Below are 115,967 nucleotides of genomic sequence, written 5' to 3' on the forward strand. Positions count from 1 at the left end.
TTATTTATAGCCCGCCCAATCACAAAGAATCTGGGCGGGTTACAACAATAAAATACATCAGTTACAATAGAGTTAAAAATGAAACCCTAGACCTACCGCCCCCCCATACCCAGTACTAAAACAGAATTAAACAGTAATAGTAAAAAAAAAAACATTAAAAGCATTTATAAAAGGCAGAAACATAGGCGGGGAAGAATAGACAAATGAGGGGACAATATCTCTATATCTGGGGAGGGTAACTAAGTTGGAAAGGCCTGCCGGAAGAGATCCATCTTGAGTGCTTTCTTAAAAGCTGTCAGAGTGGAAATGTGACAGATCTCCTCTGGCAGGTCGTTCCATAGTTTAGGAGCAGTAGTAGAAAAGGCCCTCTGGGAAACTGATGTTAACCTAGGGTTTTTTTTTTTTTTTGGCTGTAGTAGATTTCTTCCAGAGGACCTTAGTGTACGGGGCGGACAATAGAGAAGAAGGTGTTCCCTCAAGTACTCTGGGCCCAAGCCATGTAGGGCTTTAAAGGTGATCACCAACACCTTGTACTTTGCCCGGAAACTAATAGGCAGCCAGTGCAGGGACTTCAAGACAGGTGCTATATGGTCATTCCTAGAAGTTCCCGTGATCAATCTGGCTGCCATATTTTGTACCAACTGAAGTTTCCGAACTTGGCACAAGGGTAGCCCCAAGTAGAGCGCATTACAGAAGTCCAGTTGAGAGGTTACCAGTGCATGTACTACTGTTTCCAGGTTCCTCGGCTCCAGGAAGGGGCACAGTTGGCGTATCAGACGAAGCTGATAGCAGGCGCTCTTGACTGTCACATCCACCTGAGCTGTCAGTTGGAGCGACGAGTCAAGGAGCACCCCCAAGCTGCGAACAGAATCCTTCAGGGGAAGTGTGACCCCATCCAGAACTGGCTGACACAACTCCATTCCTGGTTTCAGGGTTCCTATAGCGAGTACCTCCATCTTACCTGGATTCAGCTTGAGTAGGTTTTCCCTCATCCAGTCCATTACCGCCCCAAGACAGGCATTCAGAGGAGAAATGTCATCCTTAGTCACTGCTTCAGTCCGAGACATAGAGAAATATATTTGGGTGTCATCAGTGTACTGATAACACCCCGCCCCATGTCCCCGGATGATCTCACCCAGCGGCTGCATGTAAATGTTAAACAGCATTGGGGACAGAATCGCGCCTTGAGGGACGCCCGATTTGAGCTCCCTCTTGGCCGAACAACTGTCCCCAAGCGACACCATCTGGAAATTCCCTGATAGGTAGGACCGGAACCACTGTAATGCAGTGCCTCCAATACCCAACTCTCTCAGGCGCTCCAGAAAGATACCGTGGTCAATGGTATCGAAGGCTGCTGAGAGGTCCAAGAGCACCAGCAGGGTCACACTTTCCCTGTTGATGCCCAGATGGAGATCATCGACTAAGGCGACTATGGCAGTCTCAACTCCATATCCCGTCCTGAATCCGGTTTGAAATGGATCCAGAAAATCCATTTCCTCCAAGACTGCTTGTAGTTAATTGGCGACTGCTCTCTTGATCACCTTGCTCAAAAATGGTAGTAGTGAGACTGGTCTGTAGTTATTTCTATCCAGGGGATCCAGGGAGGGCTTTTTTAAGAGTGGTTTAACTACTGCCTCCTTGAGACAGGGAGGCAGGGAGCCTTCCCTGAGGGATGCATTACTTATGTTTTTCAGCATCACCATGATTTTTTTCTCCCCCCTGGATAGCCAGCCAGGTTGGGCAAGGGTCGAGAAGGCAAGTCATCTTTTTCAAACTACTAAGAAGCTTGTCCACATCCTAATTATGTTATTCATAATGAGAAATGATCTTAAACCCTCATAATATATTGTTGTGAAATAAGGGAATGTAACAGTATTGCCCTTAGTACATGGCTGTCAGAGTAGTAGGTTTTGTAAGCAGCTTTGGGTTCCATTTTGGAAGAAAGTTCGGATATAAAATAAATAAATCTGCCACCAATGTCCTTCAGTTGTGAAGCTGCCATCATGTCCTTCTGAGTATCTCCACACTGTTTTTTGAATTGTGCCTAAAATTCTCTTTCAGCACACTGTAAAATTACACCTTGATTAGCTGAATCAGTAATTCCCAATCTTTGGTCCTCCAGGTGTTTTGGACTTTAGCTCCCAGAAGCCCCAGCCAGTTTGGCCAATAGTCAAGAATTCTAGGAAATTAAGTCTGAAACATTTGGAAGATCAAAAATTGGGAACCACTGGGCTAAATCATAATCACTTTGAAAGATAATTAGAATCTTTAACACGTAACATATTTATGCCTGAAATATCATCTTTTTTTCCTGAAACAGCTTTGAGGTGAAGCCACATTGCGGTTCATATTCTGGAATCTTCATTTTAAGGATCTGAAAAAAAAGGACTCCTTTCTAGTTTGGACATGGCGAACCGGGGAGCAGCTAGACCCAATGGGCCCAATGCTGGGAATAAAATATGTCAGTTCAAGCTAGTTCTACTGGGAGAATCTGCAGTTGGAAAATCAAGTTTGGTGCTTCGTTTTGTAAAAGGCCAGTTCCATGAGTTTCAAGAGAGCACAATTGGAGGTGAGAAAATGTGGAGCACATAGTATTTTATATTTTAGCAGTAATATGTGTCATAATAAGTGAGTAAAACTGTTGCAGTCAGTCTCGTCTACCAATGTCATTGGCTTTTATTTTTGTTAATTGAATATTTTATTGTTCTGCAGTTTTTGATTAGGCATTTCGTCCTCTTCTCCCTGGGAGAGTATTATGCATTTTGTCCTCTGTGCTGCTTGTTAGAGGCTACTGTAATGTGTGATGCAAACCTCTTTTAGGTCCTTTGTCGATGATAAGTAGCAACAACTCCATACTCTAGCATAAGGCACAGAGAGAGCTGTGGCACAACCATCTTTGGATTCATTTAGCAATGTGGCTGGAAATGTGACTGTATATAGAGCATTACAGTTGCTGTAAGATGGTTGAAATAGATTTTACTAACTGTTACATAGTTGGTAAGCTAGGAAACCTCTCAGCAAAGAAGTATGTATTGTACATGTATGTGTGTTTTTGTTGTAGCTTCATTGTCTTTCAAAAGGGGATGTCCCACTTGAGTTACATGCTGAGCTCAGGCCCGTGACCTATGTTTCTTGTGTAGGATTTTTGAGATCATGCACTGTTAAAGTTCACCTCTTGTAAAGAGAGAAGTAAATAAAGTAAATAAAGGCTGGACAATGCCTGTATTGATAATAATTACAAGCCATTGAAACTACACATGTTTTATACATAGTTAGTTTGCCCAAATTATAGACAGAAATCAGTTGGTGTATGTGATGAGTGGCTTCATTTTCTTTGTTGTCTGGTAGCACCAGATCATTGCAGCTAGTAACCTATCAGAATACAATGGATTACCAATTGCAAATTTATTTTGGTAGACCAAGCATCTCTAAAAATTTGGTAACTTAATCGGGAGCTATTTGTAATTATTGGGCTAAAGGTTTTAAACTGTCTTTGTCAAAAAGTGCAAGAAGTTTTAATTCTACAAATGAATGGTAGCTTTTCTTAAACTGCAACTAATATTTTCCTTATATTTCCTTTCTTTCTTCCCCAGAAATAGCTGTATTGTGCAAATTTAACTGCTGTTAATAAACATGGTTAACTAAAAAAAGACGTTACAGCCTTAAATTTATTAATATGGATACTGTAGCCTGAACTCTCATGATGAAACTGAAGTTGTAATACTTTGGCCACATCTTGAGAAGGCATGGTTCATTAGAAAAGACAATGATGCTAGGAAAGGTCGAAGGCAATAGAAAGAGAGGAAGACCACACACTAGATGGATAGACTCATTCAGGGAGATAATGAGCCTGAATCTATAAGACCTCCGCAGAGCAATGAAGGGAGATGTCTCATCTACAGGATCCCCATGAGTTAAAGTTGACTCGAGGGCTATTAACAACAACAAATTTGCCAAAGTATAGTGTAATCTATACTCTCGACAAGAGGCCACTGTCAGAATACAATATGGAGGAACACAGTGGTTTCCAGTAGGCAAGGGGGTCAGATAGGCTTTCAGGCTGGTCTGAACAGGGCCCAAGACTTAGAAAGCAGCCATGAAGGAACTAGATATGATTCTTAAATGTAAAAACATATCTCCAAATACCCACTTGTAATGATCCAAGCCACAGTATTTCAGATTTCTCCGTATTGTTGTGAAAGCTCCTCGGTGAACAAAACTGACAGGTAGAAAATCAACCGATTTAAATGTGCTGGAAGAGACCTATATCAATACCATGGACTACTGAAAATACAAATGAAGGGGTCTTTGAGCAAATTAAGCCCAAACTGTCACTAGAGGTAAAGATGACTAAACTGAGGCTGTTGTACTTTGGACGTATCATGAGATTATAAGACTCATTAGGAAAAAATGATACTTCATAAAGTGGAAGGCAGTAAGAAAAAAGGAAGGCTGCACTACAGGTGGATCAAGGAAGTCACGGCCCTGAATTTGCAAGATCTGAGCAGGACAGTTGAGGTCTGGTACTGTTAGAAGTCTCTCGTTCATGGAGTGGCCCTAAGTAAAAGTTGACGTGATGTAACAACAACAACAAATTTGCCAGTTACGGCATAACAGTAGTTCCAGGGTTGATAAACCCTGTGATCTAGTTTTTGAACCCTGGAGCCTACTGCAGGTCACAATTGTTCCCAGAGCAAAAGTAGAAGTGACCAGAAGTTTATTTCCAAACTTCTGAAAGCCACTCTTTGAAGTGGATGTTAGGGAAAATACTGAAACTTGTTTTAAAGAAAATTGCTGCTCCTGAAAGGTTTTTTTTGCAGCCAGACGTTTTTTGTGTACACAGAAAATAGTCTCAGATGAGCTAGCAAAATGGAACAGGAGGAGCACAGAATTCCCTGCTTACAACTGTAGTGTATCAACTGTTAATTATTGGCACATGGCTTCTAAAAGGGTTTAAATCCAGAAGTGCAAGTACAGTGCACCTGCGCCTTATGCAGACATGTCATATATGGCTTTCAGCTTATGCTGAAGCCGTGCCGTGGGGGGAACAACGGTGCATGTGCCATGCTGCATGCACGCACCCTATTGTTTTTAATAGAGCTTGACCGTACATATTTTTTCCCTTACAGGGGGGGTGGGGGGGGATGGTCCACAACAGATCCGCTGCATAAGGGAAGGGCCCACTATATACTTTTCTTTGGATCTCAGCCATTATGAAACAGGATTTACAAGTTTTACAACCTTACAAGTAATTCTTAAAGAATATAAACTCTTCAAGAAAAACTGGTCTGCTGCCAGAGACCATTGTGCATGTCAAAAGCTATGTCTTGGTCCATTGCATTTTATACAGCTTTCTGTTTCCTCATTACATACTGTGTAAAAGCAAGTATTGCTCTTTACCTTTACTTGTTTCTTCCTATTTGTATCTAAATAGTGAAACATTACCTATAGTGAAACATTAAGACATTCTTTCCTAATCTAGTATCCTCCAAATGTTAGGACTGCAACTGTCTCATTGCTGAGCAGGTTTCATAATGGATGGGGTTAACGGCATTGAAACTGAAAACACCTGGAAGGCATTGGGTTGGAGAAAGCTACATTAAGTTAATGAACTGCTTAACTAACACTTTTTGGCACAAGGGGTTTGCTTTGGTCTTCATAATTTTCTGAACAACTTTTCACTGTATTCCATTGGATTGGATTCAGCCTTAACCATGTTAGCATAGACCTATTAAAAACAGCCATTGCCATAGTATAATAGCCAGAACTAACTCAGCCCTATTCGTTTCAGTAATCTGCTGTAAACTTAAGTATGGGTTCAACCCTGATTTGTTGTAAAAATACGTTTAATTTTGTGTAGTTAATAGAAAAATGTTGTTCCTTATATTCAGAGAGTTTTTGGTGTATTCATCTCCTCGTGGAAACAGTAATCTTAGATTGATGAAATATTCAGAACTACAGTTCTCACTGATGTTTTGTTCTTGTTTTCTTTTTAGCTGCTTTTCTAACACAGACTGTATGTCTTGATGACACAACAGTAAAATTTGAAATTTGGGATACAGCTGGTCAAGAAAGATACCACAGTTTGGCACCAATGTATTATAGAGGAGCACAGGCAGCTATAGTTGTATATGATATTACCAATGAGGTAAGTACAGTTAGTGTAATAAAAGGGTTATATGTTCTAGAAGCAGTATGTTGATATAACCTTCACATGTAAAGTTTGACAGATTGCTTACTGTTTCTATAGGGGAAGGAGCATTTTTGCTTGCTTTCTGGTGTTGTTTAAAATAATGAGTTTGCATGTTCTCAAGCAATTTACTGTGCTACAATAGGAATGATATTCTAGTTTTCTGTCCACCCCTATCCAGACTTAAAGGAATTAATCCATGGGTCATATAGTGCTCCTTCACTTTTGTGGTCCTAAAATCATTGCTGCCTTTCAGATTTTGAATTGCCCTGTGCTTTCAATTGTTTGCTTTGAGTTTAATAACTGTATTCAGTTTTTTTTTTTTTAAAAAAGGCATTGTTTAAAAAAGAATAATCACATGTAATCTTGTATCTTGCTGAAAGGTACAAGAGGTAGCTCTGTAACACAGTGTAGCAAAATTGTGTTTTGAGTTGCAAAGGATTTTCAGCAGGAAGAAAAAAATCAAACACTTGCAGATACATTGTAATGCAATGTATTTTTTTCTCAGAAGAGTCCTTGCTGATTGCAGCAATTTCATAATTGCCATAGCTTTCCCATCTCTGGTGTGTGTGCTTCCATATGTTTTGTTTTGTTAGTGCAACTGTGTTTGTCATACAAATTTATTTTATGTATTTATATCCCAGCTTCCTACCAATATATGGCCCAAGGTGGCTTACAACGTAGATTGAAAGAAAGCTTGGGTTTTTAAAAAACATGCTTACAATAAAAAGCTAAAATGAATTTTAAATAAACTATCTCATTGATGCACTGGAAAGTTTTAAAGCATTTAAAACAACAGTGAAAATAGAGATACGGAACACTCATATCCCAATAAACAAGCCTTTTGGACCATGGCTAATAGTTTTAAAAGGGTTTAAATAGAGGAAGGAGAGCAGGAAGAGGGCTAGCGCTGAGAGCAGACTATTAGAAGACCTTCTCGTGTCTTCTCACCAGATGTACTTTTAATGGTGGGACCAAGCAAAAGCTGTTCACAGAAGGTATTAAAACCTGACTTATCTCATAGTAGGAGATGTATCTACTGTATTAGATAGTCTGGATCTGAGTTATAAAAGGCTTTACAAGTCATAACCAGTACTTCAACTTATGCCTGAGTATGAACTGAGCTTTATGAAAGAGCCACTGTGGTGTAGTGGTTTGAGTGTTGGACTAGGATTCAGGGAGATTGAAATCCAAATCCCCACTCAGTCATGGGAACCACAGGGTGACCTTGGGAAAGTGCCACACTCAGACCTCAAGGCAGTGGCAAACATCAGGAAAACCCCATAGTAGGTTTTCCTAAGGGTTGCCATAAGTCAGAAACTACTTAGAGGCACACAACAACAAATGGACCAATAGCCAGTGAAGCTGTTGCCTTAAATATTTAAGACACATGATAGTTTTAAGTATCTGAAGGCAGCTTCCTATAGAGCACATTACGGTAAAAATGAGGTGTAACCAAGACATGTGTCAACATTGCTAGATCTGGCTACAGGGATAGGTGAAGCTTCCATCCTAGTTTTGCTTTGCTGAAAATAGCAAGAAATGTACTCTCACACTGCCTATTAAAGTTTTATCTGAACAGTGCAAACTTCATTTAACTTCAGATGGTTATGAGAGAAGACTAGATAAGCTTTTTGTGGAAGAGATGCGCTAGAGTGAGGACCCTAACCAAAAAGTCTTCATGCAGTTTGGCACATGGGTAGGCAGGATCAGGGATGCAGTGGCTTAGTGGTTAAGACGATCAGAAGATCAGAAGGTTGGCAGTTCGAGGCCCGGGTGTTGCATGATGCAGTGAACTCCTATCACTAGTCAGCTTCTGCCTACCTAGCAGTTCAAAAGCATGCAGATGTAAGTAGATAGATAGGTACCAATTCTCAATGAGAAGGTAACAGTGTTTGGTGCAGTCATGCTAGCCACATGAGCACCAGAGCAGTCCTCAGACAACGCTGGCTCTTCGGCTTAGAAACAGAGATGAGCACCACCACCTACAGTCAGTTGCAACTAGACATTCATGTCAAAGGACTACCTTTACCTTTAGGCAGGATCGTGCAGGAGCAGGCAATCTTTGAATTCCTCAGTACCAAGTATTTAATGGTGAACTAGACTGGAGCTTTGGGTCAGGTTCAGAAACAGGAGGAGCAAATCCAGAACAAATTACATAGTGCTGTATGCTCCAAATTGAGAGGCAGAGTCTAATCAGCAATCTAGCAGCAAAATTCTGGTCCTCTGCCCTTCAAAGAGGTGACAGGATTTTGGCCCTATGCTCTTCAGGAAGGTGACACAACGAGATGGTTTGATGGAGATTCAAATCTAAATGTTCATCAGTAATCCTGAGCAAATTTCCATTGATGTGATAAGTATCTTGCTCCAAGTCAGTTTACAGTTTTTACAATAATTACAGTTTAGTGATTGCTAAATTTAGCCGTCTGCATAACAAAAGGGAGAAAAATGAATTATGTTAGAATGTAGTTTGTGGGCAATAGTTGCCCAGCTGTATTTTCCATAAAGTTTGCTTAAGGTATTTAAATCATTGAAGCTGAAAAAGAATAAATAAGTCTTGTTCTTCTTTTTAAATGATACCAGGAATCTTTTGCAAGAGCAAAAAACTGGGTAAAAGAACTCCAGAGACAAGCAAGTCCTAACATTGTAATAGCTTTAGCCGGAAACAAAGCTGATCTAGCTAACAAAAGGGCTGTAGATTTTCAGGTGAGTTTTGACTCTTATATTTGGTCTGAAATTCTACCTCTGGAATAATATATAGATCTGTACAATTTGGTATTCTTTTGTTGTAGCTCTGAAATTTGTTCCTATTGTTTTGTAACTTGTTCCTTTCTGTCTAAAAATGCTACTACAGTATTTTTAAGAAATGTGTGACTTAAGCCATTTTGAGGGTTTGTTCTGCCAGATCCTTGCTGTGAGACAAGCAGAATGACCCAGCTGCTTGCTGCCTTGAGAAGCTTATTTGTTACAAGTATCATTTATGGTATCTAACCATGCGTTCAAGTTAGGGTTGAAGAAAGGCCCCCTCTATCCACAGACCCATTTCCTTGATCCCATTTGGATCATTGTTTTTCACAATTTAACTGATGGATTAAGATCTAGGATAGGTGAACAAATCATATGGTCTGCAGGGTTGTTGTGCATTCTTGATTCAGAAAGCAAGGAAATACAGATTGTTAAAGGAGGTATAAGCAGTATATTGGGAGGTGCAAGGTCATGACTAATTTAGATGTTTGTCAGATTTGTAACAACAGTAACTTATGAACTTCCTTGAAGTTTACATACAGCATGCTATCATGCTTAAAATAAGATTTTGTGTTATCAGGTGTTCATATGGACAACAGTTATTTTGCTTTGGACAACAATTACTTTGCTTTGGACTTGCCTCTTTATTTATACCTATCTGCAAAATTCTATGATGGTTTCACTGTTAAAATGTTGAATTCTCTTTGATCCTGAGTAAAGATCGCTTTGGAGTGTAAATTTTTGATGGCGAAAGTTACACTCCCATTTTTTCACTGCCACATACAGTGGTGCCTCGGGTTACGAAATTAATTCGTTCCGCGGCCGCTTTCGTAACCCGAAAAGCCTTCGTAAGCCGAATTGCCATAGGCGCTAATGGGGAAAAGCCGCGTTTCGTGCGAAAAAGCCGAAAAAAGCACCAAAAATTTTCTTCGTATCCCGAAAAAACATTCGTAACCCGGAACAATGATTTCCTATGGGATTTTTTCGTATCCCGAAAATTTCGTAACCTGGGTATTTCGTATCCCGAGGTACCACTGTACTTTTTTCCAATGCCTTTTTAGTACAGCAAAACCTTAGATGAGTGATTTCTGAAAAGTTTCTGTTGGTACTGACTTGTACAGGAGGCTTTGCTGTATTTCAAGGAGGTTGGCTTTTATATTAGCAACTGATCAAGCTAAGGTTGTTAAATAGCTGTATAATAAAGTGCTGTATAATCCGTTACTATAGGAAACAAAGTAAACCAGTTTGCTTAACTTACAGGATGCACAGTCTTATGCAGATGACAATAGCTTATTGTTCATGGAAACATCAGCTAAAACATCAATGAATGTAAATGAAATATTCATGGCAATTGGTAAGTAAATATTTGACAGAAGATAATGAAAAAACAAAATACACATTTTGGTGGTACTTCATTAGGCCAACCAAAAGGCACAAAATACAATGGGTTTAGTGTCTTCATCAGACACAGTAAAAATAATTGATGGTGGAAGTGCTGTGTCAGTGTCATAGATATGCATTTTGCTTGGAATGTTTCGTTGGCTGTTAAGATAGTCTTGCCATTGGTGCCTTCTGAAGGGTTCTGCATGGGAAACACCCATATGCCAGCAACCTGTGCAGACCAGTTAACTTTGTGAGCATCATGCTGAGGTAGAATATTTCAATAGGGATATGAGAAATTAAAAGAACTAGAGAGTAACTAGAAGAATAAAGGGAACTGATGTGTATGTATATAAAGTAATCATCCATAGCTCAGTTAATGAAGGCTCTGACAACAAAGCCTCCTTTCATGAAGGCTTTTGGGCATACATGGCTAGGAATGGGTGTCTTCGATGGAACAGAAAAGCTTCCCAGTGGTGCCAGCCCACCCTCCAGGCTTGAAGCTGTAATGATGAATCAGCTGCTTATCTGTAGTGACAGATCAGATAGGAGAGCAACTCTTTAGGTTGCTAACAAAGATTTTTTTTTTTTAATGGGAGAGAAACAGAGATGGAAGTGGCTGTAGGGGATTTTCAAAGCCCCCCTCCCAGCTTAACTGGGTACAGGCTAACCCTTTGTATACAGGTTTTCAGTGTCACAGCTTGAGTCCTTCAGCAGAGGACTTGGAAAAATGCACTCTTTAGATTGCTATAGGGAGATGCTATGTGCATGAACAAAATACATCATCTAACACAACAGACAGTGAAAATTAAATATAGATAGGAATTTCTAATACAAATCCTGAATACTAATTTTGGACTTTTGTTTTCTTGTAGCTAAAAAGTTGCCGAAGAATGAACCACAGAATGCAGGGGCCAATTCTGTTAGAGGAAGAGGGGTAGATCTTACTGAACCAACACAACCAACCAAGAGTCAATGCTGTAGCAACTAAAATTTCAGCTGCTTTAAACTGTCTTGAATATTCTTCTGCTTCCTAACTTGTTAATAACAATGGAATTTGGAGTGTTTAACCTGGCCCAATACAGCTTCCAAATCAAAGAGACTTACGAAATAGTCATTTCTAATACAGAATGATTTTGTCCTAATTTTTAATAACATGCATGTATCACTGGCTGTTATGTTTCAGCAAAAGAGGGAGGGGAAAGGAAGCTGGATAGACTTGGCTTCAGTTGAAAGGTTTATAAACTGTAATACTTGTCATTAGGGATAGAGACTGAATTACTCCATGGATCTGCAGCTAACCAGTTAGTTCCTTAAGCTATGAATATTGGTTACTGTAAAAGTGTAATGAACAGAATTGGGATTCTCCATTTATGATATGGAAAAACCCTAACTATAACACACCTGAAGATCCTATAAGCTTATTCACAGTATTTATGCAAAATGTTGTTTATGTGGGTATCTACCATTTAAATATACATTCCACATTTTCATAATTTAATGGAAAGATGTGCAGCATTAACAATTTTATTGATCCTGTGCTCACAGAAACAATTGGTTTTTAGTTGTTACACTAAATGTGAATTTGTCAACCCAGTTTAAAGTTTAAAAATCAAGTTTAATTCAGTTTTTCTGCTTATACAACAAGATGACCAATGAATTCAACTCGTAATGCAACAAAGATTCATTCTTTACAAACTGTCAAAATCTGTGTCCAGCGAAAACTAGGTATCTGATTTTGTTTTTAATCACTGTTGACCATAACACAATTATCTTTCCCCTAAGGATAAAATCGGTCAGTGCACTAACAATTATGTACATTCAACTTGATTTTAAATTGGGATATTAATGTACTGTAAATAGGGTACTGCATTGTAGTCTACATCTGTTTAATACTCTGTACTATTTAAGAGTTGCTTAAAAGTATACAATATGTACAGTTACTTTAAAGAGCTAACATTTCTTTTCCCCTGAACTTGAGGGGATTAAGTTCTTCCTTCATGGCTAGAACAGTAATAAATGATGCTCCTGTACCTGTAACATAAGTACTACTGTCTGTCTGTAATGAATTCTGCAACTTTGTTTTCCAAAGTCCATTTTATTTTGATCTGTCCAGTATATTGCACTAATTCTTTAGTTATTTTCATTATATGAAATCTACCAAGTGTCAGAGAAGATGATTTAATCTATTTAAATGTTGAACTGCTAGCAGAAACTTACTTGTGCAGATTGTAAATTTGCAGTAATTTGGGCTTAGCAAGGAAAATGACAGTTCACCAGTGTTTAGTTTTATATTGAGGTGCTCAGGTTTGAATAAAGTGGTATAAAAAAGAAATCCTTGTAATCAGTCTTCTTAGCATCATTTTTGTTTTTGTAAATTTATTATGGCAGTTTTTCAAAGCATAAGGGAGTTGACAAGTTTGTTTTTTCTATTGCAAGGACTGTCTGTTTTTAAACATGCTATACATGATAGACGTACGTGGGTATCTTATCACATCCATTTAAGAGTACAACCAAAACAGTAATATTATCTCTAGAACCAGCTTTTAGTGCAGCTTTTACTAGGTGCTTACTAATATACTTTGCTGCAAGGTCATAAAATGTCCAAGAATTTCCCCCCGAAGTTTCTGATGTTTGTGAAGTTTCATCGCTTTCATTGTCAAATCTTTGACTTGGAACACCTGGAATTCCAGATCCTTCTGTGCTCTCTTCTCTTTTTGTTGTATCTTCTGAAGATGTCTCAAAAGAGGGTGGTTCTAAAGAGCTTTCTGATTCTTCATCTTCTGAATTGCTTCTAAAAGATCTTGCCTGACTTAGTGTTTCCTCTTTTGTGCCACTGTTTATCGGGGGCAATACCTGTGCATTATTATTTTCACCCAGATTTTTATCTTTGTCTGGGAAAAAATCTTGATTTGAATACCACAAATAGAATTCATCTTCTAAATCATTCAAAGAACACTTTGAATCTTTGGATGGGCAGTTTTTCTTTAGTTGGATGTAGTGATAGTTTTCCAGATAAGCTGAAAACATAGTTAATGCTAATAATACTACTTCCTTTTTATCTAGAACTTCCCAAAGTCCACTAGTAGCTAAAATAAGAAACTGACATGAATCATCAACAGGAAAGGAGATTGTATGTGGTACAGGAATAACTGTTTTTTTCAACTGTGGATTTCCATGGTGGCCTAAACCACGAGTATTTTTTATAAGTCCTTCTATCAGTCCTTTGGGTTCATTACTGCTGATCTGTCCACCATTCCGAATAACACGTAGCTTTTCTTTTCTGGAATAAGTGGTATGTTCCTTGGTAACCCAATAGCTCTTCCCATTTTTGCATAAAACTGCATGAACGTTACCTAAAATTTTTAAAAAATGGTAGAATAACAATGTTAAAATGCTTTGTCTTAGGGGATTTTTGCATTCACTTTCCCCCTCCTTATATTGATATGGATTTTCTGCATGCAAACTGCTCTCTCTCTCTCTCTCTCTCTCTCTCTCTCACACACACACACACACACACACACTCAAACTAACCATGTGATTTAGGTCACTCCCGTTTTGGGATTAACAGGCATTCTCTCAAAGATTTTTCTTCTGAACTGTTGGTCCTCTATCTTCCTCCTCTCTCAACTTTTTTTGGAAAGATGGTGAGATAAAGATTTCTTTTTACCTGAACTATTCACTAGCTAGATTAGGGTGTAGGCTCTATGTAAATATATATTAAAGCCATTAGTAAACTTCTGTTTTGGACTACAGTGCACCCTTCCCTTACGCAGGGATCCGTTCTGGACCACCACCACCCCTGTGTAAGGGAAAAACACGTAAAGTCAAGGCCCATTAGAAGTAATGGGGCTCGTGCCTGTGGTGCACTCCATTACCTCTTCTTGGCGCATCAAGGCTTCTTCTGGTGCAGGCTTCCAGCACTGTACTTTTTTTTTTTTTTTTTTTTTTTGGAGTCAGTGTCAGTTCTTAGGGAAGCATAGTTAGACAAGGACCCGGTACATACCTCCGTGAAGCAATGTCCTCGGGCCAATTCTAGCGTTCAGGAGCACACAGCAACCACACGCCTCCGAACCCTAGGACGTACAGGCGCCGCCATGACTGCATCTCCCTGCCCACATGGGGTGCGTGTCCATGATGCAAGCGCTGCACAGCATCTGTTGCTGCGCTGTGCTTGTGTCACTGATGCACCACAGTGCGCTAATGGCACACTCGTGGCATTGGGCACATGCTCCTAAAAGAACCCAGTGTTTGTGGGATCTTTTTGGGGTGGAGGGACGCTTTGCAGTTTGGCCAAGGGCACATTTCTGCTACTCTGCTAATTTAAAGTTAGACCCTAACAGGCTTGGCTTTGATATTTTTCATATTTAAATATTTTGGTTTACTTTAAAAAGGCTGAAGCCTTAGGAAACTTAAATGTGGTTCTGAATTACATACCATATTCAACATGCTTTGTAATATATTTCCCATAGGCTGGAACTGGAGTTTTGGGGGGCTACTGAGGTGTTGCTGAAGGTAGGGGGCCTTGGCTGCTGTCTTTCTTTCTCTTGTACTTCACTTTAATAGAACATAGGTGACTGGGTACTGGAGCCAAAACAACTGCTAAGAGAAAGGGAAGTAGCATGCTCAGATGACTACCTCCCCAGCTGTTTGATCCATACAGCCCAATGAGACATCTATGTGCCCAGTAGTCATTAGAAGGCACAGAATGCTCAGTGGAAAATTAGAACAGAAAAGTGCAGGAGATTTTTAGTTCTTGTTCAGCCCCTTTTAGCATCCAGGGATATAACGGTGGGCAACAGCATTGTTATTAGAGGCAAAGATCTGTTCTAACATATTTTGGAAATTCCATTTGTAGTGTAGTATTACAAAATATGTGGGAGGGGAGAGAAAACCTGCAATATGGTAATACTGCATCACATTTTGTAAGACTAGGCCATAGTTATTAGTTCAATACCAGCCAGGGGCTCTGGGTCGACTCAACCCGGCATCCTTCTGTAGTTCACTAAAATGAATACCCCACTTGTTGAGGGCAATTAGCTTACACTTTGTAAACCGCTTAGTACATCGGTAAATGGTATATAAATGTATTTGCTATTGCTGTTGCTATGGTTGGGCACTTTGCTTTAATGGCAGTGGGGTAGGTTTTTGTTAATGAATTTTAGCAGTGCAGGAGTAGGGAGGGAAAGATGGTGGCCACAAGAGCAGGTGTTTATCTCCCTGTACTAGAACGTTATGGAGAACATAAGGTAATATGGATCTATGAGCTAAAAGAACATTGAGATCAAGTTGATCACATCCCATGCCTTGATAAATTATTTCTTTCATAATGGCGGTTGTATTATGGCTGTAGCAACAACATTGCTGTAGGAACTGGTCTAACTAATTCAGGACATGAGATAGTGGATAAAATTGGCAAGTTCCTGCTGATGTGATAAAAAAGTTAGATGAGCTACCTACAATTACATGAGCTACAACTGCAGTTACCTATCCTAAATAGATTGATATTTATTAAGATGCAAGTAATAGTGCTTTACCATGTGGACATTTCATCAAGGCATGTTCTTTCCACTTAGTGAACCATATAACCCAGTGCACATGCAACATTTTGTGCACCACTAGTCAGGAAGAGAAAACTGGAAACGTGCTTTGGATTTACAGTGTTTGTGATTTGTTGTTTCTCAGCTGGTGTCTCTGCTTTGTTTAATGGGGTGGGTCATGGCATAAGGGCTGTCATGTGCCTTTCTCCAACCCTGCACTGGCCCTGGTTGCCCTTTTTATTCAAAACTGAAAGTAGATTGCTTCTAGTTTGGGAGGGATGTCATTTCAGTTCCCACCTCAGATTTACAGGCCTGTTATAGACTGCCAAAATAAAGCTGCTTCGGGTCTCTTTGGAGATATGCTATTTAAATGATGCATGCATCCTAAGAATCCGGAAGCTGCACCAAAGCTGCACTCCAGTGCTTAGGAATGGAGTATGGCTTTGGTGCGACCTCCGGACTTTTAGAACCCACGCATCATTTGAATAGCATACCTCCAAAGAGACCCGAAGCAGCTTTATTTTGGCAGTCTGTAACTCCCAACAGTTTTGTCTAAACAAACCTGGCATTGAAACTATCCCAAAGTGAATTAATGACAAAGCTTCAGAAAGAGAAGCCTGTTGCTCAGAATAATAGAAAAATGTAACTTAGCATTTCTGATCTAATCAAGGGTTGATTGAGAACAATCCCATTAAACTAAATTCCTCCTATATTTCAATTTATTTTATGCTATACAGAATTGCTGCTTCTCCACATTTAGTGCCTAGTACCGAAGTATAAACAAATGTATTTCATCTTGTAAACTTGCATTATTAAATTAAATTGTAAATAGCTACTGCATTTCTCAAGATGATAGGCCAAAATAGGGCAGTGGAAGAATGTAGAGAAATTACATACATACCAATGTTAGCAATGTGTATTAGTCCAACACTTGCTTCATCTGAACTTTGATTGTTTTCAAACAGATCTTCTTCTTGAATTCCATCTTCATCATTTATACTCTGCTCAGTTTCTCCTGTCTTTGTCATTTGATCATGCATTTCACATGGCTCTTCTTGTTTCTCTTCCATGGTACTTTTCTCCTTTCCTTCAACTGTCCATTCAGGCTGCTCAGTCTCCTCTTGTTCCTCCTGTGGGATGACATCCTGCTCCTCTTTGTTAGCATTTATTCTATCAATTGACTCGTTTCTAAGGTGGTCCACGATACTATTGCTTATCTTGTGTTCCATTTTACTTGTTATTTCTTGGATTATCCTTTCAGGAAGTTCTTCCTCCTGTTGTATGGCATTTTGTTCCTTTGTTTCCTCATTGATTCTTTCATTTGGTTCCTCTTTCTGATAATTTGTGATACTGTCTTGTCCTGTGATGCTTTTTATCTTTGCACCAGTGATCCTTTCAGGCAACAACTCCTCCTCCTCCTGTATGGCATTTTCATTCTTTTTGCCATTCATGTTTCCAAGTGGTTCTTCTCTCTGCTGTTCAGGGATTTTACCCATTCCTTGTTCAATGCTGATTTTTTTTGTCCTCTCTATTAATTTCTTCTGGCACCTGTTTCTCTTCTTCTTGTATGATGATCTGTTCTTCCTCCTCATCCCTTCTCTCAACTGGCTGTTCTGTGGTACTGTCTGTCTCTTCTTTTGTGTTGCTTTTTCTCTTTGTTCCGGTGATCATTTCAGACAATTCTTCCTGTTCTGTGGCATTTTGTAGCTTTTCAGTAGTTATGCTTCCAAATCTTTTCTTTCCCCCTTCATCTTGTTGTTGCTTTTCACTGCTTAGTGTTTCCAGTAAACAAGTGACGGCTGTGCAACTGCTCCAACAAACTCTAGAAGTTTCATTTCTCCCAAGTCGTAAAAGCCTGTCCATTCGCCAAAAAGACTTTGCGTATGCTCTGTGAATCCATTCATGAGTCTTTGAGCCAAATCGCTTTCTTTTGACTCTCCTAGCAGTGAAAATATTCTCTCGTAATTTATAATCTGGTCTAAAGATGGTGCGAAATGAGTCCAGCACTTTTTTTTCAGATTGACCGACTTCATAGGAAGAATCTCCCCGAGAAAGCTGGTCGAGTAATAGGAGAGGAAGTTCAGCTGAAGTTGTCTGAGCAGCAGAAATTCCATTGGCTCCATCAAAGAGTCCAATAAAACATGTGCCTTTCCTGTTTCCATAGTTGTCTGTCACAACAAAAACATCTTCCAAGTCTTGGTGCCAAAAGGCATTTTTGTCTTGACAAATTGCTATGGCTTTTATTAGTGGGTTGCTTACTACTTTAATTTGCACTGAACTTTGTGCAACACTCTTGATGCAAAAATACGGAGCAGTTTTAAGGGTTTCCTTGAGGAAATTAAATGAACAGTCAATTTTTTCTCTCTCTCTTTCAGGATACTTAGCAATCTTTCTCATTCTTGAGATTAGTTGCTTCCTCTGGAGGTCTATTTCTTGTATGTCTGTCGGATCCATCCATGCTCTCTGATAACCCAGTACAGCCTGAGCTTGGTGGGCTTTCTTATGATGGAAAAGATGCCTAATGTTCACGGGTTCATCGCATATGGAACAACATACTGTAATGTCAAGATGACCAACTTTTCTAAAATCAATATTAACCGCCTTTGTTAAATCTTCCTCAGCTTTGTATGGTTTAGAGTTCTGTGATCCTGTTTGATATGTCATTCTACCAAAACAAATTATATCATTAATGTGTTGAAATTAGCATTTTCTAACAAAAGCAATATTTTTCGACTTGCATTTCTCCAGTATTGGATTTTGACTTTCTTTTTTCCAGTATTCTCTATACCGTGGGAGGTCTAGGAATCTGTTATGATGGACTCCAACTGCCATCAGCCCCAACCAGCATGACCAGTGCTGAGGGACAATGGCAGTTGTAGTACAAAAACACAAACAACTACAAATTTCTCACCACTGCTGTATATAAAAATGTTTTTGTGACAGGAATTTCAAATACTTATGTCACATATATGGGTAGGGATTAAAAAACAAAGTAACATGACAAGGCTGCTTCGGATCCCAGAAGGATTCAATTTATCCCTTTCAAAATACGTTTAGAATGAGTAACCCAACAACAATTTAAATGTAGCAAGATGTTACAGCTGCCACCTTTTTCAGTTGCTCATTATCAAGAAGTAGAAAATAACATTGTTAAGGAAGGCAGTGACAAACCTCTGAAATTGTAATGGCATCTTTATGAATGAAGGGAAAATAGCTAGAAAAGTTGTATTATACATAAGCTCTGTCAACCATGTTAATGCCTAGCAGTACAACCAAACCCACATCTACTTTTCTTCAGTGTCCTCACCAAGGAGAAACATAAAATTGTCAGTGGTCTTCGTTATAACCACACACTATATCGTCCAGATTAGGTTGGCTTTATCAAGGATATTCCCATATTGACTACAACATCAAGAGAGAAACAGTCATTTCAAGAGAAGATCTTCCCCACAAAAGAGACGAGTTGAACAAAAATAATAAAATATTCCATTTGTAGTGAATTTCCACCTAACACCTCCTAAATACCATATTACAATTGTGTTGTTTTGCACCTTCAGGTCATTTCTGACTTACGGCGACCCTAAGCCAAACCTATCATGGGGTTTCTTTGGTAAGAGGAGGTTTGCCATTGCCTTTGGTGCTGAGAGGGTGTGATTGCCTAAGGTGGGTTTTACGGCCAAGCTGCAAGTCAAACCCTGGTCTCCAGAGTCATAACCCAACACTCAAATCACTCATCCCATTTATGAAAGTTGCGTATCATTAGCAAAATGTGAATATTACCAAACATTCTGTTAAGCTTTCCTTTCCAACAGCCACCAAATCTATGGAGACTGCTGGTAGGAGCTATTTTGAAAATGCCAGTCACCTATCCTGGGTCATACCCATGTGATTCCAAATTATTCATTACTTGTACATATCTCAAGGAGACATTCACATAGGCCGGCAGGGCTTAACTATGAGGCAAAATAGAAGGGCAGAAGGGGTGTCTTGAATCTCCCCCTTCCAACGACAGATTGGGGTCATGGCGAACACATGCCATGGCCCCAATCCTCCTTGAAACCGGCCAAAAAAAGGAGCAGCAATGATCCACTCCTTTTTTGGCTAGGGAGAAGGCAGCTTTTCCCACCCCGCCGCGGCCCCATGACAGCTTTCTGCCACTCCTGTGGCATGTATATAAACGCCATGCCACCAGAGCACCTTGAAGCTGCCCATGTCTTGGTGGCTGCCTGACTTCTGGGTGACTTCGGGGCAGCATGGAAGTGTGTGGCACAAATGCTGCGCTCCCAAGGCACCCAGACAGCGGATTTAAAGGACCATCTGCTTTGACACCGCATGTTATGTGGTCTCAACCCTGGGCATTATATGTAACACCATTATCCACTTTGGAACATTATACCTTGTTCTTTCTAAACTCCAACCTTAGATTTGTTGTTGTGTGTCTCCAAGTCATTTTTGACTTGTGGTACCCTAAGGCGAACCTGTCATAGGTTTTTTTTTAGCACGTTTCTTCAGAAGGGGTTTGCCATTGCAAACCTCAGGATGAGAAAGAGTGGTTTGCTCAAAGTCACCCAGTGGGTTTTATGCTCAAGCGGGGAATTGAAGCCTGATTCCCAGATTTATAGTCCAACACTCAAACCACTACACCATGCTGGCTCTCCCTTACAGTTTATTTATTCTGAGCAGCTGAAGAAGATGAAAGCCATAACATCTTGATAGAACATTTAAGTAGTTGTAATCACTCAGAGAAAGAGAGAGAACACTACAGTATAATATAGTCATACACTGAAGCATGCATGGAAGTACAGGCTGAGTCATCCAAACTGCTTGGGAGCAGAAGTGTTTGAGATTTCAGAGCTTTTCAGATTTTGAAATATTTGCATGTACATAATCAGATATAATCATATTTCATATACACCTTATATACATAGCCTGGAGGTAATTTCATACACAATATTTTTTATAAATTTTGTGCATAAAACAAAGCTTGCGCGCACTGAACCAATAGAAAACGAAGGTGCCACTTACTTATCTATCCATGTGGACAATTTTGGATTTTGCTATATTTTGGAATTCAGATAAGGGAGACTCAACCTGTATATGCATTTACGTTGAACATTCATTGAGGATGCAAGACTTATGAATAATAACTACTACAACAGTTTCGTAAATCTTTAGTTTACAATGAAGTTTAAATATTTCTACATATCACAACTCAGTGTTCTGAGTGCTATTCCAACCAGTTCTTAAAAGTTGCAGACAAAAGATTTCAGATGTACAAAAACTGGAAATAAGATTATTGTATGTAGAACATGTAAAGCACTTCACTAACAGCTCATTATATGTTTCATATATCAAGGGAACATTTTTATCATCATAGGGTTAGTATATAATGTTTTAACATGATTTCACCATACACAACATCTTTGCAAACTGAGGATGCAGTACTGATACAGTTTTGCTGGAAACAAGCTAAGCCAAGCACTAGCTGAGTGGGGATTCACAGCAGTTCCTCTGTTTAAACTAAATTGTAACTGTTATCAGATACCCGCTATTTATACTTAATTTGGTTTCCCATTTATTAATTACATGTGCACATAGCAAAAAGCAATCAGAGTGCAGCTAAATTTATTTTACTGCAGATATCCCCCTAATCCTTCTAGGTCTAATCTGCACTGCAGAAATAATGCAGTTTAACATCCCTTTAACTGCCATGGTTCAATGCTATGGAAATCTGGGCTTTGGAGGTTTCTGGGATATTCAGCCTTCTCTCTCAGAGAGCTCTGGTGCCACAACAAACTACAAATCCCCAAATTCCAGTAGCATTAAAGTGGTGTCAAACTGCATTAATTTTGCAGTGCAGATAAGACCCTGTCCTCATCTTTTAGTATTTCTTTAAAAGAAGCAACAGAGTATGTTGAAAAGGTATGAAAGTTTTTTAAAAAGATATTAAAGAAAATATATGTATGTATATCACTTTTCCTCAGCTAATGTAAAATTGCTGTAGGGATTGGATGGCGCCTGTGATCTCTTCCAACTCTATATTTCTATGTTAATACTGATGAAATGGAAGGAATCCATGAAAGTTTGTGCCCCAAATTTCTTCTTCCCAGTTAGTTTCAAAGGTGCTACTGGATTCCATTCTGCCTTTTTGAGCTACTCTTTGAACAATATAATACTCTTAGCTTGGTGTGGATGGGTTGGTGGGTAGGTGTGGTATCTCTCACCACCTCCCAGGGATGTCATTGTGAACTCTTCCCCACCAGAAAGCATCTATTTTGCAGCATGAAATATTAGTTCATAATCCCATAAATGTAGATTATGTATGGACTGTCTGATGTCTCCAAAGGATGCCATTGTCTTCATGGCAATCACATTGTTGTTAACTGCTTTAGTTGGTGGTGATATTATTATGAATCTCACTAATTCCTAAGTTAGTGGCTAGCGGTATAACATGTGGCTAGAAATTCTTAGACGGCTTTAACTGTGTAAAGCATTTCATGTTTTGTCTGTCCTGAATCTACTGCCAAGTAATATTACATGGTGATCCTACATTCTGGTTATTATGTGAGTGGGAGAAAACTGTGTTTCTTTCCAGGCTTACAAACGCCTACAAACCCCTAGTTGTGTTATTCAAAACTAAGGAGTGGCATAATTTTCCACTTCTCCAATAGGTCTAGTGAGATTAATTGCTGTTTTTATTGCTATTATCATCATCATCATCATCATCATCATCATCATCATCATCATCATTATTTTATATAACACCATCAGTGTACTTGATGGAAGACCAACAACAGCAAAAAAAACAACACAAAAAAACCCCTAGTTTCCAGCCCTCAAGTTTACAATCCATTTAAGACATGATACAAAGGGAGAAGGCATGCCAAAATGAGAAGGGTATGAACTGTACAAAGTATTGCAGATATGACCACACCATATTGTTATGTGCCTTCAAGTCGCTTCTGACTTGAGTTTTCATGGAGTTTTCTTGACAAGATTTTTTCAGAGGAGGTTTTACCCTTTCCCCTGAGGCTGACAGCATATCACTTGCCAAAGATAACCCAGTGGGTTTCATGGCCAAGCCGGGAATCGAACCCTGGTCTCCAGAGTCATAGTCCAGCACTCAAACCACTATACCACACTGGCTCTCACCACACCATAGATTTGCCTAAAAGTATTACTATACTGTGAATATTAACCCTCTTAAGAGTTCTTAGCATGGCATCTTCGTTGTCATCTACACAATGATTTGACATTTTTACCTTCTCATTCAGCCGGCCACCATGATGCCACCATCCTGTTTTGGGCTTGTGACTACCAGTATAGCTACCATATAGACAGACAGACAGACAGACAGACAGACAAAATTAGGACTTCTTTTTTTCACCCTCACACATCTTATCCCATCTACCAATGCTGTGCAGGAACCCCAGTTTTATAAAGATGCTTTTGGAGGTCTTTGCTTTCTGCCCTCTTCAGGGATGTTGGTTTCAGGGATGTTGAAACTTTGGTTCATCTACAGATCTGATCACCAACAATAATCACTTTAACAGCAACAACCTTAGCACAGGTCTTTCAGAGGTTCTGTTGCTTACCTAGCAGTATGGTGAATCTCCCATTAGATTTCTCTTGCAGGGACGAGCAACATACCTCCCCCTGGAATGTTGCAAATACTAATTGCTCTGCTGAAATCCATGGATCTTCTCCATCATCTGAAATTTGGTATAGTTGAACAATCTTATTTTAAGATAGAATCAGCTGTTAGTATTGATTCAGAAAAGTAGAGAAATAACCTCTTTCTCTTTTCCCTTTGCCTCATCAAAGCTAGCAGAAGGCATCATGTGACATGTGAGTGTAATGTCCATTCTCATGGCTACACTATTAGCAGTTTTGTATGAATTGGAGACAACAAAATATATAAAGCCCACTACTGTATTATCAAAATATGCAAGGATTGGATTCCCTGACTTAACCAGGTAAAGGGATCAGCCTTTCCTCATGTCCTTGTGATGTTTGAGAATAGCACTTCCTCTATCTCCATCTCTCTTGAAAATACAGGATGGGGATATGGGAATTGTAGTCCAAAACATCTGAAAGGCACCACTTTGGGGGAGACTGTGTTAGATGTTGCAAAGAATAGGGCAGGATGGAGAGATAGCATCATACATTTTTATCTCTCCAGTTTCCTCCCAGAAGCTAAGCATATTTTAACGCTCCTTTTGTCTTCACAACAACCCTCTAGGAGGCCCACTGTCACCTAGTGAACTTCATGGAAGTGCAGGGGCTTGATCTGAGTATTGTCAGTTCTTAATCCTAGATCAATGTTCATCACAAAGGCTTTTGTAACAAGAGCTTTTGAAAGGTATCCTCATATCAGCCAGTTTGTACACTCACTGGCTTATGGAAGCTCTAGACAGCCAATGCGGTGTAGTGTTTTGAGTGTTGGACAACGACTCTAGAGACTAGGGTTCGAATCCATGCTCAGCCATGGAAACCCACTGGGTGACCTTGGGCAAATCAAACTTTCTCATCCTCACAGGAAGGCAAAGGCAAACCCCTTCTGGAAAAAAACCTTAGCCAGAAAACCCTATGATAGTTTCTCCTTAGGGTCACCATAAGTAGGAAATGATGTGAAGGCACACAGCAACACACAACAGTACAAAAATGTAATTTCCAGAAGCTCTGATGGTAACATTTATTTCATATAGTTTTCCAGTAGCAAAAGACATATTCTGTTAAATAAATAGGGTTGGATCAAGATCTGCTATTCTGTGAACAGAAGGGCTTTTGATCTAGCAGAGTCCAGCTACTGACTCTAGTAGCTAGAGGACAGCAGGGGGACAGTCCTTTTCCATTTCCCCGCATAGCCTCCAGATGCACCCCCCATGTTATTCCAGAAGGTCCCCTAGCCCTCTGGAGCAAGTTTGTTGAGAAGCTGCATTGAGGAAGAGGAGGGAGAATTGCCCATATTCATCCCACTCATCCTTTTACTCACAGATCCATCCAGTTTTTGGAATTCTGGCATGAGCAAATCGGAATGAGATCCACTCTTTGGTGAGGCACGCATGTATTAAAACTTTTAATAGCAGCCACAGAGGGAAGGGGGCAATTGAGATTGGAACTGTGGTGCATGGATGTCTTGGTGAAGATTCCCTACCTCTATCCTGCAACACATAGACACCAACTGCTGTTTGATAAGGATAAAGAACCGCCATCATTGGCATCCAGTTTCCTCATACAATAAGCCAACAGTCACCATTGTCTACAAAAGTCTGCAAAGAAAAGAGGCAATGCTCTACAGAGATTATCAGCCTTGATTTTGTCACAGTGAGTCATGCGCGCAACACATCTTCCTGTTTTGTGGTAATGAGGCAGCCATTGGATATTCTACCCCTACCAGGAATACAACCAGTTTGCTAGCAATTTTTCATATTTCCATAGGGAAATACCTAAATTGTAGAAATCTATGAGTCCTCATTTACTTTGTATGTTTGAACACTTTTTTACTTTTGAATCCATATTTGCCTTGAAGGCAACACCTCCCTTCTCTTGGTATCCAGGATCAATCCCTATTGTGAATCTGAGTCATCACAAGTCCTTTGAGCATTTGTAAGTGTCTCAAGCACAGCAGAGCTGAAGACAGAGAGTGACGCCAGACAAGACTTTTATTGGAAAATTGCACTGTTTTGATTACAGATCTTTAAGAGGGGTTCATGCATCACTGTAAACCTCTTGCACATTCCTGCTGTATGAAAGTATCTTTTTCTCTAAACAGTGGAAGAACTGAGGGGAAAAACCCCAGAAGAGGTTCCAAAATACCTTTTGATTGTTAGTGGCTTACTCTGTCAGCATTATCCCACTGTCTGGAAGCACCCTAATTTTATTTATTTATTGGGAAATGTCACTATTGTCACCTTGCTCCTATTGAAATCTCAGTGTTTCTATTAAAAACACTGCATTGGTTTATCAAATAATCTGCAGGACTAGCTCAAGACATTTTGTCAACTGAGGTGAGGAACCACAAGAAGCTTCTTCTCCATCTCATGCTCATAAGCTAGATGGACTGTCTGATAAAAGTCACTTCAACACTTGTGATGGGTCAGTGTTGTCCATTGCAGCAGGTTAGTTTTAGCGGATCTGGGACAAGCTATATGGCCCAAAAAGTTTAATTCACCAACAGATAGTAACAACTGGCAAGCTGACGCCACAGTCCCAAGCCAGTGATGAGGGTTTTCCAGACAAAAGAGAACGGAAAATGAATATTATCTCATTTAGAACATTTCATTTAAATTTTATATTCCAGTACATTCAAAGTTTTGTGTTTCCATGTTCCTTAAAATAGCCTACTGATTTATGGCGACCCCATTAATTTCATAGGCAAGGAATACTCAGAGGTGGTTTTATCCATTCCTACCTCTGAAATACAGCCTACAGCACTCAGTATTCATTGGTGGTTTCCCATCTGAACACTAGTCAGGGCTGACTTTGCTTAGCCTTTAAAATCAGATGGGATTTAGTGCCTATGGGATATTTCGATCCTCAATCAAAGCTTTACATGGACATTATTTTATTGGCTTATATGTACTAATGTAAAGAGCATAATATATATTTCTGTTGTATTTAACAACAAAATTGCTATAACTGAAGTAATCTAAAGACAGATGCACCTGGTATATCAACAGTTTAACTTTATTTTGCTGAGGTATAATTATCGTATCTTCAGCGTCACTTGCTTTCTCTCTATACAACCTTCCAATTCCATTCGAAACAGAACTGAAAAAATCCAAATAGATTCATTACAACTAGTTAACATTATATTCCCTTAAGGTACAATGATGTACAGTGGGCCCTTGGGATCTACTGGGGTTCAATTCCAGAACGCCACCCCCATAGATACCAAAATCTGTGGATGTTCAAGCCACAATGGCATAGTGAGATGGTGTTCCTAACACTATAAAATGGCAAATCCAAAGTTTGCTTTTTGGAATATATATCTCCAGTGTGTTTTTGACCTAAGTGTGTGGGTCTGCTTCTGTATCACCTAGTGACCATCACAGCAAAGAGGATTCCAACTGAGTTCTCCCTAATCCAATCCAAACAGCCTAACCTCTACTTCTTCAATTATCTGATGTAGGCAACACTTTCCACCCTACATTTTAAAACTATATCCATGACAATACCTATATAATACACATTTCAGAGGAAGTATAGGTAATCTGGCACACTGCAGATGTTTGAAACTACTATTCCCATAATCGCTAAACTTTGGCCATGATAACTAGGCCTTATGGGAGTTGGGAGTCCGAAAACACTGGCAGGCACTGGAGTTAAAGGAGTTTAGTGAAAGGAGTTTACTAACTATTAAAGATTAATAAACTACTCAGTTTTGTCATACGCAATACTATGTAGTCCTTACATACAAAATGTTAAATTATACACTTAAAAGCTTTTTTCAAAACCATGACTTAAAAAGAACACTAGACTTTTAGTACACTTTGCCTTCTCATGCTTTGTATTGCCCACTATTATGGCGAGTGAGACACATTATCTTGGCTTGTTGTTTGCCTTCAAGTCATTTCCAACGTATGGCAAAACTAAGGTGAGCCAATCACAGGGTTTTCTTGGCAAGATTTATCACCATCCTCTGAGGTTGAGAGATTGTGACTTGCCCAAGGTCACCCAGTGGGTTTTCATGGCTGGGTAGGGTTTCGAACCCTGCTCTCCAGAGTCATGGTTAGGGTTGCCATAGCAGAGGACCTCCGAACCGGGACAAATCTAGGACAAGATTCAAAAAGTCGGCTTTTTTTTTTTAATTTCTGGCCAGGAAATTGATTAAAAAAAAAGGTCCTACATTTTGAACCTTGTCCTCCTTCTCCTTCCCGGCTTGGGAGGAAGCCTCGACTGCTCCCAGGCTGGGAAGGCTGCGTGGGGGCCGCCTGTCATCACGGCCCCCACGGCCGCAGCTTCTCCAAGCCCCAGAGGCCCTGGAGGAGCTGCCCAGCGGGACGCGGGAGCCGCTTCCAGGGCCTCCGGAGGGGCCGGGAGAGCTTCTCCCAAGCCCCAGAGGCCCTGGAGGACTGCTCCGCGACCGCGGAGCCGCTTCCAGGGCCTCCGAGGGGCCTTGGAGGAGCTTCTCCCAAGCCCCAGAGGCCTGGGGAGTGTCCGCGACCGCGGAGCCGCTTCCAGGGCCTCCGGAGGGGCCTGGGAGAGCTTCTCCCAAGCCCCAGAGGCCCTGGAGGACTGCTCCGCGATTGCAGAGCCACTTCCAGGGCCTCCGGAGGGGCCTGGGAGAGCTTCTCCCAAGCCCCAGCCTCCTGGCCCTCGCTGGAAGGGGGGTGTCCCGGGGGCGGGGCCAAACTGGGGCGGGACCGTGTGGACCCACCCCAAACCGGGAAAGTCCCGCCCCCAGGCAGGATATGGCAAGCCTAGTCATGGTCCAATGTGCAAACCACTAAACTGCAGTGGCTGTCTAGACTTATGGAAGTGTTATTTAAAAGACAGCAGGAATATGCCCTGTCTTCCCATTCCATATCATGATGATTTTTAGCAACTCATCATGGGGAATTTGGAACGTGAATAGTGTTGGATTGCAACTCCCAACAGCCCTTGCCAGAATACCCAATGATGAGGCATGATGGGAGTTGTACCTTGTGGTCAGTTTACCACCATAATACTGTGTATGCTCTAAGTCACAACTATCCTTGCATCCCTTCCATTTTATGCTTTTTAAAACTTGGTGAAATACTGGGGGGGGGGGACCCATACCTTTTGATTTCTAGAAAGTGATGTGTTCTTTGGGAGACATTTCTCTCTTCTGCTGGCACACACCAGCCCTGCCTGGATTTGTGATGAGTTTCCAGTGTTTACAGCTATCACTATAGCAACTGTATCCTTAGCCACTAAAATACTGTTCTGATTTGTGTTACGCAGTGAGATTAAAACTTGGGTCTGTGTTTTCTGTTGCTTCTGCACAGCTTCTGTATTTTCTTTGGCGATGTGACGAAGAAGTACACAGTGTTCTTTTCAGCTGTTATAGTGGTCTTGTCATGCTGAGTGCACAGCAATGGAAAGCTTTAGCATAGTTAAAGCCACCCACCAGCGTGGCTTTGTCATTTGTAGCAGCAAACCTGTACTGAAAATTGTCACGTCATGCTGAAGTGGCCCTGTCAGTTCAATGGATTGGATCCAGATTAGCCAGGTTTAGATGAAGCCCAGTGAAATCCCTGGGACTTCTATTCGCTACAATTTTAGCTGAGGTCCCACTGATGTCAGTATACCTAGACCTGTTTGTACAGTCAGCCCTCTGTATCCACAGATTCTTTACCTACGGATTCAACCATCCACAACTTGAAAATATTTTACAAAATATATAAATTTAAATCAATGTATATAAATATAAATCAAACCTTGGTTTTGCCATTTTATGTAAGGGACACTATTTCATTATACCATTGTACTTAATGGGACTTGAGCATACACAGATTTTGGTATCCACAGGGGGCCCTGGAACCAAACCCCAGCGGATACCAAGGGCCCACAGTATGAATAAATCCGGGTCTGAAATAGTATTCTGTTCTAGAACTGGTTGCAATTCTAATCCCTTCCAAGAGTTCTCTTGGTGACAAACACTGGCTGCATCCACACCTCAGAAACAATCCAGTTTGACATTACCTCACCTACATGGCTATGGAATTCTAGGGTTTGTAGTTTTTGTGAGACATTTAGCCTTCTCTCTCAGAGAGTTCTGGTGCCACAAAAACTACAAACCCCAGAATTCCATAGCATCGAGTCATGGCAGTTAAAGTACAGCCACAGCCACTGACATTATATGTTTTATGGTGGTAAATGATACACCAGAGGAACGTCCCAGCCCTTTTATTGGTGAAATCTGACACCCACTGACAGCCAAAGGTAGAATTGGGTCGCCAAACTAATTCTACTTATTGTACCAGATGATCAAATTCTCCGCTGCTGGCTATATGGGGCCATTGGACTGGGTTGTATCCCTAAAGAGTGAGGCTGATGGAAGGTGGGCTCCTAAGGGTTGTATAGTGGAGAAGCAAAGAAAATCAAAACACACAAGTATGACCGATCTCCCTTCCCCTTTAGTAACAAACAAGGTCACCAATACAAATGGATTCTTTCTCTACAATGGACAACTGGTAACATTTGGCCACAATGCGAACAAGGACTCTGAAACCCATCTGCCTGTGAACAGAGGCCCAACTCAGAACAGTATGATACATCATACTTTATGTTAGGACATAGTGGAACTTGCATTTCCCCTTTACAGTACTAGCTATAGGGCCACTTAAAAACAGTTAAACACCAGTTCATCCTTCTGTTTCTTCCCGATTAAACCTGCACTGCTTAGTTTCTGACAGATGTAAGAGCAAAGACTGAATATTTGAAGATTTATAGAAATTTAAGAATACAGCTGTTCCAGTTTATAAACCATTATTGATCTTTTTGAACACAGTACACTAGTAGAGCTTAACGGACTTCACTGGCAGCCAGTCTGTTTTTATGTATGATTCAAAGCGCTGGTGTTTTCTTTTAAAACGTATTTAGCTTGAAGCCCAGGTATCTGAAGGAACATTTTGTTCATGTATCGATGATGTGTTGAGGCTCTCTTTGAAGGGTTTCCTGGCATTTGAGATAAGAAGGGTGGAAACCAAAGAGAGGGGCTGTTCCACTTTGTGGTTCCCTTCCCATTTATGGAATTTCTTCCCCAGATAAGGTTCTTGGTGTCTGCACTTTTGGTGGCAGGCAAAGGCATTGCTATTTTAAAATGCTAGGATTTATCACATGTAATCTTCATTTATTTTATTGTATTTCTGCAAACCCCCATGTAAGCATTACTGAAGGGTGGCATACAGATGTTCTTAAAATAAGCAAATACTACAGGGTTGGGCACAGGGTGCTTTACCATCTTTTATGACAGTAAGTTCATCCAGTTCTATGCCCATTATGAACTAATTCCTTAGTCAAGTGCTGAGTTTATATCTTCTGTTTACCTTGGGTGGACTATTCATTTTTAAAGAATTAGATTTCTTCTTGTACTTTAACTCAGCTCCTCTTCCTACTCTAGAGGGTGGGAAACCCAGATGTTGATATTTCTCCAAACCCATGTTTCAGTCAGCACAGCTAATGGTTGGGGATGATGGGATTTGTAGTTTTAGTCTATTAACATCTGGAGCACTGTATGTTCCCCACTACTGTCTCTATTAACTGGATATGATTTATTCCAACTGCTGTGTTTCTCTCCCAGCAACTGCTATGAGAAGCTGCAGAACATGTCCAGAGCAAGTTAATCATGGGATCTTTGTGAGAACAAGTTCCAATTTTGGGGAGAAAGCGGGATCGGGATCATCATCATCATCATCATCTCAAATTAAAAATCTGGGAGCCTTTGTGCCAGAGGACTGAGGTATAAACACTTCAAAATAAATAAATAAAAGACTCTCCAACCCAAGTCCATTCATGCCTCAGGTGTCCTAACTGCAAAGGGCACAGTGCCACAAAATGGAGGATGTTCAAGAAAAATGGATGAGGGGGCCAAAGAAAAGCTAAAAAAAACCCACAAACCATACTAATGTAAATTCATGCTTTTTAGTCGTTCTTAAAAATGGAACATTTAGAAATTCCTCAATAGAAGGCAGCAATGTAGGATTTGTTCTGAAACAGGAGGACGTCTGATCACTCTGGTCAGTTAGAAATGCTAATAAGGCTGAGTCCACACTGCAGAAATAATCTGGTTTTACATCCCTTTAACGCCTAGGGCTCCACGCTATGGAATTCTGGGATCTGTAGATCTGTGAGACATTTAGCCTTCTCTGTCAGAGCTCTGCTTTTTTTTTTCCCATACTGGTGGATGTTCCCCTCCCCTCAGAAAATAATAGTAATAATAATAATAATAATAATAATAATAATAATAACAATAATAATAATAATAATAATGGGAAGATTTGAGGAAGGAAAAATAAGGTAAGATTTTTTTTTCTTTTCCATCTTAAAAACTATAGGAATGGAAGAAAGGAGAGGCTTTGGTTTGGTTTTTTCTTTCTGGTTTTCTTTCTCTATTTTTACTCAGTCCCCACCTTTCCCCCCATTCTCTCTAGTTGTTCTGGTTTCTCTTTAGTGCCTTTGCTCCCTTTCTTTTCCTCCATTTAAACAAGTGAAGGGTTTTATATATATAAATAAATGGTTAAAACAGAATAAATAAATGGTTAGAGACAGTAGAAGAAGAAACACAAAGAAGAGAAGAGTGGAAAAATAGAAATGAAGATGGATGAAATGAGACTATAAAGATGAAGAAAATTCTACTAGAAAACATTGTATATACAAGAAGAAATAGAATGAAATGAATTTACTTGTGATTCAAGTGACAAGTCAGTTTAATCCATCTCTATCATTTCCAATAGTTTAAATACCTAGCCATCTTATCACTGGCGTTTCGTGACTTTTCCAGTTGCAAAATTGGAAGCAAGTGGTTTTTTTTTTAATTTTTATCTTTTATTCCATTTCTTCATTACATAAAACATACACTTGTACAGCAGCATACAGGAAAGGTGGCTATTATACATGATAAATATAATAAATATAATATATATATTTCCTCATACATTTAACAGTTTTCCTAGAGCATTTTACCAAAAACATATTCTATTATATATATATATATATATATATATATATATGTATATGTGTGTGTGTGTATATATATATATATATATATATATATATTTATATTTCCCCATACATTTAATCTTTCCCTGCACCTTACGACCATCTTAATTTAACCAAATTCCCTCAACTGGGAACCGTTCTTCTCCTATACTGTAGCATATATGTCTTTTCAGGTTCAATTTATCCATCTCTAAAATTGGAAGTGGGTGTTTATGTTTTGTTTTGTTAAAAAAGAATTCATATTTCATGCTATTTCATCAATACATAAAACCGTAAAACATATGCTTTTACAGTAATATACAGGAAAGTTGGTTATATATATATATATATATATAACCAATTTTCTTGTATATATAATATATATAATATATATTTCCCCATACATTTAATCTTTGTCCGTCTTTAGTCTCTATCACTAATCGTTAATGTCTATCCCTGCCAATAATTTAAACAGCCAATCATCTAATACAAGAAAGTTGGTTTTATCTATCTATCTATCTATCTATATATCAACTTTCTTGTGTATATATGTATATATATGTGTGTGTGTGTGTATATACACACACAATCATCCCTCCATATTTGTGGATTTGATTATTCACGGATTCGATTAACACGTCCTCTCTAGGAACATCTAGGTCCTCCAGCGCAACTCTATGATCAACTTTAACTAAAAGTTGCACCGAAAGACCTAGAGATTATTCCTAGAGAGAACACTCCAGTAGGCATTTGAAGCTCCTCTCTAGTGCAACTCTATGGTCAATGTCTCATAGATGTTGACCATAGAGTTGCGCTGGGGGACCTAGAGATTCCTAGAGAGGCGTCCACTCAGGTTAAAAACAAACATGGCGGCGTTGTTATTTTTCCCCACATCCAGGGGGGTCTTGTGCCCTTAAACCTCGCGAACATGGAGAGACAAGTGTATCTATTTCCCTATACACTTAATCTTTCTCTTTAATCCTTAATCTCTATGGCCGGCAATGGCTTAAACAGGCAATGGTGCTGTCAATCAATGGCAAAAGTGGAAGCGCAGCGGGCGTTATTGTTGTGGCTGCTGTCTGTCTTTTCCCTTTTCCAAGATGGCGGCGCCGGCTTCGCTGCCAGGCGAGGGCTGCTGCTGCGCTGCCGCGGGGCTTCCTATTCGCCTTCAGCCAGGCTTTCCTATACAATAATAACAATAGAACATGTCCGCCGCCGCCGCCGCCGTCGTCGTCGGTGCCTCTTGGCGGCGGGCTTCTCCTCCTCCTCCTTAGCGCCTCCTCTCTATGCAAAGGCCTGTCCCCTCCTTCCTTGCCATTCTCCCTCCCTCCTGAGGGAGGAGGGTCCTCCCTCCGTCCTCAGAGCGCGCTCGAGGAGCCTGGCGGCGGCCGCCGACACCCTCCTCCTCCTCCCTCTGCGCCTCGGCTTCCTCGGCATGGCTGAGGCGGGCGCGGCGGGGACCGGGAACAACGCCGCCTCAGCCGCCTCCGGAGGGAGCAACGGGGCCACTGCGCCTCCTCCTCAACCTCCTCTTCCTCCTCCTCAGCAAGGCTCCCCGGCGGTCGCCGCTGCCGAGAGCCCTGCAGCCTCAGGAGGAGGAGGAGGAAGCGCCTCGACTCGCTCGGCGGGGAAGAAGGCGCAGCTCCGCTCCGCTCCCCGCGCCCACAAGCTGGAGAAGTTGGGCGTCTACTCCGCCTGCAAGGTAAGCAAAGGGGAAAGGCAGGAGGGAGACGCCGACGCCACCGCCGCGTCCGGCCACTAGGGGCGCCCTTGTCCCGGGGCGTCTATAGGGGGCGCCGTGATGAAGCGCCTCTTTCGTTGGCTTGTTTGGAGTCTGAGTGGCTCGTTTGAAAACTCCTGGGGGAATGGGCGGGGCTTGAGGGCAGAGTGGAGCAGTGGTTTCAGTGCTGGACTGAGGCTCAGCTCGGCCACTAGGGACCCTTGGGCCAGTCACACTCTCTCAGCCTCCTCCCCAAAAACACCTTCTATGGGATATCTAAATGCATTTAGGTATAAAGAACGTTTATCACTTGGATAATAGAATTACTATTTTTATATTATTATTATTGGCTATTTATTATTGTTCTTAAAATAATAATAATATTAATAATTGTTATTTAGTAATAATAAGTATCTAAATGCATTTAGGTATAAAGAACATTTATCACTTGGATTTAGACTTACTATTTTTATATTATTATTATTATTATTATTATTATTATTATTATTATTATTATTATTTTAAACCTATATAAACCTCAGGTTTGAGAGCTGGACTCTATAGACCAGGGTTCGAGGCCCAGTTTGGACACTGGAAGCCCACTGGGTGACTTTGGGGAAGTCACACTCTCTCAGCCTTCTCAGGGGAAGGCAGTGCTTAACAGACACCTCCCCAAAAAATGAATGTATGAAATATGAATGTATGAAGGACCTGGTCCCCTTCCCCACCACCACTCCCTTCTCCTTTTGTGTCATGTCTTTTAGATTGTAAGCCTGAGGGCAAGGAACAGACTAATTAAAAACAATAATAATTGTAAGCTGCTCTGAGAGCCTTTAGGGCTGAAGGGCAGGGTATAAATACCATAAATAAATAAAGAGCATTTATCACTTGGTTTTAAATTTACTATATTATTATTATTATTATTATTTTAAACCTATATAAACTTCAGGTTTGAGAGCTGGACTACAGCTCTGGAGACCAGGGTTCGAGTCCCAGCTCGGCCACTAGAAATCCATTGGGTGGCCTTGGACGAGTCGCACTCTCTCAGCCTCCTCAGGGGAAGGCAATGCTTAACATACACTTTTGAAAAAAAGTAATGTATGAAGTATCCTAATGCTTCGGGTGTGAAGAACTTTTATCGCTTGAATGGTTTTAAGATTATTATTATTATTATTATTATTATTATTATTATTTTAAACTTGTATACATTTCAGGTTTGAGAGCTGGACTATGATTCTGGAAACTAGGGTTCGATTCCCTGCTTGGCCATGGAAACCCACTGGGTGACCTTGGATAGATCACACACTCTCAGTCTCCTCTGAAGAAATTTGGCAAGAAGACCCCATGATAGGGTTGCCATAAGGCAAACAATAACACACATGCACACATACACACACACAAACATATTGGATCAAAGGCAGGCAGGCCAGCAGCATAAAACAAGGTATTCTTGTTTGCTCTCCCTCTTTGTATGAGGCTGGCAACAGGTTTCTCACTAATACAGTAAAACCTTGCATAGTTTATCTCGCTCTGACTTGCTGTTTCCAATTGTTATTTATTTCAGATTAGTTACCCACTTAACTCATTTAAATTTATTCAGAAGGCTATGATGTAGACATCTCCTATTGTGGCATAGTGGTTTGAATGTTGGACTACGACTGAAGACCAGGGTTTGAATCCCCACTCAGCCATGAAACGCACCGGGTGATCTTGGGCATGTCACACTCTCTTAGTCTCAGGGCAAGGCAGTGGCATTAACAAATATTAACAAATATTGCCAAGAAAACCCATGATAGGTTCGCCTTAGAGTCGACATAAGTTGGAAACAACTTCAAGACACACAGCAACAATGTCTTACCATCTGACACAAACACAGGGATTTTCAAATTAAGGCTCACAGATTAATGGGGAGTCTATTTTTTTCCTCTTATCAAACTAGGGATGGGTGATTAAAATTGGTAATGCTATGTTCTGAAGTGGTTTATCATATGTGTTAAAAATAAGTTTCAGGAGCCTAATTACCTTGGAAGTGAAACTGTCCTGGAAGCTTTTATGCTTAAGTGCTATCTATGGGGAGAGCCAGTGTGGCGTAGTGGTTTGAGTGTTGGACAAAGACTCTGGAGATCAGGGTTCGATTTCCCACTTGGTCATGAATCCCAGTGGGTGAGCTTCAGCAAGTCATACTCTCTCAGCCTGTGATAGGTTTGCCTTAGGGTCTCTGTAGGCATGGTGTCACTAGGGGGGTGCGGACTGCACCCTAAGGAAGAGTGACACCACTTCTTCTCCAGCACCTACCTTTTTGGCACAAATGGGCTGTGGCATTCATCTGATTCCCTTTAAAATGCTTTAAGAGATGGTAGGAGTGGGGTGAAGCTCAGTGGGAGGAGAAAAGAGAGACCCCAGAATTTTTTAAAATTAAAATGTCAAATTTCAAAATTTTATTTTTTTAAAAAATATTCTTTTAAATATTTTCTTTACAAACATCACATTTTAACTGAATCTTCACTATGTATATGTAAATCCATTTAGGTAGTGCGTATGATACTGTAATTTGAAGGTATAATTTTAATTTTGGTAGTTGTTTATGTCACAGTTATTATCACGACATTCAGCGGTATATGAGAATTATGATTTGTGAGTAACATTAGTGCAAATAATAATAATAATAATAATAATAATAATAATAATAATAATAATAGGTTTTATTTATATCCCGCCTCACCAGAAGGGTCTGTGCAGGTTACAATAAATTGCATAAATAAAATACACAGTACAGACATAACTAAACATTTTGTAGTCCCCTAACCTCCACCTTAAAAAAGCATTTGTAGGTCCTCCAACATGATTCTGTGATCAACTTCTGGCGGATGTTGACCATAGAGTTGCACTGGAGGACCTGGAGATTACCAGAGAGGTGTTCTTTTAAGTAGAAACAGTATTATTTTATTTGCGGTTTTTCCACATTCATGGGGGTCCTTCACCCCTAATGCCAGCAAATGTGGAGGGACCACTCTTCCTCCTGTGACTGTGGACCTCAAGAATATCCCAGTTTATTCTGTTCTTCCCTTTTGATCCCAAATCCAAGACTTGGATTAAATCCTTCCATTTTCCACCAGTCTGTATGACCTATTTCTGCATGACCTATTTTTTACCATCATGCCCTACCCAGTGACCTTCCAGGAATCCATAATGCCTTCCCACCCAGTTTTGTCTCCCTAATCCTCTGCTCTCTGTAAATTCCCCACAGGGTTCCTTTTTTGTGGCATCGCTATCCACTATCTCTACCAGTATCCCAGGGGCCCCAGTCCCACCATAAGACACATGTATTCTTCGCCAGTGTTATTTCTAAATGAAGTTCTCAGTGCCAAGGTTGGCACAGAGGTGGAGCAGTTCTGCTTTGTCTTTCTATACAAATAGGAGAGGGAATCATTTTCCAGGCAGTGGCTGCAAAGAGGCCTGAGGCTGAGGCTGTTTGTTACAGAACTGAAACATCAGAGCATCCTTCGGAGAAAAGCGACAGGTAGAAAGAGAACAGGGAGAATATTGCATTTCCCAAAGACAAGAAAAGCCAGGCCCAGCAGGAGATGCCAGCCGCTGTTTTCATTGTGTTATTTGCTTGGTAAAGTGTTGCCACAGCTGCTTGTCATGTAAACACAGGATTGGGGCACCAAGCTCTCCTTCAAGTGCCTGCTGTGTGTGTTAAAAAATAAACAACTCATCCCACCCTCCCCATTTTTGTTCCTTTTGCAAGAAAGCCATTCCAGCACTCTGTATCCAGTTTTGTGCACTGCCAGCATACTGGGGGAGGGAGGAGAAGGAGAAACTTGGACTGGGGATTCGCAGTGGTAGCTCCTCCTGTTCTCTCTTTCTCTCCCCCCCCCCCTTTCTCTCTGCTCTTGGCAGCCAAGCCTTTGTTTTGACAGGATGACAGCTGAAGGAGGTGGGGATTGTGGCTTGTTCCTTCTGCAGCCTGTGGCTTAAAAAGAAAAAAAGAAAAAAGGATTATCAATCATGTGAGGTCAGATTGCTCAGTAGCCAGGAAATGCATCCCAGATCTCTCTCTTTCTCCCCCTCCCTTCTTCCCCCTTCCGATAATAAAAAGGAACCAGGTTGCATCAATGAAGCCAGACACAAGTGATTGTATTTTCACCCAACCCCTTCTTCAAGAACCTCTGTGCATGGTTCTTCCATCTCCTATTTTATCCTTGCAACATTCCTGTGAAGCTGGCTAGCCTGAGAGCCGGTTACTGGTCCAAAATCACCTAGGAAGCTTTTGTGGTTGAGTAGAAATTTCATCTCATGTTTCCTTGTTCTTACTCTGACACTCAGAGGCAGGCAACTTCTTGGAGGTCTGCTTTGTTGCCCCCCATCCCACCCCCCCCCCCCCCCCCCCTTTAGCATTGGCTACCATTTGTTAAAGTTGCCTGCCCAGCAGAGTGCTGTCTTTTCTTCCCAAAGGAATTTTATTTATTTATTTTATAGCTCTCGTTTCTCCCAGCATGGGATTCATTATGAGAAATGGAAGCTAAAAAAAAACCTGGGTGCTGTTAACACAATTACAGTATATTGCTTTCCCCCCACTTCAAGTCCCATGGTTTGTAGGGTTTGCAGTTTAGGGAGGGCTATATAGAATTCTCAGCCTGAGCTCTCCAGTGCCTTCCAAAACCAGAAACCCCAGGATTACATCAGTTGGAGCCATGGCAGTTAAAGTGGAATAATAGTGCTATAATTGTGCAGTGTGAATGGTCCCCAGGGCTTTACACTGATGGCACTTTTAATGGTGTGGCTCTTCTGGTAGCAGAGGGAGATCCTGGGCATTGCAGAAATGGCATTGGGAAACACATTTTGCTGTGAGCCATATATCTTCCCAACAAACAGACCTTACTGACATGTAATATGTTTAGTGCTTTGTTGTTGTGTGCCTTCAAGGTGGTTCCAGCAGATGGTAATTCTAAGTTTTTTTGGCAAGATTTGTTAAGAGGAGGTTTGGTATTGTCTTGCCCTAGGTCATCCAATGGGTTTCAGGGCTGGAAATTGAACCATGGTTCCCAGAGACATAGTCCAGCTCTCAAACCTGAGTTTTTTTATAGGTTTAAAACAACAACAATTTTAAAAACATTCAAGTGATGAATGGTCTTCACATCTAAAAGTATTAGGATACTTCATACATTACTTTTTTGGGAGGTGTATGTTACTCAGGAGCAGCTGGAAGTTTCCATGTCGAGGGTATGGTGAATCTGCTTTTCTTGCACTCTATAACAAAATAGGATCATGACTGTGAATAGCTCTTTTAACAACTGGAATAAAACCCAGAGAAGATCCACCACATCCTGATATGAATTCACCACCCTCCATTGGTAAGACTGCTTAGGTGTATACTTGATATATAATTTGTGAATGAAACAGACATATCTGGAACTGTGTACGTTCTTATAGGTGTATATATTTAGTGTCTAAGCCTAGTTTACTGCTACACTATGACTCCAAATTTTAAATCTATGCAATGTGTGCTGTGGAACTGTAAATAAATGTTTGGCCAGAATTGTAAATTTTGCATTGATACATGTATTGTCACCTGCTCGAAGCAGATAGTCTCATCCACATGGGATTTGGTAGCACTGATAATGCCATTTACCTCAAATAAGTAACATTATAGAAGACATCTTTAGAAGCAGCAGCTAGCTGCTTGGTTGCTGTCCTCTCTGAAGGACAAAACAAAAATAACTAAACCAGACTGTTTTGGGCAAAGCAGTAATTGCTGGATAGATAATGTTGATATCAGGAACTTGTGAAATTTGTAGAACACCACAAATATGACCTTTGTCACTTTTTTTTATGGCGTACAAAATTATAGGTTTCTGGCCATATAACTTAAAATTCAACCCAGGAGAATTGAGAGAGGCAGGCAGGTAGTGTTCATGTGATCAAATGCCAGGTTTAGAAAATTGTAACAGTACTGGTGTTCTGGTGAAGCTATACCTTCAGACGTGGAAGACTAGGAAAACTTACCTTGGCCGGTTACAGACTGCCAAAATAAAGCTGCTTCGGGTCTCTTTGGAGGTATGCTATTTAAATGATGCATGGGTCCTAAGAGTCTGGCGGTCGCATCAAAGCCACACTCCATTCCTAAGCACCGGAGTGCAGCTTTTGATGCAGCTTTTGGATTCTTAGGATGCATGCATCATTTAAATAGCATACCTCTAAAGAGACCCGAAGCAGCTTTATTTTGGCAGTCTGTAACAGGTCCTTGTTTCCTTCTTAGATAAAGATACAGGCTGCAGCCTACTTCTGTTCATTGTATACAGGGCTGGGGAGTAATAGTAAGGAATAAGGAGTAAGAGGTTTGTACAGGAGTAGGAATAAGGAGTAACAAAATATATTTGTTACTCATTATTTGTGTTATTATTTTGTACATGCAAACACCATTTTTTTTTAGGAGTATAGTAGGAGTAACATTAAGAAAAAATATCTTACTCTGGAGTAGGACAAGGAGTAACCCCAAAATCACCACATTCCCCAGCCCTGATTGTATGGAAACTGTTCTAGGAGGATCAAATGCAAATAGGTCACTTTGATGCCCAACTGCATACTCCATTTCTTTCTCCTTTGGAAAGCTCTTTCTTGTAGTTCTCAGACTGCTTTCTGAACTTTGAAGCAAAGCATGGATGGAAACAGACAGCCCTTGGGCAGACCAATATGAAATTCTCTATTCAGACCTGCTCTGCCCGTCTCACAGACAAGGATGAAATATTGCAGCAAATGTTGGAGAGTTTTTTCCAAGCTCAATTGCAGGAGGAAAGAGACTTGGGAAAGGAAGCATTAATTAATCTTCACCTCTATACCTCCAGTTTCATTTCTGATTGTTTGTCTGTGAAAGGAGTGTAGATATAGCTTTGGCTGCTTTTGGATTTGGCCTCACCCACATTTGGCTTTGTGTGACCCTGCTTACCGCTGGCATTAGGGATGGAAAAGTGATATTTGGTACTTGTGATGAAAGTTGCCTTTTTGCACTCCTCAAGATCTGTTGGAAGAAGGAATGCCTCAGGAATTTGCCCCTATAGGAAGCTTAAGTAAGGTATGCACACAACAGTGACATCTTAAAAAGTGAACAGCTGAAAAATGAATTAGTTAAATACTCACATTAACATGTGAATGTTAATGGCATCTTGTAATTGTTGGCATCCTCCTGGTCTCCAAGGTGGACTAATGCAGCTTCCTAGCTTCCCACAGTTGCTTACTCTTATTTTAGGGCAAAGGTGTGGCTCATCTTTCAACCAAGGGGCTAAATTCAATTTTATAGTTGTTGTTTTTTTGGTGGGGGGAGGTACATATTCATCTGGTACCCAAACTAAGAGAAAGGAGAGGTAAAGGATACTGTTTCTGTTTCTTAAAAACTGGCATGCATTGGTGATATCTGCCAGAGATTCTAAAATGTCAAAACTAACTGAAAATTCCCTTAGTTTGGCTTGCCTTCCTTTTCTGACTGATCTCAAAAGTTCTCAGAATATGATAGTTAGGAGTGGATTATCCATTAAGCATAAATTCTGCTTGAAATAAATTTGTTTATATTTGCTTGTCTTTTCATATATATATCTGTTGGCCTGCTGTCTGTATCTTTCTATTTGTATCTTACAACTTCTATTATCACAGTCTCTGTTTGTCATGTGGCAGGCCTTGGCTGAGTCTGCTTCCGTCCGTCATGTTACTTGCCTACACTATTTTGGGACATTAACAAAATGAAAGTCTTAATGAGAACTGAAAGAGCAGGAAAGCATTGGAAGATCAGGTTGGATTTTCCAGAGCTGGTCAGATGTGTTGGCCTGTTTGGTTTGCGTTAACAAGCCTGCTTCTGCAGGTAAGGTTATGATTTTGGTTTGGTTGTTAACCTCAGTTTTTCAATCCAGTATGGCAAAGCATGTTTAACATAATTGGATGTGAAAGCATTCTATCATCTTCCGATCATGCAGGAGGAGAAAGGGGAGTGAAAGCATAGATCAAAGAATTCCTGCAATTCATTTCTGCTCATTGACATAATCCTACATTATTGTTTAGCACAGCACTCTCCTTCTTTATGTCTTCCAGATGTGTTGGACTGCATCTCCATCACTCCAACCATGTATTTTCAGTACTTGGGTATGGAGCTCCCATATATCTGAAAGAAAGTGCAGAAAGAAATGATACTGTTGATCAATAGGAATAGAATAAAGCCAGCAATACTGCTATGGTTCATGGAGTGCTCTACGTGCCTTTCCTTTTTGCACACACATATAACCTTGCTTGACTTGATAGATCAAAAAATAAATCAAGTTTGAAAACTTGCATGGAAAAAATTAGTATTTCTCACTCAACATCCATCAGGTTTTTAAAACAGATATAGCAGAAATGTTCCTGTACCCACCTTTTGTCCATGTGTTACTGAAAAAAGAACTACAAGTACTCTCAGCATCAAATATTTGAATATTTTATATTGACATAGAAATACCCAGATGCTCAGAACTCTTCACATAGACTATTCCAGGACCATCCTCTCACACTGAGGCCCCAGTCCAGTCACTCATGGGTTTTCTCAGAACCTTTTACAGGTTATCCATGTGTAGTACTACCAATGAGCTATGTTTTCCCCCTTATTTTGGATTATTAACAGACTATACTTCACCTAATCTATGGCTTATCCTAACTCTTAGTTAAAGTTAACCAGGATAAAACCATGGTTTGATTTCCTTAGTTGTTTCCTTTTACCTTTAGCTTTTTTTCCTTATTAAGGTTAAAGTAAATAATAGCTTTCTGTCTTCATTCATAGTAGGTAACCTTCATTTACTCCAATGCTTTTCAAGATATCTGATGTTAGGGACCAACAACTCCCCAATGAGACAGGGACTTGCACCCAAGTAGTTCAGGGACTAACATCAATCCAGAAATCACTGCTTTGAATAGCAATGTTTTGGTCAGAGGTAAGAACAGAAACGTTTACTTTGTTCTTGCACACTTTGGGTGTATCTACACAATAAAATTAAAGCAACTTGACACGATTTTAACTGCCATTACTCTATCCTACAGAATCCTAGGATTTGTAGTTTGGCGAGGCACCAGAAATCTCTGACAGACTGGGCTGAATACCTCAACAAACTACAAATCCCAGGATCCCACAGGATGGCACCATGACAGTTAAAATTCTGTCGTACTGCTTTAATTCTGCAGTGTGGCTACATCCTTAGGAATAGTGAAGAGAGAGCATGTGTGAAAACAAAGCCATTATGGCTTGTTTGTGATCCTTTAGCTGCTCTCAGATATGAACCATAGTTATTTATTATTACTGCCTTGTTATTTATGTTTGCATTCCCGTGGAAGCTAAAACGTGCATAACAACATCTTCAGTACCTGGCAGTTATTCAGGGATAATAATATCCTTTGAGCAAAACTTCTTTGGGCACAATTAACCTTTTAAGGTCATGCCCCCCTCACCTAACAACTGCATTTCATCATCCATTTGTAAACTCCCTGAACTCCCTTATCAAGTAATATATTATTGTTTCTGTTTTTAGAACTAGATTCAAAGCTCTCTAGGCCATAGCTTTCCTAATTATTAGCCTTTCATTGTTCACCATATTTGACTTTATCTACAGCCCTTTTTTCATATAACTATAAAGTAAGTGGTGGTAAATATTAATCTCAGTGGGGAATGACATATGCGTTCTACAATCCATATCTTGCACTAAAGAATAGTATTAGAATGTTAATCATAAAACAAATCCATAGCAATTTATTTTCCAGTGCGAGCTAGTCATGAAAGTCTCAACTCTGCATTGATTAGAGTTTCAGTTCAGTGAATGTAATAATACAAAGTGACATAATGATACTGAAGTTAATAGCTTACTATAGAAAACAACATCCACAGTATTGGCTTTTGTTCTGGTTTAGCAAGAAGAATGCTCCTACTTTTACCAAAATGTAATACCCACTAGTCTAGTAAGAACTGATGTGGTATAATGGCTTGTCATAGGACTGTGAAGATGTAGGTTCAAATCTCCTAGTGCCTATCAACTTGCTTAGGTAACTTTTAGCCAATCGTTTTTTCTCACTAACAGATCTGATGTAAGGAATAAAGGGAAGAAAACTATGCATCTTTCCTTGAGGTCCTTGAAAGAAAGACAGGCTATACAGTACATTGAAGAAATGTGATGTCTTTTGTACAGGTTGCTGCTCTTCCAGTGATGCAAATTGCAGTTATTCCACTGCCTTTGTTTTCATAGTTACTGTGGTCAGTTCATCAGCTGGTGGCCAACTTTCTGATGATCAGCTTCTCTGCACTTAGCTAGACTGGTCCTTGGACAGCAGACACACAGCCTGTCCTAGAGGCCATACTTGAACCCTTGCCAGTGTGTTAGAATCTGCCACAACTTGTAATCCATTGACACAACTGCTAAAGTCCAGGATCACCTCTATGCCACAATGAGATGACAGACAGGACTTTGTGAACCACCCTGGGACCCTTTCCAGGAGAAAGGTGGCATATACAGTAAATAAATTTTGTAGAAGGAGAGCTATATATACACATGCACACACACTACATCACTCTTTCTCAATATTTTTTACCCTGGAGGAACCCTTGAAATAAATTTCAGGTCTTGGGGAATCCCTGCATAAACGTGATTTATACCAGTAGCTCAAATAAAAATGTATCTTTTTTTTCCAGTCACAATCTCTTGTGGGACCCCTAGCAACCTTTCACAGAACCCCAGGGAATCATGGTTAAGAAACCATACATTAGAGTGAACATAAGCATTCAGTTAATAAGGCTTCTACCTTCCTAAACAGCTTAAAATAAAAGTGAACTTGTAGCCAAAGTAGCTGTTTGGTACTTTCTATTGTGTTCTTGCTAGAGCCATCAGCATGTCTCCTATTATAGCTTTCTACCAGCCTCCAAACCTGCGATTGCTGATAAAAGCTGTCAGTCAGCAATCGGAGATCATACGCATGTGATTCCAAGCGTTGCATCACCTGTATGTATCTTAAGAAGACAGTCACTTTTAGGAGCACAATAACTGGCAGGACCTACTGTATTAAACAAAACATCCCCTACCAGTCCTAAAATCTTATCTATGTGACTGAATGCAAGCCTACAGCATACAGCTTGCAGTACATGGGGAAAACAACCACTGCCCTGTGTATACATTTCAGGAACCAAAGGTCTGCAATCCTGACCAGGAAAGTTTGAGCAATCAGTAGCCAGATGTTTAAACTAAGAACATCACAGCTTCTCTGGTTTGTCCATTTGGAATTGAAGTCAAGTCATATCATTCCAGAATTTTAGACGAAGGGGGAAAATTCTGAATTCATAGACTCAAGACTAACACTACATAATGTATCATTCGTTTAAAGAGTATTAACAGTGGAGTGTTCTAAAGTGCCAGCATGGCTACAAGCTTGCATTTATTTTAAGCAACTGTAGAAGGCAGAAAACAAAATGTCTTGCTTATTAATGAAACTAGTAAGCTCTGTTTGTTAATCACTCTAACTAATATATGTTTTTAATGACTATCTACTGGATCCTTCTGTGATCCAGAACAAACGTGTGAGAAGTACTGTTTGTTTGCTTTTAAACCGCCTACACACAGATGCAGACACAGACACACACGTAATAACATAAATAACAGAGCCACTCCCCACTGATATCTATCTGGAAATTTTTGCAGAAATAAAATAGGACATATTGCAAGCCTAATAGCTTTAAAATAAATTTCGAATGTCCCTCCAATTGTCGTATAACATTGACAGCAATAATGCATGTGTATCCATGGAAAAAATACTTTTCTGTTGTGCACTTGTGGGTGCCTTTATGCAGCTAACTCATTCAGGTTGCAATCCTGTACTTATTTACTGAGATGAGACTTTCTTTTAAGAATATACATGTAGGATTTTAATATTAAGAGATCTTATAGAAGTGGGGTGGGTGTTGTGTAGGCCTCCAGATATTGCTGAACTACAATTCCCAGCAGTTTTAGCCAATTATAGCCAATGATAAGAGATGCTTAATATGAAAGCTAAGGTTATTTTACTGCATCAGCAACATAAAATACTTAATTTACTGTTTAGCACATAAAATTGTGTTATTGGACATATTTGTGAAATTAAGAATTTAAAACTAAATGGCCATAGCTTGTACAAAAAAACGTCAAATACTGTACATATAATAGAGAGAGCTGCAGACCACTGTACCCTATGCTTCCTAAGCATGTGAATCTTAACTTTTGCCAACTGAAAAGCTGGGAGAAAAATGAAATCAAAACTCACAAGTTTTAAATAAACAAAATAAAGTGCATTATTAGGACAGATGCAGTCTCATGCATTTATATTCTTAAGACCTCAGCTAGCAGCATATTTGGGTATAAATTTCAATTCAATAAGGGCAACACTGAATTCTTCAATAATGTGTAATCATCATAAACGATGAAAGTCCCTCACTATCCTTCTTTGAAGAAGATTGAAGTGCCCACTAAGTGCAGGAATGCATCTTGAATTTGAAAGTGCAGTAACATCCAAAAGCCACAAAACAGTGATACCTTTATTGGGACAACCAAAATCCACAAAATACAATTTGCAAGCTTTCAAAGCTTTAATGGATTCATCATCAGGCAAAGGTGTTAAAAATCATACAGGAGGGGGAAAAATCACAATGTTAATAACAGGCCTGTCAAGATCACCATCATCTTCTTTAAAGTTATCACTGTTTTGTGGGTTTTGAATTTGAGGGTGTACAGAGTTTGATATGTGTACAGTGTGCAGAAGGAATAATTATTCTCAAATTTTGTAGACTATCTTGCATATAAATTGTTATGTTAGGCAATTCCATGTCATTTTGAGTGAGTAAAAGCTCACTCCCCTCCCCCCAAATCATCAGAGTTTTTATTTCAATTCCTCCAAGTTTCCAGTTTTTCCAGTTTGTTATTCCCTTCTCCCCTCCACCCCCTTTTCCCCTGTCACCATGCCTTTGCATCTCTAAATGAGAATACAGTATTAGAGAATGGATGATAATAGGAGGAGGGGAAAGAGATTTCACCAAGATCATCTGGTAATTACAGCATGCTTCTGAACTGAGATTTCCTATCTTCACCCCAGTGTTGAATTTATTCTAGGGGTGAGCATAAGAGAAATAAAGCTCTGGATTGTTTTTCAGTATGTTGGCAAGAATTCCTTGACGCCTACTTGTTTAAAAATAGGAGTGAGCACCAAAATTAATGAATAGGTCTTGGGAAGAAACCAGGAATCGGGGTGTGTGTGTGTGTGTGTGTGTGTGTGTGTAAAAGCAGTGAAAATTTAGTTCTGATACTAGAAGGATCTCTGGACTGAACAATATGCCAGAAACACTATTTCTCAAAACTAAGAGCAAGGGTATCTTAGAGAACTGAGCCACTATTTTGTATCTGGCTCTGGTTTAATCAGAAACCTTGGGTTTCTGATTAAAAAATCTGCTTGTCTGAGGTCTGCCCACCCATGATCTACATTAGAGATAACATTAAACTGTGGTTTCCGCTGAGCTGCAATTTACAAACTAAATTCATAACAGGGTGGGACCACATATATAGGCTTGCAAAAGTGTATGTGTGTTGTGTACCTTCAGGTTGTTTCCTACTTATGGTGGGAAACCTACATTGGTTTTTCTTGGCAAGATTTGTTCAGAGGAGGTGTTGCCTTCCCTGAGGCTGAGAGTATGTGACTTGCCCAAACAGTGGGTTTCATGGGTGATCTGGGAATCAAACCCTGGTCTCCTGAGTCATTGTCCAACACTCCAACCACTATGCCATACTGGCTGTCACACACACCTCTTTGATACAGGATTGCAACTGAAAAATGGCGTCTTCATTATAAGTTTCTTGATCTGCCCTATAACATTTAGGATAATTTAACTTGCATCCTTCTGTTGTCATGTTCTACATTTTATTTCCAGAAGATGATAGAGAAAGTTCATATGCTCAATAACAGCAGAACATCAGTCCACAGTTTGAGGAAGTCGAAGGAATTTGATCCTGGGATACCATTTTCAGTAGCACTTGTGTATCAATTATTCCAGGCAATCACCCTTAATTTTATCATAGTTGATATCTTGGCTTGTGAAAAAAAAAAGTATTCTCAATTTCTTTCTAGGCTGTAGGAGCTAACTTGATATGAGCCACCTTGGATCCCATCCCAGGAGGAAAGGAGGGATATTAAATGAATGAATGAATGAATAAAAACAAAAACTTGGTCTTGAGTAGGGTAGACCCACTGAAGTGAAGGAGATTTCTTAGTCACCACGTATGTAAGACCACTGGTTTCATGGTTCTACTCTAGTTGAGTGTAAAATTGGATTTAGCCCATGTTGTATGATCTATCTTCTTTAAATCATGTTGTATAATGTTTCCCTTTTGAAGAAACTAAATATTGTAGCTTCTTCCTCCACAACCCTCTCTTAAATTCTGAAGTAGATAATTTCATATATGCTTTTCTAATGAGAAAAGCAAAAGAGTGACAATTTGTTAAGCATGAGAGAGTCTGAGAAAACAGTGCAAAAGACTCAAAGCAGCTCAACAGGGATGTGATTTAAGCTTCTCAAGAATGTACTCTCACTGTTGAGTGTAAAATGCATTCACTGCTGGGGTCAAGAATGGAAGGCATACACTTCAGCAAGATTGTTGGTTTTGAGCGTTCTTTGCTGCCTTTGAAGATAGTTCGGAAATTCTGATGGGTTCAAAATGTGACTGCTTTCCACTTACTGATGGGGGCACACAGCCAGCTTTGCTGAAAGAGCTCTGCAGGCTTCCAACTTGTTTCCTGGCACAATTCAAAGTGCTTCATTTTAAACCTTAAAATAGGCTGGGCCCAGGAAACATCAAAAATCTATGCACCTCCCTGTGCCCTGAGGCTGGGAACATAGTCCTTTTTTATTTTTTAAAGCACAGCTTCCTGAATCCCCAGTGGCCACAATGTCTGCAGAATTTTGGAAATTATTGTTTAAAAATATGCTTCTAAAAGGCCCTAAATTGATAAAGAAGAAGGAGTCTTTTCATTTTTTTGAACCCAAGATTTATTGCTTAAGAACAATGAACTGCTTAGAAATAATGACAAGAGCAACAACAAATGCCTGCTGTTGTTGTTGTTGTTTTAATCCCTTATTTTTTTCCTGTAGGAGGTTTGGTATTCATTCTTGGCATTTTAGCTCTGCTGACTACAATACTGGTACAATCTGTTGGTTTGTGTTGCTGAGGCTGATTATTGTACAACACTATATTTTTGTGTCGATATTTAAGGATAATTTGCAAGCCCCAAATAGGGCAGGCCCCTTGAATCAGATGCTGAATAGTAAATTCAACACTTACGCAAATCCTATTGTTTCAGTGGGTCTACTCTGGCTGGGATTAGCTGTGGGATTTAGACTCCAATCTTTATGGAATTTAGGCTCTGAGATAATTAGGATATTATGTGTTTGCTCACATCAGACTGAATCATTTTGTTTGTCTTTGGCAGTGGCCTTTTGATACATCTTGCTTATAAGAGTGATTGATAGATCTATAAGAGTGAGCCTAATATTTACAGACCCTGACAGTGATTCTCACCTCCCCCAAGACCCAGTGTTTTTCTTGCAAACTGGCATACTTTGGAAAAACAAACATTCATGCTGACACATAGCTCACATTGAGGGCGGAGAAATATGTGAACACATTGTGACGTTCCACAAATTTGTCATAGTGTATATGCAAGTGGGGGGAAATATTGAAACCATTATAGGAAGAGCTGCTCTAACACTACATCCTTGGTTCTGTTCTATTCTGGCATATGAAAATTTACATATTCAGGTTCTCTGGCTGCTAGAATATTCAAATTCCTAGCAGTGGGAGAAAAAAAACCCATGGGACTCCCCCAAAACATGAACGTTTGTTTTCTATGCCTACTGCATAATACAGGAAAGCCTTAGTATTCTGTGCTATTTAGGGGTTGTTGCCATACAGCTAATATGTACAACAGTTTATTTCAATTTGTTCAGTACAGTCTGTTTCTATATTAATATCGAACAATATTTTGCAATAGTGTGTTATCAAGACTCTGGTATTGCATGTTATTATATGGGCCCAAACAGAGGCCAAAATAAAGCTGCTTACAGTCACTTTGGAGGTATGCTGTTTTAATGACACACACATCTTAAGAGGCCAGAAGCTGCGCCAAAGCTGCTCTCCAGTCCTAACCCTAACCCACCTCCTACTCCACCCAGGGTAGATCTGCAGCTGCACCATTTAAAGAGCATACCTCCAAAGTGACCTGAAGCAGCTTTATTTTGGCCTGTCTGTTTGGGCCCATTTAATATAACATGCAATACCAGAGTCTTAATAACGCACTATTGCCAGAGAGAGAGAGGTCTAAACTGCTGCCATGTAACATTTAAACCTACAGTTTGGTCTGTGGTGTAATGTTTGTTTTATTTGGCAAAGTATCCTTTGATAAACTAGTGTATTTTTTTCAGCTAACATATTTTTGCAGTTAATGTTTATCATGGAAATTGCCTGCTTTATAAATAACTGTTGTTAACTGCTGTCAAGTCAATTTCAGTTTCTGGCAGTCCTGTGAATGAGAGACCTATAAGCTACTTGGTAATCAACTGCCCTGTTCACATCTTGCAGACTCAGGGCTGTGGCTTCCTTGATTGAGTCAATCCACCTTTAATGCAGTCCACCTTCTGCCTTGTCAAGAGTTATTGTCTTTCTAATGAGTCATGAATACTGTATAAATAGTAACACTCTCTTTTTTGTATATACTATAATCTCTGTACATAGCAGTATAAACAATGTATATTTGTGATGATCGGGAGCTTAGAATACTACTGAACTGAAACTGTTGCCTTGACCAGCATAGCCAGTGATGAGGAGTACTAGGAGTTGCAGTTCAACAACAGCTGGAAAGCTGCATGATTCCCATCCAAACTCAGGTCCAAAATACACTGCAGAAATAACCCACTTTGAGACCGCTTTAACTGCCCAGGCTCAATGCTAGGGAATTCTAGGAATTGTAGCTTTGAGAGCTCAGATGCCACAATAAACTACAATGCCTAGGGTTCCCTAGCACTGAGCCAAGACAGTTAAAGCACCCTCAAACTGGATTCTTTCTGCAGTGTGTTTTGGACTTTACGTGATTCAGAGTGGCCATTCTGCAATCTGGCAGAAGCTCTTGTACATGAACAGTGTCAGGCGGGTGATTTTCATTGATTCCTTCCCCAGTTTCTCATGCCACCTCCCAGAAAGTCTGCTCCCTTTGGAACACATTTTTGTAGGCACGAGACAGCTATAGTGAATACTGGAAAAAATCATTATGCTCTCTTCAGTAAATAAAGACATTCCATAAACAGAATTCCATTCACTGGATCCAGCTTATATGTATATTGTATATCTCATCAGAAAATACTACTTTGTTACTATGGACAGGCCACTTCACTAATATTTGTAATTATTTGCAAAACATGTACAGTATCCAAAACCAAACAGTTTCTGTCTTTGTTTTTCTCCCCCGCTTCCTTTTTAAATTGTAGGCTGAAGAATCCTGTAAGTGTAATGGCTGGAAAAACCCTAACCCACCTCCTACTCCACCCAGGGTAGATCTGCAGCAGGCGGTTGTGGGTCTGACGGAGCCATGTCGTAGCTGTAATCATGCTCTAGGTAGGCTTTGCAGCCTTTACTTTTGAAATTTCTGTATGTTCATTTCAATTTATAGTCTTCCCAGTTCCAAAGTTTCAGGGAAGGTTAAAAAATCCAACGAACATATCTATGTTATTAATATTCAAAACATTCATGTGCCTTTTCTTACAATTATTGTATGAAGTGATATATTAGAAAATATTTTACGTCTGAGACCACTGTGAAAACAGAATACTGAATATTCATTAATTCTTCACAGGCCCAAGACTATAATTGGATACAGTTTTTTTATATCAGAACATTTCTGTTCAATTTTTCATTTTATAATATCCCAAATGAGCTCACAATAATTTGATGATTTACAATTTAATTATTAGAAGGCTCTTTCTGATACTTATGTCTCATCAAAAGGGGTGATTATTTGTATGTTGAAAGTATAAGGTTTTGTTCTCAGAGAAAATTATAACTAAATTCATATTTCTCCTTCCTTTTTGTTTTTATTTATTGCTACTATCTAGTGACTACTGTTTGTAAATTTCTGATTAAAAAACTAAGTAACAAAGCAACTAAAAAAAAACCCCTAGTAAGTAGCAATTGAGATTAAATTAAAGTATTAAAAAATAGGCAAGTACAAATTGCAGGTACAGGAATATTCCAAGATAGATGCACACAGTAGTATAACTGCCATCAGTGAGATACGTGTTACAGCCTACTAGTACTAATATGACAACTAAGCTGATTTTTATACTGCTTTCTAAAACACAGATATTTGCTATCTCAAGGGCATTTTCATTGAAGGAATCCGAAGGCTTAAGTAATAATTATCAGATCTACATCTGCCATAACAAGAATATTTTAATTGTTCAACAGTGTCCCCAATATTATTAAAAATGTGGAGATACCTCTATTTTTAGGGACCTAAATACCCTAAAAGTATCAGATCCTGTCTGATCTTAGAAACTAAGCAGGGTCATCCTTGGTTAGTACTTTGATGGGAAATCACCAGTGAATATCAGTTGCTCTAAGCTGTACATCAGAGGAAGGAACTGCCAAACCATCTCTGAGTATTCCTTGCTTTAAAAAACCCTACGAAATTCATGGAGCTGCCATAGGTCAACTTGTGACTTGAAGGCACACACATACACATACACAAGCTCAATTTTATGCAGTTTTTCTGATGAGACCCTCATTATTTTTTTAACACTATTGATAAAAGTTATTTTTATTGAATGTGAGTTTCTGTATTGTGCTGGCGTTAGTTCAGAATCACTGGTTTTATCTCATGATGTTGATATAAGAATGGCTAAACAGTGAACTGTTTCTAACAAACAGAAAGGTTAATTTACACCTGCTCAGATAAATTTTCCTAACTCATTGAGATCATAATTTGTGGAAGAACAAGCAACTGTGTCTTCTACAGCAGAATTCAATTTATTTATTTTTAAAAAATGCAAGGTAATGGTGTAACAATAGAAATCCATAGTTTACAGTGGAGATTTCCCAGATGCTATGTATTTTGGAGGGCAGGATGGGGGTTAGAGTAATCATATAATCAAAAAAATTGTTCTCTACCTTTGATATGGTAGCCTCAGGTTGTGATCTACAAGTGTGACTGTACAGGAGGTCTGAAGTGGGATGGTGGAGGTCTAGGAGGCAAAGGGTGATAGGTGTTGAGGGAGATTTTCTAGCATTCCCCAAAACTGATCAGTAGCAGTTTGGAAATGGAGGGTTGGAACTGTACCTCTCAGCCATTCAGCTGATAGGAAGAAACCATTCTGGAGCTAGAAAGAAAACCATTGCAGAAGAATACACTGTATTGTACACATCCTCAAGCAATAGCCTAAAAGGGACTAACCCTTGTATAACCAGTGGTTATGCAAGCATGAATCACGCAGAGATTTTGGGCTCAATTTCAGCATTCAGAGGTGCTGTACTGGTTACAGAATTCATATATGAAGAGATCACTCATATATAATCCCCAAATAGGAATTATTATAAAACCTACCTGTCAGTACAACCTTATTTTTTTTCTTCCTGTGCATGTGTGAATCCTTATTGAGAATCTGTGGTTACATTTATACATTATGGCAAGCCATAAATCCCTGCTTAATAAAACCATGGGCCTAAATGAAATTACAGTACCCTTCTGAAATAGATTAATTAAATGAGCTGGATGTCGTCTTACCCTTCAGCAGAAGATTCAGTGGGTCTGATCTAGTTGGGACTAGAAGGTGGAATTTAGCCATAAAGTGTGTGTACTGCTACAAGCACTCCATTTGCTCCTCCTTTGAACCTCTCTTTGTGCTGTCAAGGAAACAATCAAGAAGCTAAAATTAAAAGAAATAATAAATTTGTTAAATGTAGCTACTTATAATGTCTGAACAAAGGACTGTACAAATCAGGATTTGGAGGCTTGTTTTAAGGGAAGGATTGCATAATGAAGGTTCATAAGGCAACTTCAGACTCTGATTTAAACCTGGTTTCTGGTCCGGGGGGGGGGTTGAGGTGGGAGATCAGAAACCATAGTCCTAGGTTTGGATTTAGATATCAGTGTAATTGTGCATTGCTAATTTGTTTTCCCAGTTATAGAAAGGGAGGGCAAATCTGGACCAAACAGCATGCTGCTTTTGCATATCATGATTTAATCAGCCAGAATTCATGGCTTGCTAGGATGTACTAATATGGCAAGTGGCACATATGAGACTACTGAAACCATGGATTTGGATATATTTAGTGAAATCTACAGGGACAAAAAGACCTTGAATCTGAATAGGCACGGAAATTGCTTTCTTTTCCCCTTCTCAAAGAACATGGTTTTGAATGGGAGCTATGGACAGTTCAAACGATGATGTCATTAAAATGACAGTGTGGCTAATTTTCCAATTAGCCTCCTGCTGTTAGCTGATTATAAACGCTATTTATTAAGCTTTTAAGATACTGAAGCATTTACTTTCCAGAAGTACTCAGGAGCATACTTGTAGGCTAGAAAAGAATTTTGTGGAAAGACATCCGTATGAGTTATTAATATACTGCACCTGTTCATTTTCAGGTATCCTAAGAAAATGTATTAGTTCTAGGAAGGGACCTTATTAACACCTTACTTAATATAGTTGACAGTTTGGCATTAAAAATAGGTTTTAGGTCACTACAAGAAGAGAAAAATCTGAAGTAACTGTTTGTGATGGATGATTTTGTTGCATAGCCTCCAATTTGGAAGAGAATAGTGATTTCCAGACCCTTAGGATTTCTATCTAATTACTTAAAATGTCCCCGGGAAAGTAATGAAAAAGTATTCTTCATGGGTAGCTTATATATGCAATACAAATGTAGGAGTAGCTACGTTGACCATAAGAGAAATTCCAAGCTGTGTAGTATGGTGATAGCTTTATTAGGACAACCTGAAAGACACAACTTTGAAAGCTTACACAATAAATTTTGTGCCTTTTTGGTTGGCACAATTAAGTTATGGGAGCAAGCTGGCTATTCATTAGATGAGCCTTTCTGTTAGCTGCTTTGTTTTGCTTGGTTCTTCACTTTAAAGCTTTAGATTTATGTGTTTGTTTTAGCTGCTCACGTTTCGCATTTGGAGAATGTCTCTGAAGAAGAAATGAACCGGCTGTTGGGGATTGTATTGGATATAGAATATCTCTTCACCTGTGTTCACAAAGAAGAAGATGCTGATACCAAGCAAGTCTATTTCTACTTGTTTAAGGCAAGTTGCCCTTTTTTGTTTCCCAAAGTAAATTCCTTGCTGCTTTCCAGCAACAACAATAAGAATCATAATTTAAAAACTGCATAGTATTTTACCTAAAATATGTTCTATTTTGCAATGACTTTTTGCATTTCTATGCCATTAGCTTTCTCAGGCATGGCATAGAGATGTTTTGGATTACAATTCCCAGATCTCCCAATAGCTTGTTTAATGGTAATAGCATATGTGAGACTCTAGTCCAGAAAATTTGGAGGCCCACAGATCCTTAGCCCCTAGAATAGAAATTCTTTTTTCCTTTAATAAGTGTATGTAGGGGAAGAGAGGTAACAGAAGCATAAATGTTTTAGCCCCATACTGCTTTTATTCCACTAGAAAAAGGATGGTTGAACTGACCATTATTTAGTTGTCTTTGTTTTTCCTATCTGCCAGTAAGCTATATAATAAACAGCGTTCTGGTTAGACTAAAGGATAGATTGGGATTCTAATGGCCCTCAACCCTGAAGCTCAATTGGTCAAGTCACTGCCTCTCAGTCTAATTTACTTTAGACACCATACTACTAGCAAAAAAAAAACATCACAGACTTGGAATACTTACTGAGGAAGGTCAAAGAAGAAAGTGAAAAGGCAGGCTTAATGCTGAACATAAAGAAAACAAAAATAATAACCATGGAGGAACTACATAAATTCAACCTAGAAAATGAGGAAATTGAAATAATTAAAGAGTTTGCATACATAGCATCAAACATTGAACAGAATGGTGGCTGCAGTCAAGAAATAAGGAGAAGACTAGGAATGGGAGAGGCAGCTATGAAAGAACTAGACAACATCCTAAAGAGCACAGAATTACAACCAAGCTTTAAAGTTACACTTATACAAGCTGTCATATTCCCTATCACCATGTATATATGTGAGAGCTGGATAGCGAAAACAGTGAATAAGAAGAAAATCAACGCATTTGAGATGTGGTGCTGGAGAAGAGTGCTGAGAATACAGTACTGTGGATAGCCAAAAGGACAAACAAATGGGTCCTTGAACAGGTCAGGCCTGAAAGCTCCTTGGAAGCCAGGATGATCAAATTGAGGCTTTCATGCTTCCACATCATGAGAAGGCATGACTTATTGGAAAATACAATAATACTAGGAAAGGTGGAGGGTAGCAGAAAGAGAGGAAGACTGCATGCCAGGTCGATAGACTCAGTCAGGGAGATCAGAAGCCTGAATCTGCAGGACTTGACCAGAGCAGTGAAGGATATGGGGGGGGGGGGGGGGGGGGTGGAGGTCGCCAAGACTTCAGGCCAACTTGAGGCAGTTAACAACAACAATAGTGAAGATAAAAGAGGAGTGTATGAGTTTTAAGCCCCGCCTTCTTGAAGAAAGATTGAGATAAAAATGACATAAATAAACATATTAATTTATTTGTTTATCACTCTTTACAATTAAAATAATTTATCTTTTTTTAAAAAAACTCTTTTCAACAGCTTTTGAGGAAGTGTATATTACAGATGGGGAAGCCTGTTGTAGAAGGATCTTTGGAAAGTCCTCCATTTGAGAAGCCTAGCATTGAACAGGTAAAATATCTTCTCAAATGTCTTCTAATAGCATGTTTCTCCTTTTATCTAGGGGGAAAAAAGATTTTGAGACCTCTGACTAATGTTGACCAAATGGAAAACTGAATATTCACATTAGGATAGTTTTATTCTTTTTAAAAATGCTGCCAGCCATTTAAAATCAATTGCATGTATTTCAAAATGCAGTTTGCACTTTCATCTGAATGTGTAATGATTATATTTAGTTTAAGGAGCACTCTTTTTTAATGTATTCTTTTGTACATATCTGCAGAGAGGCCTTTGTTCTTTAGTTCAGTGCCCCTGGAAATTGGATGGAAAAAGCACCTTGTAAATTGGAAAATCCACCATTAGCAATACAAAAGAGGAAGTTTAAAAGGAAGCCGGTAGATGATAGCAATTTGTATCACTACAAGATCCTAGGTAGGTAGCTGATATCTTTAGCAAACAAGATCCTGATTGAGGAAGGTAACTATAATAATTAGCTATCTGGATATATATTAGCAATTGTTGAAGTATATGAATTGTCTTCTTGGCTTGGGACTACAACAATGCCTATTTTTTTAAAGGAACAATGTTTGTTGTGAAATACAAAGTTATTTAATTTTGAGTAGGTTCTTCATGACTGTTAGAGTGAAACCAAGACCACAATTGATAGATATGGAAGTGGAAAAGTTGGACTTCCAGATGCTGGAATACAAATTCCATCATCCTAAGCCATCATGGCCAATAGTGGGGTTGATGAGAGTTGCAGTTCAGTAACATATTGAAAGCCACACATTTCCCACCCTAGTGATAGACTAGACTGGTGTCAAGTAATTTTGATTGATGTTAGTCAAGCAATAATAATGCTTTCTTGGTATTGATTATGATGGATGAGCATTCATTAAGATGTGTCTGGCATTGGTTGCCTGATGGATATATGAGCCTCAAGACAGTAGTCACTGCCTGGGACCCCCGACCCCCCCCCCAACCTTCACATTTTTATTCAGGGTAACAAGGGGTCAAATATACTGCTTTGACTGTGCCCTCATCTCTTGGTGAGTTCTTTTTAAGGTGTGGGATTTGGGTGATGTTTGGAAGGAGGAAGCTTAAAATTTTGTGCACAAGAGAAGCAGCTGCATATGTCTTCTGAACCCCAATATGAGATGAAGAGTGTGGCTTCAGCCTATAATTTTTAGAAATAATTTTAAGAATATTTGAAACACTCAACTGAGCACCACTATCTACAAATCTTGGAAAGGGACCATGTTGACTGGGGGACACTGACAGTTTCAGTCCAGAAAAGTAGTTTTTCCAAACTCCTTCGGCTGTCTGAAAATCCAACTTGGTATTTGGTTTCTAATTTATTCCCTCCAAGAAAGCCAAAGCTAGATGTCATGAGTCTAAAATTCAAATTTAGATATAAGGTGTCAATCAAAAGATCTGTGACAGCCAATGTCATGTTTTTTAACCAAACTATGTATGTATGTATGCACGTAGGCACACTATATATGAGGTGGCTTTGGTTTGTCTTGACCCATGCTGACATAATTTCTAAGAAACAGTCATGTAGTTGGATTCTCTAGTAGTGGTCATGTCACAAACATGATGTGTGAATTAAATCTTGCCTAATCACTGGAGAGAAAACAGATTTTTTCAGTTGGCTTTCCACATTTGTAGCTTTGATCTATTGCAACTTTGATTATTCACAGATTTAATTAATATGTTCTCTCTAAGAATCTCTGGTTCCTCCAATGAAGCTCTGCCAGAAATTGACTATAGAGTCACACTGGAGGACCTAAAGATTCCTAGAGACAACACTTCTCTTGGCATTTGTAGGTCCTCCAGTGCAATTCTGTGGTAAACATCTTCAAATTGTTGGTCATAGAATTGCGATGGAGGACCTAGAGACTCTTAGAAAGGTGTTCTCTCAGATAAAAAAGAGTAGTTTTTTTTTAATTTCTGGTTTTTTCATGGGGGTTCTGTGTACCTAAGCCCAGTAAATGTGGAGAGCCAACTGTAAACAGAAAATATGCATTCAGAGCTTAATTTCTTCACAACCAAGGCATCATATTGGTTTGTTGGTTATCTTAATTAACTAGCCTTATTTTTTTTATTCTTTTAAAAGGGAGTTAATAATTTTGTGCAATACAAATTTAGTCACCTTCCATCAAAAGAGAGACAAACAATAATAGAACTGGCTAAAATGTTTCTAAATCGCATCAACTACTGGCACCTGGAGACACCTTCTCAGCGAAGACAAAGGTCACCTAATGATGACATTGCTGGATATAAAGTGAACTACACAAGGTAATAATAATTGTTTCGGGTTTTCACTTTGATCTTAGAGGATAAGGATCCTCATGGCACATTGTCTGGCTTAAATTGCTGTTAAGCTTTATAGCTGCAGAGGTCCCACTCAGAATCCAATCTGAGAGTCTTTGGCCCTAGTCGAGGTATCGTGTCCAGATGACGCACACCCTGATTCTGACTCCAGGGCACCATGACACCGAGCGCTGCTCCACACAGCATGCAGTGTCATGACGCTCCTCCAGCATTGCGTCCATACGGCATTGTTTCTGGGACATTATATTTTATTGTATTTTAATGTTTTAATATTGTTAGCCACCTTGATCTTAATAGAGAGGTGGGGTATAGATATTATTATTATTGTTGTTGTTGTTATTACTACTATCATTATTATGGCACCCTTTTGGGGGTGCAAAGAGGAGCTGCTTTTTGTGGCTTCTTTTTGTGCCCTTGAAAGGCCGGATCGGGGCCATGGCATGAGGTTGCTGCGGCCCTGATCCAGCTAGGAAAGGGGCGGCATTCCGCTGCCCCTTCGGGACAGTCTGCCAAGCCCCTTTGTTAAACAGTCTTTTCAAAATACATGTACAGAATTTATTTGTGCTCCCTATTTGGGTTGTTTGCAAGACATGGATTAAACATTTAAGAGGTTCATTAAACAAACTGATGGTTAGATTATGCAAAAATTTGTTCTGTAAAATGAGAAGCAATTGTGAGTAGTTAGAAGATTTTTGAATGAGATACTTTCTTTATGGATCAGTTTGCTGGGCTGACATATTAATCTTTCTCCTGCAGGTGGCTTTGCTACTGTAATGTTCCCCAGTTTTGTGATAGTCTACCTCGATATGAAACCACACAGGTTTTTGGGAGGACACTGCTGCGCTCAGTGTTTACCGTCATGAGACGTCAACTTCTAGAACATGCAAGGCAGGAAAAAGACAAACTTCCTCCTGAGAAACGAACGTTAATTCTCACACATTTCCCAAAGTAATTTTTTTCTTCACTTGTAGACTTTATAATTAACCTGAAATCTGTGTCTTTTTCTTTGATTACAATCACTGCCAGTTTTACAGATTGCCAAAAAAGGGAGCAAAGTGATTCCCTGTAACTTCTATCTCTCTAGCGGAGTATATCAGAATTATTCAGCTTTATCTTTCAGAAAAATATATTCCAGTAACATTATTTGCCACTTTGCTTGCATAGGAAGAAACGTGAGATACAAATAAACTGAAATCTTAAGTTTTACTATTGATTTTGAAAGGCATACTATATACCCTAAAGTCACCAGATTCCTGTCTGATCTTAGAAGCTAAGCAGGGACAGTCCTGATGTGTACTTAGATGGGAGACTACCAGTGAATACTACGTGCTGTGGGCTGTGTTTTAGAGAAAGGAACTGGCAAAACTACTTCCTTGCCTAAGAATACCCTATAAAATTCTTGGGGTCGCCTAAATTGACAGGAGACTTGAAGGGACATACACTCATACTTTTAAGTATGACTGAGGCTGGATTAAGTATGATTAAGGGCCAAAACACTTTGTGGAAATAATCCAGTTTGAGATTGCTTTAACTGCCCTGGCTCAATGCTAGCGAATTCTGGGAACTGTAGTTTTGTGAGACATTTAGCCTTCTCTACCAGAAAGCTCTGGTGCTACACTAAACTACAATTCCCAGGATTCCCTAGCACTGAACCAGGGCAGTTAAAGCGGTCTCAAACTGGATTATTTCTGCAGTGTATTTTGGCCCTGTGTTAACTGAAGTTTAATCAAGCCAACATGTTAAGTGTTTCATGTCACACTTAATGGTGGTGGACACTGCCATCGATCCCAAAGTTTTGCTCTGTAAATAGATCCAGCTTCCACTTACGGAAGAAGAATTTTACCCTTAGAAAGAAAGTACTGCTCAGAGTAGGGGCCCTTTTACCAATGGAAGATCTTTCAATTCATGAAACATTTAGGTTTTAAGTCAGAGGATTCTGGAGTTGACTTGATGTTAAAACTGATGAACGCTACAACTCAAGTTTAATGCCCTATGCCTTGACTTACTTAAAGTGATTCATGTACAAAGACAAACAATGTGATCCCAAATTCACTAGCTGAACACATCCAGTAGCCTAGAATAGACCCACTGAAATGAATGGGATGTGATTGAGATAAAATTAGATTTAGCTTTTTAGGAAATGAACTTAGACTTTTAACATCACAATAGAATGACACCAAGTATATATTTTCTTATCTATTTTTATACATATCTCCCCCCCCCCATGGCAATACTTATACTGCCATATTACATTGCTTAGGAATATATTTCATATTATATTAGCTTATATGCCTGCATAGTATGTTTAAAGGTAGATTTCTTGTAAACTGGTGATTTAAGTTATTTGCTGTTTCCCTTCTGAAGACAGTTTTGCTAATGGACATAAAGTTACTATCTTCCCCTTTTCATAGCAATTTGTTCATATTTGAGTAGCAGTGTACATTAAGCTGCTTGTAGTTGCATGGCTTTCAGTGTGCCTTGATAGTAGAGCCATGAAAATGTCATTTTACATAATAATTGTTCTATAATGGTTATAATGTATTCATGGATGGCAATGGCAAATGCCATCGGAACAAACTTCCCAAGAAAATGCCCTGACAGGTTTGCCTTAGGGTTGCCGTAAGTCGGAAGCAAGGTGAAGGCACACAGCAACAAGAGCAACAGCAAACACTTGCATGCAGACACATAAGTCAAATAAAAGATATATAATTCCCCCACCTACACAACATACACACACACACACCCTACTAGATTAGCAGAGAACAAATTGCTCAGCAGCCAAACATAAGAGATGTTGGTGAAGTGGCGATGTGACTTGCTAAATGTCCAAATGTCACAGGCATCTGCATATTGAAACACAGATCTTCAAATAATAAATAAGATACAGTAGATGTCTGTGGCTATCCACCTCAACTTGCTGCTTTCAGAAGATATAGGAGTAAACTATGGAAACAACCCACCCAGTTACAGTTACCGTAGTTATGTTTTAATTCCCATTTATTGCACTGAGAGAAGTGAGCACACACTTCCATCTTCCCAGCAACTTCCTGGGGAGAAAGGGTTATTTTAGAACATTGCTGTCACAGTACTGAATTTTGGTGGCAAGCCATCGTTTTGGGTAGCACCAAACAAGCTACATTTTTCTTTAGTAAGAAGGCATGTGGAGAATGTGTGTCTTGTTTTTAAAGAAATATGTGGCTATTTTGCCCCTGCCACTGATGAACAGTAGCATGAAACCAATGTTGGCTGGGCTAGGGCTGTAAAATGGACGGGGTACATATGGTCTATTCCTGATTTAGATTATTAATTAGTTTACTGAGATATTATTTGAGTTACAGTATTGGCTACACTGCCCTTCTGTCAGGGTTGGTAAGATGGCTGTTAAGTTTTTTCCTAATGGAAGCGTGTCTTCCACTTTCAGAATCTGCACCTATTCTGTTTGTCCCTTTTCTTGACCTGACAGTAATACGTAACAAAGGCTATTTATTTCTGTCACAGTGAGACTGCCAATTTAGACACCCTCAATCCTTCCATCTTTCAGCAAAGGTTGGGGGAAGCAAGTGCATATATAGAGTGTACTTGAACCTGTGCACAGTAAAGAAAATAACAAATATTTAAGCATACAAGTCAGCCCTTCTTATACACGCATTTTTAATACACGGATTCAAGCATACATGGTTTGAAAATGTTCAAAAAAAGTATAAATTTCAAATATCAAACCTTGATTTTCCATTTTTTATAAGGGATACCATTTTGCTATGTCATTATATTTAATAGGACTTGAGCATACACAGATTTTGTTATACATGGGGGATCTTGGAACTAAACCCCAATGTATAACAAGGGCCCACTGTACTACAAATCAATCAGAAGGAAAATGTTGTGGTGGTGTTTTAAGCAAGGTAGGTGTATAGTGGGGCATTGATCCTTAAAGTACTCACTTTGCACCAAGGAAAAGATTCATGAAATCCAATACTGTCACTGTGTTTGGTGTCACCTAGTGTGTGTGTGTGTGTAGGGGGAGGGGAGATTGCGAATTCAGCTGCATTGGAGTTTTAATCAAGAAACACGGGTCTAATATGCATTGCAGAATTAATGCAGTTCGGGACCTTTTTAACTGCCATGGTTCAATGCTGTGGAATCCTGGGATTTGTAGTTTGTTGTGACATAAGAGCTATCTGAGAGAGAAGGCTAAATATCTCACAAAAATATAAATCTCAGTTTCATAGTATTGAGCCATGGCAGTTAAAGCTTTGTCAAACTGCGCTGTTTCTGAAGTGCAGATCAGACCACAATCTCTTTGCCATCAGCTTTCTCCAAAAAGAAGGCTTATATAAGCCAACAGTATGGGCGAAGCTGGAATGAAATCTCAAATGACTTTAATATTAATTATCACTGTGAGTGACAGTTTTCTTTTTGTAATGATTTCCAGTTTACTAAAACTTCCTGTTTACCAAAGCTGGATGTGATGGTGAAACTGCCATTTAGAATTCTGAGTGGGTTATTATTTTTCAAATCAGAGTTCCCAACAGACCACTAAAGAGAGAATTAAGTAATCACATCTTCTTTTTTTAAAAAGACTGAGGGTATATTACATTATTGTTCCTTTTATGACTTGTTCAGCTTGGTAAATTTTTCACCATTTCAGAGGAAGCTCCATAATTCTGGTGCTCTAAATGTGATCCATTGCCTGATATGCTCTGTAATATGTGTATAAATATGTTTGCAGTGTTTCGGTAGATTTTTTTAGTGATAAAGAAAATGTTGTGTCGCCAGGTCAATAGTAAAGACTTTCCAGTATCTGTTAATATCAGTGTTGTATGAGGATATTGTTTTGTTTGTTTGTTTGACTCATTCAATTTTAGGTTGCAAATATTATGAGCATTACTTTACTGAAAGAAAGTCTTTGTTATTCATTTTTTACTTACATTAACATCCCTCAGGTCTGTTTCCAGTGATGTTTACATTGACTTCTAGGAATGCCTAAATTTTGAAATAATCTGTTTATTCATATAGTGACATGCCTTCCTGCCAAAAATGACAAGACAGCTAACCACAGCAAAGTTCAAATAAAAAGAAAGACAGTTCAAGCATAAAATCAAATTTATGTGAATTGTGATTTGAATCAATAATAATAATAAAAACCCAGATCCATTAGGAGCCAGAGGCCTGCAATAATAAAATGCTATCTTTGCCTTCCAGTAAAACAACAGAGGGGGAACCTCCCTTGCCTAGAGGTACAGCTACACTGTAGAAATAATGCAGTTTGACGCTACTTTAAGTGCTGTAGCTCTGTCCTATGGAATCCTGGGATTTGTAGTTTTAAAAGCTCTTGAGCCTTCTCTGCCAAAGAGTGCTGGTGTCTCACAAAACTACAAATCCCAGGATTCCATAGGACAGAGCTACAGCACTTAAAGTAATGTCAAACTGCATTATTTCTACAGTGTAGATGCATCCTGGAAATAATCTCCAGAAAAGCCCTCTCCTATGTTCCAAACAAACAAGGCTCAAATAGTTGTGGAAGGGAAGAGCTTTCCCCAGCAATCTTAATACTTGGGAAGAACTTTAAGGAAAAAGAAGATCCTGATCTTCCTGATCTTGTTTGCTTGGAGGCTGACTGAAATTTGTTCTTCTAAGGGGTCAGAGAGGGATTGCAGTGTAAAAGTGCACTGTTGCTCAGAAAGGCTTTGTTACTTGTATATTGTATGTAGTTATTGTCTAATGACCTTGGCCTGCCATTTCTACTGTAGAATGCTCATTAGTTTGGAGTTGTTGTTGTTGTTATTATTATTATTATTATTAATTATTTCTATTGTAACAGAGAACTTGTCTAGATACTAGAAAATGTGCCGGAACTAATGTTTGAGCTTCTAAATTTGTTTCTCTAGAGGGGAGAGAGAGAGAGAGAAAACAAAGGACCCATACAGACAGGCCAAAATAAAGCTGCTTCGGTCACTTTGGAGGTATGCTGTTTAAATGATGCATGCGTCCTAAGAGTCCAGAAGCCACGCCAAAGCCACGCTCCAGTCCTCATTTAAACAGCATACCTCCAAAGTGACCCGAGGCAGCTTTATTTTGGCCTGTCTGTATGGGGCCAAAGATAGGGTTTGTAAAAGCAAATAATACTTATAAGAAAGACTGATTCTAGAAATGTTGCTATACATTTAAGAAGTGCATTAAAACATCTTACTGAATATGATAATAATAGTATGGACTATGTCATATCAATGCTTTATTTAATCTTAGTGCCAGAGCATATGCTTTAAATGTAGAAAGGCCTAAATTCAATCTCCAGCATTTCCAGGTAGAGCTAAGAATTACAGCTGCTGGAAATAATAATATTGTTCTAATGAAACAGTGCAGAGTTGCTGCCAGTCAGTGTAGGCATTATTGAATTAGATGGAACAATATGATGATGTCCAAGACAGATTCTTGTATCTCTGTTTTTCCCCCTCGATTATTGTTGGTTATCATTAAAAACATACAACTTGAATTTTGCTAGTTTTCAAGTTGTCAGACAATGTTTCAGCAATGTTGTAAATGGGTGAATTTGTCTCTATATCTGACTGAAGAGATCATGTAATGGGACAAGTCATGTTTATCTTGGTAGAATAAATTCTGTAAGTTAATATTCCCTCCTCACTTTGTATGTTCAGGTTTTTATCCATGCTGGAGGAAGAGGTCTATAGTCAAGGTTCTCCCATTTGGGATCCAGATTTCATAGCATCATCTTCTCAAAGTGCCCAACTAGGCATCCAGACAGGTAAATGTACATTTAAGGCATGGCAGGATGAAGACCAGTGTATATTTGATGTTAATTGCATGAGTGCATTCAGAGTGTGTATGTGGTTTGTTATGTGAGTAGCAGAAGGACAGGATTCCAGGTAGTGTTGGACTGTGTGGAAAGTAGATGGAGAGATAGGGACCGAACAGAAAGGCCAAAATAAAGCTGCTTCGGGTCACTTTGGAGGTATGCTGTTTAAATGACACATGTATCTTAAGAGGCCACTGGAGCGTGGCTTTGGCGTGGCTTCTGGCCTCTTCTATTCTTCTATAGTTTCACAAATGCCAGTTCTCTAAAATCACTGCATTTTAAGGGAAGTCTCTATTGTGTCAGCGATAACTTCTCTTTGAATCTAGACAGGGTGGCCAGATATTATAACCACAAAGGAGGATAAGGCACTTCAAAATGTAGGACATTCAATAAAAATATACGATATACAGTATTAGAAAATAAAAGCTAAAAACACTAATATAGGTGTACATTCATTTCATATGGTTTATTTAAAGCTGTTACAGCTAGATATTCATTTCAAGAGGATACCTTTATCTTTATGTTTCATATATTATGTTTTATTATATACTCAACTGAATTTTTCTGATGAACTTATCTTCATTAAAATGTCTCTTTGGCTTGCAATCTAGAACTCTAAACAAAACAAATGCTCAAAATTGTACTTTACTACTAACAAACCCTTGACTGAACCTACATTTAAATTAATCCTTTCATTTGTCCATCATGTTGAAATAAACAGGAAAGAACACTTTCAACATGTACATTGTGTCCTAAGGCAGCCCGTTTTTTGCTCTCCTTTTCCCTTCTGAGAAACAAACACTTTGAGCTTTGAGGGGAAGTCTGCTGCTGCTCCTAAGGAAAAATACTGTTAACTTCAGAAGGATCCAGCCTATTCTATTTGCATCAAGAAGAGGCTGTCAAGTAGTTAAATTTCTTGAAGGGGAACAGCAGACATTCAATGAGCTTTTTAGTCATGTTCAAAATAAAGAACATTTTGGAATTCCATCTGGACAGAATGTTGAAATATAGGACATGTCTTAGAAAAGGAGGGCATACGGTCACCCTGATTCCAGAGAATAGCTTCTGGGAAGCAATATTTTTTGGTCAACAACTCTCTCTCCATTCCTATATTCTGAAGGCTGTTCAAGTCACCCTTTTTAGGGTTGTCAAGTGAAAAAGAAAGAAAAAGGAAAGGGACCCAGTATCTTTAATGATTATATGGAAGAGGGAATTTCAGCTTGTGTAACAAGCAATACCTGCAAATTCCTCTTCTGCAAAATTATTAAAGGTGCAGGATTTTTGTCCCATTTTTCACCTGGCAACTCTGTACCCCACAGCTGTGATTCACATACCTCCCCCCCAACCCCTCCCATCTTTTCTGCTTACATAAGAATTAACATCATATCAGGTTTGGTCTTAGCAGGAAAAACAACAGGACAGTTTTGCACCACAGAGAAATGCAATCTCCTAAGTGTAACCAAATGTTATATATATCCTGGTCATTCCGCAATAATTTTTTATGTTGCTGTTTTCTTGTTAAAAATGTTTTAGTTAGTATGTTGGTTCTTGTTCATTAACACTCAAATGGAAGAATGTGTAACTAGATTTATATATACAATGTTTGGGTAGAAGCAAAAGAATAAATTCCAGTGAATTTACAAAGTGCAGCTGTCATCCTGACAGACTATACTGTACAGGACTGAATTTAGATAAACTAGCAAGCATCTGGTAACATTATTGCTTAATGAAACTTAAAATTGAATGTAGCATTTATCCCTAAGTGCTTGAAGCTCACTATTCTTTCGCAGATTATGTGTTTGACTATTATGGTTCACTTGCCTACAGCCTGCTAATTTTTATTCAGTTGAATAATTGGATTATGCTTAGGTTTGATCAAAATGAGATGCTTTTTTTCAATAGGGGTGCTTGGCAAAATATTCTTAATATTGTGAGGGTAGAGAAAGCTATAGTACTGCCCACTAAAATCTGTTGCTCAAAACAGCTAAATGACACCAGATTGGTGCAGGTTGCACTAAAATGTAATTTTTAAGGGCTAGCTATTTGATCCGAAATTTGAGAACTGTTCCAATAGTCCTCTGAGGCCACAATGCTGTTTAGCTCAATTAGACATTTTCAATTTATTTCATTTCATTTTTATGCCACATTTCTCCCAAAAAGGGACCCAAGGTGGCTCACAAGATAAAAACTATTTTAAAAAACAATTAAAATAACCTAGTTAAAACAATATAAAATTAAGATTAAAAACATACAAAAGTTAAAAAAACAAAATATAAACATACCCCACGTAAAATGGTTAGCTAGTGAAGCTGTTTCAACAAAGGGGTTAAGTGCTCCCTATAACATATTGAATTTGGCATGGATCGGCTTTGGCCACAAGGCCACTTGACTACTATTGCCAATGAGATTAGACAGTCTTGAGTTAAATGGATCATTGGTGTGGCTCTACTTAAATCAGCCCTTTTTTGTGGCAATAAAACATGCTTAAAGCAAAAGATTTTCCAGGTCAAAAATTTGTGAATCCTGGAAGAATGTTTTTGTCTAAGATCTTACTTGACATGGGTTGCCCTGTACTGGATTAATCAGGCTAATGGTTAAGATGAAGGCATCATATATATATACACACACACACACACACACACACACACACACACAAAACTTAAACAGTACTGAAGTGGGAAATTGTGTGTGTGTTTCCCACTTCAGTACTGTTTAAGTTGTAAATTCATGTACTGAATCAGCAGTGCAGCTTGCTTTAATTCTTTCCTTTCTGTGTATTTACAGTTATTAGCCGTCCTCCTGTGGTGAGGTCTGTTCCATACAGTGCAAGCCCCTCATCTCTGGAACAATCCACTGGGGGAAATATGAGTCCTGCTTGCAAGGCTGCTTCTGGTTTAGACCCAAACTTAGGTAATGTAAAGAGCAATGGATTTTTACCATTCTTGTGTACTTTTGTCAGCACAATCTCAATCCACAGCCAGTTTTTGCTGAGCAAGCCTTATTGAAGTGCATGGAAGACAGGAGTAGGGCTGCTATGAATATGTTGCTTTGTTATTCTTTGGAAACATGTTATGCTATACAAACATTCTAGTCAGTGGGTTGGATCCTACTGATACCAGTATGTCTTAGGAATTTATCATACTGCTTCCATTCACACCGCTATTGCAGTAATGAAGGGAAGTACAGTCACCCCTCTGTTTTCGCAGTCATGGGATCCGCTTCCCTCACTAATGTGCGAGTGGCAAATGGAGAGGGACAAAATGGGGTGTACACCTGCGTGTGACCACCACCATTCAAGCCAATGGGGCTTGAATATTGTTGGTTTTCATGGGGTGGGGGTGGGTCCAGAATGGATCCTCCGTGAAAATGGAGGAACGACTGTACCTACATATCGATTTAGGAGCATTACCTACCACATGTCCCTCCATAGGTGTGACCAGGCTGTTGTGAGCTCCTCATGCTCTCTTTCACATTCATCCTCAAGCCACCTTTCTGCCCTATGCCCTACCCATCATGCCTTGTGTTTGTGTGGTGTTTTTTTTAACCTGATTGAGGATTTGTGTGAATGTGGTTTAAAAACAAAAAAGGGGGATGGTAGAGGAAAAAAAAACAAGCAAATAAGGCTGTTCAGGAATGAGGAAGGGGAGGGAAGAGGAGGAGACACTGACACCACATAATTGCACAATCCCAAAACTGCCATGGGAGTAATTCACCACACCTGAGGACTAGCTAAAGCAGTGCTATTGGGATCACACTTCAAGGACACGGCAGCGACGAGAAGGAGACGGCATTGTGCAATAGGTATGGCCAAAGGCACTATTACCCAACTTGTATGGCAGTTTAAAAGCCCCATGTGATAAAGTCCCTAGTTCAGCTAAAGCTGGATCTTACACACTGTTCCTCAGTTAATGCTCCCCACCCCATTATTGTTCTTGCATGGCTTGTGGCTGCTAAGGTTTCTCTTGAAATATTGAGAAACTCTTTTTTAAAAAAAACCTTGGAAAACTTGGGGGAAAAGCTGTCCAAATTACCTACTAATATTATGTTCTTTAAAATGGCATCCATTTGATAAATACTTGTATTTAAAAGTTTAGATCAGGTGTGGGTATTGTGCAGTCCCAGTGACCAAAGCCATTAGCATTCCTCCCACTACCTTTCACTGAATAAATTTGTTTTCCCACTATGCAAGGTTCCCTTCCTTTCTAGAAAACATACAAATGCTTTGAAATGCAGTTTCAGTGGGCTGCTACCCTGAAACAGCAAGACTTCCTTCCAAATACCATCTCCATATGCCCAAAGTAGTGACCATAATGGCATGGCAGAACTCTGCAGGAGGTTAAAGTGTGCTATAGAGTCCTCTGGGCTCTGAAGTGTGTTCTCATCGCCAGTTCAGACTGCCTCAGATCGTTATATTCAATCTCACACCTGTTTTGAATTCTGTGCTACCAAGAAGTCATAAGAACAGCAGTGATGGAAGCAAATCAGTTACTCTGGGCTTTAGTGGCTCATCAGACCTGTAGTGAAAAATTATTTAAAGTGATAATAGAGGCAAAGCTGAGGAAAGCAGTTTTCCTTTGTTTGATTGTGGTTTGGCATATGTTCCATGTGTTTCAAGTGAGCATTGAACCAAACTAGACATCTATACTTGATGATACCACAAAATCTATATATTTTCATCCTCAGATGCCAAACCACTTTAAGAGAAAACAGAGGCTGAGACAAGGGTCTCTTCCTCCTTTTTTCATACTCAGACCCATGTTACCTTCTCATCCAATTGCCCAAACTCAAGCTACTTTGTAAACTTTGACAAAGCCTTTTCCCTACTTCCCTTTGGGATATTTGTTTCTCCAGTCATTATCACCCATAGCAATTAATGAGGCAAGTCAAAAGATGGTTATTTTTAGTTATCCTGGGCTTGAAATTCTAAGCTGTCTCCCTGTTGCTTTCAGTGCCATATGTGCAAAATGTTCCACAATGAAAGTTTAACTGCCAGACTAGCTGATTCATGTGTTAGAAGAGAAATCACTCTTCTCTGTTCTTAATACAGCCTTACTGCTATCTCATTTCTCCAGCAGTGAGACACACAGTTGGGGGCAAAAGGGAGAAATGAAGAAGCATTTTCAGTGGAAAAATAGTGTTGTGGGATCGAATTAAGGAGCCTTTTTTTTGCCCACAGAAATCTTCCATCTCAGTAGCTGAGCCATAAGATGCTCCCATTCACCCCACAGTTGAGAATTGCAGACTGTGTTGTTAGTTTTTTTAGATGTCATAGAGGAGAAAGGTTGGCTTTGGAGATTTTGGCCATGATCCAACCCTCCAGTTTGGTATCCAGTGTCAACAGACTTGATTTTCAACTTCTTTCCTCTGGTACAGTTCTCCTGGTGCTAAAAATCTGCTGTAGAAAATTTACCAGTAATTCTGCAGGAGGTAGAAGAGGGGAGGCATGATAGCTGATTTTGATGGAGGCAGTGGAAACAAATCATTGAATCCTGGCCATTTAAGAGCCACTTCTGATAAATTACAACAAATAGGAAGTGCCCACATTGTTAATATATATTACTAGAGTACTTTTGGAGTCTTTTGATGGTTAGCTATTGTCAGTGCTGCTTTTTATCAACACTGTTTTGTGAATGATCACTGTAATTATTTGAGATATGTAGAATGTGGATAATTATCATTAGCTTCATTTCTTGCATTTACAGTCGTCCCTCCAGATTTGCTGACATCCCGTTCGCAGTTTTGAATTTCTGCAGACGGGAAGCCAGGAGAGACAAAATGGTGTGCGTGCGGAGCTGCTTACAGGAACACACGGCCATTAAAAACAATGGGGCTCTGATATTTGCGTTTTTCCGATTTGTTGGGGGGGGGGGTTCTGGAATGGATCCTCTGCAGATTGGAAGGGACAACTATAATTCTCTTTTGGCCTCACATCAAACATTTCCCCCACTTTTTCCTACATCCATGTGTGAAAATACTTGCTAACAGGATAAAGTTGTACACATGGAATGAAGCAGTCACCTGCTCTGTGAATGACTAAATTTGTCAGTTGTCAAGGCACCCCAAGATAATTTGTTGTCATTGTTCACAGACAGCTGCTGCTTAGAGTAGGTGTTATTTTTGCTGTTTAGTTTATGTTATATAAGATATGGAGGAGTTTTTCTATATTATGAAAAGAAAAGAAAAGAAAAGAAAATTATCGTATACAATACCTTTCCTTCTCATGGGACTCTTTATTTTCATGGTTTGGGCTTTATTGAAAGCTCTTTAGATAAATATTAAAACATTTATACATGATGGATTACAGAGAAATCTTGGCTTTTTGTATTTTAGGGTGCAACCAGAGCTGATTTCTTTTCCATTTGTTTCATTAGTGGCTTCCTGTTTTTACAGCTGAGTACTGTAGTGTCCCCCTAGATATCTGAGACATAGCAATGAGATACTAGCCTCAATCCTCTTATTAGTCTTGAGTGGAGTAGGCCCACTGAATCAATTTGATTTACCTGTGTATTAGCACACTATTCAACTTATTAAGTGGTTTTACTTTAGTTGAGATGAACTCAACAGAATACTGAACATTGTGAGAAAACCTATGCAGATTTCATGACCAGGGCTTTTTTAAACAGTTAATTAGACTGGTGGGAAAGAAGCATGGGTTAATGTTCTATTGTTATATTTAGGCTGTGATGATCAGAAACCTTTGGATACAGCACACCTAATCTGCTGAGTAATAGCCACATGCATGTACCCTGGCAATATAGCATGATTTAAACATTAATTTCTGTCTCTGTGTGACCCTCCAAATCTTGTTGGAGTGAAAGGTTCCAGAGCACTAGCCAGCATAATTGTTGTGGAGGATGCTGGGGGATGAAATTCAACAACACCTGGGAAGGGCACACGGTTCCTGCTCCTCCTTTAGTTATTTGCTGCCTTCTGTTTTATGGCTTATTGAATACTATTGTTTTTCTAAGAGTTCATCTTTTACATTTTGTTGGTATTGAAATGGTGGTTCCATACCTTAGGGTCATTTGTTTACAACGTAAAAACTGATTTAAATAGCTGAGCCACATCTAAGAGAATGTTCATTCTCCATGGCTTGAATCATTCAGACCCTATATGGCATGGGTCTAGGTTATCGGAAAGACCGTCTCTCCCCTTAAACCTCTAAGATCATCCAGAGAGGACTTTCTCTCTGTTCCACCGCCTTTCCAGGCTCATTTGGTGGGAGCAAGAGAGAGGACTTTCTTGGTGGTTGCTCCCAGACTTTGGAACTTCCTTCCTAAGGAGGCCAGGATGGCCCTATCCTTGCTTTTCTTCTATCAGTGTCAAAATATTTTTATTTTGTTAGGCTTTTAAAACTGACTGGTTTTAATGCTATGCGGTGCTGCTTTTAAGGTTTGTATATGTTCTTTTAATGAATTTTAATGTTTAATACTTTAACTTTATAAATTGTTCAATCACTTTTAAAACAAATTTTATATTTATACTTTTATTAAAAGACTTTGTATATTTGGTATAGTTTTTAAATATGTTGTTAGTTGCCTTGCGTCCCATCACTGGTAGAAAGGTGGGACATAAATGAATAAAAGGGAATGAATGAATGAATGAATGAATGAACCTTTATCAATGATGTGCCTTAGTTTTCTTCATATTGTTACCTACTCCTTGCAAGATTACTTGGTAATGGAGACAAATCATGTGTTCAGGGCTGATCTGTGATAAAACAGCCACAACTGCCTCTTTAGGTAGTACAGCTGCCACCCATTTGTACCCATATCATAAAAAGCAGGCATTATTTTAAGCCATGGTGTAGTTACATACAGGGGAGTTTTTCACAGCTACAAGTAGTATAAGTTGACATTTTCCTTTCTGATAATGTTGACTCTCTGCCCTGTGATGCAATTTATATGCAGTGATGAAGTCTTTAATTTTTAAACAATTTCATTTGCTGTGGCTTTATTTCCCAGGAGAAAAGAGAAAAATTAATGAGCCTTATTCTGTGGAGGATGCCAAGAAACCAAGAGTTGTAGGAGATATTCCCATTGAGCTGATCAATGAAGTGATGTCAACCATTACAGATCCAGCTGCAATGCTTGGTCCAGAGGTGAGCCATGTTAACTTTGGCATGAGCCAAATTTGTGTAAAATTTGAACATGGCAATTAACGTTATTATTTTTGTTGTTGTTATGCACCATGAAGTCAGCTTTGGTTTATGAGAAATCTCCATGAGCCATTTCTCATGAGGTCTGCTTTGCTGTTGCAAACTCAGGCTGTGGCTTCAATAAACTGTAATGTTATCTCCCCCCTCCTACTTTAATGAACATTCATATCTTTTCAAGTGGACCATATTATTTCATGATACATCCAAAGTGCAATTTGTTGTTGTTCGTTAACTACTGTCAAGTCAATTTTGACTCATGGCGACCCATTGAATGAGAGACCTCCAAGCCTATCATCAACAGAGCTGATGAGGTCTTGCTTCCTTGACTGAGTCTATACATCTGTAATGTAGTCTTCCTCTTTTCCTACTGTCTTACCAAGCATTATTGTCTTTTCTAGTGAGTCCTGTCTACTCATAGTATGGCCATATACAGCAGTCTCTGTTCAGTCATCTTGGCGTTTAGAGAGAGTGTAGGCTTGAGTTGCTCTAGGACCCATTTATTTGTCTTTTTAACAGGCCACACTATACGCAGAAATCTTCTCCAGCATCACATTTCAGATGAGTTATTTTCTTCCTATCAGCTTTCTTTACTGTCCAGCTTTCACAACCATACTTAAAAATGGGAAATATAATGGCATGGACAATCATAACTTTAGTATTTAATGATAGATCTTCATACTTTATGTCTCTTCATTGCTGTCCTTCCAAGTCCTCATCTTCTTCTGGTTTCTCGTCTGCAGTCTCCATTCTGATTGAAAACTGAGCCAATGTATGGAAAATATTGAAATATTCACTGGCTGCTTTAAAGTTATGTAAATCATCTGTTATCATTATTTTTGTTTTCTTAATGTTCAACTGTAAACCTGCCTTTGTATTTTGTTCCTTGACTTTCTTCAGTAACTGTTCCAAGTTTTGCTATTTTCTGTTAGTAGGATGATGCCATCCACATATATTAAGTTGTTGGTGTTTCTTCCTCCAGATTTCACGCCTCCTTCATCTGAGTCTAATCCTGCTTTAAGTATGATGTGTTCAGTATATAAATTAAATGGACATGGTGATAAAATGCAGACTTGCCTGATCCTAACCAACTGGAAACCATTCAGTTTCCCCATCTTCTCTCCTAACAGTAGACTCTTGTCCTGAGTACAGGCTACAGAAATGTTGTGGCACATCCATTTCTTTAAGAGTGATCCATAGTTTTTCATGATCTACACAATCAAAGGCTTTGCTATAATCTACAAAGCACAGGTTGATTTTCTTCTGAAATTCTTTGGTGCACTTCATTAGCCAACTTATGTATGTAAAATGATACCTAGTGCCTCTTCCTTCCCTGGCTAGCTGGCATTTCTTACTCAATATATGATAAAAATCTTGGTTGTAAAATGTTGATCATTGCTTTACTTGCATGGAAAATTAATGCTATAGTCCTGTGGTTACTGCAATCCCTTTCCCGAGACTGAAATGTATATGGAGTGTTTCCAGTCCTTGGATCATTGTTTTATTTTCCATATTTGTTTTAGTGATTTTTGTGAGAACTCTGTAACTTGAAGCAGCACTATTGGTATGTCATCTGTTACTGGTGATTTATTTTGTCCGAAGTGCTCTAAGTGCAGTTTCCACTTCACTTTCTAAAATTGAAGGTTTGTCTTCATATGGTTCCTCATCAAATGAATGTGTCACCCTTTCATCTCTTTTATATAGTTCTTCCATGTATTGATTTCCATTATGTTTTTGTTTCTACTTGGTCATGTAATGTGTTTCTCTCCTGGTTGTATAGCATCCTCTCTCTTGGTTTAAATTTCTTTTTTATTTCTTGGATCTGATGGAAAAGAGGATCTTTTCTTGTATTGTGACAACGGGATTGATTTGCTCTTGGACCCATTTATTTGTCTTTTTGGCAGTCCATGATATCCATAAAACTCGCCTCCAGCACCACATATATAAGATTTATTGACTACAGATAATCAAATAAGTTTATTTCACACCTGGATTCTTTTCAGCTTCAAATGATTTAAGATATGTGGTGTCAAGTTGTTGGAGGTCATCATTCAGTGCACTATTCAAACAGCCTACTAAACTGAATAAGCTGCCGTATACAGAATTAGGTCATTGGTGCATCCTTTTCAGTATTTTAACTAGCAACAGTTCACCAGGATGTCAGGCAGAGATCACAGGCTTCCTGATCTGTGTGTGTGTGTGTGTGTGTGTGTGTGTGAGAGAGAGAGAGAGAGAGAGAGAGGATGCATGGGATTTAAAAACATTTTTGAAATTAAAGCATGTACTGTACCACTGATATAACCTCAACAGTGATGGACCAGTAAGCATCCTGCTTTTGGAGAATAACTATGGAGAACCGGGTTTAATTCTCCACTCGAGCATAAAAACCCACTGGCTAACCTTGGGCAAGTCACATTCTGCCTGAGATGATGGCAGTGGCAAGATCCCTCTGAAGAAACTTGCCAAGAAAACCTTATGATAGGGTCACCTTAGGGTCGTCATAAATCAAAAACAATTTGGAGGCACACAACAACAACAAAAAACAACTTTGGTAGGCTATCACACCTAAGAAATGCTTTAAACTAAAATTTCTGTTATGAGATAACTGATGTGAAATTACTATGTCTTTAATGATAAAACTTTTTAAGTGTTAAATAGAAATGACTACATCAGTATGAATTATTAACAGTGCTGCACGTTTCCCACCTAACCTAAACCTAGTGCTAGTCCAAAATAGAGCAGATTCATGGAATCAATTGCTATATGGCCAATCAAGACAAATGTAAATCTTGTTCCCTGGTGCACTTACTGTAGCTGGCTAGCAAATTGACTTAACTTATTATGGGTAGCGCTTGAAAAAGTTGTTTTTCTACTCAAAAGTGATCTGAGAGCAGTAGTAGATCTTGAAGGCACTATGTTTTTGGACTACAGCCCCCAGAATGCTCCAGTCAACATGGTCAGAGACCAAGCTACCTGAGGGATTCTGGGTTCCTTATGTAAAAAGAAAGCTTTTCTAGCAGGAGCAATGCAAGAGAGAGGGAAGAAAAGGGAAAGAAGAATTTCTGGTTTTGGTTCTATAGCCTAACAGTCATTAGTTGGCAGCTATGCTTTTGACAAAACAGAATTTAGATTGCACTTCTAGTTCTTCCCATGCCTCGATATTCTATTTGCATCACGTTGCGGTAATCAGCATGCTGTAATTGATAACAAGCAGCCAAAGATTACCATGGAGGTCAGATGCCTGATTTTGAACTGAGCCCTTTTTTTTGCTTTCTGAGTACAGTGGGCCCTTGATATTTGCAGGAGCCCCAGTAGATACCAAAATTGATGGATGATCAAGTCCTATTAAATACAGTGACGTAGTAAAATGTTTTCCTTGAGATTAAATGGCAAAAGCACGTATGCTTTTTTGGAATTTTAACAACTATTTTCAAGCTGTGGATTGTTAAATCCATGGATATGAAGGTTCAACTGTATCTTGATTTTGTTCCAGCTAAATGTGGGTACCTTTCATGCTCAGGCTTTTAAAAAGGAAGACGGGTTTTACTGGACCCATAAATATGTTCCTCCCTACAGCAGCTGTTAATAGTGGCTTTTCCTGGTTTCTCAGAATATTTTCTAAGGCACATAGCTTTACTCAGTATCTATCAGGTTTGCTTCCTTTGGTCTGCTGCTCTAACCTCTAGTTCTTTCTAAAAATAAGAAGAAATTTGTGAATATTCGTAGATTCTTAGAAAAAACCCAAATACAAATTCCATAGTACATCAGTATCTCTAGCTGCTATCCTGTTTACACTTTGGGCCCTTTCACACTACATAATACTAGCACTGTAGCTTTATTTTAACTGCCATGGTTACATCCTATGGAATCCTGAGGTTTGCAGTTTAGGGAAGAGTACCTTATAATTCCCAGCTACAATGCTCTAGAGCCTCACTAAACAACAATTCCCAGTCTTCTTTTAGATGCAACCATGGCAGTTAAACTGGAATCATAGTGCTGTAATTGTGTGGTGTTAAAGGGTCCTTTAGGATGAGTTTAGAAGAACAGATGGAATGGAAATCCGAGTATGTGTGCTAAGAGTATGTGAAAAAAATATGACTTTGAAATGTATACTGAATTTGTCTTCACTCTTTTCTCTAATAAAGCAGACCAACTTTCTATCGGCACACTCAGCTCGGGATGAAGCAGCGAGACTGGAAGAACGAAGGGGAGTGATTGAATTTCATGTAGTTGGGAATTCCCTAAATCAAAAGCCAAATAAGAAAATTATGATGTGGTTGGTTGGCTTACAGAATGTATTCTCACATCAGCTACCCAGAATGCCAAAAGAATATATTACTCGTCTGGTCTTTGATCCGTGAGTATCTTTCTCCTGCCCGTGGGAACATAAAATAAGAAAGATGATACCTTTTATTGGTTGAACTAGTTTCAAGAAACTTTGAAGCAGTGTTTCAAACTATGCATGGTCTATGGATTCACTATTCAGAGACAAAAATAAGAGAGAAAAAGGAAGATGGTGGAAATGTTCAACTTTCAGAGTGTAGTTTTAAGTCTCTGTAGTTTATTTTGATTTATGATAGACTGGAATGCGTAGGAAATGGACAAAAAAGAATTCATATGTCAGTTGTTTGCTACAAACATCAAAAGGTAGCTTCAAGAGGACTGACAAAGCTAGGCTGAATTGAACTTTCAAACTAAGCACTAATATTTGTGTGAATTGATTCACTGGCATCAGTCTGTGATGATCTCTTCTAGATAATGCAGGAGTGGGGAAATAGTGGGCTTCATGCAGCCCCCACCCATATTTTGGCAGCCTCTCAAACCTCCCTCAAGGTCCCACTCCCCCCAATTTGTTTAAAAAAAAAGCTGTTTTCCTTCCAGAAAATGGTCAAAATGCTCCCAAACTGCTCCAGACTGTTTTGTTTGTTCCAGTCTCTAGGCCTTCGACAATCCCAGGGCTGCAAATGAAACTGGTTTATTGGCAAATACAGTAATGCAGCCTGCCAGGTGAAGTGTTGCCCACTTCTGAAATAACAAAATCTTGCTGATGTTCCTCTGTGGACAGAAGACACTTATCAGTGGAATATGAATGATTTTGCCTCTCTCCCTTGCAGTCTCCTGCTTTCTCTCAAAATCTGCTTTGGAGGTTTGGTGGGCCCTTCAGAACAGTACTGAAATAGAAACAAAGCAAATGTTTGCTTGTAATGACTCAGAAGATTTCACAACTTGTTCAGTTATGACAACCTACTATAAATTGTTGTTACTTTTTCTCAGGAAAAAGATTGCTCTTTGTGCATCTTAAATGTTAAACTATAAATTAGTGCTGGAAATTAATTCCGTAACTGAGGCCCAAGACAGACCGCCTGAATATGGTGGTCTGCAGCTGCCCGTTTTAACTCTGGAGGGACGCCGCAGCCGCCAAACCGCATAATGTCCCTCCGGAGTAAAAAGAAACCAGTTCTTCCGGGTTCTTTTTGTGGTGCCCAGGTTACGTTGTGAGTGTGCCGCTGGCGCACTCTGACGTCAGCGACATGTGAATGCTGCACATCCCTTACGTCAAGATGGCGGTGCCCCTTTGGATGGGACGCAGCCGTTACACACTAGGATTCTGGACTGTGCAGTTGCTGCACAGTCCGGAACCCTAGTATCGCTGCTGCCACGCCACTTTTGGTCCATCTGTCTCGGACCTAAGAGAAGTAGGAGCTTTGCTTGGGTTGGAGGCCCCTTTGTCTCAAGGACCTCTAGTGGTCTTTCTCATCTACCCCTCCTCTTTTCTTTTTCAATTTGTGTGTATGCGTGTGTGTGTTAGTCTTCCTCTCTGGTCACTCTTCTCCACCCACTGCTGAGAGGAAATTTTTCTCTCTCTGAACTGTTTGAAGTGGCAAAGTGAGTTGGATGGGAAGCTGGCTGTGTAGCTGCCTTGAGCCTCTGTGGAAAAATGAATCTCCTAACCATGCCACACCTTTTAATCTTGATTATATCTTGAAATACATATATTTATTTTCTATGCAGAACATAAAATTAGCATCAGATGTACACATAAAATATATGTATGATTTACTACTGTTGTTATTATGGAGATAGTGCTGATTTATATGATGTACATACAGTAGTTGTGAAACAGAATTGACACAAGGATGTATTACTGCAGGAAACACAAGACGCTTGCATTAATAAAAGATGGGCGGGTAATTGGTGGCATCTGTTTCCGGATGTTCTTGTCTCAAGGATTTACAGAAATCGTCTTCTGTGCTGTGACATCCAATGAACAAGTCAAGGTAAAGACATTAGTTCCCTGGCAATAGAAGATATTATTTACTTTAAAATATGAAAGCCCAATTGGATTCTGTAAGTCCAGATAGAATCACAGCATAAGAAGAGACCACGAGGACCATTTAGTCAACCCACTCCTGACAGATGGCCATCCTGTCTCTGTTTAAAAACCTCCAAAGAAGGAGATTCCACCACAGTCTGAGGGAATGTGTTCCACTGTCGAACAGCTCTTACGGCCAGGAAGTTCTGCCTAATGTTTAAGTGGGATCTCTTTTCCTGTAGTTTGAATCCGTTGCTCTGTGTCCTAGTTTGTGGAGCAGCAGAAAGCAAGCTTGCTCCATCCTCAATATTTATTTTATATATTTATGTATTTCAAAGATTTATATCACCTTTCTCCCACAGTGGGATTCAAGGCAGATTACAATAATTTAAAAAGACAGAAGTACAAAAGATAAAAAAATGATTAAACATTAATATTAAAACATAAGTTAAAAACCCATAGTAAAAACTGTAAAAAACATTTACAGCACACAGCACAACCCAAGTAAAATTCATCCATCAAATGCCTGCCTAAATAAAAATGTCTTCAGCTGCCGGCAAAAAGAGAGCAAGGAGGGGACCGACCTAATTTCTTGTGGAAAAGAGTTCCACAGTCTGGGAGCAGCCACAGAGAAGGCTCTCCCGAGTCCTTAGCGACTGCACCTGCGAAGGTGGTGGAACTGATAGAAAGCCCTCTCCTGCCAATCTTAGTGCTGGGAATGGCTTGTAAGGGGAGATACAGTCCTTCACATAGTCTGTTCCCAAGCCATTTAGGGCTTTAAAGGTCAATACTAACACCTTGAATTTTGCACAAAAATAGACCAGCAGCCAGTGCAGCTGTTTCAGCAGGGGAGTCACATGATCCCTGTACCCTACCTCAGTCAACAACCTGGCTGCAGCATTTTGGATCTGCTGCAGTTTCTGAAACGTTTCCAAGGGCAGCCCCAAGTAAAGTGCATTACAGTAGTCTAGACAGGATGTAATCAAGGCATGGGTCACCTTAGCCTGATCTGACTTTTCAAGGAATGTGGCACACTTGTTTTAACTGTGCAAATTCACCCTTGGCCATAGCCGAAACCTCGGCATCCTCAGGTTGCACAAACTGAAATATATCCAATAACACTGGGCAAGCAGGGGCCATGGTTACATCTATCAGACTTGTATCAACTACATAATCTAAGTCGGAGCAAATCCAAGTGATTTCATCTGCAAAATACTGTGCAAACTCTTCACAATTTAAGCATGGCTATTATGTCATCTCTTAACCTTTTCTTCTCCATGCTAAACATACCCAGTTCCCTAAGCTGTTGCTTGTAGGGCATGATTTTCAAATCACACATTATTAAAACACAGCCTTTCTCCTGCGTTTTGTTCAGTCTGTGTTCTATAAACATGCTCAATACTAAAATTATATGCTCCGAGTCCAAGGATGAATTCTCAGCTTTTGAAGCTTTAGAAAGATGGTCAGAGAAAAACTACTGATGGTCAAGAAGAGTATTTATTGTATTTTTATCTCAATCATCATGTCATTCTCTTAAAAGGTCTAGTTTCCCGAAAGAGCCAAAACTCCGCAGGCACACATGCCTAAAAGGCATAAAGCAAATCACATGGGGGAAATTGGGTTTTCTTTGTCAGTTGCTGGCTAATAACACAGCACTGGAAATCTTTATTCTTTATCCAGTTTAGTATTTCTGCAGATTATAGAGGAGACAAAGGGGAGGGGGGACTGTCAGAACAAAAAGTAATAGTGCACTAGTGGAATTATTTTTTTATCTTTGCTCATTTTAAACTGTGGTATACCTGAAGTCTATAAATCCTTTAAATAGGACATCTATTGTAGTGATATGGGTGGGGGGGGGCATGGGCAGCTTTATAATAGTGTGAGCTGCAAAGCTAGAACATTCCTGACTGAAATCTCCCTTCAGCCGTGAAATCGCTAAGCAGCCTCAGGCAAATCACTGCTCTCTTAGCCTCAGCTTCCTCCTCTAATACAGGGATGCTAATACTGTTTCCTCTACCAAGATGGTGACATGATTACTGAAACAATAGATGTGATGTACTTTGAACACTCTGGAAGTACACTGTATTAAGTCCAGGATCCAGAGACATACTGTATGCACACAGTGGAACTTTTAAAATCCCCACTTCCTGCTGGTTCTGATGTCTCCCTTCAGCCCTAGTTGCTTTATAGCATAGGCAGTGGAGCAGGATACAGAATGGCATGTGCAATTGAAAGGAGACGTTATTGCTTCAGGATTCTTGGAGTCCAGCCTCGTATTTTTTTAATTAACCTTATTTTTTTCCTAATTTTTTTTAAAAAGCAAGTCTTGAGTTGGTATTGCATTGCATTCCTCAGAAGATAAATTGTCCTAATGATTTTTGTACAGGGTTACGGAACACACCTAATGAATCATCTGAAAGAATATCATATTAAGCATAACATTCTCAACTTCCTTACTTATGCAGACGAGTATGCCATTGGCTATTTCAAGAAACAAGTGAGTCTCTTGTTTTTAAATTAAACTGTTTTTAAATCTGTAAGCAAATCAGATTGTAATAATGGGTTGGAGACTATGGGGAGCAGTTTCAGATGGTTGTTCATCAAATGAGGAGAGGGAAAAGGGCAATTTATCACTTGTCTCAGAAAAAGATTCTTTGTCAATCTGTGCTCTTGCTGCTTTCTTGTGGCATCATTTCATTTCTGTACTATTTTCCAGCACAGTTGTCATGTGATTCCTCTATACTGCCATGACATTTTCTCACCAGCTCCATATTTCCAATAGAACATACTGTATAGCATTGTGAATGATGAGAAAGCACTACATTTAGTAGGGAGCTGTCTGTATAACTGTAAATTCTTGTATTTCAAGTATTTTCCAACTTCTAGCTATGCTAATGTGAATTTGTCATGGAATTTTCTTTGCAAGATTTGTTCAAAGGGTGTTTACTATGGCCATCCTCTGAGGCTGAGGGAGCCTGACTTGCTCAAGGCCACCCAGTGGGGTTCCATGGGCTGAGTGGGGACTTCAAACCTAGTGTCCTGGAGTTCTATTCCAACACTCATCGCTATACAATGCTAGCTGACTGTCCAATCATACAAAAGATCACAGGGGTGGTAATGAAATTCATTACTGTGCTGAATGGATTGGCATTCAGTATAATGAAACTCGTGCTCGAGGCGGAGTGGCATGTGTGCCCCGCAGGCATGCGTACCATTCATTTAATCGCCACGCGGCTTCCACTTAAACCGGAAGCTGTGTATTGTACGCCCGCATATGGAGCGGGCGCACTGTACTTGTAAGTGGGAATGAAGCCATAATTATCACCTGTTTGGAACAGGACCTTTTCTGTGGTGGTCCAAGTCTGAAAGTTTTTATATCTATACCACTAAGTTACCTGACAATTTTACAATTTATTTATATATCATTTTAAATTTGTTTTTAATACTTTTCACATTTCTTTCATACTTATATTTCTAATGTTTGTCTGTTGTCTCCTGAACACTTTAGTTCTAGAAAATATTGCTAACAAATACATTTTCTTGGAAAAGACAGAAGCAGAATACCATTAATTTTATGAAGTATTATGAAGAAAGTTTGAAAAAGTATTTTAGGCTTAAATCTGAATCCTTTTCATATCTACTTTAGAGTACAGTGGGAATTCATTCTAGCCAGTGTATATAGAATTACAAGCTTAGAAAATATACCTAACAGGTGGAAAACCTGTTAGGTTAGCAATTTATTTATTTTTTAAAAAAATATGGATTTTGGCAGGATACAGACCTTGTTTTGTTGCGCGAGGGAGCATATGTAAAACAAAGCGGGTTCTTCTTGCAGCACCATTATGATGCCGCAGTGTGCCAATGGCGCACTCGCAGCGTCAAAATGACGCCAGGACGTGCAGACACTAGCTGTCCGTCACGTCAAAATGGCGGCGCCCGTGTGCACAGGGCACCACCATTTTGACGCCCTCGTCCCGTGTGAGGAGTGAGGGGCATCTGAAAGTGCCGCCCCTCGCATGCCACAACGGCGCCCCAAAAGGCCCATCTGTGTACCACATTTGATACTCTTTGTGATGGATAACTTGTGCTTTTCTTACTGAAATGGCACTCTTTTTCTCTAGAAAGAGTGGGTTATATTCTCTATTTCTTGAAAGCTTGAAATTGTAATTTTATATATGTGCTGTTTTCAAGGAGATAGTTTCAGTTTCCATGAGAGTAGCCCTGCTGAGTCTGTTTCTGCAAAAGCAACAAAAGACCCTTGTGGCACCTTAAAGGCACAAACAAGTTTTATTTTGCCCAAAGTTCATGGATACTGCGGCCCAGTAGCATCTGATGGCGTGGGTTGGAGTCCAAGGACATGTATGCTAGATGGTGCTTGTTGGTCTTATCTAGCATTAGCAGCAGCAGCAGTAAGAGCCACCATACTTTGGCGGGTTGAGAGTATTTCTCTTTTAATTTCAGTGGCCTGTTTAACTGTCACAGGTTATTGTTTTTTCTTTTGCTTGCTTTTTGAGGTCTCATTGGCTGCATCTGCACTACCGAAATAATGCAGTTTGACACTGCTTTAACTGCCATGGTTCAATCCTGTCAAATCCTGGGATTCTTACTTTGTTGTGGCACCAGAGTGCTTTGACAATGAAAGCTAACTATCTCACAAAACTACAAATCCCAGAATTCCATAGCATGGAGCCATGACAGTTAAAGTGGTGTCAAACTGCCTTATTTATGTAGTGCAGATTCAGCCATAGAGGTTTCTAAATTATTTGCAGAATCCTTTATGGCCATTATGTACTAGGTAGCACCGTAACTGTGGTGCTATGTAGTGGATTCTGGCCAGACCTCCCCAAGCCCAACATATCAATAAACAGCCGCTGGGATTAGCAGGGTTCTGTTCCCTTGTCAATTGATATGTGGCTGCCAGACATTCACATCCCCTCCCATGATCTCCAGTGCAACAGAAAGAAGACGTCTGCTCAAATACCTCTCACACCAAAGGTTGCTTGTGTAAGGGGGTGGGAACACCAGGCAACTGATTTTTGATCAGCAGGGGAATGCTGCTTAATGGTAAATGGTGTTTGGGGGACTTTCAGTCTCTGTGTAACCCCCAAACTAAGGGCCATGTAGGGACTGTGAATATGCAGCTATTATGTAGCTATTTATGTATTTGTAACTGTCCAGCAGGATTCCTGCCCATATTTTTAGAGTCCCTGTGTAAAATGCAGGATGACTTGGAGAAAGATGCAGATGTAAGCTGCTTCTGGAGGAGACGTTGCAGTGCCTAATCTCAGTTAAGAAATGCACCAATTGGCAAATTGGGCATTGAGGTGTGCAAGTCTGGCTATAGAATTTCCACCTCAAAGCATATGAGGGGAAAAGTCATTTATGTGCCACCAAATAATCACAGTGGCTTTAGAAGTCTATTGGAAAGCATGTCACCAAAGTATTCTGACTCTTGTTCCCTCAGGGTTTTTCTAAAGATATTAAAGTACCAAAAGCAAAATACGTTGGTTATATCAAGGATTATGAGGGAGCAACTTTAATGGGATGTGAACTAAACCCAAGGATTCCATACACTGAGTTTTCAGTCATCATTAAGAAGCAGAAAGAGGTAATTATATATATTAATCCACTGTTTATTTTAAAATACCAGTCTGTTAGTACCTGAAATATTACTGACAGACAAGGTTTCTAATTGCTTAGAAAAACCCCCATTTTTTTCTTGTAGGCATGCAACACCAGTGAATAAAAGGATAACTATTATGCAGCTATGGAGTGGGCAGGGGCCATTTACCCTTCAGTGTGTCTGCCCCATGGGCTGCATGGCCTCACTTGACATGAATCGATATGACATAGTGTCACTTTCAGTTTTGTGTGCTGGCTGAAATACGGCCAATTCCTGCAGTTTGGGAATTTGGTGAGATGCAAAAGGGCCCAAAACAGCACATTTTTGCTGCAGTTTCTGTATTTTAGACAAGTTTTTAGACCATTTATCATATTTCCTTTTTCTTTTTTTAAAACATTTTTGAGGGGGCTGAGGACTTCTGGGCTTTCCAGGGATGGCAGATCAAGTCTCCAGTAGCATGTGGCCTATAGGCCACAGTTTCCCTATCTCTGCTTTTGTTGATATGGAAATCTGATATGGCTTCTGAAGTATAAGTTTGTCTGGCCTATATCCAATGGTCTTGTTGAATTAGTGGACACGTACATTTAGAAAGGGCACAATCTAGATGTTTTCACTTGTGGAACTAATAGCAGAGATCTGATGTCTTCTGTCTCTGGCACTACTGTTTGCACCATGGATTAACTTCACTAGCATTACTTTGGATCTAAGTTTCTGTTAAAGAGAGAAATCCTTGCCGATTGTATTGGAACCCAGACAGTGAATGTTCCACATGATTTTAAAGATCCAGTTGCCTAATCAACTATTTTGGGATGTTCAGTAGAATTTTTGAAAGAGAGAAAAGTTGAGTGGATTACTCTCTGTCAACCCAATTCACTACATATCTGTTCAAAAGTAAGTCCCTTTGAGTTCAGTGGGATTGATTTCCAGATTAGTGCGTATAAGATTGCAGCATTAAAAACCAAATGCAGCAGTATCATGCACAGAAGTGCTGGGGAATGTATGGCTCTAGATTTCTTCTGGACTGCAACACTTGTCTTCCCTCACTATTAGCTGAGTGATGGGAGCTGTCATCCAACAGTGTCTGGTGTGGGGGGCGCACATTCCCCACCTTCAATGTAGAAGTACCCCATGTATAGCAAAGTGTTGCCCTTTAATATGTCTGTCACACCTTCTGTTGAAGAATTCAAACAGTTAAGTTTAGAGGACTGGGATAAGCATTTTGCTGCCAGTGTGGATTGCACATTCACATTTGCATCTAATGTACTGGGAAGAGTAAGAAATATAGATATCTTGGATGCTTGTGGTTTCTAACCATATATTTGTCATGCTTTACAAGGCTCACTATCTTGTTCTTCAAGTCATTTCCAACTTAGTGCAACCCTGAAGCAAACCTATCATGGAGCTTTCTTAGCAATATTTGTTAAGGGGCAATTTTGTCTGAGGCTGAGAGAATGTGAGTTTCCATGGCCGAGCAAGGATTCAAACCTTATTCTCCAGAGTCATAGTCCAGCGTTCAAACCATTACACTGTGCTGGCTGTCTCACTATTTTACCTTTCTTAATTCTAAACATACATTTATACTTGACTACTCAGAAAATAGATATAGAAATAAGTTGTAAAATTCTAAATTTTGTGCTGCTTTTGTTACAGATAATTAAAAAATTGATTGAAAGGAAGCAAGCTCAGATTCGGAAGGTTTACCCTGGACTTTCTTGCTTCAAAGATGGAGTACGTCAGATTCCTGTAGAAAGTATTCCTGGAATTAGTATGTATCATTTTATCAATTATCTTTTGAGTTACATTTTTTTAAAAAAAGTTACCTTTTTTGAAAAAAAATCATTTATTGGGTTAGTTTAATTTTGAAATTGGATTCTCTTCTGTTGATGCAAGGTGGTTCTATAATTTTATATACTTAATAAAAATGCACAAAGCAGTTTAATTACACTAGAATTGTAGAGACTTTGGCATGCATTCTTTAGTCACAGGTAGCTTTTATAACTTACAGTGTGCCCGGGTCATATGCGGGCGCGACTTACATGGCTTTCAGCATATGCTGAAAGCTGCTCTGGGAGAATGCTCAGCACACCCCAGAAGGGGTAATGGTGTGTGCGCTGCGCCACAGGCATGAGCCCCATTCTTTTGAATGGGGCTCGAGCGTATGATTTGTGCTCTGTTGTTGAATATATGCGTTTTTTCAGTGTAATCCACAGCATGTTTACTCTAAAGCAAACTGTGTAATACAGTAAAGGTACATAAGATTGTTTCCATTTAGCATGATCCTATGCATATAAGGTGGCATTCCGAATTGTATAAGACATCTGCCCATGCAACATCTCCTCCTCCTCCTCACGTCAGTCTCATGCCTACTCTTCTTGTAGCTTCTCTTGAAGATTTGATCAAGATCCCACATGGGAGACATGGCTGCAGCGACTTAGCTGCAATCTGCCTGTCAATCGAACCTCTTCCCTGATCTTAATCGCCTTAAATGCTAGCCAGTCACAGCAACCAAAGGTGTTCATTGATGTTGGTGAGCAGGGTGCTGAAGGATGATGCATCCAGTCCCTTCCCACCCATGAGCTGCACTGCAATGAGCAGCAGCAGCGGGGACCCCTGAGGGTCCCAAAGGCTTTAATAAATGGATACATTTTACTTGACACCTAAATTAAATCAGGTTTGATGGCAGTTGGGTCTTCAACCCACAATTGGGCTGCCACAGCTGAGAAGGCCATCTCCCATACCCTCATACATTTTATTAACCTCATTAGTAGGACAAAGAGGCGAGCCCCTACTCAGTCCTCAAACAGACATATATAGAAAGAGGCTTCTTGGGAGAAAAGTTCTGAAAATGTGCATAGGAACAACAGGAGGGGAGGGGAACAAATATGTTCATTTTTGTTCAAACAGCAGAAGTCCATGCCAATATAACACAAACTATATTTGGACGTCTTCTTCACTTTGAAGAGTAGCCATGTTGCAGGTGTTGGAGGGAGATGGGAGTACTCCTCCAAACTTCCCCAGCCCAGTGTCCCTCAGTTGTGTTGGACTACAGCACCCATAAACTAACAGCCCTGGAATAAAACTGAGGGTGAGGTTCAGGTTCATACTAACTCAGTTCCCTTTTATCTTACCATGTTTCTTACTAAATGATTTTGTTTGCTGTATAGGAGAGACTGGATGGAAACCAAGCAGCAAAGAGAAAGGGTGAGCACTGTTTGGATAAGAAAATGAAAAGTTTCTAGAATTTAAAATTCACTTGCACCTTTGAAATATTTAAACCTGCATCTGTTGGACAACTGGGATTAACAGAAGAAACAGCTTTTGTAATGAACCTTTTAAAAATTTGGGCTGAGAGCATTACAGAAATGAACAAAACATACATTTTAATCTTGTCTTCATTTTATTTCAAGTAAAGAACCCAAAGATCCAGATCAGCTCTACAGCACTCTAAAAAACATTCTACAACAGGTCAAGGTAAATATTGGTTTCCTGTAAATGTTTTGAGACTTTTGATTGTGTAGAGCACTGAATCACAATATCATTTTTCTTTTCCAAAGAGCCATCAAAGCGCTTGGCCTTTCATGGAACCAGTGAAGAGAACAGAAGCCCCTGGATATTATGAAGTTATAAGGTTCCCCATGGGTAATGCCATTAACCTTTTAAAACTAAGAGACTGACAGATCCTTAAAGAGCAATATGCTCTTAAATTCAGTATATAGGTTTGAACGACAAACTATATGTGGCAGGAGGAAATGTGCTAGCTCTGTTCTGTGAACTGTGCTGGTAGATAACCTCTTGTAGTGCAACTAAAAGTGACAAGATACACATACAAGAGCATATGAACTCACAAGCCACACAATGGTCTTGAAGAGTTTGTGTTCATTCTTCCCTCATGCAGTGATTTTCTAATAGGTCAAAAATGGATTTTTCACAAATAGGAATCAGAGGCATAATTGCCTAGAGTCAACATGGTGCAGTGGTTTAAGTGTTGTGACTGTGACTCCAGAAGACCATAGAAAAATCAGTGGGTGACTCTGTACATGTCATACCCTCTCAGCCTTAGAGGAAGGCATTCACAAACCTCTTTGGAATTTGTTGTGCTTTCAAATTGCTTCCGACTAACGCTATTGTCGGTTTTCTGTGATTCACCCAAGGTCACTAAGGCCCTGTGCAGACTAGCCTTAAAGGCCAGCTTGGGGTGGAGTCAGGGCGAAGTGTCCACATGATGTACACCCCAACTCCGCCCCCAGGGTAGCGTGATGCTGCACGGTCTACACAGTTCATGGCGTCATGACACCCATCTGGTGCTGCATCCACGCAACCCAGCATTGAAGGAGCGTCATAAAGCCACGGAGCTGCTCTATCGCGCCCTTTGCAGGGCACAAAAAGGAACCATTTTTTGTGGCTGTTCTTTGCACCCTGCAAAGGCCAGATCAGGCAGAAATGGAGACTGCTGCAGGCTGCCCCTTAGGGGCGGTTTGCACAGCCCGAGTGGGTTTTCATGGCTGAGCTTGGAATCAAACCCTGATCTCGAGTTGCAGTCGAACACTCAAGCCAATACACCTTGTTGGCAATGTCAACCCTTTTCTGAATAAGTCCTGCCAAAACCAAAAAAAAAAAAACCCCACATAACATAACAACACTATACAGACCGGTGTCAGAACAACTTTGGGGAGTTAAAAATAGAAATATTTTAAATAAGACCTTGATAACACCCACCCCCCCTGAAATTTCAGGTTGAGTCTTATTGATATGGTCATGTTTACTAGTGTCCGGTTGGCGACTTAGTTCCAGCATAAGTTACTTTTGGGGGACAGTATGTATTAGTGGCTGGTAGTGAAAACCAAGCTTATCAGTAGATAAAAATGTCCTGTCAGCTCCCAAGCAGGTGGTGATGGCTGTTGCCTGTGGCTCTTCTTAAAACAGGGAGTGCAATTTCAGGACATGTGAAGGCTGGGAGTTTGGCTGGTTTGGGTGGGGCTTAGTTGAAGACACTCACTGTAATGTTGGTTTCCTCTTTGTATTCTGCTACTTAGTATAGCTCTGTGTTTTACCTGCCACCATTGAAAGTGCAAACAGAAAAAAGGAGAAAAGTGTCTGTCTCATTCAGTACCCATGCCCTCCAAAAGCATTTTAGCAGACTGCCCCAGTGTTTTACTTCTGAATGGGTGACTAAGAATAAGACTTGATCTTTGTTCTTCTACAGACCTGAAAACCATGAGCGAACGGCTTAAGAACAGATACTATGTGTCTAAGAAGTTATTCATGGCGGATCTGCAGCGAGTCTTCACTAACTGCAGAGAGTACAACCCACCAGAAAGTGAATACTATAAATGTGCCAATATACTGGAGAAATTCTTCTACACAAAAATTAAGGAAGCTGGGTTAATTGACAAATAATAATTGTCTTTCTCATGCAATCAGGATGTCTAAGAACAGCATATGCAGTTATCTTTCAGTAGGATTGGGACTTGTGTTTTAAATAATTTTGTTTTCTGAACTAGCACTTTTAAAATATGTAAAATAGAAGAGTTTATTTTATTAAAAGTCTTTTTAAATGTATACCTGCATGCTCTTTTGCAGTGTATTTAACTTTTATTAGATGTATTGCACAGACTGTTTGGAGATTTGAAAAGGAGTTTTCCAAGCAGCGAATGTTTAAGCTTAACGTAATGCAGTATCAAATAGAAAAATAGCTTTTTATTTTTTACAGCAAAGATGCTGATGAAGAGGAAAATGAGTTTTATATATATTTTAATTAAACACTCAACTTAGAAGGTGCTATGAGGGCAAGAAATCACTGCTTTTAGATGAAAATCCCAAAACAGTTGCCAGCTTCCTTTATGAAATTGGTTCTAAACATTTCTCTTCATAAAGAAAATCTGTTAAGAAATGTAGCATCACACTGATGGCTATGTGGGTCATATTCCCCAAATACTACAAATAATACCTTTCCTACAATTCTGCCTTGGGCTTTTTATGCCATAAAAGTGCATTAAAAACCTTTATCCTCATTCTCCCTACTGCTACTGTGCATGGATGAAAAGAGATCTAAAATTCTGCTTTTCTTATCTGGAACTATATGCCATAAAATATTGACTCACGCTGAAGCATGCGTGTAGATTCTTGTATGGATATAACCAGCACAATTTGAGCAGCAGATACACATTCCTTTGTACAGCTGGTAATATGTGTCTGTGCCTTCCATTCAGTGACAGGTGCTACTGCTTCTGTCCCATAGCTGTTTGCACACACTTAACCAGGCTTAGATCCTACCCACTGAAATCAATAGGACAAGTCATGACTTCACTTAATGATTTTAGCGTCTATGGTCAGGATGACTGCATCTTGATCTGATTCAATACATGCATCTCTCTCTGGCTCAGCACCACCGATGACCTTCTCATGAAGGTTCTTAAGAGCAGTTTTGCATATATTCTTGTTTCTCAGTGTTAACATCTGATACCTTCTGTCCTATATATTAAAACAGATCTAAGTGGGAATTGCATGGCCCTCCAGGCGTTTCTGAACTACAGCTTCCACTATTCTTCACTATTAGTTATGTTGGCCAGAGCCATACAGTTCCACCTGAACTGGTTTTTAAACCTTTCTATATCAAAACAAATTATCAGAGCATTAACCAATCAGCACATCTGAGTGCATATAAGAAGTTATTTCTTATACTCTACATAGAAGATATGATTCCATTTATATAACTGGTTGGGATAGGGGTAGGAAGAGATATGCACTAACCATGTAGTTCTGCTAGCATGTTTTACCACACTGGCAGGAAAGGAAGAAAATATCAACGTTGTCTCCATCTCCCTAACTTAATTTCAGCAGTGGCACTGGAGAACTTGAGTTTCATGCAGTTCTTGTATGTGTTGGAAGTATTTCACAAGTCAACCAATCTGCATTACAAAAGGAGTCTCATTGTCCGCAGTAGTGTTTGTTCTAATTCTATGACTAGATGACCCTTGATAGATGGTACAAAAAATAGTCAAAATGGGTAACATAGAAATGCCTTAGTGCTTTATATAAAATCAGATTTATTTGGCTTTGTATTTAAGGTACAATGATGCAACTGTGTATTAGAGTATTTAAGTAGTAATTTTCAAGTATTTTGTAAACTGGGCCAACAGAATCACCTCTTAAGCTTGATAACCTGTGAAAGTGTTATTTTCAAAGATTCTTATTGTCTTGAAATTAGAGTCTCTTCTATATTGAGAACACTTGGTTTCTAATTTAAAGATTATTTTCATAGATATTGTGCAATAAAGCTATATAAAGTCCAATGTGTTTTAAATGCTTTAACTGAAATTTTACATTTGTAAAATTATTTATTGTACTGGTATAAAACGGATTTAAATTATACATATAAAATTAATCTTGTGTGCTATTTTGTAATTTGCATATAAAAATATCTGAAGTATTCATATTGTCTGTGCAGCCTTCATATTACTTTCAGACATGGTACATACAGAATAGGGTAATTGTACCATTCTGGCTTTGGCTAGTAAAGACTGGTATCTACCATCCCAAAATAGATAATTTCATATGTTCACTAATTTTCCTGCAGACCATAAAGACCTGAAATAAAAGGAATATATTGGTGAAGATATCTCAGAACAGCTTACAGAGATCAGTAAGACTGAGCCCCCAGATTTTCAATTTAAGATACTGAGTAAAACGATAAGATTGAATTTTTCAAAAGGTTTTTAATAAAACAAGATAAAATGCAGACAGTTCAAGGAAATGTGGAGTCAAAGGCTTTCATGGCCAGCATCCATAGTTTTTTTGTGGGGTTTTTGGGCTATTGTGGCCATGTTCTAGAAGAGTTTTCTTCCTTTATTTTGCCAGCATCGGATGCTGGTGAAGTGTCAGGAACAAAACTCTTCTAGAACATGGCCACATAACCTGATAACCCCACAATAAACTATAGTTCACGGAAAGCTTTAAAGTTTCTTACTTCAGCTAATGAATTGGGCCAGCTTGCCACTGCTCCCTCTGCTGTAAACCTGATGTAATAGCTGCTGGCAGGTGACAGCTGGAAGGAGGATCCTGACTCAACTGACTTGAATGAAGTGCCTGAACAAAAAGTGCTGGCTGATAATTAGAAGCATTCTAATCTATACTACAAGCCACAGGAAGATGGTATTACAATGGGCTTGCAGTTAAAGCCTATCCACACTGATTTAGTGGCCTAAACCCAAGGGCAAGTTATCTCAATCTGCACAAAGGGATCACCTGAGACATATACTAGACTCTCTGGCTTACGGGATTCTTACCACCACCACCACCCAGAAATTCAGGTGGAGTATTTGTTTTACAATTATACTCAAGCTCAAGCTATTATATCCTTCACAAATGAATATATTGCCCAAAATGTCTGCTCTCAGAAGTGTAAGCTTCTTTAAATAATAACCTCCCGTTTCTTTGAAAACAGTGTTCCTCCCATTTCACAGGTATACAGCCTGGAACATTATAGAATATCTTTGCTTTTGTCCTTAAGCAACTATAAACATTCAGAATGGCGAGAGATGTAGAGATTCTTAAACAGCACTACTAACCTAAGGCAGAATTACCATTTTCAGTTATAAAACATTTTATTAAAAGTTTCAGTACAATTTAGTTGCCATTAACAGAATGCGCCAAAGAAATACAACAATTACATTTGGTACAGAGGCTAAAATGAACTTGAACACTAATTAGTTCATAAAACCTACATTGCAAACTAAAAGTTATTCCTGTCTCCTGTATAAACTTTCCCAAGTTCTATAGATCAGCTACAAAAAAGCTACAGTATTTACATTTTCACATTTAATATGTTATTGCTCAAAGCCTTTTCGCATATAACCTGAAAAAGTCAATTCTGAACATCAATATGTACAAATTATATATTTACATTTTTCCGAATTAATTTTATAACCTCAGAATTCATACACCTGAGGTGAATGAAATCAAAATGCTTGAAAAATGATCTTAAAGACAGCCAACAAAAGCCTCATTGTATCTTGATAGTGATTTCTTTGCAATAGTCTTTCTGCTCTTTCTGTTTTTAAAAATTGGAGAATTCAGAAAACAGGTATCTGTAAAGGGGTCCCCTCTTCTCAGTTTCCTATCAAAACAAATTAGCAAAAAAATTACACACACAGTAATTAAATATAGACCAAGATCCTATATGCTTTTAGTATAGCATAAATAAGTGCCAATGCTAGATTCTATACTTGTGCAACTGGCACCAAATCATGTTCATCCATTCTTCATTGGTTGAGCTCCCCCACCCAGTCAAAAGTACGGGCTTTTATGCTCTTCTGAAATGATTGGCTACACGATGGATTGCACTCAACTGCTAGGAAAGGACAGTACTACTGCTTCTGCAATTTATCTCTAGTGTAGTGCTCTGGATTACAGCCATAGTTCTTGCCTCATCAACTTAATTAAATTTATGTCAGGAAACGTGAATTTTATCTTCAGAAGAGGCCTCTATATTGAATGTGCAATTTACTTTGGAAAGAAATGGAACACAACTAGAACTAGCAAGATACTAACCCGCTGATGGTTGGTTCCTTATAATTCACAGAAAGTGTACATCTACGTTTATTGCTGGAAGTATATGTTCCTTCAGCACTGAGGAGGGGGTGAGAAGCTCTGGTTTGGCTAGATGACGAAGATGCAAGGTTGGTAATATTGCCAAGATGGAGACGTTCTTGATAAGCTGAAGGTGGTTCATCTGTAAAAAGACTTACTGGTGTCATTTCTGATCTCATCGTTTTAATAAGCCTTGTAACCCCATCCCAAGTGTGCAGACTTCAAACAGCACAATTGTTCTGATCATCACACTTTCTACACAATTTCAACAAAAACTTCCAAATATCCAAAGGAGCACCACTCTGTACCAGCCAGCCCAGAAAAAGCTGTGCAGAAGAAGCAAAGCATGATCTGAGACCAAGATAATGAGAGCTGTGGGGGGAACAGATTGCAGGACCTTCGATGCAAGCAGCAGATGGGCAAAGGAAAATTGTCAGGGCTGTGGATCTGCCTGCTCTGACATGGTAAGAGGGAGCACCAAGGAAGAGAAGCAAAGAAGTCTTGACAGCCAAGCACCAAGCTCAATCTGGATTTAGGGCCAAAACACACCAGAAATAATCCAGTTTGAGACATCCTTAACTGCCCTGGTTCAGTGCTAGGGAATCCTGGGAATTGTTTATTGTGGCAGCAGAGCTTTCTGACAGAGAAAGCTAAATGTTTCACAAAACTACACTTCCCAGAATTCCCTAGCACTGAGCTAGGGCAGTTAAAGCAGTCTCAAACGGCATTACTTCTTCTCTAAACCCCTCCGCAAACAGATATATTAAAAGAAGCGATAAACAGAACCTACCTAACACAGCTATCTTGTCTGAAAATTTCTCATCTTGCTTAGCATTGCTGTTTTCCTTGTTAGCATTTCTATCATGTTGCTCATTCATAATCTTGTTCAGTCGTGGTCTTGTGTGTACTGGGCTCACAACACATTCATAGGATTTTCTGGATTTTCCTTTTTCATTGTAAGGAATGTACAGACTATCATCAGAGTCCTCTTCTGAAACGAATGATTCACTACTACATGTTTCTGTTTCTTTTAAGTCATTTTTACCATCCGTTTTGCTTTCATTTTCTTTGTTCTGCCGGAAAGGTGTAACATGGACACTCTCCTCACATGTAAAGTCATAAGCATCACTGGAACCAAGTGAAATATCTGTTCTTTCATTAGAAAAGTGCTCTTTGGAATGTCTTCTCTTTTTCTTGAATCTTGACTTGGATACATTCTTCAGCGTTTCTAGTTTTCTCTTCTGTGTTTTAAGATTTCCAGAATTTTTAAATTCAGGATGCGTTGTGGCTGCTGCCATGGTATTTGATTCATTCAGCATATCTGACAGCCCCAGGTTCTGATCAATCTCATTTATATTCTCTTCGCAAACATAGGTTTCTCTGTGTTGTTCATTATCTTCCCTTAAACTTGTCTCAAGTCCTGTCTTACCTTGCTGGCAAGGATCTTTTATGGGATCAGTTATTCTGGTACTATTATCATCAAATGCAAACTGTTCATTCTGGATAGTAATCCCCAAATTGCGACGCCGGGTCGATACATGTTTTGGTAAGGATTTACCAACTTGCCTATCTTCTTCATTTAAAGAAAAATAGCTGCTTTCAATGTCCAAATGATCTTTAGGAGAACTACTTTGTTGACCTGGTAATTCAAGATAATGTGCATCAATGTTGATTAGTACTTGATCTCAACAGAGTTAATTTGACAATTCTATTTGTATGGAAACTTACAAATTTTGGATATTAAGAAATCCACTATCCATTTCCATGTTGATTAATGAGAATTAGTAAAATAGTGTGAAGTAATTAGAAATGAAAAATATGGTTAATTAGGGTTGTAAAATGGTCCATTGAATGGAAGTTTGACTAAGATAATATTATTGTAACAAATACTGCCTATATATGGAGAATCCCAATACAAATTAGTTGCACCTTGCCCCCCCTCCATACTGCCAACACAAACCTACGCAACACATCCCATCCTTAGGAAAAATAGGAGAATCAATCTGCTGTTCCCATCCAAGTTATTCCTTTCACCCCAATACAAGTTACTTGAGCACAAGGAACTTGCACAAGGAAGAGGGAAATGGCACAAAACTGACTTCCAGATCTTCTCAACAGCTTAGCACCATTCACTGACTGTGCAAGGTATGAGAGAAGATAACAGGGCTATACTGAGCTCTAAGGAAAAATTCTGTGTGAGCTTCTAAGTCTATGTGTACTATTCATATATATTGTACTGCCCACAAGGGACACGAAAATAACTAATTTACATTAGGATACTTAAGGGAATAAAAAAAATCCGAGCAAAACATAATCAGTGGCAGCTAGCAAGAGCAGGAGAAAAATAACTTTGCATATAGAAATTATGAAACTGCTTCAGAAACAAATACAAACAATTTGAGCATGGGGGGAAAATATAAAAAAATTATAATTATCAATAGGAATACTAGGATGAGACAATGTAAAGCATTTTTTAAAAGCCAGAAATTGATATTTATGAATGCCTAGCTGGGTAGAGGATAAGGCAAAAGAGAAAGACAGTGTGTAACTATTACAAATGAATGGCCATTCAAATTAATCAAGACATAGATTATGACTATAACTGAAAAAATTACCCTGATCCCTCACCATAAGTCAGCATTAAAAAGAACAGATACTGGAAATTCTGAATGTGTCAATTTCTTCCTGGGTATCCTCTTTACAATACCTAAGAAAAGAGCACATTCTAATGCTATTTTATTTCAATACTTGGTTTTGCAATAATATGTAATCCAGATCAATACACACATTACTGATAGATGCCAGCTGAATAAAAAATAGGGCCGGATCCAGAGAAACATTGGGATTAACAATGGACTGAATGGGATTCCTACCCCTACCCCAGGTGCTGCCAAAGTTCAGGAGGCCTTGTTGAACGGGGTTAAAAAATGCTGATTTGGAAATCACTGAAAATTAGCCGAAGGAACTTTCCATTGAGATTTGTTTATGCCTTACTTCCTATGGCCAAAACACAAATATGTATTTTACATATGCTCAAGAGTAAATCTGAGTTTTCCCTTTCATCAGCAGTTCACTGTGCCATATTCTAATCTATTTTTTTTTTAAAAATCCCCAAGTTTCAAAAGAGGTTTACAGTTTAAAAACAGAAATCAAAACTTTATAGAGATGCAATCCTATACCCATTTACGGGGGATTTAAGTCTCTGTAGCAGATATACTTCTTACAAACACTGCACAGAATCAGCCACAACTTTTTGGATTTCCTGTAAATATTCTTCAGCAGCTGAAGCTTCACCTCAGTTTTTAGAACCTTAAATATGGGGCCACTTACCTGTATCTGTCTGTGATGTTATGGTTGCAGATGTATTTTTAACATCCGAATCATTCTTATTAAAGTTATCCTGCACTTTGGTTCTAAACGTTTCATCTTCTTCACTTACGTCTGCAGGAAGTACATGTCTTAGAAGTGTCCTAAGAAAGAGAGTTGGAATACATTGAATTAAGACATGTTTTTCACACACTATCAATATTAAAGCACCTTTCAGATTTTTAAAGCATTACTTCCAATATTAAATTTTAATACTCATCTCTATTAATAGTTAATAATATTTATTTATTTATTATTTGTTGCTGTGTCTTTCTAGTTGTTTCTGACTTATGGTGACCTTAAGGTAACCCTATCACTGGGTTTACTAAGCAAGATTTGTCCAAGCCACTGCCTTCCTCTGTGGGTGAGACACTGTGACCTCCCCAAGGTAGGTTTCCATGCTGGGTGGGGATTGAACTCTTCAGAGTAGTAGTCCAGAATTCAAACCACTACACCACACTGGCTTTCAGTTTCTTTACAATAAAGAAGTTAGCTACCAAATGGTTTTCTATTTATTTATTTAAGATATAGAAATAGAAAGTCATTGGTAGCTAAGTTCTCAACTTCAATTTACATTTACATTTGGAAGAAAAAAGATCACAAAATTTGATTTTTTATGATTTTGTGCTGCCCAAGAAAATCCTAATTTTAAATGCATCATGGGTGATTGTAAAGCATATATGGTTCTCTGAAATCAACCAATGAACCTTCTGCATTACTTAGGGCCGGAACAGACCAGCAAAGAAAGACCAGTAAAAAAAGCCGCACAACGTATGCCCCTAAGTCAGCAGGAAGCTGCCATGAAGCCACTCGGCGGGAGCATTATGATGCTCAGGCAGCATGGCGTTTAGATGCTGCATGCCACAGGAATACCACAAAACCACAGCGACAGTGGGAAAGCTGGCTTTTTGCCAGCTCAAAAAGGAGCAACTTTCTGCCACTTCCTTTTGCACCAGCAAATAGCTGGATTGAGGCCACGACGTGCCATTGCCATGGCTCCCCCAATCCAGCTTTTTTGGTGGTCTGTTTCACCCCTTATTTAGCACAGTCCATTAGGGGTCTTAAAAGACCAAATATCCTCCACTCCACAATTTGTCCAATGACCATAGAGAGAATTTTAATCACATTTTCAGTCCCTCAAGAACATGTTGGGAGAGATTTTTTAAATTATTATTTTAAAGTCAAATTCTACTTCGTTTCATATTTCACAAAAGGCTTATCCTGGACCTGAAACAGCCCAGGGGGACTGAAAACATGGTGAAATTGTCCCTGTGCCACCCTGGGAACATTTAGAGGCAAAACTAGGGGGGTTATGGGTGGGGGGATGTTGCCGGGGCCCTCTGATGTATTGCTGGCCACATTTTCTCCATTCCTCCTTTAAGGGCCAAAGCAGATGGCTCAGAAGGAGTGATCTCCAGTTGTTCTAGCTACAACTGCTCCGGGACCATGGCAATCACCCCTATTCCTGAAGTGGGGAGGAAGCACGGTCCCAAACAGGTTGCCGATAGGAGTGGATTAAATCCACTCTTTTTGCTGGCAGCTTTGGACTGTCTTAGGTAGCTTCTAGCTATTTGGGGGGTGTTCCGTCATCGAAATGCCATGTCCCTGAAGCAGCTGGAAGACACTTCTTTAGGCCTGTCTGTTTCGGGCCTAAGAGGATCCATAGTAAACTACTGCTTTCCACTGAATCGCAGTTTCAGAACTACAGGAACATTTTAGAGCTTACTGTTGTTGAAATATTTTTTTGTTTTTAGGATTTTTGGAAATAGTGGATCTTGATTCTGATCTTTCTATTTTAATACATATGGGAATCTAAAGACGGTGTCATCTTTTCGTATTTTAGGTCCAGCACCATCAAAATATTTGGCTCAGTCTTGTAAATCAAAATTTACCATAGACAATCGAGTTTCATATAAGGGTGCACCCTGCTTGATCAGTTTTGGTTGGCTCCTCCTGAAACAAAATTATCTAAACAAACTTGGCTCCTTCCATCCATTGCCTATTTAGCATAATTTATTAGTATGAACTCCAGTTTGTATCTACACAAGCAGGAGAATCATAAATCACGATTTGTTTTACTCATGACTCTTGTCTATGTTTTTGTCCTGCCAGGGGGAAGACCAGCCCAAGTCCCAGTACACAAACAAAATGCCACATCTACCAGTAAAAAATAAGAGAAAAACATTCTTCAGACTAAATAGTCACCATAAGATTAGTTAAGAATACATTTATTATGTTTTAAAATATGTTTTCCTATAGAAGTTTCCCAATACTTTTGAAAGAAGAAGCAACAGCAAAATTTAAACAAATGAGATATACCTACATAGAATCTTGGTTTCTTAAACTACTGGAATCATATTCTTCATGTTCTGAAGGATACAAAGACTGGTTCTGCAAAAATTAAATTATGGAAAGATTATTGAGTGGAGTATACATTGTGCATGTAAAGAAGTCAGATGTCTTTTTCAAATTGTATTTATTTCCAGTAACCGCTCGGTTTCCCGGTGATTGGGCAGTATATAAATAAATCATATTATTATTGTTGTTGTTGTTGTTGTTGTCTGAAAATTTAGCAGAAGACTAAGTTCCCTTGGGAGATGACTCAGTGGAAGGTAACAGGCTTCTGTTGCCAAACAGTGATCAAGAATGAAGCCAATGCCCTCACTAAAGATTGTTTTGAGGAGGCACCACAGAATCTGGTAGCTCAGCAGTGCTGCAATATACAATTGCTATTACCCTCCATGATACCAACTCATTTTCTGAAGTGGGCAAATAATGTTATAATATTAGACAAAGATATGCAAAATACATCCTCAACAAATATGCACTTAGCTATACAATACTGGTTATGTAAATAATAAACATGGTACAGTAAAGGCTGAAAAAGAGAAGCCTGGGGAAGAAGTCTGTAAGACACTTGTCCTCCCTGAATATCAGTAAGTATTTAAGCAATTTTAAAGTGAACATAAAATGTGACAAGGAAGAATGACAAGGAAGACATCTTCTTTGCGTTGGAGAGGTTGTGGGGCAAGAGGTGCATATCTACACATGTGATCAGAGTGCTCACATGTTCAACAATTCTGGACACAAATTGTTCAGTTGGGCGGGTTACAGACCACCCGTTTGGGGCGGCCTGCACCCACCCCTTTCCCCGCTGTATTGGGGCCTCAGCTGCCAGAATGGCAGCCTCCGAGGCCCCGATCTGCTGTTTTCCAGGCTGCGGCAGCGGGGAGGAGGAGAAAGGAGCCACTTGGCCCCTTTCTCCTTTCCGTTGCTGGCGCAGCTGTCTGAAGGCTGCGCCAGCGATGCAAACACAAGAAGGAGCTCCGTTTTGGAGCTCCTTCTTGCGCTGCGGAAAGGGTGCTCTATGCGCCCTCGCACGGCGCAGCAACGTCACGTCAGTGCCACCCTCTTTGGAGGCGGCGCGTTCGTGATGTCGTAATGGCGGCGCCCATCAGTATAGGGCGCCGCCATTTTGTACGTGCTCAGCACGTACTAAGGTTAGGGCATCCGGAAGGGACGCCCTTTCCTAACACTAGTACGTGCTCAGCACGTACTACAGGTGCGTGTGTAATGCGCCTTGATTTCACACATTACTAAGCAAAAGATCTAACCCATCCCAGAGTTACTTCTGTCAATATTCCAATTATAAAGAAACCATAGCTTTTTTAAGGTGTTATGGCTAGACTAATAATTGCCAGAAACTGGAAACTAGGTCCATAGCCATAGATCAATGGTGGACAAAGTTCTGGGAATGATGGTTAATGGATAAGCTTATGAATTATGTCAGGAGAACATCTGGAGGGACTGTATCCAGTTTGAGGAAATGTGGCTGCCTCTTACAGAATATATAAACCCCACTCTCATGTTCATGTCCCATCACAGCATCATAGGAGATTTTGGTCTGGAGTTCTGAATGAGACCTGAATTTTGTAAATGTGTGTTTTAGCTTATGTTTTGAAAAGCAGAATGGTGTGTAATTATTTTATACCTTTCATAAACAATAAAAAATTTTTTAAAAAAATAAAGTGAACTTCGAATGAACAAAACATTTTGTTATACGTTTTGGTTAACAACTGTGATCTACAAATATCTACAAATATTTTTAAGGATACAAAATTGACTTTACAGACCTCAATCTATATATAAACAGCAGGAGAGGAAAACAGACTTACAAAATCTGTTGTAGATTGTTCATTTGCAGGACCAAGAAGATTTGCTGCACTGAGTAGGTCTTCAATCACTTTAGGAATAATCTTCTTCAATGCCACTAATCTAGGCTAATCCAGAACAAAAATGCAATTATTATTGCTGTACAAAGCAATTATAAAGAACCATTTGTACCCACTTGTGAGATGGTCATTTCCTATGGAAGAAGGAACTGACATCCTCAATGTGGTTTGTCTACCTCCTTCTCCATAGGCAGGAATGAATAAGTTTTTTGAGAGTGGCCAGCAGGCAGCAACCACCCATAAGGCCAGCTGTGTAACAGCTCAGTGCTCCAGAGTCAAGAGAAACGAAAAGGGGAAAGTATCTTTTGGCTAAAAAGAAAAACTTTAACACATTTTAAACACATTCCCAAAATTCACTAATTCACATTCATTGGAACAAAGGATATATTGGATAGAGCGCCTATCCACCAAAAGGAAATAGGGGAGATGAATTGAGAGATCAACACAGTAAGTACTTAGCAGATTGAGTTACAACTAATCCAATGTCTACGCCTCACAGACTATGTCCAAACACCAATCTGTCAAGAGCCAGCTCAGTACAGGGTGGAAGGATGTATGCCCCCTCTTCCACAAGAAATGACCATCTCACAGTTGAGTACAAATGGTTTTTTTCCTATGGAGAGGGGAAGAACATCCTAAATGTGGAATATAACAAAGCTCATCTAGTTTGACTGGGAATGGTGGCGCTCGAATGACGGCTTCTATCCTACTATCTACTGAAGCAGCCGACGGTCGAAGGTACTCTACCGCAAGGCAAAGACACCCAATCAGCAGTGTCTAATGAAGGCAGACTCAGGCTTCCAAGTAGTTGTTTTACTTATATGACAGTGGGACGCTATTTGCAAAAGCAGCCAATGTTGCCACACTTCTTGCAGAATTTGCAAGCACGGGTCCCAGTAGAGGTACCCCCATGGATTTATAACAGGAGCTGATGCACTCCCAAATCCATCTGTTCAGGCTGGACATGGAAACCATTCTTCCCAATGAGCCTGCCTGTAGGAAACAGGACAGAATCCGGACATATCAAGCCACTCATTCTCAAGATACAACTTGATAGGGCAGCACATGACCAGAGTATGCCAGATCTCCTCCAGAGGCCTGGAGTAAAAGGACAGTAAGATGACCTCTTGATCCCTGTAGAATAACAACTTTCCCTTCAGAATAAATGTTGACTGGCTTGGTTCCTTGACAAAAGGCTCCTAACACAGACATTCTCTGCACTGAAGTAACTTTTGTTAGAACAGCCTTCCAGGTGATTCAGTGTTGGCCTCCAATGGAGGAACTGTAAGAGCCTTGAGGATAATGTGAAGGACTCACAAGGGGAATCTGTAGATCGTTGGAGGTGAGGAAAGTGCCAATCCCTTAAGAAACCACCGTACATGTGTAGGAGAAGTGAAGATACTTCTATGCCCTTCAATGAAGGCAGAATGGATGGGATAGCAGTGATCAGTTTTTTTTAATGGTATTGGGCCTGAGCCCCTACCCACTCCCTCCTGCAGGAATCCCAGGAATTGGGGTCTGGAGACCCTAAGTAAATCTTGTTTCTTCCTTTTGCACCAACACCGGAACATCCAAAAGGTATATTCATATACTCTATTGGTGGATGGTCTCCTAGAAGCTAAGATAATCTTTGTTACTCTTGGAGGGTAACTGTGGATACACATGACACTAGGGATGATCACTATCACAACACAATACGTCCCTTATCCATCTCATGCACATCCATTGCTTATTATCTCTCCTTCACCTCATGCACTCAGAAGTTGCATGTTAATCACCCAATTATACTTTGTTTTGCTATACAGTCAGCCCTCTGTATCCACACATTTGGCATCCATGGATTCAGCAATCCATAGCTTCAAATTGTTAAAAAAAATCCAAACAGCAAACTCTGATTTTGCCATTTTATATAAGTGACATCATTTTACTATGCCACTGTATATAGTGGGGCTTGAGTATCCATGGATTTTGGTATCCATGGGGGGGGGGTGTCCTGGAAACAAATCCCAGCAGATACCAAGAGCCCACTGTAAAAATTATAGAAACGTACACTTACAATGCAATCCTCTTATGCATTGATAGACTGAATCTTACTGGTGAGTCTTAACAAAAGCAGACCCATAGAATCACACTATTTCAATGAATCTTCCTTATCTGGAACCAAGATATCAAATGTCTTCAAATCTTCGTAAATGTGCTATTCAACACATGATATTAAAAAAAAAAATTCCAACAACTCTCATGGACTAAATCCAACATCTGTCTCAACCAGATTACAACTGTTGAAATCAAGTTATTTATGACAGACAAGTGTCATTAATTTCAGTGGGGATGAACCATCATGCAGACAAGCCGAAGTGATTTATCAGATTGATCCCAGCAATCACCTTTCAAGGATGAGAGCAGAATTCAGTAGGGTTGCAAAATATCTTGTATTGCGATATACATTTTATTTTTACCTCACCTTGTATTTTATGGGTCTGGATGTTTGGGTGAAATATGCTTTATTCAATAAACCTGAGCTCTATTTGAGTTGTGGGGCAGTTTTCTACCCCACATTATTTTGCAATGTTCCATAACACTAGTAGCAGGTTTTTTTAATGTGACAGAATGAGATTAATGAGAGAGCTCAGCAAAAACAATCTTACAGTAATTCTTAAAATCCTACTCTGTGGTTTTTTCCCCCTGCAATAAAATTTGACTTTTAATAGAACAAATACACATATAAAATGTATTAAAACAAGTACCTGGTTGCATTCTTTTTCCTGCAACTCTAGCTTTCTTTGTAAGACAAACACCTGAAATTTCAGGTGCTGATATTCTTTTTGAAAATACAAAGTAGTATCTTCTGCTTCCCTCCTTTTAGTCTTCTCCTCTTGTAAAGCCAGGGCTAGTGCACGATTATTTTCTTGTAAGCTATTCATCAGTTGTGCAGAAGAGATGCCTGGAAGAAACTAGTGACAATCAGTTCCTGCAGCTTTGTTTTTTTGGAAAACATGATTAAAACATTCAATTTTTTACCTGTAATTTTACCCTTGGCAGTTAAGAACTGCTTTGTTTTGCCCAGCTTTGCCAATTTGTTATTTCTCTTTTCTTTCATTCGTTCCTTTATATCTTCCAAGCTGTCTTTAAATGACTTCTTCAAGCACCTTTCTCTAGTCATACTGCACCTTAGAGAATATAAGAACAGATAGAAATTCAGAGAATAAAAGTCTTTCTTGATCTCACCACTAAGAAAATGCTGTTTGTCCCACTTTTTATTACAGAATTACCCAAAGCATTTGATCTTTATAGCTGAAAAATAGTGTTTAACATCTTGAACTGCTACTAAAAAACACTTTAAAATGTAACAGCAGTGTCTTATTGAGAATGAGAATACAAAGGCATACTTACCTTTAACCGAACTGATAGTTTTATACATTTTGCTAACTACAGCTTATTAAAGTTGATGGCCAAAACAAGGTATCTATTTTAAAATGATCAACGTATTATTATAAACCCACTTACAGGTTAACAGGGTTAAATATCATTAGACGAGACACATATCTTACAACCATTAAGCTAATCAATTCAGAGTGGTGAGACTGACTTAAATGATATTTTGCACAGCATTGGTCACTGTCATGCCAATTCTATTTCTTAAGTAGAAAGCACCTCCTGGTCAGCACAACTATGTACAGTCAGCCCTTCTTATACATGGATTTTTTATACACGGATTCAAGCATCCATGGTTTGAAAATGTTCCAAAAAAGGATAAATTTCAAATATCAAACCTTGATTTCCCATTTTTATAAGGGACACCATTTTGCTATGTCGTTATATTTAATGGGACTTGAGCATCCATGGATTTTGTTATCCACGGGGGATCTTGGAACCAAACCCCAGCGTATAATAAGAGTCCACTGAAACTTGCTCATGCACACACAGACTGATGTTTGAAATCTGCCGGGGAAGAGTGGGGCATCACAGCGGTGCTTGTTTCAATATTAGTTCCTTTCTAACCAGTATTAGTGTACTGACCCATCCGTAAGTTGAGCCAGGATTTTAGGGTCAATGTTGGGGCATAAATTTCTCGACTTATAGTCGAATATATACAATATCTACCTAACCAAGCCCCAAGCTCCCCTTCAAAGGACATATGTGTCCACACCCAATAAAACAAGGCAGGTATCTACAAGGGAGCCTTCCTGTTGGTGGTATCCTTTCTGTTGATTAGCCTTCCCACAGAATCTTTCTTGGTACTAATATTTAATAATAATTATTAAATATTATTATTATTATTTACTTATACCCCGCTCTTCAGCCAAAAGGTTATCAGAGCGGCTTACAAACTCTCTTTACTGTCCTTCCAGATCATGTAAAGATCTTTTTATTCAGCCAAGATTTTTAAAAAATAGCATTTTAACCAAAGCAAAAAATAAATCTAGGCTGGCATCTTGTTTATAAATACAAGGGCATACATCTAACTCACACCTTGCAATTCACTTCTGTGGTCATTGCTCAGATAAGAAGTCTTGCAATAGCGAAAGGTCTCCCCAAAGCAGTGCAGCCCCAACAGGGGACATAATATGTCTTAATATGGTCAACTACAGGAAACAATTGGAGGAGTCCTCATTCATCCATCCATCACAAACCATGAAGATGGCTTTATTGGGAAGGCTGTGTTGCTTACTGGTAATTTTTGGGGGGAGAGGCAGCCATGTCTATTGATGCAGGATCTCAGCCGTTGACTTTACTTTCTAAACTGTGTGTGCCTCTGGCCTGAAACAGAAATAATCTGGTTTGAGACAGCTTTAACTCTGGTCCAGCAGTGACTCAAATCCTGGTCTCTAAAGCCATAGTCCAGCATTCACATCACTACGTCACATTAAGGGATATCAAACAATCATATTTCATATTTAAGAGATATCAAACAATCCTCGGGCTTTTAAATCATAGAGTTGGAAGAGACCGCGAGGGCCACCCAGTCCAACCCCATTTTGCCATGCAGAAACTCTCCATCAAAGCATCCCCATTGACAGATGGCCATCCAGCCTCTGCTTGAAAACCTCCAAGGAGGGAGACTCCACTACACTCCAAGGAAGGAGTGTGTTTCACTGTCGAACAGCCCTTACTCTCAGGAAGTTCCTCCTAATGTTGAGGTTGGATCTCTTTTCCTGCAGCTTGCATCCATTGTTCTGTATCTTATTCGCTGGAGCAGCAGAAAACAAGCTTGCTCCCTCCTCAATGCGACATCCCTTCAACTATATAAACAGGGCTATCATATCACCTCTTAACCTTCTCTTCTCCAGGCTGAACATCCCCAGCTCCCTGAGTCTGTCCTCATAGGGCATGGTTTCCAGACCTTTCACCATTTTAGTCACCCTCCTTTGGACACATGGCTCCAGTTTCTCAAAGTCCTTTCTGAATTGTGGTGCCCAGAACTGGACACAATATTCCAGGTGGGGCCTGACCAGAGCAGAATAGAGTGGCACCATGACTTCCCTGGATCTAGACACTATACAGTACAACTTTGATTAATAGCTGGTATCATGTTGGTCCCAATGCCCCAAAGGCTCCAGATAGTGCTTGACCTCGGAAGCTAAGCAGGGCCAGCCCTGGGGTAGTCCTTGGATGGGAGACCCAAGATTAATGAACGCCAGATGCTATACGCGGAGGAAGGGACTGGCAAAACCCCCTCTGAGTATTCCTTGCCTGAGAAAGCCAGATATGTAGTTCCCTTGAAAACAGTGTAGCCAAAATCACCTCTTTCGCTGGCTCTGACGTAGCGGTGAATGAGGCGAGCGTTAACCCGGCCCAGTCGCACTCTTTGCACTCCAGAGCAGCCGCTCTAGTTCTTTATCCTCCTTCCCTCCCCCCTCCTCAGCTGTTCCTTCCCGCTCGTTCGAAATTCTCCGCTGCGCACCCTGATTGGCTGCCCGCGTCACGTGAGGGTAAAATGCTGACGTCACAGAGCAGGTCACCAACCGAAGACTTCTGACTGCCTCTATTTGCATTTCGGGGTTTGTAGTTCAGTGAGGCCTAAGCGCTCCCTAGCTGAGTAGCCTAAACGCCCCTTTCCTGAACTGCAAATCCCAGGATGCAACAGGAGGCTGCAATAAGCAGCGTTATGTAGCGCGACAATCGCTACAGTCTCTGAGTACAGTAGTTCCCTCATAACTCCCGCGCTCTCTAAGCCGTCTGCTTTTTTTTTTTTTTGGCCCCTCTGGCTTTCCATCCTCACCCTCCATTTCGGAAGAAAGTGAAAGGAGCTATTCTTATACTGTATATAGGAGGACCCGATTGAAACGCGTTACGTTTCAAGTACCCGGATGTTGGCCTGCGTGCCCGGCAAAGGGCATGGCTTCAATGACGTTGCTTTTTTAAGGGCGTCACTGAAGTCGTGCCCTTCCCCTGGCAAAGATAGGCACAATAAAACGCAATGGCTTTGAGCCAAGAAAGAAGAGCCATAATTTGCCTGTTAGTCTGGAATACAGTATCACTCTGCAAAGGGACCTTGTGGCACTTTTGAGATTAATTAATAATTAACTAATAATTATTTAATTATTAATTTAATTATTAATTATTCAATTAATAATTATTTTAAAATTATTTGATTAATAATTAAATAATAATAAATTAATATTTTGTAATTAATAATTATCTAATTAATAATTAATTAATAATTATTTAAGTAAAATTATTTAATTAATGATTAATTATTGATTAATTAATAATTATTTAACGGGGTTTTACCGTTTTTATTTTTGCAAGAGCAATGTTGAAGGAGATTAAAAGTCTGAGAATTCCTAACCAGTCATATCACTTCCTGGACGAGTTAGACTGTGGACCTCAGTTTTTCCATTTTCAGGTCCAAGTCTTTATTCAGATAGTTTGTTTTATACACTATATAGAAATGTTGTGGGTAGGTTTAGGCTGAAATCTGACTTAAATATATATGGTGGTCCAAAAAAGCATTCCCTGAACACAGTATTTTTTTTTTTTTTTTTTTCTTATCAACAAAATCTGTATTTAAATGTTCTCCGGAGCTATTGTTGCAATCGTTCCTCATTTTTTTATGGGAAGCTGTGAAGTTTTTTTTTCTCTTCTAATTTGTTCTTAATCCCCCCCCCCGGAATAAGACAGAAGCCGAGGACAGTGCCACAACATGGGAAGGTCTGTATGGTCCCACTCCCTCCTGGCTGCGCTGGAGGGACCCCGCCCTGAGACTTATAAGCAGGGGGGAGAACTGGAGATGATTGCCACTCCCCCACCACGCCCATCCTTGTGTCGTGGTGGACGTGGTGGTCCAATCCCTGGACTACTGTGGGGAAAGATTGTCATCCTTTGATCCAAGGGGTCCCCTCCCCTCCATAACCGAGCAGCCCCGCAGTCTGTACCGGAGCAACGAACGAACAACTTACTTGATACGCTTCCAAACATGTTATAAGCTTGTAAGGTGACATTACAGCTGACTCAAAAATTCACGTGAGAAGTGTAGCTTAAAACTGAGTTTTTTACTATGCTGCGGGTATTGAGGACAAGGGGGTTGCCAGGATGTCGGACAGACGGTCCATGTCAATATCCGTGGCTTCTGCAATTGAAGACAACACTGAAATGGTCCTGCTTTGGCCCCAACTAAAGCTACGTCGGGATCATACAGACGACAGTTTGGATGACAGTACCGAAGCCGCAACATATCGCATTCTAGCTTTGACGCTGACTGGAAAAACCACCACACGGGACTAGACGAAAACAGGTCAGGAATCTTGACTAAAAGTCCACTGAGTTGCAAGGGGGTGTCTATGTGTAGAGTCATATGAACCCAATGAATGTAATTTGTTTTCTTTGTCAAAATGTCAATAAAAAAAGGACTATGGGGCCATTTCAGACCTACAGAAAAAACGGGTTTGCAAGCGACTTCTTGACACGTGAATGAAGTTCATATTGGACTCTGAATCACACAACCCATCCATGTCGGGGACTGCAACAACTTGGAAATGGCCCGTACAAATGCCCTTTACCACCGGGCTATTCCAGCACTTCACGGCCTAACCAATCCGTTCTTTCCCAACAAACGACTGGTTGCGGCGAAATTTCACCCTTGCCCTCGATCATGACTCGGGGCAACCTTATCGGAGGGGATTAGCCGGTCAGGGGGCGGGGCATTACAAAAAATGGTCGGAGCAATTCCCTCCCATCATCGAGAAGGGAGGGGGAGGAGGGAGGAAAGAGCTGAACAAAAGGGGAATCTGGATGAAAGGGTGACAGGACGGCAAAGGGGAAATTCGAGGGGTGCCACTTTTGGGCGCAGCGGGGCTGTCAGGAGAGTGGGGGGGAGAAATTGATGGAAGGAGGAGGAGGAGGAAGAGGAAGAGGAGGAGGAGAAAGGTTGCCATGGGAGAAGGAGCCATGGAGGGGATCTAAAAACGGAGCAGCAGAGGAGGCAGGATGAAGGAGCTGGGGCGCAAAGGTCAATGGCTCATGAGGAGAGGAGACGGGTCTGAAGGAAGGAGGAGGAGGATTTCCAGGGGGAATTGGGTTGCGGGGCTACACGGGCCATGTGGGGAAATCGGCTGCTTGTTTCTCTTGTCACTTCTCTTACCTCCTGGGTTATTATTATTTATTATTTGTGTATATGCGGCATGCTACAGGAATGCCTGCGCTTGCATTTCCATTTTATTCCCATTGATTCCTCATGTCCACTTTAGTTGTACTGACAGGTCACCTCTCTCAGCCTCGTGGAAGGCAATGGCAAAGCTCCCTCGAAGCAGGAGGAAAGGGTCCAGGTCCGGTCAAAGTGCAAGGCATGACCGACGCGCCACATCAGGCACCCCCCCCCCTTTCATATTTTTTAAAATTATTTTTGACAAATTGCGCATGTTTATTTTTCTTGAGGCAGATAGAGCAGGGCCTAGCAGCTTGTGCACTTTCCCTTTCTCTTGCTCGCTTCCAGCTAAGGGGAATGTTGCGAATGCAAATTTAACATCAAGGGCAGACCTACAATGCGCATGTTAGATTTTGGCTCTTGTCATTTACACAAAATGATACATGCGTTTGCTACTGAATTCAGAGGGCAGCCCTGAATTGCTTTAAAAACAAAGAAAAAAAGAAAAAGAACGCATGGTAATTGCATCCTTTACTGGCATTTGAGGTGAAGAATTTATATTATTTATGATTATCATCATAATATAATCATCGCATCATTATTTCATGTGTAAGAGGCATCTATGGGGCGCAGGAGTGGGGGATGGATTAGTTGCATGGGATTGAAATGGGGACATGGCAGATCTGACCCAAATGCCCACCTATACACACAACACACAAAAAGAGGTTTTTAAAAAATTGACACTTTGGGGCATTTGTGCATGGCTCTTTAAAAAAAGGAGGGGGGAGGACACTTCCGATGCCTCGGCACAAAACGTCACCATGATGATCGCTTGATTGACGAGGCACAGAATGCATTCGATTCAAAATGCCCCTCTTTTTGTAGTGGGCACGTTGCTGACGGCGAGATTTGGAGAGGGGCATCCGAATCAGCCCAGTTCCTTCCAGCTTTTGATGCCAGTCTGAATGGGGCCTATGTAGCCCAGATTAAGGTCCCAGTATTTGTGATGTATTTCCTCTGGGGACGTGCAGCTCAATAAAACTATTGTTTCCTATTCAAGCTGACTCCTGGTCTCTCTATGGGAAAAAAGAAATCTGCAACTACATGTACATTACAGAATTTCGCAGAATCATAGGCCTGTGTACAGACTGCCGAAAATAACGTGCTTCGGGTCTCTTTGGAGGTATGCTATTTAAGTGAGCGGGTCCTAAGAGTCCGGAGTCGCACCAAAGCAACACTCCATTCATAAGCACCAGAGGAAGACTTTTGGTGCACGCTTCCGGATTCTTGGCATTGCATCATTTAAATAGCATCCCCCCAAGAGACGCCGAAGCGCTTTATTCTCATCTGTAACAGGCCATAGAGTGGAAGAGACCACAGGGCCGTTTCCATGGATTCATTCAGAGATGTCTACTTGGTGTTAGGTTTTAACAATCAACAATAGGCATTCAATCTATCTTCCCGTAGTCACCCATGTTGCCCAAATGTAAATGATACAATGAGCAGAGGGAACCATAGTTCCTTCTCAGCCAGCTTCCCAGCAGCTGCAACAAAAGTATCTGTAACATGCCAGGCTGGCCAAGGTCACTTCCCCACTCTTACTATTCTGACCCCACCCTTAATATGGGGTGAACTCTAGTTTGCTAGTGATCCTTGACTTCGAGCACTGAAATGTGAAAATGTTCGGTATAGAAACCAACACCTTGACAGCATCTAGTCTGACCCCAACTAAAAGAACTTGGGAATCTGGTTTGAACTCTTTTGTTTGAGTCACTGATTGCTCATAGCGTCTCTAGGATTCATCTTACAAGACCATCTTAATCCCCAAAACAACTTGCTGCCAACCCCCATGATTAACCGTCACACCCCAAGCAATGACATGGGACACTTGCTGGGCCTTCTACTAGTAATTTACAATCAGACAGACCCTAGCCAAGCTAAGGCCCGTTAAAAGGAATTAAGAAAGGCAGAGTACATAAGAAAAAGGTTTTATTTTAAAGAAGAAACTTAAGAAAAGAACATGGAAGACAACTGGTCCTCTAGGCACAAAACTAAGGTATAAGTTTCAAAAAACAGTCATGTCAGCCAACCTTAACATACTGCAAACCTGGTTTCCCTTACTAGTAGTGAGGCAGGCCTTCTTCCCCTCAACCGCCTTAAACTGTCTTTTTTCAGTTGAGTCCAACTGGGATTTCATTTCATATGCCCCGGAAAGGAAAAACATAAACATACATGCATTTATTACATGCCCCCCCAAACTTCATTGGTCATAAAGCATTATGAATTTGAAACCACACCGTCTGTGATGTAGTCCTGTGACCTAAGAAAGAACAGGCTAAACAAACATAAAACACACAGAGCCTTATCATCACACTAGACAAATCCCACTCCAGAAATGAGATTTTAAACGTAGGAAAAATCCTGCAAATGGGCGGTTATTTTCAGACGCGTTTCTTCCCAAACAGCAATACGTAATGTGAAAATAGGTGAATGGAAGTGGACAACTGTCGTCTTTTACTTTGCTCTTTGGAGAAATGTCGGCTGGAAATCATGGGTTCTGGGATACAGGGTTCTTCATCCGTTTTTAAAACAATGAGCATGAACATTTTCCTTCAAGGTATGGAACAGTTTTCATAGATAGCCACGTGGGAATAGTGGTTAGAGCACTGGACTACAACCCTGGAACCCAGGGTTCAATTCTCCGTTCCGCCATGAAAACCCACGTGCGACCTTCAGCGAGGGAAACGCTCTCAGCCCCAGAAAACCCTGTGATAGATTCACTTTAGGATCACTGTAGTCAAAAAGGACTTGAAGGCACAAAACAACAATAGTTTACGTAATATTCCAATGGACTCCCTGTCCCCCATATCGGTGTTTTCTTCAATTTAGAATGAGTACAATAAGGTTTGAATTAGCCAGCCTTTCAAGAACAAACCAGTCTAATAACAGGCAAAATCATAAAAGTCAAAGAGTTATGGCTTACCTACAGAAAAAAAGGTCATTGTAGAAGAGAATAAGAATTAGGCAAGTCCTGCTTCCCCAGCCATGCCAACTCTCCCATGATGTCTCCCATGTAATAGTGTTGATGAGCTCCAAATGACCTTAGCACATTGCTATAGCAATGGTTGTAAACCACACTATGTTGACTCATACCCTTGGCAGAACACACTTATCTGGAAACTATACATACATATTTTCACGTCTGAAGACTCTTGGATTGATTGACGGGAAAGAGGGTGACATCGTTGCAATCAACCGAATTTATCCTACAGGGGTCTCTCTCTATGAAATGCTCCTAGTTTCCTCAACCCTCACCATTCAAGGATTTCCTGAGATGTTGTTTTATTTATCGTAAAGGTTCTCCAGAGCATAACTTTTTGGCTATTGAGGAAACCTTAGATACAACTCAGTGGAAACAAATAATAAGATTAAAAATAAAGGAGAAATAACATTTCATTTCTAGCTCAAAGATCTATTTCCTTAGCAGAGTTTCACTATATCTCATTCCGCTCTGGGCCCCACAACAGCTCCAACTCCCAGATTCCATAGGCTCCAGGCAGACAAAGAGTTAAAGTGGTGCCAACGGGTTATTCTCCAGTGTGGATGCAGCCTAGAGAAGGGCTAAATGTCTCACAAAACTACAGTCCCAGAATTCCCTAGCATTTGGGCAGTTAAATGGACTCAAACTGATTATTCGCAGTGTGGATGCCATTATTATTATTATTAACTTATTATTATTAATAATTATATTCTTATTAACATAATAATTCACTCTTTATAACAAC

The 115,967-nt window shown here is 39.7% G+C and overlaps 4 protein-coding genes across 10 annotated transcripts in view; 2 read left to right on the top strand and 2 right to left on the bottom strand.

Moving 5' to 3' along the window:
• RAB5A (RAB5A, member RAS oncogene family) overlaps positions 1-12,650 on the top strand; it is a 24,184-nt gene extending 11,534 nt beyond the window's left edge. The window contains exons 2-6 of the mRNA XM_042475081.1: positions 2,321-2,569; positions 5,997-6,148; positions 8,774-8,896; positions 10,196-10,289; positions 11,191-12,650. Of these exons, the coding sequence (XP_042331015.1) occupies positions 2,407-2,569; positions 5,997-6,148; positions 8,774-8,896; positions 10,196-10,289; positions 11,191-11,306 (648 nt within the window). The 5' untranslated portion in view covers positions 2,321-2,406 and the 3' untranslated portion in view covers positions 11,307-12,650. The remainder of the gene's footprint in view (positions 1-2,320; positions 2,570-5,996; positions 6,149-8,773; positions 8,897-10,195; positions 10,290-11,190) is intronic.
• Positions 12,651-12,707: 57 nt separating this feature from the next.
• Positions 12,708-28,703, bottom strand: PP2D1 (protein phosphatase 2C like domain containing 1). The gene is given in 5 exon segments (XM_042475082.1): positions 12,708-13,671; positions 16,757-17,384; positions 17,386-18,520; positions 23,451-23,567; positions 28,621-28,703. Coding segments are annotated over 3 exon segments (2,658 nt in total). The 5' UTR covers position 18,520; positions 23,451-23,567; positions 28,621-28,703; the 3' UTR covers positions 12,708-12,775.
• A 4,742-nt stretch (positions 28,704-33,445) lies between these two features.
• On the top strand, positions 33,446-93,830 carry KAT2B (lysine acetyltransferase 2B). 6 transcript variants are annotated; one of them, XM_042474628.1, is made up of 18 exons: positions 33,446-34,225; positions 51,795-51,921; positions 55,467-55,612; positions 57,090-57,179; positions 59,287-59,468; positions 60,261-60,452; positions 66,161-66,267; positions 69,103-69,228; positions 74,283-74,419; positions 78,622-78,830; positions 80,625-80,751; positions 83,173-83,283; positions 86,251-86,394; positions 88,060-88,174; positions 89,574-89,610; positions 89,817-89,880; positions 89,964-90,048; positions 91,613-93,830. In XM_042474628.1, exons 1-18 carry the CDS (start codon positions 33,515-33,517, stop codon positions 91,804-91,806), a joined length of 2,904 nt encoding a protein of 967 aa, XP_042330562.1. In that variant the 5' UTR covers positions 33,446-33,514; the 3' UTR covers positions 91,807-93,830. The 6 variants fall into 6 exon arrangements, with proteins under 6 accessions (XP_042330562.1, XP_042330564.1, XP_042330565.1 ...); XM_042474632.1 differs by having other exon boundaries at positions 33,448-34,225; positions 78,619-78,830; positions 89,822-89,880; positions 91,613-91,751; XM_042474627.1 differs by having other exon boundaries at positions 33,449-34,225; positions 78,619-78,830.
• A 1,163-nt stretch (positions 93,831-94,993) lies between these two features.
• Positions 94,994-109,660, bottom strand: SGO1 (shugoshin 1). Of its 2 annotated transcripts, XM_042477052.1 has the most exons (10): positions 109,341-109,660; positions 108,268-108,356; positions 106,617-106,765; positions 106,343-106,539; positions 103,539-103,643; positions 101,687-101,754; positions 99,328-99,467; positions 96,788-97,636; positions 95,959-96,139; positions 94,994-95,524 (listed from the first exon to the last, which is right to left on the bottom strand). In XM_042477052.1, exons 2-10 carry the CDS (start codon positions 108,294-108,296, stop codon positions 95,389-95,391), a joined length of 1,854 nt encoding a protein of 617 aa, XP_042332986.1. In that variant the 5' UTR covers positions 108,297-108,356; positions 109,341-109,660; the 3' UTR covers positions 94,994-95,388. The 2 variants fall into 2 exon arrangements, with proteins under 2 accessions (XP_042332986.1, XP_042332987.1); XM_042477053.1 differs by lacking the exon at positions 108,268-108,356.
• Between the last annotated feature and the right edge of the window lie 6,307 nt (positions 109,661-115,967).

This window comes from Sceloporus undulatus, chromosome 6 (genome assembly GCF_019175285.1).
Source record: "Sceloporus undulatus isolate JIND9_A2432 ecotype Alabama chromosome 6, SceUnd_v1.1, whole genome shotgun sequence".
Lineage (NCBI taxonomy): Eukaryota > Metazoa > Chordata > Lepidosauria > Squamata > Phrynosomatidae > Sceloporus > Sceloporus undulatus.

Excerpts from the sequence above, each read along its gene's own strand:
- KAT2B (XM_042474627.1), top strand. The coding sequence starts at position 33,515 with ATGGCCGGCAATGGCTTAAACAGGCAATGGTGCTGTCAATCAATGGCA. Across the intron at positions 80,752-83,172 it reads CATCCAATGAACAAGTCAAG|GGTTACGGAACACACCTAAT; the intron begins GTAAAGACATTA and ends ATTTTTGTACAG. Across the intron at positions 83,284-86,250 it reads TTGGCTATTTCAAGAAACAA|GGTTTTTCTAAAGATATTAA; the intron begins GTGAGTCTCTTG and ends TTGTTCCCTCAG.
- SGO1 (XM_042477052.1), bottom strand. The coding sequence starts at position 108,296 with ATGGCTGCCTCTCCCCCCAAAAATTACCA. Across the intron at positions 106,540-106,616 it reads TGCCAAGGGTAAAATTACAG|GCATCTCTTCTGCACAACTG; the intron begins GTAAAAAATTGA and ends AGTTTCTTCCAG. Across the intron at positions 95,525-95,958 it reads AAGGAACCAACCATCAGCGG|GAAACTGAGAAGAGGGGACC; the intron begins GTTAGTATCTTG and ends TTGTTTTGATAG.